Source organism: Cnephaeus nilssonii (genome assembly GCF_951640355.1).
Source record: "Cnephaeus nilssonii genome assembly, chromosome: 10".
Taxonomy (NCBI): Eukaryota; Metazoa; Chordata; class Mammalia; order Chiroptera; family Vespertilionidae; genus Cnephaeus; species Cnephaeus nilssonii.
Window position 1 is genome coordinate 42,376,144 of NC_137081.1, and position 144,179 is coordinate 42,520,322.

The 144,179-nt window shown below is 37.9% G+C and overlaps 1 protein-coding gene across 2 annotated transcripts; it reads left to right on the forward strand.

Moving 5' to 3' along the window:
* Window positions 1-38,749: 38,749 nt before the first annotated feature.
* LNPK (lunapark, ER junction formation factor) lies at window positions 38,750-119,018 on the forward strand. Of its 2 annotated transcripts, XM_079781758.1 has the most exons (14): window positions 38,750-38,890; window positions 44,153-44,241; window positions 45,759-45,800; window positions 46,571-46,758; window positions 58,238-58,296; window positions 68,966-69,006; window positions 76,477-76,560; window positions 76,643-76,694; window positions 89,223-89,435; window positions 102,713-102,818; window positions 104,010-104,080; window positions 104,861-105,031; window positions 106,552-106,634; window positions 113,767-113,900. In XM_079781758.1, the coding sequence occupies exons 2-14, from the start codon at window positions 44,215-44,217 to the stop codon at window positions 113,773-113,775; spliced, it is 1,146 nt and encodes a 381-aa protein (XP_079637884.1). In that variant the 5' UTR covers window positions 38,750-38,890; window positions 44,153-44,214; the 3' UTR covers window positions 113,776-113,900. The 2 variants fall into 2 exon arrangements, with proteins under 2 accessions (XP_079637884.1, XP_079637883.1); XM_079781757.1 differs by lacking the exon at window positions 106,552-106,634 and having other exon boundaries at window positions 113,767-119,018.
* The last annotated feature ends 25,161 nt before the right edge of the window (window positions 119,019-144,179 follow it).

The following is a 144,179-nucleotide window of genomic DNA, read 5'->3' on the forward strand; positions in this document are numbered from 1 at the left end:
GAATGTGGGTTAATCTATTTAGTATAATAATTTCACTTTGTTAGGCAATCTCTGGGAATAAGCACTCATTTGAAAAAATAAATCATCAATGGAAAGAGATCCTTTCTCCTCCTGCTCCTCACCCATTGTTTGTTTTTATTATTTGCTATATTATATAGTATTGATTAAAATGTATAAGAATATCATTATATGAAGAAATGAAGACAATATGTACAATAAAGAAATAGAAACCCCAGGCCTTTAGTTGACAGTAATATATATTTTTTAGATTGTGCAAGATACAGGTAAAGCAATGATATAGATTTTTGTGTGGTTAAAATATTTGTTAGGCCCTGGCTGGTTTTGCTCAGCATATAGAGCATCAGCCTTTAGACTGAAGGGTCCTGGGTTCAATTGTGGTCAAGGACACTTACCTCACTTTCAGGCCCTATCTCACGTACGGTGGGGAGGCAACCAATTGATGTGTCTCTCTCACATTGATGTTTCTGTCTCTCCCTCTCCTTTCCACTCTCTCTCTCTCAAAAAAAAAGTATATATATATATGTATATATATATATATATATATACATATATATATATATATGTATATACACACACATATACACACACATATATATAATTTATATTTTATATATATAATATATATAATTTATATAATATTTGAAACCCTACCTCTATTTCAATTTATGTATATATACTAGTATATCTATATCTATATCTATATCTATATCTATATCTATATCTATATCTATATCTATCTCCTTGGGTGAGGATTAAAAATTTAAAAAAATATTTGTTGGCATTTTGTGTGTGTTGTGTGTGTGTGTGTGTGTGTATCACATATATATTGGAAATCATTATACCTTACACAAAACCAAAACAAGAAATGGGCTTGTCTTTAAAATGTTTTACTTTTTGAGAAGCTCCTGGCTGTTTCATAAATCTAAGTTGGGTTTTTAACATCGCATTAAGAAAACTGGCTTAGCCTAGTGAGACAAAAAAAAGCAACATTAGGACATTTGTTCTATCTCAACAGTAACTTTGGATAATTGCGCCAGATTCCTGTGCCTCAGTTTCTCCATCCATAAAATGCTTTTCAGTTAGGTGTTCAGTGTTTGTTGAATAAATGAATGAAATAATAATAATCAACACTTACTGAGTTTTCACCATGTGCTAGACACATTACATACATTATCACATTGAAGCCCTATGAAGTACATGTGGTTATTTGCTATTTTATAGAGGAGAAAGTTAAGCTTAATTAACTTGCCCAAAGTCACACAGTTAGCAATGTGTGAAATCTGAACCAGGACCGGCTAACCCCAGTGCCTGTGATCTTAAGCATGCTATGTTTGAGTCGTCCCTCTGCTCCAGGAGGAGAAAGTCAGCTAAAGGCAACTAACAACACTCCAGCTATCCCTTGCCTGGTGAACTTGTGCCTGTGCTTTGTCGTGTGACACTGTGTGAAGAAGGAGTTTGGCATGGCTGGAATCTCTCACCAAAATGACTGGTCTTGAAGATTGAGTCACTAAGGTCCTTCTAAACTAAAGAGAGAGTAATTGATCTCAAAATGTGTATTGCTCTTTGGCTCCTTTGTGGGTAAGTGAGGGGCATAGAGCTAAGTATTACTGCCACCTCTTTCAGAAATCTAAATATAACGCCCTCAACAAAAATTTGACACCTAGCAGAATAAATGACCCAGGGGTTCCTCAGACCCAGATGGCCGTGGTTGGAGGCTTGGAGAAGGAGGCCCCACTGTGGTTTATGGGAGACATAGAGTGTCCTAATTAATATTTACAAAGTGTATACATGAACATTGAAGTTGAGTTTATGCGACTCTAAAAACCTTCATTTCATTTTAAAACAGTGCCACATACTGACCTGGCTCTGTGGAATTTGAGATGAGACTCCATGTTCTTCCTTAGAATTTAGAAATACATTCCATGTTTTTGAAATCAGATTGAAATCTGATTGATACAGTGAACACATTATGGGCATAAACTAAATATTTTATAAAGCTGAAGTGAAGTGACAGTGACTCCAATACCACTGTGGGAGTCAAGGGTGTGCTCAGCAATGCTAACCCTGTGAGTCTTGAACAAAATTGGAGAAGCCACAGCACGTGTGAAAGGTCAAGGGGAACAAACGCAAAACCTATTAGGTCAGGCATGAAAAACAGGTATCACAACCATATACTAGTAAGTATAGATCTTCCCTAATCTATTTTAAAAAATAGCTTTTTAAAAACTCAGTTTGGCTGAGAGGAAGAAAACAAAGAAATTACCCCAAGGAGCAAGGAGAGGATAGATAGAGTGGAGGAGAGAACTATAAGGAAAACAGAAGAAATGTGATTTCTGAGTATTTTCTTAACTAGAATCACATAACTAAAAGAGGTTAATGCTTCATAAATTCTAAAAAGTGCTTATCAAGCCCTAGCCAGTTGCTCAGTGGTTCCAGGCGTCCTCAAACTACGGCCCGCGGGCCACATGCGGGTGTTTTTGCCGTTTTGTTTTTTTACTTCAAAATAAGGTATGTGCAGTGTGCATAGGAATTTGTTCATAGTTTTTTTAAAACTATAGTCCGGCCCTCCAACTGTCTGAGGGACGGTGAACTGGCCCCCTGTTTAAAAAGTTTGAGGACCCCTGTTAGACCATGGCCCTGAGGACCGAAGGGTCTCAGGTTTGATTCTGGTCAAGGGCATGTACCTCTGTTTCAGGCCCAATCCCTAGTCCTGAGTCGAGGCGTGTGCAGAAGGCCACCAATTGATGTGTCTCTCTCACATCGATGTTTCTCCCCCGCCCTTTCACTCTCTCTAAAAATCAGAGTCCTTAGGTGAGGATTAACAACAACAACAAACGGTGCTTATCAGAACAAGAAGATATTTTAAGGCCCTCCCTCTGGAATGAAACCAAACACAAAACTATTTAGACTGTGATACAAGCCAGTAGACAGCAAAATACTCTGTTAATTTTGGAAGGCTACCACATGTCATCATGAATACAACAGAATCTCTTAACATACCCTGTGGTATCTGAGTATTGGATGACTTAATATCATTCTGGTTTAATTGTGCATTTCCTTGCTTCCTTTGGTTTCTGTCAAAATAGAAATATTCTATTGATGCATATAAATCTAAAAAATTAATAGTTAATAATAGAACAACTTAGTGTGCTCAAAACATTTTAAAAAATCAAAGCAAAGCACCCTATATGATAAAAGGGTAATATGCCAATAGACCGAACAGCAGAACAACCGAACAACCAATCAAAGCGTAATATGCTAATGATATGCTAAGGCTGCTCAACCGCTCGCTATGACGTGCACTGACCACCAGAGGGCAGATGCTCTGATCAGTAGGTTAGCTTGCTGCTGGGTCCGGCTGATCGGGACTGAGCGAGATGGGCCGGACATGCCCTGGAGCCCTTCTGTGGTCTCTCTCTGGCCCGATTGTGCACTGGTGAGGTCCCTCAGCCTGGCCTGCACCCTCTCGCAATCCGGGATCCCTCAGGGGATGTTGGAGAGCCAGTTTCAGCCCGATCCCACAGGCCACTCCCCTTGGGAGGGCGCCAGACACAGGGCTCATGGCTGGCGAGTGCTGCTGTGGCATTGCGAGCCTCTCCTGATCGGGACTGATTGGGTGCAAGCCCACAGCAGGCACAGTGGGGCCGGGATGAGCGGAGCGGCAGGTAGGAGCTGCAGGTGGCATTGGACTGTGGGTTTCCGCCCGATCCCTGCAGGCCACCCAGAGGGACCCCACCCATGCACGAATTCATGCACCGGGCCTCTAGTACATAAAATATTATAGGAACTTCTAAAAACAGTTTTCTGTGTTAATTATTTACCTTCCAAATAATCATCAGGGCAAGAGGTTTTAAGGTGGTTATTCATACCATGTACAATGCATAATTACGAAAATGGCTTTAGAAAATAGAGGTAACTCGCTCTGAAGAAATTACTTAAATTATGTAAAATAAGTAAATGGTATTAAATTATTAACTTATAAAACTGAGTACCATAAATGTTTAATGTAACACACTTATGATATCTGAGCACAATTACTTCTATTTACTAAAAGTATTTTTCCTTGTATAAAATATCTAAATAGCTGCACTTTAATCATTTGAAATACATTTATATGAAGTTAATGGAACTGTGTTTATGGAATCAAAATTTACTAAGACAACATGTAGATATTTGGTTATATGTAGTAGGAAAAAAAGGGAAAATTGCTTCATATATGTTAAGGCAATATTAATACTGATGCACTCAAGAATGAAGACAAACAAAATTTTTAATCATAATGCCGTATAGGTAAATATCATTTTTCCTTTTCTCCACAGGTCCTTTTATTTCCATGTTAAACTTAAAGGGAGCTTCTTTTAAAGAATCTAAGGATAATGAAGTAGTGTAATTAATATTCTAAACAACAAAATAAATTGCCACACATATGAAACTTTTAGTTCTGGATCAGACATTTCAAGGAAATAAAATATAATAAGATGACTTCAACATCAAGACTAAGTCAAATGACTGCTCTGTGCTTCAGAAGGCATTTGCATCTTGCAGAGTGAAGGACCATCCAGGAACATAAAGTATCATTGTCTGACTACAAAGAATCTGGGTTATTTAGCTCTGGCTAGATAGGTGCTTATGTTATTTACTTTAATTCTACTTTTGACTTCATATAAACAGTAACTTAAGTGAAATGGTTCTAGAACTTTAAACTAATATTATAATATTAAGTATAACAATACATACTACATATATTATGATAGGAGTAAAAGTTTATCTATCTATCTATCTATCTATCTATCTATCTATCTATCTATCTATCTATCTATCATGGTGTCAGGTACATCAATATAAAATTGCATTTAGAAAGTCCATAAGTGAAAAAATAAAAGAATTAAAAAAATAAGAAAATAAAGTCCATGAGTGAATAGTGACTCCAATTTAAGAACCAAGTTTAATTGGGAGATTAGTGAGAGGAGCAGATTCTTTTGAACTCTTCAATTTTTGAAACTATGTACATGTATTATTGTTTTATTTTCAAAAAAGAAAACAAAGTAGTTGACATTTTCTTAGGCTAGAATGGGGGCAATAACATGTTATTAGTGTTACCACAGGTAAAATGGCTTATTTAAAAAGTATCTTGCAGGATCAGAATTAAAATTTTATTCAATTCTTTCTCACTTTTTTTAAAGTAATACTATCTGAATTTCAGTTACTATGGTGTGACTGTGTCTAAAAAAGAATTAAAGTAATAAAATCATCTTATAAGAACATTATGACTAAGACGAGAGATACTGAGAAGGTCTTTAATGTTTTGCAAAGACATGCAAGAAAAAGAATGATTATGTTGAGTTGGGACAATGCACGGAGAGGCCGGTTTCACCGTGGTTCTTTTAAGGGAGTGACATTTCACGTATTGGAACATGTAGAAAACAGGTGCCTGGCTGCAGGGCAGCTTATTTTTCCAGCTGACCTAATAAAACCACATACATACATACACTTATGTTTTATTCATGGGAAGAAACAGGACATGTATGTTATTGTTGATTTTAAAAACTGTTTTTATTGATTTCAGAGAAAGAGGAAGGGAGGGAAGAGAGAAACACTGACATCGATGGTTGCCTCCGGCACGCACTCCGACTGGGGATGGAACAGGAAGCCTGGGCATGTGCGCTGTTCCACCAGCTGAGCCACACCGTTGCTTTTTAACTCAGGATAGTTTAGGACAAAAGGTAGGACCCAACAGTCTGGTGTGTCAGTGTAATTATAGAGGTGAAATAATATTAAGTGCTTGATTTTTGTGCCATAGGTTGAGATTTGAAAACTGACATCAACTTTTTTGAACTGGCCACCATGCAGCCTAAGTTACGGCAGTCACACAATTCTTACTTGGTTACGTCTCCGAGTTTCCTGATGGTTTTTAATAGCAATATTATATTGATTTCACTAATGAGATGACATTGTCAGATAACTTTCCTTATCCTCCTAGAGAGTCTTGCTTACTTCCAAATGTTCAGCTGAGTACATATCATAGCAATAGTTCCTTTTTATTGAGTGCTTACCATTTAGTCCTCTCAAAAATCTTTATAATGGCGGCATTATTGTTTTTGCACTTTACCAATAATGAAACTGAGACTCAGAGAAGTTAAGAAGCTTGTCCAAGAACCTGTTCATGAATGTCAGAAGTGGGATTAATTCAAGTCTGTCTATTTCTCAAACCTGAGCTCTTTCTTCTATGCCGTCCCCAGACTCCAGATCTTAAGTTTGTAACCATTTAGACAATATTTTGTTAAAAACACATACACTTATTAAAGATCAATTATCTCTAAATGTTTTGACAAATTTTCCTAATTCACTGACTTAACTAACGGGCCACTTATTTCTTCTGAGTTTTGTCCCTGTTCATTAAAAATGTACAGTTTTATTATCTATCGTTCTTTTGATATTTTTACAGATTGTATCTAATCTGCATAGTTTCATTCCAGATCTTTAAAAGTGACTGACATAATAAAGTGTTTCACATTTCCAGTTTCTTGCTGATTTACAAGGAAGTCATTGTCTTTACATCACCATAGAAAATCCCCAATGTTATTCTTACACCTTTCTGTGTCAAAGAACTGAATGCCAGGAAATTCTTCTGTCTATAAAATACCACTCATTTAAAAAGAGTTAAAATCTGAGTTTGTTTTCAAAAGAAAATGATCAGCAATGCAGTGAAACTGCTTCTGATGAAGGAAGTACATAAAGCCAATAAATCACCAGCAAAGGTTTGGCCATCATAACTGACTCTGTTTTACGTGCCTGAAACGTCCCCTTAGAACTTCTACTGCATTATTTTGTACTTACTTATCTGTTGCTTTGTCACTATTCTACAGTTTCATGCATTCCTTTTTTGTATCTAAACTACTTTATAGTTTCATCAGAACAGGATCTCCCATATTCTAGTTTTATTTTAATTTTTTAAAGACATGATCCTGAAAGTCTCATGTTATATATAAATCGGCACTCAATAAATATCTAGTGAAAAACACTGAAATTATCATTTCTGTGTGAAAGGAAGAATTCACACCATAAACTAAGAAATGCTCTTTGTTTATTAAATACCTTTTTTCTAATTCTAAAATCATAGTGTATGTTAAAATGTGTGTCTCCCCAAGAGCAAACACCAAAGGATTAATTTATCAACAAACTCAGTTTTTCATGGAAAAAAATCATAAGGACAAAAAATGTTCACTAAATTTTATGAAGGCGAAGGCTTAGTCTGTGGGTGGTGAGTATCTCACCCATCTCAGTCGTAGGTTTTTAAACATTGAAATGGAAGGAGCATAGAAACCTTCTTGTCTTGGCACAAGAACATCACACTCTTCCTGAGAAACGGCTAGAGGTTTTGGTTTGTGGGCACGTTACTCAGGCTCTTAGTCCTTCATTAAGCAACCCAAGAACATTGATTTTACTATGTAGTTTGTCTTTCTGTATTAGATTCATTTGGGATTATTTGCCAAGTATTATAGACTCATATTAGTTGGATCTAGATGATCTGGACTAAACCTTTTTCAAGGCATAGGAGGAGAAAACGCCTTGCCCAGAGCCCCTTTCTTCTTAAATCTAATCTTTTCCCTTCTTGAGCCTGTTTTTGGGGGGACAAGATAAACACCAGGTACAGCTAGAAATAAAACTTACCTCTGAAGACCCCAGAAAAGACGCATGGGTTCTACTGGATGTGTTTGATTTATAATTTAGACATAATTTTTGTTTTGTTTTGGACAATGGTTGAAGTAAGTTCTTCTGAAAAGGGCTCACGATATTCCTGACTCTTACAGCTGCTCTCCCCGCTACCCCATCAAAGGGCTTGCTAAATTTTCCGAAGTTAGGACAGCAATTAGACCCATAACAATGAAGTTCATTAATGAGAACTAATTGAAAATTAATTCACCACGATTCTACTTGTTGTGTTGTTAGTGAGCAAGTCTCGAATCATCAGAGCATGGCCAAATACTTCAAAATGACACAGAGGTTAATGAGGTGGTGAAGCATCAGAAGAACAAAGTCTTGTAATATTAAAATAGCCACCAAGCTGGAAACAGCTGCTTGTCCCTCCCTTCTGACTTCCCTTCCTGCCTCATTCCACTTTCTTGTTACGTTGTCACTCGACAGAGTAGACACCCAACACGCTATCTCTTTTCCCAACAAGTCTTTCCTAGATAAGAAATTCCACAATATTTTCCGGGTTTTGATTACTAAATATGAACTTGGCAAATGCCAGTTTATCTACTCTCCAAATCTTAAGGAATCCACTTTTTCATTTTTAAGAATGTTTATTACGGAAAATTTTCAAGCATATGCAAAAGAGAGAATGCTATAATGAAATCTCCTTACCTAGCTTCTACAGTTAACTACCAGGAACCCATTTAAAACCATATTTTAGTAAATTTGAAAGAGCAAATATTTAGACTTAATATTAGAGTAAACATTTTCTTTCTCATAAAATAGATATTGTGTCATAACAGGCTTGCATTTTTTTCTTTCTTATTTATCTAAAAAAAATGATAAAGGCATTGCATGTCCAAGGTGGAACTAGGAGAGATGGGACATTTATTCATTTAAAATGCTACTTTTATCTCTTCTGAGAAATCATCTAGGATTCGCTCAAATCATATTTACATGCAGATACTTTCTAATTTTATGTTTATATTTATGGAGTTTTCTTTTCCTCTGTTAGGTCTCAGCTGTCAGTAGCATTTCCCTGTGTCTTTTGGTCACTCCAAGTGGGCTTGTTCTCCATTTTCATTCTGTTCTAAACACAATTCATATGTATGCTGGTATTTAAAATATAGGTAAGGTGGTATGTGAAAGAATGTGACTAATCCCTTCCTTTTTTCTCTATAGTATTATTTTATTATTTTTGAAAATGAGAAATTAAGGGAAGAATTTTGAAGATAAATTCTTCTCCATTTCATTATTACCACAGTCAATTTGTATTTTCTTTATCACTAATCCTTTTAGCAAATCTCATCTCTTGACTTGTCCAAAATTTATTATTCAAGCATTCTAGTTTCAATCTCAATCCAAAGAAGAGAATAAATACATTCTTTCTGTTATGTCTTTTAGAAAGTTTTCTAGAAAGCTGTTCAAAGCTATTGGACTGTTCTGGAAATCTTTATACATTCTTTCAAAGTATAGAGTTTAGATATACTTCACAGTAGAGCAAGGCCTCTTTAAAGTCCTTCTTTCCTCACATATTCTGTGTATATAAGTTTAATTCTCCACTTCTCACAAATCACTTCAGAAAAATTCTGCTTTATGTGCTTTCCGAATTTTATTTAAAAAAAAGATATTTCCTTCCATATCACATTATTCTTATTTAGTCAACTAAATTGTTTAGGCAAATGCATATTTATGGGATTGCTTTACTATATTTTGAAATAAGAAATTTTAAAACAGAAAACCTGACAGAGTAAAAAGTTAAACAACCTATGAAAACACCTAGCACTGCCCTAGATGGAGTAAAAGATTGTTGTTGGGCTCTAACTTATTTATTTATGTTTCTTATTTATTTAATTACTAAGAAAAGTTCTTGTGTAAGTCAATTTTTAAAAGATTTGATGTAACACTAGCCATGACTTTATTAGTACTAGAGTCAACTTCAAAGAAGAACTGGAGACATGAAAAAAACACACATGAATTATCTTAATTTCAATCTCTATTAAGTTTATCTGATATATTTGGTCAGATATTTTCCTCTTTGAATTTCTTCTACACTTACAGTTATTGATTTAAGGAATAACATGCATCTATTTAGGGTCCATCCATTGCCTAACTCTGGGATGTGCAAGTATACTTAGTAAGAAATACAATGTGATGAGTTAACAGGAATCAGAGAACAGAAAAGGAAATAGACTGTTCAACTGAAGAGCTCCATTATGAGAGAGGAGCCCAAGACTAGATGCAAGAAGAGCACATAAAGTTGTCTTCTCCTTCAGAGAAATACAAGCTTAAATACATCATGTTTACCAAGTGAAATTCATGTACATGGTACTTCTTGAGTTTCTGCATGTCTCTTTATCTTCTAAAAGTCATACCCATTTTCTGTGCACCTTGGCAGTTGTCATGAACAGAGTATTTGAATGAAAGTATCAAAGAAAATATGTCTGTTTTCCTTTATTATTAACAACCAGTCAATTAAATATATCTAATTTTCCTTCGATAACTTACAATGGAACTTACAGTTGAGACTTGATCTTGTAAAAATTTTTTTAACTGTAAAAACACACACAACAACAACGAAAAAAAGAATCCTTGGCTTAATTTGACTGAGCATTTCAAAGCTGGTATTTGCAAACTCAGAAAAAAGAGCTTTTCATTAATCCACGATTTTGGAAACAGTTACTCTAACCCACAACCACATACAAATACAAAAATCCTAATGGGACTATTTTCTTACTAAGCCTGTAACAGTTTACATTCACCTAATGGCCTGGGGTTATGAGCAAACTACTCAATTAGAGAATTTAGGCTGGTTGCCCACATATTTTAGAGCAAATTATCCCTTCACAAATGCAGAACCCCCTATATAAAACGCCTAACCAGTATTTCCTGTAAAAAAAATACTATTCCCTAAATTCCCACCTTAAACCTACTAAGAATTTCTCTTTTTGCTAGGGCAAAGATTTTATGGAAATATTTGTTTTTATATCACATACCTTACTGTTGGTCTTCCTGTGGGCTTGTGTTTTGACCTTAAAGCAGCTAAAAAATTATAATCAAAACACTTCTAAATAAGGTATTTCTTTTCTAAGTACTTTTGCTAAGTACTTAAGCTAAGAACCTTAAGTTGGAAGGAATAGAGCCCTGCCAATTCTTTGATAACAGATCTTCTGCTTGGGGGGTTAAATGAATTTCATGGTTATCCTTAACACTTACTATTTCTTCTTAGACCTCTTTCATTTAAAAGGGGGTCGGTGCTTCCAATCTATAAACACCCATTAAAAGTTCTCCACCCTTTTATACTTGGCTGCTGGTCTTAATTGTCTACAGATGGGTGGATCACTGCGTTTTTATTTCAAAGGTAGAGATTTGCAAAATGTAAACGAGCCTACTAAAAGTTCTAAATCAAGACTCAACATCCATTAAAGGGATCCACGTGTAAATGGGCATGGAACTCAATCTGAAAGTGTCCTTTTGTAAAAAAAAAACAAAAAACATTTTCACCCACATCTAAGTAAAAATGTGTATCACCTCCAATGCATTAAACATGTATTCAATACAAACAGGGCATTGCTAGAGGGGTATTTAACATTTTCATGCAAAACTTGGAATAAGAAAAATGTTTGCAAAGCATTATGTTTTCTTTTATAATAGTTGATAGATAAGAGATTTCACATAACTTATCTTACATTATAAATTTCAGTAGGTTGAAAACAAACAAAACATTTTTATATTTTAAACAACAACAAAAAATCAACACAATATAGACCTAGAGTATTAACAACCATTTTATTGCATTTAATATAAAATCTTAGACAGTGACTATTTTCAGTCCACCTTCTAAATTATAATTTTCTATCCTGGCAAATCCTTTTTAAAAAATGAACCTCAATTCACAGTATTGCTGGTCACTGAGACCTGAAACCCGAGCTAGTTGTTCTTGGCACTGTGGTGTTCTGGCTTATCTTGCCTAAGGGACTGACAGTTTATCTCAGATTCTACAGTTTCTTCCATCCTTCTTTCACTAGCATTTCCCCTTAGTCTTGCTTTTCATTAGCCCACCCTGATGGCTAACCACTTCTAATCCATAAATTAAGCAGAAGGAAAACACAAAAGTGTGCTTCTTTTATCTCTGGAAATCAAACCCATCACAAACTCAGTTTAGCTTGATTTCTCTGGGTGTAAAATAAATTATTTCAAGTAGCACAAAATATTGCTAGAATACCTGTGCTTAAAAACAAGTCTTATATATATTCACCTTGCAAAAGAGGATGCAATGCAATTGTTTTGGTCTATTTTATTCACTTTGGCTTTGAGCCTTGTAATCTGTACCCAGTAGTCACATCAAGGTTTGAATATCTGACAACTACATTTCCTTCATCTTTTTTTCTAAATGCAATGCACAATTTATTTAACTTTAGGGGAATGGTGTTTTTACTGAACTCCAGTTTTAATATATAGATTATAGTGACAATATTTAAAAGATGGTCCTGTCTTTGAGATTGCCTTTTTCTTTCTTTCTTTCTTTCTTTCTTTCTTTCTTTCTTTCTTTCTTTCTTTCTTTCTTTCTTTCTTTCTTTCTTTCTTTCTTCTTTTTTTCTGCACGACAAAAAAGGGAAGCAAACATTGGGTATCTAAATAGAAACAAAAAACAATTTAAGTTATTCTCCTTCAGCTTGCAAAAATACATTTACAAGCTCTCAACAAAATTTTACTTTTAAAAGCCATTTTAATATTTGTTATCTTTTTTTGAGTAAAATAAGCTGATGCTTTTACATGTGGATCTTATTATGTGAAAAGCTGTCTAAGCCTGCTATTGAACATAATCATATGAATTACGAACTGTGACTTTATTTCTTTTATAATCTTTGTAGTTCTTGCCATTACTTTTACATGTCTATGTCTGGCATTATGTAGCTTTGAAACTATGCCAAAAATATTTATTGTCGTATATCTGGCATTCTCATACTACGTGGCTGAGTTTGGTTTCCAAGCTGGGCAAAACTTATTAGCAGATACAGTTCGTGGCATTTGTTTGAAAAAAATCATATGTAATTTTATTACCCCCCTGAAACACAACCTTTTGCACTCTTTGAAACATGTATGAAGTTGAAATGCCAATGCTTGAGCTATCTCTTTTTTCAATTATTCAGTTATAAAGCACGTAAAATGGAATGAAATAATAACAACCAAAGAAAACAGAAAAGGAAAGAATGAATTTAAGTGCAAACAGAAACATTTTGAAATATTCACATGGATGGTCTGTATAAAAATATTTCCCTAGTATGGCAAATCCCAGGAAGCTGGAGCAGGCCCCACTGATACAGTGCAGTGCTAACCTTTGTGGTTACATGAATCAGTAATAAAGATAGAAGGCAAAACATGTATGAATAGTTCTTTTATAAATCTCTGTTGCTTGACTAGTAAAATTCTTTTAAAAAGTGTTATGAAGATACTCAGTTTCTGCATTTGTTTATTATGCTCAGGTATAGCAAAGAGAACCTTGTGTATTTCATTCTCAATATATTTTTGTGTACATAGATAAACTATTAACATTATTTAAGATATTTTCAAATTGTTATTAAGGTTAAATAATATTTTCTAGAAGAAGGTAAAATGACTCATGTGAATATAAATGAACACACATAAAATATTTTATTTAATGTGTTGAATAATGAGGGAACCAGTGGAGTATTATTGTAAGCAAATCAAAGAGAATCCAAAGAACTGCATGCATTTGGGCAATATGAAAAGTTCAAATACATTTACAAATAAATGCAAAACTGATCTATGCATAGAGCAGCGATTTCCAACCTTTTTCATCTCATGGCACACCTAAACTAATTATTACAATTCGGTGGCACACCAAAAATTATGAGAGAGGAGTCCAAGACTGGATGCAAGAAGAGCACATAAAGTTGTCTTCTCCTTCAGAGAAATACAAGCTTAAATACATCATGTTTACCAAATGAAATTTATTTCTCTGGGTGAGGCTAATGGTGTAGGGTGGGATGTAGGACTAGAAAGATTAAATTAAATTAAAATTAATGATTTTAATTCAGTCACACTGAACGGCTATTGTTATGTTGGCTGTTGTCATTTTTTAATTTGACAATCTAAGGGAAAAGAGATCAGTGCCATGAGTAAATAGTCCGGTATTGCATGTTTTAAAAATTCTTGCAGCACACCAGTATGCCGCTGCACACTGGATAAAAATCACTGGCATAGAGCAATAATCAATTGCATTCTACTGGATATAATTTATTTGCATTTTTTTATGAACAAGAATTATTTGTATTATCCATTTACTATAATTTACAGATTAATAAATAATAATACTTGTGCTAGGTACTTTAGATGGGAAAGATTCTATTATTTGAAATGTAATGTAAATTACCCCACATTTATATATTTAGTAATGTTTTTGGTCAATGAAATACATATATACAATGTCAAGGAACTGTATTTGATGCTGGAGATACAATGATGATAAAAAATAACCCTCATAGATTTACAGTTCAGTATTGGAGACACACATTAATCAAATAAGCACAAAAATAAATGTACAATTGTAGCTGTGATCAGAGCCACAAAGGTCTCTGAGAGAAGTCTGCAGGACCTGACAGGGTAAAATTTCTAGAACAGCAATCTCAATGTAAGTTAATTTTACTTTAAGTATTACCTGTATTTCCTGATTTTTATATTGATCAAAGGTGGTACTTTAAATTAAAAACTCATTTTTAAAAAATTTTATCTTACTGAGTCAATTATTCATACAAAACATAGTAATTCTGCAACACACAAATAAGTCTAACATTTACATACTTCAATATTATTGTAAAAATACTGCATGACATAAACTTCTGTGTTAACTTAGTAATTGGGATCACAGAAGAGAATTATAGATGGTTACGGTTAGTGAAGTCAAAATTAAATCAGTGAATCTTTTGCCAAATGCTTCTTCTGGAATCCTCCCTCCCCACACTCTTCTCCTTCATAGTTCAGTGGCCAGTGTCCTTGTTTAAAACAACTACATGCAACATATTTGGCCAATAGAAAGAGGTCACTTTTCATTCCATGACATCCTGTATTCTGAAGTCCCTGTTGGGTTACCCAGTGCTCAGTATCGCTGAGCACTTTTGTTGCCCATTTTCTTCATTCACTTAACTATATCGGCAAAATTCTAATTAGATTATTTTTATGAAGCTTAATCTGATAAAATAGAATAAGATGCAGAGGCATCTCTTTTGTAGTAGGTTGTACATATCTACAGCACAAAAGCTAAATTTACACATATGAATGTGACCCTAGCAAAATAAAAAAAATATACATTCGGTGTTGTTGTTTTCCCCCCATAGTAGTGGTGATAGTTGTGAGCTAATGTATGGATGAGTATGATCTTATGTGTGAAGCCATTAAAAATGATCCAGCATCTTTAAACCTTTACCTTGAGTCTTAGATTAGGTTTCCTAGAAGCAGACCATCAAATGAGGATTCATGTGCAAGTGAAATAAGAAAATACTCCTGGGGAAAAACCAATAAGGGGATGCGGAAAGCAGGGCAGAAAAGAAAATACAGCCAAGCAAGGATGCATCTCAAGCCAACTCCTATTGAGGGTAGCTTCAACCTTTGCCTGGATGGGAACTCTGGAAGGTAAGTTGTGGCTCAGAATTATCTTGACCAGAGGGTAAGAGAGTTAGCTGGCACTTTCCAGTGTTGGCAAAGTGAGCTCCAGTGTCCTCAGAGCATCTTTTGAAAAATAGCTCAGTGTTTGCTGTTGAAAGCAGAAACACACAAAGGTAAAAAGGGATCTGAGGATATTGGGGATAAACATTGATAGTGTTTGCAACATACCATTTGGTCCCCCAAAATTCATTTTCTTCTTCTTCCTGGTCACATGGTTAGATTATTATTGCAGCCTCTCTTGCCAGGTGTGGCCCTGTAGCTGCCTTCTCTTCAATTTCATGGCACGGAGTGTAAGAGATGTGTGCCTCTTCAGGGCCTGGGATAACTTCATCCATACTGTCTTTTTCCTCCCTGCTGGCTGGGACTCAGGGTGACCCACTTTATACTATAGAAGTAATGGCAATAATCTAAGATTTGATGATGAGCCCTAGTTGGTTTGGCTCAGTGATAGAGTGTGGGCCTGCAGACTGAAGGGTCCTGGTTTGATTCTGGTCAAGGGCACATACCTGAGGTGCAGGCTCCATCCCTGGCCCTGGTCAGGGTGCATGTGGGAGGCAACCAACCGATGTGTCTCTCTCAGATCGATGTCTCTCTCTCTGTGTCTTTCTTTCTCCCTTCTACTCTTTCTAAAAGTCAATGGAAAAATATCCTCTGGTGAGGATTAACAACAACATCAAAAATTTAAGATTTGATGATGAAACATGATAGAAGGATTGGAGTCCCTGAAAGACTTCATGGAGCTGAACTCCTTGATGATCCAGAGCAATCACACTGGACTGTTAGGTAAAAAAACAAACCTCTTCTTCAAACCACTGAATAATAATTGTTGGTTCTCTAGCACAGCAACCTAGCCTTTTGCTAATTAATATAAGATGCCTATTTTATCATAACTATATTATATTACAGATCCATTTTTGTTTATTCCTGATTTCTTCTATTAGAATATATATTATAGGAGAGCAGGAAATTTGCCTATCTTTTTCTTGTTGGCACAAAATATCCAATGAGTACTTATTTAGTGAATAAATGAAAGTGCAGCTACCTTGCCCTACAACAATTAAAATTTTTAAAATTACAATGAAAGAACTTGCTGAAATATTGTTAGGAGTGACATAGAACAAATGGAAAGAGTTTAATGAAAAGAAATACAAATGATTAATAAGATAAATATTGATATATTAAAAATGGACAGAAGATAAATGATATAATCTCGAAAATAAAAAGGTTGAAGGGCGCCTTGGTAACTGTCTTTGTGTCTCAGAAAGGTGATTATAAAGAGGTTGCTGACCAACTGTTTTCCATGTCTGCAGAGGAAAAACTAGCAGGAAAGAGCTTAAACTGACCTGACAGTAATAGTGATTAAACATTAGAAAAGGCTCCAGAGTAATACTGTAGAATCTCTGTCCCTAGTGAATTTTAAGGACAAACCATCTGTCTTAGACATTTCAGGCAGAGACTTGCAGGAAGAGAGAGGTCTGGATTAAATGATTCCTTGAGCTGGCTCCCTTTCAATTTCAGGAGTCTGTGCTCCTATACAGGGTAACAGGGAACCTGGCAGCGACATCTTTCACTCCAGTGACCAGCAGGACTGATTAATTGGCATCTCTTATCTGTAACTTGAGTTATTTCTCTGGGTGAGGCTGATGGTGTAGGGTGGGATGTAGGAATAGAAAGATTAATTTCTCAAATTAATGATATTAAGAAGCATATTTTGTACTTAGAACTCTAAGATACTAAGTAATTTCCGTATGGTCAATACAAACTAACTGGAAAAGTCTTGAGATTTTTTTATACATTTCAAGTGCTAGGTTTTATTTAGTAAAATTTAACTTTGATAGTAATAATGGAAATATAATGATTTAATGTCAACAGTGAAATGATAGAACATAGAGAAACAATACCTTTGATATTCATTTATAATATTTATTTACATTAGTGTTGTAAATCTAGCGACAATGTAAAAATGCTATTTATGGATACTGCATTAAAATTTATACTATGGTTAAATTACTCATCAATGGTCATATAGAACAGCAATATTGTGCTTATTTGATTAAAGACAAACTTTCACTTTTTAGAAGTGAAATTTAGAAGAGAGATTTTCTAAGTCTTAGAAATTTGGTTTTTTATTACTAAATAATATCACAGCTTTAGTTTTGAAGAAAAACTTTTTATTGGTATATGTATTTTGCATTTTGGCATGGAATTGTGAAACAATTACAATTGGGGATTTATATAGTGAGGGGATTTCTAACTATACTAATAGATAATACTAGTGAAACTTTATTCATTTGTTACAAGTCCAAAGATGGAATTCTTCCAGAAAAGGTGGAAACCCCTGCTTTTATATTCTAAGAGTCTATCTATCTATCTATCTATCTATCTATCTATCTATCTATCTATCATCTATCCATCTATGAAAGTATTGACCACTCTTTATGTAATGAATCTGGAAAGTAAATGTTGCTCTTGAACAAAGTCATGCTCAATCTCCCTCATAATTGGAAAAATACAAACTATAATGAGATATTATTTTTAAAAGCTTATTACACTGTCAAAAACAAAAACCTTTTAAATGTGATCATTCTCTGTGTTGTCCAGGATTAGAAAAGGCATACATTACTGATGGGACTGGGATTTAGTACAGCTTCTATAGAGGGAAGTTTGACAATATCTATTGAAATTACAATTGCATATATTCTTTAACCCAGCATTTCCACTTCTAGAAATCCTTTCTTATGGGTATATATTGACACATAAAGAAATGGCACATGTATAAGGTTATAAATTACTGCCTTGTTTGTAATTTTTTAAAATATATTTTATTGATTTTTTACAGAGAAGAAGGGAAAGGGATAGAGATTTAGAAATATCAATGAGAGAGAAACATCAATCAGCTGACTCCTGCACACCGCCTACTGGGGATGTACCCACAACCAAGGTACATGCCCTTGACTGGAATCGAACCTGGGACCCTTCAGCCCGCAGGCTGACGCTCTATCCCCTGAGCCAAACCCATCAGGGCCTTGTTTGTAATTGTAAAAGATCAGACACAACTTGAATATTCATCAGTAGAAGACTAGAGGAAGAATGCTACATTCTTTCAATTGAATGTAATGCAGCCACTAAAAAGAATGAGAATTAATTCTTAAGGTATATGCAGAATAGTGTATAGAGTGAACTACTCTTTGTGCAAAATAAAAATTAACAAAAATTTAAAGAGAGAGAGTTACATATTTACACAATGTATCTGAAAAGCTACCCAAGAACTGGCAACAGTGGCTGCCTATAGGCAGGGGAACCATGAGTCCTGAGGACAGGGTAGGAGAGGGACTTAATTTTCACTGTATGCCCTTTTTTACATTTTGTGTCATATGTACGTATTACCCATTCAAAAAATAAACAAAATAATTAAAAATAGAAATATTAGGAATAAGTATAAGCACTCATTTATTTTTAGTTTGAGGAATATTATAATATTTACATTTAATATAAAATTATAGGCAATTCCAAAGTTTTTAAGACTCTGCCACACTTTCTGAGTGGGTTATTAATATTTACAATATGAAAACACACCTCAAAGCAATTTAAAAACAACATCCTATGTAAAAGTCACAGGTTTTCATTATTTTCTCCTATATCCTTAAAGTATGAGGTCTTTGAAGCTATACTCTTTCACCTAGAAGGATAGAGTGGAAAAAACAACACACTACTTCTTTTTAAAATGATCATTTTTAGTTATTAAGATAATATGTGTCATGCATATTTCAAATTTGGTATTTTTTAAAAATTGACCTTAAACAAGTACCAATTTGAACTTAAACAAGTACTCCCACCAACGGTGTGTAAGACTACACATTCAGAGCACATCTCAAGTAGAATATCTCCATTATCTCAGAGAAATGGCCATAAATATGTTTATCTAAATAACGTAGATGGAAAATAAGAACAACTTACTGATATATAGGTAAAGTTACTACAGGAAGCATAAGATCTCTGAAGTTCTCTGAAATGAGCCATTTTTCAAAAGGTTGAGAGTGAAATTTAAATAACTTCAATGGAAGAAAACATGGAGTAGATCATTCTAGAGTGAAGTTATCTCTAATAGAAATTATTAAAAGATTCCCAAAACAGCAAGCACTTTTTAATAGCACAAATAATGTTTGTAAGATAAAACCAAGATAATTTGCTCATATTCATCTGTTTTGGAGGGTTAAGTTTTAATGCTAGAAAAATTACTTTTGGAGGTATTGAAAGATGGCATCTGTCAAAACAATGGAATATAAAGAGAATAATTCAAATTTGCTATTAATAAATATAAAGAGAAATAATATTCCCAATTTTTTCATTAAGTTTTGAGCACCACTACTAAGGTGAGCCATCTTAGATCCTAGAGCAAAAGAAAAAAATTAGTAAAACTGATCCTGTCATTATATAAAATTTTGATATTTTGTTCATTATAGATTTTGGATAATATTGAATTAAATGCTATTTATATTGATTATTGAGTTTTTTGATAACCCCTCCTATATTTTAGACTTGAGGCAAATACCTCGCTCATGTCATCCTAGTTCCAATTCTGTTGATCACCCACATAGTAAAATGTTAAAAGAAGAGAAATAAATAAAGTCTCTCCAGGACCATTTTCTCAATGTTCTTAATAGTCTATGGAGAGATATTAAAATTAGAAAAAATAGAATTGATGAAATGCTAAATTCTAAAAAATTCTTACAAGTTAGCAAAGTATATGTATATATGTATATATATATATATGTGTGTGTGTGTGTGTGTGTGTGTGTGTGTGTGTGTGTGTGTATCCATATATTATGAAGAAATCAAGATTCAAAGAAGTTAGTAATTTGCTTGTGACACACAAATGGCATATGACTCAGCCATAATTAAAACCTAGATCTGTTTTTTATTAAAGCCCAAATTCTTTCCAATACACTGAGTTCTTTCTCAGGGAACTATTGACATTTGAATCAAGCCCCGAAAGAAGAGTAGGGATTGCCAGGAGCAGAAAAAGGGATATGGCATTCCAGGCAGTGTGGGGAATTGTGGATAAAGCCTGGAAGTAATGTCCAGAGACAGATTTACCATGAAGCGAAGGAGGTCTGTGTGTCACGAATCCTGGGAAGAACCTGTTGCAAAGCTTCTTCACAGGGATTCTAACGTGTTCACAGGGTCATATATTTTTGCAAAATTTGCCCTAGTAAAATAATTTAATTCCAATCAGAGAAGATTGCTATGTCTTTCTCTTTTGGCTTTCCCTCCATCATACTTGGGTTAGGTGGCTTTGCAATTGCTCAGGCATTTTTAGGATCCAGCTTAGGAGCAGTTGATTTGGAGAAAGGCTATTTGGGGTTTCGTGGGATATATTTACATGGTTTACAGCCACTCCTGTGGTGATAGCTAGCCCTCTCCTGGTAAGATAACTTCTAGGCATATTCCAATTGTCCATTCTGCCAATTCACTTTATACGATGGTATAAAGGTGCAAGGCCAGAGACTATCACAAAATGAGTGGTACCTGGATAGTGAAAATTGTTTATTAGTGGAGCAGAAACAAGATTTGCAATGTATGGAGCTGGAAGCTAGTCTGTGGGAAATTCATTCAATCAGATGAGTAAAATGTAAATGAAGGATTGAGTTCCCATTAATATCTAGTGAAATTAAAAGTTATTTCCTATCAGGAATGTACTTGATAATGCAGCGTATGCAATTATATATGATTCACATGTTTGTTTTTTTGGTGGGAATTGTGCAAAATAGTGTTTATCAGAATTCCGGTGTTTGTAGGGCATGTACCTGTAGCAACTCTGAAACAATGGACATTCTGTGAATTTTTCTGCATCCCAATGTATTAAAAAGTATCTTAGGCTAACTGATTCATCTTATCCTGACAAAATTTGGTGGTTCAGGGGACTTGGCATGCAAAGTTGTCACCAACTCAGTGCAGACAAGTATTCCAGTGACAAAACTCCTGTATATATTCATCAATAAACCAATGGATGTAATAAGGGTAGTTTAGTTACATAATTTTCCAGCTCATAATATAAATTCAAATTTTAAAAAATGCAGTTGAATTGCTCCTTTGCATGCTTTAATTTCAGAATTAAAAAAAATCAGGCTTATTGATCATTCTAACATTTAAATACAGTGGAAAGAAAGTATCCTTTTTGAAGCCAAAAATTTAAACTAAAGACTCACAAAAGCTTCAAAAGCTACCTTATATTAAAGTATGAACTGAAAGTATCAAAATCATGGAGAAAAGAAAGCATTCATGAGGGCCAAGAAAAATATAGATGGTTAAAGTGACAACAGGAAAGATAAAGATGATAAGAATCAGGATACTCCTAAAGAGGAAATGAAAAAGCAGAAGAAATGGAAAATAGCAAAGCAAAATACAATTTGTGTAGTCAACAAAGGTTGGCAGCAGCTTCATGTTGATGACTTCCTTGACTTTAATAAGGACTATGGTTTCATTAAGGTCTGTTACAAAAAGTAATAATGTCATTTAATACTTTAATTAAAGACTTTTTTCCTTCAAACTTGTGATTCCAATAATATTTATATAGAATCAACAGAATATGAAATGGGCAAAAGAGATATTTCTCAAAAAGATTAAAAAATATTTTAAATAGTCACACTCTTAGATTCTAGCTAGTCTATTCCAAGGCAATAAAAAAGGAGGTCATAAATATTGTTTTGTTTGTAAATTATTTCCAACAAGACAGACATTACTTCTACTGGATAGTTTTTCAGACTTAATGAATATATTGAAAAAGCTGCGACTATTCTTTGAGCACAAGAAAACTACCTTTTTTAAGATTACACACAAATAAAAAAACAGCTAAGAAAGAACATCCCATATTATTTTGAAGTGCTCAATAGAGTAGTTAAGGTTATTGCATTTTTAAGGGAATCTTCAGAGGTCATGATGAAAATAGCAATCCTGATTCAAAAACCAAATGTAATGGGATTCCTAGAAATGATTGTTAAATTTAACTTATTTTTGCATGAGAACTTGGAAAAATACACAAAATGAAAAGAAAAAAAAAGTAACAGTTAATGAACCGGAAAACCAGAAGACTTACAAATAACAAAAGGGTTAACAAATAAATAAACCAGACACCAAATATTGCTTCATTATTGTAGATTCTATGCCGGATGTATCCAACACTGATTAGATGGCCATTATTGTGCTCTACTGCTGTGACTGAAAACTGTATAGTTTTAAACTTTTTCACTGACTGAAACCAGCCTGTGGCTTTATTCAACAATGTGGAATAACTTTTGGACAATAGTAACCTGTGGCTGAAAACATTCATGGAGTGTTGTCCAACAACATGGCTGCTATGAAAGGTGAGGAAAAGGGCTCCTAGCACTCTTTAAAGATATTAATAAGTGTGCAGGATGTACACCATGTGCAGCTCATTTCTTTAATCTGGTAAGAGAAAAAGCTGCCTCCACAGTTGTTAACCACGTTGGCATTTTACGACAGTTATTTTCCTTTCAGGTTCCTCTCATAAATGGAGTATTTTACATACATATATTAACTTGGATTTAAAAAAAGTCTAAGTGTAATATAACGCGTTGTCTGTTATAAGTTGTTGAAGTCTTGCAACATGGGTCAAAGATAGTTTATGGACTCTAAAAAATATTTTTCAAAGATTTAGAAGAAAAACCGCAACACAAAAAAGCAAAAAGCTTATTCAGAGATGATAAAAATCAAATACAATGCTTTAACTGCAATTCAGAAAGATACTTTGAAACATTTCTATAGGATACTTAAAAAACTGCAATCACATTGTTTGAATTACATGAAGGAGATAATCGTTTGTCATGTTTAAATTTATTTGTAAAGAACTGAGAAAAAATTCAGATAAAAATTAATGGAATATGACACAAAAGTGAAAAAGATAAGTACTTAAATCAATAGAAAGTATTTTGATATCAAGAAGAATTTTAACTAGAATGATTTCAAATCATCACCAAAAGCAGGAATTTACTAGAAGAGATACATTTCAAATAGAAGTAATGAATAGGCTCTTGGATTGTTTGCTAATCCACTTAATGAGAGGAGGGAGCCATATAAATAAACACATTGAAAAAGGATTCAAAGTACTGGTTGATTTGACATAAAATAATTCGTTTGAAAAAGGTAATATAAAACACATAATATGCCATTTCAACAAGGACATCATGGATGGGTAATAACTCTCATTGTTTAAATAACATTTCAGATTAATTATTGCATAAGGAAATTTGAAAAGCCCTGACATCTACAGTGATAGTACATATGTGAAAAAAATCTAACAACCTGATAGTACTTTTCCCACATTTGACAGCCATTCTAAAAACTTACATAATATTAATACAAAGCTGAAATATTTTCCTAAACTGTGAATAATGCATTTTTAATCAACCAAAAGACTGAATTATCTTTCTATTCTTTATAGAAAATGACATTACAAAATCATTGTCATACAAAGAGGCAATTAGAAAGTATGCAGGTTGAACTTCTGATGTGGCCTAGATGGAATAAGCCCGCTGAAGCCTATCTCTCTGCTAATTACAACTGAAAACTCAAGACAAAATACAAAAAGCAACTATCAGAGGACTTGGATAAGGTAAGAAAAGCAGGCAGATTGGGGAAAGGAATAAACCTAGAGAGTTTTCTGCTTATGTTCTTAAGCTGAGGGTGGGCCCGTGGCAGAGATGGGGCATCCATACTGCAGAAAGCTAAAACTCAGGTAAATCCTATTTATGGCTTACAGAGGCCTGGCCTGAACCATTGGTAATCCTCCTCCTCTCTCTCCTTCCTGGAGTTTGGGGGATGGAGCTGAAAAGTTCTAAGCTTCTAATCAAGGTTGGTCTTTCTATTGCAGTGGTCGGCAAACTCATTAGTCAACAGAGCCAAATATCAACAGTACAATGATTGAAATTTCTTTTGAGAGCCAAATTTTTTAAACTTAAACTTCTTCTAACGCCACTTCTTCAAAATAGACTCGCCCAGGCTGTGGTATTTTGTGGAAGAGCCACACTCAAGGGGCCAAAGAGCCGAATGTGGCTCGCAAGCCGAAGTTTGCCGACCACGGTTCTAGTGATTAAGTCCTATCCTGAAACTATCTAGGAGACCCTCAGGCAACAGTCATCTCTTAGCATTCCAAAGGCACTTTTATATAGGAGATTGTAAGGGTTTTAGGAGTTCTGTGCCAGGACCTGGGGATAAAGACCAAATATGTATTTTTATTTTATCACAGTGGGAGACACAGAGTTAACATAGCAAAGGCTTTGAGATTGGAACTACAAATCTCAAAACTCAGACTAACCTATAAATGGAACATGAGACAAATACAAAACAGCCTAGCTAATCATTCAACCAACCAATCAAAACAAAACAAAAAACCCTGAAGTAACATTGAAACCATCACCTTTAGAAAGAGAGATGAAATTTGTGTTTTGAGCCTAAATAGACGGATTGCATGCTACCTAGAATTAGCTAAACTGTAAAGTTTGAGGGTACAGTTCTCTAGACTGCCAAGTCCACTTAAGGTTTCTGACACCAACTGCAAGTTCAGAGGGGTTCTCAAAAACACATTCAGGTTTGGTTATTCACTAGAAGGATGCGCAGAACTCAGTGAGAGCTATGGTTACAGTTTTGTACAGGATTTAAGATTTGAAAATCAATATCAATCATCCTATCTACTCAGTAAAGAAGAAAAATCATGTGATGATTTCAATAGACGCAAAAAAAAAGCATTTCACTATTTTTTTTATTTGTTAATCCTCACTTGAGGATATTTTTTCCATTGATTATTTTTATTTTTATTGTTTTTATTGTTGAGAATATTACAGATGTCTCCCTTTTCTTTTCTTCTCCCCCTCTTTCTCCTTCCCTGCCCTCCCATCTCTCCCTCGCCCCATGTCCAGGTCTGTGGGTCTGTGTTCATGGACATGTCCATTGATTTTTAGAGAGAGTGGAAGGGAGGGAAGGTGGGAGGAAAAGAGAAACAACATTAATTGGTTGCCTCCTGAACTCGCCCTGGCCTGCAACCCAGGTACATGCCCTTGATTGGGAATTGAACCTGAGACCCTTTGGTGCTTGGGCTGAAGCTCTACCACTGAGCCAGCCACACTGAGCTGAGCAACAACATTTTTTTAAAAAAAACTGATAATTCTCTGAGTATCATCTACCTGGGGAATAAAGAGAAGTCTTTATAGCCACTGTGTCCACAAGAGGTAGTGCCTAGAGATGGTTTGGGCTCTGTATGCACTGCATAGGAAGTTGGTCTCTATCTTGTAGAGAAATATTGGGTCTGATTCAGTACTGCTTTAGCATTGGGACTTTTCTAGAACATCCTCTCTAATAAAGAAGTAATATGCAAATTAACCATCACTCCGCTACATAAGCCACGCCCACCAGCCAAGCCACGCTCACCAGCCAATCAGGGCGAGTATGCACATTAACCCCAACCAAGATGGCTACCAGAAGGGAGGCTTGGGTTTCCCCGGTAACAGAGGAAGCCAAGCTTTTCACACACTCTGGCAGGCCCAGGCCTCCACTCAAGGATACAAAGTTTCAATTGTAGAAGATACATCAATCCCAAGAGAAATGGCTGCCGGCCATGGGAGCGAGCAGGAGGCTTGGCTCCACTCCAAGCTATAAAGTTTCAATTGTAGAAGGTAAATAAATTCCAGATACCAAGGCCTCTGCTTGGGTTGTCAGGGGCGTGGCTGGCCTGCAAACCACCATAGGCCCCTCGCCCAGGCCTCTCCACACCCCAAGGGAACCCCACCCTGATCCAGGACATGCTTCAGGGCAAACCAGCTGGTCCCCACCCGTGCCCCAGGCCTCTATCCTATGTAATAAAAGAGTAATATGCAGACTGACCATCACTCCAACACACAAGATCAAGATAGCTGCCCCTATGTGTTCAAAGATCCTGCCCCCATGTGGACACAAGATGGCCACCACAAGATGGCCAGCAGGGGAGGGCAGTTGGGAGGGACCAGGCCTGCAAGGGAAGGCAGTTGAGAGGGACCAGGCCTGCAAGGGAGGGCAGTTGGAGGCGATCAACCCTGCAGAGGAGGGCAGTTAGGGGTGACCAGGCCGGCAGAGGAGGGAATTTGGGGGCAAATAGGCTGGCAGGGGAGCAGTTAGGCATCAATCAGGCTGGCATGGGAATGGTTAGGGGGTGATCAGGCTGGCAGGCAGGAGCGGTTAGGGGAAATCAGGAAGGCAGGCAGGTGAGCAGTTGGGAGCCATAAGTCCTGGATTGTGAGAGGGATGTCCGACTGCCAGTGGGATCGGGCCTAAACGGGCATTCGGACATCCCTTGAGGGGTCCCAGATTGGAGAAGGTGCAAGCTGGGCTGAGGGACACACACACCCCTGCCCCCCCCCCCCGTGCACGAATTTTGTGCACCAGGCCTCTAGTATGTATATATAAAGAAAACTAGTGTTTTTGATTATATCTTTTAAAGTGAAGTTCCTATTACACTATAGCTAAAAATATCCTTAACTTTTTAAAGTTGTTCACAATTCAGATGCATACAGATTTGTATGGAATTTGTATACATATGTTATAGATAGAATAATGTGGCTTGAACAAGAGATTTGATTTAATACCTACTGTTTGGAAAAGTAGATCTTAAGTTTATAAGAAATTAATTGCATAGTTAGATTTCTAGTCATCTAATTTCAGAGGTTTGTCAAGCAAATCAATCCTACCTTCTTTCTCATGTATTGGGTTGTATCTCACAGCACCAAGCATTTTCATTTACCTTTCATCTTCCTCTGTTCTAATCTCTTATAACTTCGTCTTTCACTTCTCTCATCTCTTTTTCATTCTTTGAGCTTTCACAGTCTCCTTCTATCTAAAGCCTTGGCATTTTCCAATTCTTTCTTTTTATAGGACTTTTTTTAGTACCCAGTCTTCCATTGGTGATCACTTTGTAAATCACCATGTCTTAATTTTTTTTTCCTGTTAGCTATTGCCTACACATGTTTTACTAAACTCCTTAGGGCAGAAAATTTGTCTTCCATATTTTATGCTTTGTTTTTATACCATGTACTCTTATGACTTTTATTAACAATAAATCTTAGTATGACTTAGATAAAGCTACATCTTTCTTATTTTATGTGTAAGCTTTACAAGCATACAAGAGAAGATTCAAGTTTCACCAGCTACCTGATTAGTCATGTGTATCATTATTTTTTAGGTAGCATTAGATTGCCACCTTTTGGAATTACTGGGCACCAAGCCAATAATGTATTTTAACCTGCTTAATTTATATATATTCCAGAACAAGCAAAGTTTTCTTTTTTTTTTTTTTTCGTTGTAAGAAGGAAATGTTCTTTTTTCACCAATAATTAGATTGACTTCACACGGAATTGTGCACATGACAGAATACCTTGTGTTCTAATTTTAAATCATGCCTTTCAGATACAAAAGGTCTTTGGGATTATGCATTATTTATGACAATAGGAATCTTCAATGTTAGACTGGACAAATGTCAGTATCAAAATACATTGATAGCCCTAGCTGGCTTGGCTCAGTGGATAGAGAGTTGGCCTGTGGACTGAAGGTTCCTGGGTTCAATTCCAGTCAAGGGCTTATGCCCAGGTTTCGGGCTTGATCCCCAGTGGGGGCCATGCAGGAGGCAGCTGATCAATGATTCTCTCATCATTGATGTTTCTCTCTCTCCCCCTTCCTCTCTGAAATAAAAGGAAAAAAAAGTATATATAATACATTGATATTTTTAAAGTTATTTCACAGAAGTCTAGACTTTATTTCCTACTTTTTTTATTTTTTATTTTTTTTATTGGAACCTACGAACCAAATTTAGCACACATTTGCTTCAGGAAAGTGAGATGGATGAGTTTATACTGAAGTGGGCAAGCAGAGAGGTTGAGGAGCCACACTGCTCATTCTGCTGCACTTTGAGCTCTTGACTTTGGTGCTGTCTTTTCCCTGATTTGTTCCTCTTCTCCCACATACTCTCTTGTCTAGTCTACTCAACCTACCTTCTGGAGGTAGCTGAGAATAGCTTTAAGTGCCACCTCACTTAGATATATATGAATTTTCTTTAATCCTTTCCTGAGGATATGTTTTTATTGATTTTTAGAGAAAGAGGAGGAGAAAGAGAGAAACATCCATCAGTTGCTTCCTGTACACGCCTAAACCAGGAGTCAAACCTGCAACATTTTGGTGTTTAGGATGATGCTCCCATCAACTGAGCCACTTGGCAAGGGCAATATACACTGAGTGGCCAGATTATTATGATCTCTGAACGCATAATAATCTGGCCACTCAGTGTATATCCTATATAATAAAAGGCTAATATGCAAATTGTCCCCTCCACCAGGCGTTTACCAGCAGGCAGGCCGGCCAACCGCCCATGTCCCCTCCCCCTGGCCAGGCTGGCTGGACCCCACCCATGCACGAATTCCTGCAATGGGCCTCTAATATATATATGTATAATTATATACTGAGTGGCCAGATTATTATGCGTTCAGAGATCATAATAATCTGGCCACTCAGTGTATGTGCATTTTTAGTCTGAATTCTAAAAGATGAAACAATCTCAGCTACAGGATTTGAGTAGTGTGACCTTCCTGGTATCATTGTACTTAAAGGCTTATTTGATGAGCCACCAAACATATTTTTGCTTAATAAGAAAGATGTGTATGAAAGGTATTAGTTTTCTTTTCTGCCATAACACATTGCCACGACTTAAGTATCTTAAAACAGCACTCATTTATTATCTCACAGTTCTGTGGATCAGAAATCCAGGCAATTTGGCTCAGTTGGTTCTCTGCTCAAAGACCTTGTATGCATATGTGCATAACCCATGGGCATAGACAAAAGGGATTCCTTGATTTCACAAGGCTGAAATCAAGGAACCAGCAGGCTATCTATGTACTTTTCTGGGGACTCCAAGGGAGAATCTGTTTCTAGGATGTTTAGGTTGCTGTGAAAGTCCCACGTCCTGTGTGGTTCAGGGTTCGAGCTCTGGAAGAGGGGTGCACGCAAATGAAAGAGATGAGACAAGAAATAATAATTTGGAAATATTGGGGGACCAGGCAGGAGCCCAACTCAAGAGGAGGGACTCTGGTTGGGCTCAGGCCTTGCCATCCTTTTATTCAATTTGGAATATACCTATAGCCCTTAGGCAGGCAATTTCCAGTAACAGGCAGACTATCTTATCAGTAAGAATTTACATAACTGTCTGTTGGGGAAGTTGCTTCAGCTACCATTGTCTGGACTAAACAGTGGGTGTACAGTCCTGACCTTTGCCAGAGTTCAAGGGTCACCAGCCTTCCGGGTTCCTTATCCACACCTCTCTGCTAGTGAAGACAATAGGCAGTTTCCCACAGGTTGCTGACAGAATTCAGTTCCATATTGTTGTATGACTGAGTTTTCCAATTGCTTGCTAGTTATCAGATAGGAGGCATTCTCAGCTTTAGAGCCTGCCTACATTCCTTGGATTATGATCCTTTTCCTTCATTTTCAGTCAGCAACAATGGGTCAAGTCGAATATATATATATTTCAGAGAGGAATGGAGAGATAGAAACATCAATGATGAATATCATCCATTGACTATCTCCTGCATGCCCCCTATTGGGGTGTAGATAGCACCTGAGAAGGCAAATGGGAATTTCTTTAATTATTGTCAGCTGAATCCAGTGGTGTTGGCAGAGCCACGTCCTGGAAACACACTTTGCCAGAGAGAGGAGTGTTGTCAGCTTGACCTTCAGCCCAGGTGTCAGGGGGTGGGTTTTGTTATTTAAATCCAGCCAAGCATCAGGAATGAATATGACTCAGGCCCACCCAAGAATGCGCATAATCTCCTTTGTCTTGACTTTTAGTAAAACTTCCTGGTTTTTGCTGTATAAAATAAACATGCTGTATTGGCTCTGGGTCCCTGTCTCTCCATCAGAGGACAGTGGTCCCACCCAGCCCCAGCTTTTTCCTTCCATCTCTGTGTCTGTCTCTTTCTTTCATTTTCTCAATCCCCAGCAGCCCCTACTCAGGAACCGGACCGCTCTCTAGCCGCGCTGGATGCGGAAAAGAGAGAAATATTCACACTGGGGATTGAGTCCACAACCCAGGCATGTGCCCTGACCAGGAATCGAACAGAATAGCAAGGTCAGAAACAAATCCACACAATATGACTACTTGGTTTATTTCCAAGATAGCACTGCAGGAGAAAGGGGAGAGGTCTGCTTGTCAATAAATGGTGCTGGTTTAAATTTCCACATTGGAGGGAGGTGGAGGGGTGTGAGGACAACAGATGTCTCACTTTCTTCATACGTAAAAAAGTTAACTTCAGGTCTCCTTAGAACTAAATTTGAAAAGCAAAACAATAAAATTTTAGAAGACATATGCCCTTAGGCTAGGAAAATATCTCTTAAACAAGATACAGACATCACTAATCATAAAGGAAAGAGTGGTAAATGTGACTCCGTTAAAAATTTCTTTTTTCTTGGAGGGAAGGTGGGGGAGGGTGGGTGGGTGGCAGATAATCAACCAAAGACCTTGTATGCATATATGTATCACCCATGGACACAGACAATAGGGTGGTGAAGGCCTGGGGTGGGGGCAAGAGTAGGCTGGAGGGGGTCAATGGGGGAAAATAGGGGACATATGTAATATTTTCAACAATAAAGGTTTAAAAAATATTTCTTTTCATCAAAGGACATTATTAAGAGAGTGAAAAGGCAAGCCACAGAGTGGGAAATAATATCTGTAGCACACTATATAATCAATTAATACAAATAGATAAGAAAAAGACAAACAACCCAATATAAAAATGGGAAAATACCTGAACAATGAGCCCATGCTCATATAAAAAGATTCTATTCTTTTAAAAAAAAATTTTTTTTTATTGATTTCAGAGAAGAAGGGAGAGGGAGAGAGTTAGAAATAGCAAAGATGAGAATTATTGATCAGCTGCCTCCTGTAGACCCCCCACTGGGGATCAAGCCCACAACCCAGGCATGTGCCCTTGACTAGAACTGAACCTGGGACCCTTCAGTCCACCGGCTGATGCTCTATCCACTGAGCCAAACCAGCTAGGGCAAAAGATTCTATTCTTCATTAATAATCAGAGAAATCCAAAATAGTGTCACAATAAGTTAGCAGTACACATCCTTTAGACCAACAAAAATTAAAAGTTCAGACAATTCAAGTGTTGGTGAGAATGTGGAGCAACAGGAACTTTTATATGTTACTAGAGGCCTGGTGCATGAAATTCATGCACTCGAGGGGGGGAGGGTCCCTCAGCCAGGCCTGCACCCTCTCACAGTCTGGGAGCTCCCTGATTGATTGCCCTGTAGAGGGAGGCCCCGCCTACCCACTGCAGCAGCACTGGCTGGGGACCTGGGCCTCCCTCAGCAGGGTGATCAATCGTGGAGCCCCCACACCCCCTCAATCATCGCCCCACAGAGGGAGGCCCCACCCACCCGCTGCAGCACCCCTGGTTGGGTAGCCTGGGCCTCCCTCTTTGGAGTGATTGCAGAGCCTCCCGATTGATCACTCTGCAGAGGGTGGCCTGGGCCTCCTTCTTTGGGGCAATCGTGGGGTGATGGCGGGACCCCCTGACCAACCACATTGCACCTGCGTTGGCTGGCCTGGCACCAGTGTGTGTCATAGCGTGGTTGTACAGATGGTCATTCTGCTGTTCTGCCATTCAGTTGACTTGCATATTATGATTTTATTATTACAGATTGTTGGTTATATAAATTGGTACAATCATTTTGAAAAATTCTTGCATAGTCTTGTAGAGCTGAATATAAACATGCCGTATGAACCAATAATTCCATTCCAAGCTAAAAATTCTATAGAAATCTGTTTAGGTTCTCCAGGATAGACACACACACACACACACACACACACACACACACACACACACACGCAAGCACTTACTCACAACGGCATTGTTTATATAGCCTACAGGTTGATATAGCCTATATGTCCATCAATAATAGAGTAGATAAGTAAATTATGGCATATCCATGCAATATAGTAATCTAAGCAATGAAGACGAATAAACCACAGCCACATCCCATGGCTGAATCTTAAAGACATAACATTGATTAAAGAATTTTAATATGTATAAAAAACGAACTCTATAATTCCAGTTATGTAGAGTTAAAAAAACAGGCATAAACTATATTGTTTAAAAATGAGCAATTAGGCAGTAAAACTACAAACAAAGTAAATAATTCGATAATCATTATAGTGGTTATTTCTGGGCACTTGGGGTTTATAAGTGAAGGAGCACATTGGGACCTTTTGGGATGTTGGTAATGTTCTACTTTTTGACCCAGTGGAGTCACATGAGTGTTTAAGTTATAGTCTTTAAGTATCGCACTCCTGTTTTATGAACTTTTCTCTATGTTTGCTATACTAACAATCACAAAAAATAATTCTAATCTTTTTCTCCCATTCTTCCTGATTCGTCTCTAGTTAGAAGCATATACAGTGCCTCATAGAGACTTAGAGTTGTTATAGCAAGACTAGAAGCCCGGTGCACGAAATTCGTGCATGGAGGGGGGTTGTCCCTCAGCCCAGCCTGTACCCTCTCCAATCTGGGACCCCTGGAGGGATGTCCGACTGTCCGTTTAGGCCCGATCCCAGTCCTAAACGGACAGTCGGACATCCCTCTCACAATCCAGGACTGCTGGCTCCCAACTGCTTGCCTGCCTGCCTTCCTGATTGCCACTAACCGCTTCTGCCTGCCACCCTGATCACCCCCTAACCACTCCGCTGCCAGCCTGTTTGCCCCCAACTTCCCTCCTCTGCTGGCCTGGTCACCCCTAACTGCCCTTTCCTGCAGGGTTGATCACCTCCAACTGCCCTCCCTTGCAGGCCTGGTCCTTCTCAACTGCCCTCCCTTGCAGGCTGGGTGCCTCCCAACTGCCCTCTCCTGCTGGCCATCTTGTGTCCACATGGGGGCAGGATCTTTGACCACATGGGGGCAGCTATATTGTGTGTTGCAGTGATGATCAATCTGTATATTACTCTTTTATTAGATAGGATAGAGGCCTGGTACAGGGGTGGGGGCCAGCTGGTTTGCCCTGAAGGGTGTCCCTGATCAGGGTGGGGGTTCCCTTGGGGCATGGGGCGGCCTGAGCGAGGGGCCTGTGGTGGTTTGCAGGCCGGCCACGCCCCCTGGCAATCCAAGCAGAGGCCCTGGTATCTGGAATTTATTTTCCTTCTACAATTGAAACTTTGTAGCCTGGAGCGGAGCCAAGCCTGGGGCTCCCTCCGCGGCGGCAGCCATTTCTGTTGGGGTTATAATTGAAACTTTGTTGCCTTAAGCGGGTGGGCCCGGCCAGGGTGTGCAGAAAGCTTTGCTTCCCCTGTTGCCAGCGGCAACCCTGGCCTGCTCTCTCAAGCTCCATTCTGACGCCATTTCTGTTTGAATTTGTTTACCTTCTATAATTGAAACTTTGTAGCTTGAGTGGAGGCTTAGGCCTGCAATGGCTGGCGGAAAGCTTGTTTCCCTCTGTTGCCTGGGAAACCTTGCTCTCTGTAGCTGTAGCCATCTTGGATGGGTTAATTTGCATACTCGCTCTGATTGGATGGTGGGTGTGGCTTGTGGGCGTGTCAGAGGTATGGTCAATTTGCATATTTGTCTATTATTAGGTAGGATTACAAAGAGAACACATAGTTCAGTCTTTAAAAACAAAAAAACACTTTCAAAGTAGGTTCTCAACACCACCACCCAAAAAAGAGAAGCTTTGCCGAGAGTGAAACATAGCATTTGACCCTGTTTCCCTCCCAGCCATGACCAGATTAGCTAAAAAAATCCTGTACTGGGAGGAGTATATGGAGCATAACACTGAAGAAGATTGGAAGCCAGGGAGGGAAGGATAGATTTGATGGGAGCAGTGGAAAAACAGCATCAGAGTGGGCTGAGTGCCATTTCAGTGGACAGGAAAGGAGGCTTGGGCTAGAAGCCAGGAAAGCTGTTATCAGAGCAGCTTTTGAGGGCTGCCTACTGCCTACATATGCATCATCCAGCAAAGGACACCAGCTTTCCTCCGAACTTCCTGATAGTGAGCCTAAGACGCTTCTGTCAAAGATGGAGGGTGAAGTTGTGGACCACCTGGTACTGTACAATCTTCCTCTCTCCATTCCTCCCTTCTATTATACCCCTAGAGATTTTAGTCTGCAGGGCCCAAGAATCTGTATTGTAGTAAGCACTGTGGGTAACTCTTATGCAGGTGGCCTCTGGTACTGGAGTACCATTGCCCAGGGAAACTCCCATCAGCAGCACTTGTTAAAAATCCGAATTTATGGGCCCCATACCAGACATGTAGAATCAGAATTTCCAGAGAAGGGGTCTGAGAGTTTATTTTTTTTAAACAAAGACCCCAGGTGATTCACAGGGAAGTCTGGGAAACTGCTCGAGACTACTTTTTATTTTCTGTTTTTCTGCAATGTACTTAAAAACATCTGTTTATAATAATTGCATTTTGAAAAAATCAGTACCTCATGGAAAAGAACAGATTACAAACTATATATTTTTCTCCAGTACAGATTTCTCCACAGGGCTGAAGATTCATAATCTGTTTATGTGGCATTTCTCCTTGCAGTCACAAAAACATCTTAAACTCAATGTGTTCAAATTGAAATCACCCGCTTCCCCCAAAACCCAACTCTATTTGTGTTGCCACATCTCAATGATAGTAGCATTACTATCCACTCACTGTGCCTGACAGAAATACTGTCATCTCTGACTCCTCCCTCTCCTTCAATCCCCATTCAGCCCCACCAAATCTAAATTCATCATCAAAAGCTAACATTTGCTTTCCTAAATTGTTCAATTTCCCCCTGTTAATGTAAAATAAACAAACAAACAAAAACATTCAAACCTGTAAAGAATTTTTGTGTTTATTTGAGCCAAACTGTCAACAATTGCCGGGAAGCAAAACCTCAACGTATTGGGATAATGCTCCGGAGAATGGCAGGTTTTTACCTTGTTTTTATAAATTACCATCAAAGGAGGAGCCATAAGTGGGTTACAAGAAATCCATTGGTGATCAATTAGGGAGATGGGAGAAAGCAAAGCAGGGGAGGGGGGAGAAGGGGGAGAACCTCTGGGATTTGATAAAAAGTGAAATGATGGACACATGCTTGTTTTTTTAAAAAAAATATATTTTGTTGATTTTTTTGCAGAGAGGAAGGGAGAGGGATAGAGAGTTAGACACATCGATCAGCTGCCTCCTGCACCCCCCCCCCCCCCCCCACTGGGGATGTCCCTGCAACCAAGGTACATGCCCTTGACTGGAATCAAACCCAGGACTATTCAGTCCGCAGGCCAACACTCTATCCACTGAGCCAAACCGGTCAGGGCGACACATGCTTCTTTTCTATAGGTGGATACAGAATAGTTAACAGTTGACAATTAACATGATAACAATAACAATGGGGGGAATTTGTGGTCTCCAGCTAGTTGTTACTAAGGAGTCTTGAAAAAGGGAAATTACAAGTTACCCAGACATTTCACAGGTATGCTATCTTAGATGCAGAAAGACAATAGGCTCAGTAAAGATCGAAGTTGATCTTTGTCAGGGAAAATAGTGGCCTAGGAAATGACTACCTACTATAAACTTTTAGTTAAATTTTTAATTTCAGACCATCCTTGTGGTTACTTTAGGTCTTTGAGTTTGCAAAACCGCCATACAGGCCTTCCCTGAACTAGTCAGGTAGCATGTGGCCTTTTTTTTTTTTTTTTCATCCATACCCCCACTTGTCTTCATCTCCTTGTTCCCACCCCAACCCACTTGACTACTACCAACACTAACCACCATCATAAATCCTAATTGGTCCAATGCTGGCCCTGTTCATATTCTCACATTGCAGCTGGAATGATCTTTTCAAAACACAGTTCTGATCAAATTCCCTCCCCACTTTGTTCTCAAGAAAAAGATGAAGGTTCTCAGTATGGCCAGCGAGGCCTTGCTTAGTGTGGTCTAAGTGCTTCACACTGTAGCACCCTCTCCCGACAACCTATGGCCTACTAGGCCACAATGGCCTACTTTCAATCCATCAGGCTTTATAATGTTCCCTCCTGACAAAATGCCTTTACATAAGATGTTCTGTTTCCTTTTCTCGGTTCTTCAGTTATTCATCCTTTAGATCTCCATTCCAGAGTGACTTCCTCAAAGAGGCCTTTCCTAAACTTTCTGACCAGGTCAATGAATGACTCCACTGTAAGCCCCATAGCACCTATCTCTTGCAACTTTCATTTATTTCTCTAAATACACGTGGCTCACCTTTTAGAATTCCTTTGGCTAGAATAGTTTCCTTTTGCATCTTTTCTGGTGCTCTTGCAATTTCACTTCCTGAGAATCTATCGCAGTATAATTTTAGAATTAGTAGGCAATAACTCTAATATTTGGACGCAACTAAGCACCTCTTTCATTGGCTTTCCCACATAACCTCTGGCTTATTATTTTTGAACCTTTTGAACATTTGTCTCTATCACAGTACTTATTTTTTGTTTTGTTTTCTTGAAGGTTTCTTTCACTAGTGTCAGTAGCTTTAGGGCAGCTATTTTATTTATTTCAGTATCCTCAGCACTTCACACAAGGTCTTGTCCTCAATATTTAGAAGGACCCCTGTAGCTTGTAGTCCAGCCATATAGTGCACATGTCGATTTCTCAGCTTGTAATGTCTTCCCTCATTGTTACCACTTGATATAAAGGAGGCAGTGGGTACAGTGTTACCTTCAACAATAAAATCTACTTTTCAGTTTCCTCATTTGTGGGGAGGATTAAAATGATTCAGTACTTCTCTCCCTCTCCTTGCCAGGCCAAATCTCTGCTCTTCTAGAGCAATTACCTAGAGAATTTTGTGGCTGGATTAGGTTTTTGGAACCTCATCCAGCTAACTCTTCTGTTTCCCACTTCCTGTTTCCTTCCCCTTTGCAAATAGACTCTGATGGTTCAATTAAAACTAGAGAATAAATCTTTAGCAAGTGGAAAATATTTCCTACCTATTCTTTTAGAAAAGAGATCTTCCTGAGGTGAGATGTAGTATTTGCATAACAGCACAGGCCTTAAAAAAAACACACACATGTTGAAATAGCAAAGGTTGAAAAACAAAATGCTTAATTTCTATATTAAACTAGGTGAACTGTTTTCATGTTCTTCTAGATTCATGAAGTGCCTGACCCAGAGTACACGACAAGTAAACTTTGGTTCCCTTTCCTTCATTCTGTTACCAAAGATTTTTCGCAGCGAGGACAAGGAACTCCACAGAGGATTATCTGGTAGCTTCCAAAATAAACTATTCTAACCATGTAGATACCACGATCAGTTTCTTTTCTTGCTTGTTTGCATGTTAAAACAATTACACTCTAAAAATCAGCGCCACTTTTTTTACTTTTAGAACGTGTAACCCATAGAACAATCCCATGAACATGTTTGAACACGGGGTCAAAAATACAATGCCACAGGGGTCATACACGACAAAAGCTGTTGCTGCCGTTTCTCCACCCTTGTCCATGTTACCTTGTGTGGTTCAAGGATCTTGTGATTTAGGACTGTCATTCCCATTGGACGAGGAAACTGAATGCCCGCTAGGCAATGTTTCAACACTGAGGCAAACGGAGGCTGGGTGGTTACTTTGTGTGGTTAACTTTGTTTGGGCCCAGGTCTGAGGACCTTAGAAAGGAGTGTTTTTGAGGTGAGGGTTTCAAGAAAGAAAAACTCGGCTTACGTTGTCATCTCCATTTTGAAATCAGCCTCACGTGGCATCGGAAGCTTACCACACACGGGTGAGGTAAGTTCTCAAGTGACTCTTTGACGTCCTTGGTGATAGGAGCCTCAGGCTCTCCTGGCCGTTTTCGCACCGCTTTTTTTTTTTTTTTTTTGGGGGGGGGGGGGGGAGCTGGTCTCTTCCATTACGTGTAGCAGTAACTTGCTCTGCTACCCGCTGGATGACGGCGACCAGGGGGGACTCAGCAGGGAGGGTTACCTTCCATCCGCACCCACCTCCACCTTCAACCCCACTCCTCTCCCGTGAGGGTCTAGGGCCACTTTCGGGCATTTTCTTTCTCCGAGGAGTTTTGCAGAACGGGCTTTAAAAGCAGAGGAGGAGGCAGAGGGAAAGGGAGAAGTAGCTATATGGGTAAGAGTCAAAACCAATAGCATCACACCTCTGAGTCGCGATGACCAGCACTCGCCTTGGCTGTGAAGTCACCGGGGGAGGCGCGCTCAGGCCAACCGCCCGCTCGCCCCTCCCCAACGGCCCGCCCGCTCCCAGTCACGTGACAGAGCGGCGCGCACCGGCCGCGGCGCCGATTGGCCGGCGGCGGGAGCGCGGGGTTTGATGGGAAGGAGTTGGCCGGGCCGCTCTCTCTGTCAGTGGCGCCTGCGGCTTGCTCCGGAGGCGGGCTGCGCGGTGGCTGCCTGAAGCTGGCCGAGGTGGACGCCAGCGCCGGGCTGTGCCCGCTTCTCGAAGGTAAAGCGCTTAAAGTGGGGGCACTTTGGAGGGCTTGGCAGCGGGAAGGCGCGCTGAGCTTTTTTTTTCCTGGGAAAGGCGCTCCTGGCTCTCGCGCTCGCCCGCCTCGCAGCCCCCGCCCCTGCCGAGTGGCCTAAGCGCTCCGCGGAGGCGGCCGGGCAGATCCACTCCCTGCCGCGCGCCGACCCCGCCTCGCCACCCGGGCCCGTGGATTTCCCCGCACAATGGCCGCGGTGGTTCTGGAATGCGGTAGACCCCTGCCTTCCCCCCTCGGGGAGGTGGTGCCCAGCCCTGCTCTCGGCGGGGGTGGGGTGGGGCGGGGTGGCGGTGCCGGAGGTGAGCTGAGCTGAGCATCGGCTCTTCGGCCCACCTACGTACGTGGAGGCGAAGGGTCAGAAGGTCCTCCGCCACGCTGTGGCTTCCAGTGTCCTGCCCGGGTCTTTCCGAGTTGTCCGGAGGCGTCCGGAGTTGGGAAGAGCGGGAGGGACCGAAAACTGTCAGTGTCATTCGGCTCGGCCCCGGCGTGTGGGCGTGGATTAGGTACAGCGTAGAGAAGCCTGTGTACAGCTGTCGTCCTGATTTGAGGAATGATGGGCCACGGAGCGGGTGGAGGGAAGGGCCGGAGTGCTTAGTTGTCATAAGCTTGGCAGAAAGAAGAGCACATCGAATCCACATCAGTAGTTTTAATTCTGTAATAGGGTGTATGGGGGTTGGGAGGGAATTGGGATTGGCGAACTCAGTTTTGCTGATGGTCCCCTCACATGAGTACTAAGTAAAACCTGTGACTCACTAACTTTTCCATGTTCTGCTTTTCCTAATTAGCTTCTCTGGTTTGCAATGCCTAGTGTCAACTGTTTGCTCCTTTCTCTGGGGCCTGGGTGTCACCATTGACAAAACTAACCCTATTCCACAGGCGTTTGTGTGGATGTGAATAGGCTTGATTTCAGTCTCATGTTCAAACTGGCAGGGAGTGCTAATCTCTTATCCTCAGCTGTCCCCATAGTTCCGTTTTAGGAGGACCAAGTTGATTTTGAACACATTTAAAAAAATAACGAGTGATGCATTTAAAATTAGAATTTTATATAGTGTTTATATATTGTTAAGTTGAAAAAGTATATATGAAGAGGAAGACGTTATTGACTATCATATAAAAAACTTTCTAATCAAATAATCATTTTTGGGAGTGTTTAGTTCAGAATGAACATTGACCTCCCATGAAGACCAGAACGTAATCATCATATAGTAAAAGTGCTTTTGGAGGTGTACTTCTTTTCAATAATTTTATTTTTAAGCAATAAGTGTGGCAGTTTGGGGTATTTCAGAATTGCCTTTTCAATTATGTACTTGAAAGTTAGAGTTTTGGAACAAACCACTTTTAATCTTAAATTGAATAGTACAATGTGTTACAGAGGTTCTGTTGATAGTGATTGAGTAGTTTCTACTTACGTTTTAAACTTGGTAAACATAAAACTAAACTTTGCTGTTAAAGGCCTATATGTTATTTTAATGGAAGAATCTGCAGAGTATTTTGCTTTATATTGTATACTAAAGATGAGAGCAATACAATTTCAGTAAAAAGCAAACTGCAATTTTATTTTTCAATTTTAAAGTTATGAAACAGGTTCTTTATAAAAAGTTAGAAAGAAATGTGTTCATATTAGAAGTACTGTCTGTACTACATGTGTTTTCTGGTAATAGTAATAACAATGGCTACAATGCACTTAAATTTTGTTGGATACTGTACCAAGTGATATATAATTTCATTTAATTCATACAATAATTCTGTGAAGTATAGATATTTTTGCCACTTTACAAATGCAGAAACTGAGGCTTAGAGAGTTTAATTTACCCAAGATCACATAGCTAGTATGTGCTTGAGTCATATTTTGAACCTAAACTTTTTCTACTCCATTATTTTAATATGACTTGAAATGAGCTGAAAATCTAAAAATAACATGCCCCAAGATTTAAAATTTTGACATCCAAACCTGACTGTGAATTGCAGTTAATAGAAAAAAACATCAAGTACTATGGGGGCATTATTATTCATTGAAAACATGTTAGATGCACCTAGCTTTTAAGGTCATGTCAAGTCCCATTATGATATCAGAGTGGAAAGAGACTCTCTGTACATGTTCATGGAAGAGTTCTTGGGGATAAGCCACTTGAAATTGAGCCATCTGTCCACTCAAGGACAAGCAGATTGATTTATGCTTCAGAAAGAAATGCTAGTTATTTGGTTCCAATGTAATTTCCATGTGTTGAAAGGAAGCAGAGATGGGCTAGCAGTGATCATAGCAGTTAAAACAACAATTTGTATTGAGAAATTAATGTGGGTCAGGCACTGTTATAAATCGTTTAGAAGGCATTATGTCATTTAAGCCTTTAAACATTTAAGAGGGTCCTTAACTATCCCTCCTTTGAAGATGAAGATATTGAGTAACTGAGGATAACTTATTTGCCCAAGGCTTTGTAGTAAGTAATGGGTCACAGGAATTGGAATTAAGATGTTTGGGTGGCAAGGAGGAAAAAGTGTTTGAAAATAGAAGAGGTATGAAATTAAAGCTATAGAGAAATAGTTGATTTATTTAACTTTGTTATGCTTTTATATCTTTATAACATCACATGTGCATTATAGTAAGTCAGCTTCTTTAACAAATACCAGAAATTGATAGGAAAATTGCTGGAATAATGAGGGTTTACTGGTTCTTTGATTATGAGCCTGAAACATAGATATGGCATTTAATGACTGTTACTCTAATGTTTTACAGGACAAATTGAAAAGCACAATCCTCTGCTTCAGGGATCTTGAAGGCTAAGCCATAGTTTGTTTCATTAATTCCAAAACAATTATCCAAGCAAATAATTGATGTCAAAATCCGCTGTTAATTGCAATTTTATGCATATATTTAACATTACACTTTAAAAGTGATATACAATAAACAAAGGAAGTGCTTGCAGGTTTCTAGTGTCAGTTCTGCTTTTAGCTGGAGTTGCATGATTTTGGCAAACCATTAGCATCTCTTCCACGCAGATTTATGCATTCAAAGTTAATCAAATGAAGGAATCGGGCTACATGATATACTATACTAACACTGTCTCCTGTGTTTATAACTCATTTTCCACTTCAGTATCTCTGTTTACCAGCTATTTGAGAATGGCACAGGTGCTTTCATGTATTTTACATATAAATATTTCAATCTCATATATAAACTAGACATATTTCTGATTTTGTGTTATTGGGAATAACTGGTTGCTTTAAAAAAATCAAAACTAAAATGTGTCTGGTTCTAATATCTTTGGGGCCTTAATAAATTACTTCACTTCCCTAGCCTCAGTTTCCTCATTTATAAAATGGAGCAATAGTAGTATCTAAATGATAACATTCATGTAATAAAGCATTTATTTTAGGGCCTGCTAGAGAGTAAGTGCTTAGCAAGTGTTTAACTGATACTATCATTGTTGTTTATTACTTTCAAATATTAAAATTCTGATTTGTGGTGGCTACAAACTTAACTTGGCATGTAAGTCTGTTACAAATCAAAATGTGTAGGTCAGTGTTGTACAAAACCAGATAACCATACATTAGTTTCAAAATAATGGGATGATGTATACTTTGAAAATACCAACTTAAAGTGGTTCATCTGAATCTCCCCTCCCCAGTCATCTTTCTTGATTATTTTTTAGCATCTTAAGGTTTTAAGGTCTATTTAATGTCTTAACTCAGAAATTTATACTTTCATTCATTAAAGTTCCTGGATTTCCTACAACTGCATTTAGAAATTTGAATACTGAGTTAATATTGAAGGATTAATAATATTTAGATTGCAACTTAAATATGGCTTACAACATTTGTTATATTTATAAACTTCAATTTGGGACAGATTATAGTTACTTTTGTCTATAAAAGTTATTCTGTAAGTGAAAGTATTTTATAGTTAGGCTCTTTGTTACTTCTTTAACCAAAAAAGTCCAAGATAGGTATGGCTTATGCTAATTCTAACCTATTAGTAGTGTTGCAGAGAGTACTTTCTTGGTACTGGCATTATTATTATTATTTTTTATTACATATATGGTTTAAAAAAATGTTAAGAATCATGACCTAACTTTTTATTTTATGGAAATGAAATAGTTTTATACATTGGCAGTATGTAACTATAACCTGGTAAAATATATATAAGTTTGAAAGTGTACTTTCACTGGTTCAACTTAAAAGAATAAAAATTTGTATAATTATTGACTGGTAAATTGATTTAGAATATAATTGCTGATACATTTTCAAGCATATGGTAATATAATACATTTCAGAGTAATAGAAAAACAACTAAATGAAGAGGATATACAGATAGCTGACATGAAGATCAACTAACTTGAGGGTGACTTAGACACAGTTTTAGAAAGAAATGTTTATTTGGGTTTTAAACAGTAGTGAACAGATGAGAATTCTGAAGAAAGAGTGGCTTTTGGCCATGTTTTTTCTGAGCTATTGGACAGATCACTAAACCTCTTTCACTTAATTTTCTTGTAAAATGGTAACAATGAAGGCTATTCTGTGAAAAGTGATAGCATTATTAACTCTAACTTACAGAAAAGAAAATTAAGGTTCAGAAACATGAAATGATTTACTCAAGGTCACAGGTAGCCTTGAAACCCTTGTTTTCTTATTCAAATCCAGTTGGATTTTTTAAAATATTTATTTATTTATTTATTTATTTATTTATTTATTTATTTATTTATTTTTATTGAGGTATTATATGTGTACATATCTTACCATTAACCCCCCTCCCCCCCCCCCCGCCTGGATTTCTATATTATTAGTTGTAAGGTGATATTATCCTAAACATTGTAAAATACCCTTAATTTCAAATAACTAGTTGGAGACAGCTGAAAGAAAAAGTTATGTTTAGTCATGTAGAATGAAAATAATAGATTAAAACTTTTCTGACAAGAACAATATGGGGGATTTACTTTAAAGAACAGAAAATTGCAAAGTAGTATGAATATACACTTCTAAAATGCCTTGCTATTAAAAAGCTTTTCCAGCTTTATCTTCACTTTTAAATATGTCCTGGCTTGGAAGAAGGATTTTTTTAAAAGATGGACTCTATCCCAAGACTGTCTAAATTAAAATTTCACCTAAGTGGAGTACAAAGAAATTAATCTTCTTTAGTATTTTTAAGGAGTACTACAACATCTAAATTTTATAGTGGGTAGGCTATGTGTTGTAACTTAAACTTTTTTAAGTGCTTGTTTTATTTCTAGCTGTGAATTTCTTTGGACAATTGATGATATTTATCATTGTGCCCAGTTTCTACAATTAAAAGATGGGTGGATTATTTTCCCGATGGAGGGTAAGTTACTTTTCTTTACAGTCAGTTTTTTAGTCTGATATGAAAGTGTCCAAAAAAGCTATTTGTGAAAGTCTCCTTTGTGATGTAGACTTGAATAGTAGATTGATATTATCCCTGACTTTAATTTTTCTTTCTTCTCTTACAAATTAGTTTTTTATTTGGACTTTAGAGTTCTACTTGCTATATAGGTATCTAATGTCTCTGTTTAACAATTATTTCATTCTGACTTATGAATTGTTTTTATTTCTCTATGTATTCATGTACGAGTAGTTATCTTGTTTTCTTCTCATAATACCTAAATTTCAATCTTTTTTGAAAAATAGTTGAAATTAGTATTTTATACAGTACTTAAAATTTTTACAGGTTGTATTTCTTTGCTTAAAACTTGTCGCAAATATTTACTGAAGTCACACTAAATATATACTTTCAGGAAATATAGGTTAAACAGATTTAAAAATGCAGTCTGATTTTAATTGGTTAAGTCTTTAGAGGAAATAGCTCAACTTTAGAGCTAGAAAATATAAAATACATTGATAAATGTTTTTCTCTAATATAAGAGGAGGTAATGTAGCCTAGGAAAAATTACTTCGCTTATTTTAGACTCCTTTTTACCATAATAATTGAGTCTGGTACTACTTGGTACAGAATTTAGTTTTGAACTATTGCTGGAACTGCTCTGTTTTGGATTGGCATTATATTGACCCCTGGCCCCCTTTAGAAACCTTTTTACAGAAGATCAAATTTATCTATTCTTTTGTCTCTTGTGTTAAGTTGGACCATATGAAATTGCCAATTTTCAACAGCTTTGACTTACATAAATAGCAATTTCATATGGTTCAACCTAATGTTAGCAACTCTTGTGGGAACGACAATGAGTTGATACTCATTACCCACTTAGATTGTTCAGTATATAATTGGTAAACATTTTCTCCAGTGTTGTATGAGTCATTTTGGCTGGTTTTTATTCTAGGTGGTATTAAAAACACCTTTAACAAACAAGCTCTGCTTTAATGAAAGTATTTTTAGATGCCCTTTTAAAATCTGGTTGTCAGAAAAGTACTTTAGGAATTCAGAATGATTTTGACCTCCAGAGTCCTAAGTGAAGTTTTAGCAATAGAAAATCAGACTAATTTTAGTCTTGAATTTTTAATATATGAATTTTTAAAAATAATAATATCTAAGAAAAATTTTCTTGGAGGAAAATTTGTTTCTCTTGATAAAAATATGTTCTGTTGGGTTTAAGAATGGTAAAAATTGAGCTATCAGTTAAAGGTACTTATAGGACTAAAAAGACGTTAAGTGGAAAATGCTTATTTCATCTTATATAGTCTTGTTTATAATTATAATTTTTATTTAAATCTAAATCTTATTTATAAATAAACAGGAATATATATTGTTTGATAGCATTTGAAAAAACAATTTTGGGTTAAAGTGTTCTTTTATGATTATATAAATCAAGGTGTTTCTAAATTTGTAATAAGTTTTAATGCTGTGTCTCATTTCTGTTTCTGTAACAGACAAAACCTTCAACTGTAGAAGTTCTGGAAAATATAGATAAGGTAAGTTCTTTGTCTCTGGAGTGTTTTAAATCCATTTTAGGTATTACGTAAATATTATTTTAGTATATATTATTTTGGAGACTGGATCTGGTATGGGAATTTAGAGATGATAGAGAATAAGCATGAAAACTCTGATGTTACATAATCTCAAAAAAATCCAGTCTATCACTGATTTAAGATTGTGCCAAGCGATAGAGCCTGTTCTAATGGAATTAGATGTATATAGCATTGTGTAAATCAATGTTACAGATAGGATAAAGTAGATTATAAAATAGTCTGCAACAATTTTTATTAGTCTGCAAACTTCACAGCTTTTTATGCTTTCTATGATTATTAAAAATGGCTATTTCATGGGAATACTGAGAGTGATGAATGGATTGAAAGAATATAGTATAGATCACTGTTTCAATATTTATTAATTCTTTTTAAAGCCAAATATTTTATAGACCTTATACATGAGAATTACTATTTGTTTGATTTAATACTATTTATTGATGCTATTTTCATACCTCCAATTTTTGCTAATTTTTGCTAGGTTAAAAATGGTATCTTAATATATTGCATTTAAAAAAGTGATTTGTCAGAATAGGTATTTTTATTTATTTTTAATTTTAGTTTTTCATAATATGTTCTTGTTTTAAAATATTAAGGTATTATATTTCATTGAAATTTAAGAGTCTTTCTATATAATCTCTATCATGGGAAAAATTTTTGTCAACATGTTTATGAAATTTGAGATTAAATAGTATAAAATAATTTTTTCTTAACAGGAAATTCAAGCATTGGAAGAATTTAGGGAAAAAAATCAGAGACTACAAAAATTATGGGTTGGAAGATTAATTCTTTACTCCTCAATTCTCTATCTGTTTACATGTTTAATTGTATACTTGTGGTATCTTCCCGATGAACTTACAGCAAGACTTGCCATGACACTCCCATTTTTTACTTTCCCATTGATGTAAGTAAATTGTTCTTTTTATTGACGTTTTCTCTTTCTGATTAGACAGTTTTAATATATTTAGTCTTTTTTTTAATTAGAAAAAAAACAATGTCTCAGATTGAATAAATATGCTTTGTTTTTGCATTTTGAAAAATATTTCTTTAAAAAAGTAAAATGATGTTTTAAGTCTTTTCTTATAGTTCAACATACTTGAGGAATATGACCCAGTCACATTAGTAAGAAGGACTCTATGGCAATCTTTTGTGATTCCCTAATAGAGGTCATGCTTCCCTATGTGTATTGGGCATGGAGTGGGCATTTCAAATTGTGGGTAGTGGCAAGTGAGGGAGGGTTTGTAAAACAAACAAACAAAAAAACAACTGCCCCAATGATTCTGAATATATTCCATTCATCCTACTTGTTTTCCCCTCTTTTTAATCACTGCTATAAAACAATTGGCCCTTATGATAGAAATATTTTATAATATAGTCCACTATAGAAGATGTATTGTGATTGGAGAATTGAATAAAAAATTTGTCCATTCAGTCAGTACACCTTTATGGGTACCAATTGCATAGACATTGGATTATAATGGTGTATGGTACACAAAAATACAGAATTTTTGACTGTAGAGTTTAGACAGCATACATTAAATTAAGTACTAAGTATGATGAATATTATGAAAAAGAAGTGCCAAATGCTATGGGAGGATTAACGGGGGCCCTCACACAATCTGGGGAGGACGTGAGGGTCAGGAAACGGCCTTTGTATTCATTGTTGCCACAAACTTAGTGGCTTAAAACAACACCCATTTGTTGTATTACAGTTGTGAAGGTGAGAACAGATGGCTTGACTGGTTCCCTGTGTAGGGTCTTACAGGTGTAAGTCAAGGTTATTAGCTGGTCTGGGATCTTATCTAGAGTCTCTGTGGGGAGAATCTTCTTTCAACTTCTGCTGTATCTTTCTGACTCTTCTGCTGTATTCTGCCCTTGGGTGTAGAAACCTCTGCTTTTAACGGTTTAACAGATTATATTAGACCCACTAGGATAATCTCTCTGTTTCATTTATTTATTTGTTTGTTTGTAAATATGTTTTTATTGATTTCAGAGAGAGGAAGGGAGAGGGAGAGAGATAGAAACAGTGATGAGAGAGAACCATTGATTGGCTGCCTCATGCACAACCCCCTCCTGGAGATTGAGCTCACAACCAGCTGGGCTCAATGTGTTCTTTAAGTCCTAAAAACAACATCAAAATTCAAGAGTTGAGAGATCTCTCTAGTAATTCTCCTGTATAAGAGAGAATAAAAAATGCAAAATCTGTAAAGTAAGAGACAGCACGACTTATTTAAGGGTCAAAAAGATAGGTATGTCTGGCATTTGTAATGGAGAGGAAGTGAACTTTCAGAATCAAAGTAAGATCTAGATCATGGAGAATCATGGAGAAAAGTTTGAATTTCATTTTGGGTGAAATGGGAAGCTTGTAAAGGTTTTAGTGGAAGAATGGCTTGCAATTTAAGTTAAAAGGATCATGAGTGCTGCTTTGTAGAGATTAAGAGGAGGACAAGAGTAGAAATGGGGAGGAGACTATTATAGAAGTAATCTAAAAATGGAAGATGAGTTGGATTGCTTAGTGGCAGTTGGAGATGCGTAGATGACTTGTAAATGTTTTGGAAGTAAAACTGAGATAGTTTGATGGGAAAAAGTAAGAGGTAAGGGAAAAGGAGGAATCAAGGTGGTGATTCTAGTTTTTTTGGTTTGACATGGAGGAAGGATAGGATCTTTTTTTAAATATATTTTATTGAGTTTTTACAGAGAGGAAGGGAGAAGGATAGAGAGCTAGAAACATCAATGAGAGAGAAACATCCATTAGCTGCTTCCTGCACACCCCCTACTGGGGATGTGCCGCAACCAAGGTACATGCTCTTGACTGAAATCGAACCTGGAACCCTTCAGTCCGAAGGCCGATGCTCTATCTACTGAGCCAAACCAGTTAGGGCAAGGATAGGATTTTTTTCTTAGGGATTACTATAATAATTTTTTTTTTTGTCTCTTTAGTCTTTAGTGCAAGGTATCTTTTCAAATTGGAACTCCTGGAGCTCATAAAATTTTAACTTTGTAGGTAGAAAAAAGAACCAAAAATTGAGTGCATATGTATTACAGAATACTAGTAAATGTCTTGCCATTTTATTTTCCTTTGGAAATCTTTTGGAATGTTTCTTACTTTAGGTCTAGTAGCAGACTTTATAATGCTGTGCTGCTTTCTCTCGTTTTCCTTGTATTTTTTCATAAAAGGATGGGAGAAAAGAAATTTAGAAAGGGAATTAGCATTACTGTACTAATTTTAATGGCTACCCACACACTGTGATTTACTGGATCTGCTGTTATGATTCAGAAGACTTTTTTTTTTGCAAATCATATACTAATTGTTTTTAAAAGTAGAAAAATTTCAATTCTTTAAAAATGTTTGTTTTTCTTCATTTTGATCTTTCTACTATTTTGAGTATGAAGCTTTATTATTCTTACTTTGTCCCCTGACTGTTCTGCATCACCTGCATCTAGTATTTCTTGGCTGGTTAAGCTACAGAGCCATTTCTCACTTTGTCTCATTCATGTCAGTGACCTGGTTCTCAACTTCTGCAGCTTCTATTTCAGTGAACTTTTCTCCCTTGGAAGCATAAACCAGTTACCCAACAAAGAATAGAATTGTCCTTCTGATTGATGACAATCAAAAAAGCATGAAATAAAATACAACAACGTGAAAGTGGATGTTGTGGTAGATAGAAGGAAGACTTACCAAAGGACATTTTCTTTTGTGTGTAGTGTGAGCATTGCTTAAGCTTATCCCTGGACTCATATCCTTTGGAAATAAAAGTTTTGAGGTCTGGACCAGGGTTTGTTTAAAGAAATGGAGGCAAAAGGAACAATAAAATGTATTGCTTTACTTACCACTGTCTTCATTGATTGCACAGCTTAGAAGTCCATTCAATAAGTGCAAAATGTGACTGCTATCTCTTCAGTCCAGGTTTTCCAAATACTTTTACTGGACTGAGAAGTCATGGATTCAGGGCTAAGCATATATTGCATAATCATAACTGTTTCAAAATTGTCTTTTATGATAGACTAGAGGCCCGGTGCACGAAATTTGTGCACGGGGGGGGGGGGGGGAAGACGAGGTATGTGTGTGTCCCTCAGCCCAGCTTGCACCCTCTGCAATCTGGGACCCCTTGATGGATGTCCGACTGCCCGTTTAGGCCCGATACCACCGGGATCGGGCCTAAACGGGCAGTCGGACATCCGTCTCACGATCCAGGACTGCTGGCTCCCAACCACTCGCCTGCCTGATTGCCTGATTGCCCCTAACTGCCCTCCCCTGCCGGCCTGGTCACCCCCAACTGCCCTCCCTTGCCAGCCTGGTTGCCCCCAACTGCCCTCCCCTGCAGGCCTGATCGCCCCCAACTGTCTTCCCTTGCAGGCCTGGTCGCCCCCAACTACCCTCCCCTGCTGGCCTGGTCACCCCTAACTGCCCTCCCTTGCCAGCCTGGTTGCCCCCAACTGCCCATCCCTGCCATCCTGGTTCCCCCCAACTGCCCTCCCCTGCTGGCCTGATCGCCCCCAACTGCCCTCCCCTGCTGGCCATCTTGTGGCGGCCATCTTGTGTCCACATGGGGGCAGCCACCTTGTGTGTTGGAGTGATGGTCAATTTGCATATCACCTCTTTATTATATAGGATTACCAATCCTATATAATAAAGAGGTGATATGCAAATGGTCATTACGTTGTGAAGTGTAATGACCGACCACATAATGACCGGATCACGGATCAGCAGGATGGTGGGGCAGCGAGCTAAAGGAGGGGGTAGGGCAGCAAGCTATGAGGGGGATTAGGGGTTGAGCTACAGTAGGGCAGGGCAGCGGGCAGAGAGCTACTGGAGGGCGGCAGCGAGCTACTGGCGAGCTACTGGTGCACGGATTCGTGTGCAGGGCTACTAGTATCCTACCTAATAATAGAGTAATATGCAAATTGACCGCACCTTCGCTACGCCTAAGCCACACCCACCAGCCAAGTCACGCCCACCAGCCAATCAGGAGCAAATAAACCCAACCAGGATGGCTACAGCCACTGAGAGTGGGAGGGAGGCTTGGGTTTCCACGGTAACAAAAGAAGCCAAGCTTTCCGCACCTCCTGTTGCCGGCCTAAGCCTCCACTCAAGGCTACAAAGTTTCAATTATAGAAGGTGAATTAACTCCAACAGAAATTGCTGCTGGCCGAGGAGCGAGGAGCGAGCATCAGGCTTGGCTTTGCTCCAGGCTACAAAGTTTCAATTGTAGGAGGTAAATAAATTCCAGATACCAGGGCCTCCTTTTGGGTTGCCAGGGGGTGTGGCCGGCCTGCAAACCACCACAGGCCCCTCGCTCAGGCCTCCCCATGTCCTAGGGGAACCCCCACCCTTCAGGGCAAACCAGTCAGCCCCCATCCATGCACCAGGCCTCTATCCTATCTAATAAAAGAGTAATATGCAGATTGACTATCACTGCAACACACAATATAGCTGCCCCCATGTGGTCAAAGAACCTGCCCCCATGTGGACACAAGATGGCCAGCAGGGGAGGGCAGTTGGGAGGCACCAGGCCTGCAAGGGAGGGCAGTTGGAGGCAATCAACCCTGCAGGGGAGGGCAGTTAGGGGTGACCAGGCTGGCAGAGGAGGGAAGTTGGGGGCAAACAGGCTGGCTGGGGAGCAGTTAGGCATCAATCAGGCTGGCATGGGAGTGGTTAGGGGGTGATCAGGCTGGCAGGCAGAAGCGGTTAAGGGCAATCAGGAAGGCAGGCTGGTGAGCAGTTGGGAGCCAGCTGTCCTGGATTGTGAGAGGGATGTCCAACTGCCCATTTAGGCCCGATCCGGGATCGGGCCTAAATGGGCAGTTGGACATCCCTCGAGGGTCCCAGATTGGAGAGGGTGCAGGCTGGGCTGAGGGACACGCCCCCCCTCCGTGCACGAATTTTGTGCACCGGGCCTCTAGTATTATATAAGATGCTTTGAGATTTAATTATATCTTTTCAGGTTGTAATATGGAAGGACTTGCTGTGATTTCAACCTATTGTTTTTCTGCCTTTCAGATTCAATAATATATTTATATGTCTCTGATTTTTGCAACTCGTACTAAAATTGAAATTATAGTATGCTGAACTTATTTCATAGGAGTATTAAGGCTATGCTTAGTGAGGTGGAAGAGGTTACAGTTAAATTTTTGTATTTCTACATTAGGCTGGCAGATATGCATTACCTTGAGAGTTGGTTCATTTTCTAAGAGTTAACAACCGTGAAGCTTTGTCTCTATCTTGACAGACTCTACAAGCAACCTTATAGACTTTTACTCCTAGATACCCTATTCTTACAGATTATAACTTTCTAGAAGTTTCATTCGCTGTAAGATCCTTTCAGAAACCAGTTAGCATAAAATGTTGACCCTCCCATAGGATTATTTTCCCTGTGTTTTTCCACCCTTCTTTTTGCCTCTTAAATGGGGTTATTGGAGTGAGGGATGGGATTGTAAGCAAAAGAACTGAGGAAAGTGGTCCTATTCCTGTTTCATATGTTTTCTTGTTTTTCTGTCACAGTGATTTTCAACCTTTTTCATCTCATGGCACACATAAACTAATTACTAAAATTACGAGACACACCAAAGAATAATCTTTTGCCAATCTGACAAAAAAAACCCCAAAATTAAAAAGGTATAATACTGATTTACCGCTATTATTGTGTTGGCTGTTGACATTTTTTATTTGACAGTGTAAGGGGAAAGAGGTCAGTGCTCAGGTATTGCATGTTTTACAAATTCTTGTGCCATACCAGTATGCTGTGGCATACTTTTTGAAAATTGCTGTTGTACTAAATTGAAAGCCATTTGAGGATAGGGCTTTAATATTGTATAATTTTTATTCCACTTTCACACTCCTCCTTCTTCCAACTAGCTAGTAACATATTTTCTCAACCCAGCTAGAAGGTTGAAAAACATAATTTGTAGCTTTTTACACTGATAAAAACAGGTACTCAGCCAAAAGGCTAAGAAGTGATCATTTGTAGCCTTTTGAAGAAAGTTAAATATTTGTTTCATGGCACTCTAATAAGAATACAAAGTATCTCTCATCAATTATAGTTGGCTTTTAAAGGAGAAGATATCTGTGAACATTTTCTGATATTTTTACTCAAGGAGAATACAATTGACTCTTGAACCAGGTGGGGATAGGGGCAATGACCCCCCCTCCACACTCCTATGCAGCTAGCAATCCACATATAGCTTTTGACTTCCCAAAGTTTTAACTACTAATAGCCTACTATTTCCAGGAAGCCTTAACAATAACATAAATAGTTGATTAATACATATTTTGTGTGTTATGTGTATTATACTGTTTTTTTAAAGTGAGCTAGAGAAAAGAAAATGTTATTAAGAAAATTATAAGGAAGAGAAAATAACATTTATTGAAAAAAAATTCCACATATAAGTGGACCCACATAATTCAAACCTGTGTTGTCAGAAGTCAACTGTATTTACTTTGGTAGGTAAGAAAATCATTTTGCAAGTATTCCCTTTGCAATATTGATAATACTTGAACATTGATAGATATTCACTTGATAGAATTTTATACTTAAAGTATTATGTACTGAGACATAATTAAGAGACACATCCCATTCTTTGATTTGAAGACTCAATATTGTTATGAGATCAGTTTTCCCTGAATTAATCTAAAAATGTGTGATCATAATAAAAATAACAACAATACTTTAATGAAAAAATAAGCACCCAAAAATAGTCTTAGAAATTCTAAAAAAGGAGAAGAATGAGAAGCAGAGGTCTACGAGGCATCAAATTCATTATAAAACTTTATTAATTAAAAGTTTGGTACAATGTATAAATAGAGACACAGACCAAAGAGACACAGAATCCAGAAGTAAATCTCCAAAGGATTTTTTATGTATGGTTTTTATATATGACTAGAGGCTCAGTGTGCGATTGAAATCACGCAAAGAGGCACCCCGCCTCCTGCCGTGTGAGGAGGCACCCCGTGGGTCACCAGGCCGAGAGGTGCTCCATGCACCTCCTGGTGACCGGTTGTGGTCGTGATGCCATTGATACCTTGTCCCTTCCTTCCCCACTGCCCTGAGCTAATGTGCATGAGATCGCCTGAACGGAACTGGGGCCCTGTATTGTGTGCAGATTGCGCTCCACAGGAACCTGCCTGATCCAGGGAGGGTTGGGGTCATTCACTGTGGGAAAGGCTCGATTTAAATGAAGCCCCTGCTTAGATAGGCCCTGGCTGAGCCGTTTGCCGTTTGCAGAGGGTTTATCATCCCTTCTGGCTGTTTCCTTGGAAACCACCAACTCAAGATAGCAGTGGACTGCTGCATCCCCTTATCTGAAACCCTGCTTTTCTGGCACTGCGGGCGGCTGGGACCCACGCCTGACTTGTGCAGCGCCAGCCGCCACGGGAGTCAGGCCAGACGGGCACTGCGGGGGGGCGGGACCTGCGCCTGACTTGCAGCGTTCCCCGGGCCTCCTGCCTGTGTCCGCTCCGGGGCCGCCTGAGCCGCTGCACCAGCTCGGGCAGGCCCCCCTGTCTCTGTCTCCGTCTCCACTCCGGGCCTCACCTGTGCGCACAACCTCCTTCTGTCCGGTTGTGACCCATTACGGTGTCCGGCCTAATTTGCATATTATCTCTTTTTATATATATACTAGGGGCCCGGTGCATGAAGATTCATGCACGGGGGGTGGGTCCCTCAGTCCGACCTGCACCCTCTCCAATCTGGGAGCCCTCAGGGGAGCCCTCTCCAATCCAGGAGTTTCTGTCTGTCTTTGCAATCATATGAGCGAATTGTCTGAGACCCCAACCCAGTTTGGTTTGTTGCTCACAGAATAATAGAGGCTTTTTTTTTTCTTTGCTTCATTGGTGGAGATTTCCTGGAAGTTTTAGGATATCTTCCCTTTAATTTTACCTGTACACTCTGATTTTACTTATGTCTCTGACCTTTGCTTTCCCTCCATCCCCCACTGCAACAGTAACTTGCTCCAGGCTCACTTTGCTCTAGTGTCTAGGAGATCCGTCTGCCACCAGAAGTACGATACCCAGCATTCCTGGTGCTCCCTGCACTCTGGGCTTCCGCTTCCGGTCCTGGGGCTGCCACCAGAACTATTCCCAGAATTCCTGGTGCTCCCCACGCTCTTGGTTTCCCCTTCCTGCTCTGTCTCGGTCCCACTCTCCACCGGCTCTCCGCCTGGCGCCTGTGTATGCAAATTAACCCCACATCTTTGTCAGGCTAATTTGCATACTCACTCCTGATTGGCTGGTGAGCGTAGCGGAGGTACGGTCAATTTACATGTGTCTCTTTTATTATATAGGATATACATAGAGATGACATTTCAAATCATTGGGGGGAAATGGTGTTGAGTTATACTGAAAAATAGATAAAAGTTAAATGTAAAGCTTGATGCCTGCCTTATATCAAAATAAATCATTCTTTTTCTGTCTGAATTTGAAGGTTAGTCTTGCAAAACCTTTGATAGTTAAATAAACAGACAAAATAGTCAATATAGTTTTAAATATTGAGACCTATATATTTTTCATTTTTAGTTTTATATAGTATTGAAATCTCACCTAAAATCATTTTAATAAATTGGATAGGGCTTATGTGGTTGTTAGAAAGAGAGCACTTAAGTTTGGCAGAATGAATGAATGATTTCTCTTTAAGCCCCGCCTTCTCTGTGTCATTGATGGGACCAAACTAAGAAGTTTCTGCCTATAGCATGTATGTCTTATTTTTATTGTGATAAACAAGGCTTTATTATACTTTGAGAAGTTTCTCTTGCTACCTCTTTGTGAGATAAGCAATTTTTCTTCTCTGCTTCCATTCTTTTGAGTCCCTGCATGATTTCCATTGCTTTTGGGAGCCCTTCCACATATTTTGAGGGTTGGGTTTTAGCGATATCTTAGTTTTACCAGAAAAGGAATTTTTGTTTTTGTTTTTTGGGTTATTTCTTGAAGAGGAAGGGGAAATTTTGATTGTCACTGTTCTCAAAGTAGGAGTCAGTAATGGTATCTTCAATGTCTCCAGAAAATATGTTGCCACATTTTCAAAAATTTAATTTGGAGAGAAAAACCTTTCTTGGGATAAATAAAACATAGATTCCTGATGTACTTTAATTCTTTTTCTAAATTTTATTTTTAAATGCCATGAATTTAATTTAATTTAGCCATAAAGAATAACTTACATGTTCTACACTTTCAAGTCTTGAGGACTTGACACGTGGAAATTTGATAGCTCACTTTCTCCTGCAGTAGTTCTGATCAAAACCAAAGGGAGAATTTATTGCCTATGATGGTGAATTAATGAGTTTTATTTTGAAGTAAGGGAGTCTATTTTAATTCTTGTAGTTTATATACTTTGAAAATTACATGTTTGTTTTTTTTAAATACGTTTTTATTGATTTTAGGGAGAGAGGAAGGTGGAGAGAAGAAAGAGAGAGAGAGAGAGAGAGAGAGAGAGAGAGAGAGAGAGAGAGAGAGAGAAGCATCTAAGTGAGAGAAGAACGATAATTGGTTGCATGCACCCCGACCAGGTATCAGATTTGCAACCTGGGCATGTGCCCTGACTGGGAATCGAACCGGCAACTTTTTGGTACATTGGACGATGCTCAGTCAACTGAGCCACACCGGCCAGGGCAAAAATTACATATGTTTTTAAAAAAGTATCTACTCATTTAAGAAAATTTACTGATTTACTATAGAATTCCAGGCACTATCTCTGTGATTTCTTCTCTTGTGTTCTTTGTTTTTGTTCCCTGTACTTTTTTTCTAATTCATCTCTCAGCTTGCCACTATTTCAATTTGTTTGAAGTGGAGGAATATAATGGGATTTTTCTACTGTTGTGGGATCCTTGAGGTTATGAGCCTTATGTTTAACCTCTTCTCTCATCTTCCTTTCCTTGATAAGGATAATATTCAGGGATATTTTAGTGTTTAGGTAGCTGTTCAAGTACCATGTGGGAATCTGGTGCTGGTTATTTCGTGTTTTCAGATCATAAAAGTAAATAACAATATAAAAAACAAGTATTAGTTATCTGTTGCTGTGTAACAAATTGCCCCAGAATTTATTAGCTTAAATCAACAAATATTTATTATCTTTTATAGTTCTTGAGGGGCAGGAATGTGGGAGCAGCTTAGTTAGGTGGTTCTGGCTCAGGGTCTTTTATTCATATACAGAGTGTACAAATTTCATTTAAGCTGCTGGCTGGGGCTATAATTATCTAAAGGCTTAACTATGGCTGGAGAATTTACTTCTAAGCTCACACATGTAGTTGTTGGCAGGCTTCAGCTCCTCACTGGCTGTTTGCCAGAGACCTCTGTTCCTTGCCACAAGGGCATTTCTATAGAGTTCCTTGAATGTCCTCATGTCATAGCAGCTGGCTTCTCTCAGAACGAGTAATCCAAGAGAGAGAGAAAGATAGTGAGTGGAAAAGGAGGTCCAAGATGCAAGCTGTAGTCTTTTATAAGGTAATCTTGTTGTGACATACTATCCCTCCTGCCATGTGCTATTGGTCACACAGATCAACACTGATGAGAGAGGACTACACAAAGATGTGAATACCAGGAGATAGAGTACACTTGTGACTATCTTGCAGGCTGACTCCCAAGAATAGCAATAATATTTTAGAGTAATGAACTCAGTGCCATACTTACCTGAATTCATATTCAGATACAATATTTCTTTTATAAAATGATGAATAATGTTTGTATACTTAGTCTGCCATGTTCTTTGGAGAAAGAGATATTTTTCTATATTTACATTAAATTTAAAAGATGACCTTGACAAGTTTGTGATTAGGATTATTCTTTGATTTTCTTTTCAATACTTGTAATATTATTTACTGGCTTCCTAATGTAGGGTTTAAACAATTATCCTCATAAAATCTTTGGAAGGAAGTATTTAGCTAAATTTACTCATCAATGTTTATTTGACTTTATTTCCCTCCACATAGCTTATTCTATTAGTTGAGAAGATCCCTCCAATGTTTAATAATAGGGAAAGAGTAGCTACTTACTTTTGTATAATGCTCTGGATTTTAAAAAACATGTTTTTCCCTTAATGCATAGGATAAATATATTCTTGGAGTTGATACTTATTTAGTACGAAGGGATTCTAAATTTTGTTCCTAATTTTTTGTGGGGTTCATTGACCTCTTTGAGAATGATGAAAGCAGTGATCTCTCCAGAGAAATGCATTTATTTACACAAAGGCAATTTTGCAATTCAGAAAAGCCTCAGAAGGCCCATGGATTTTAGATTGAGAACTCTTTTGAAAGCACAGGTAGACTTCTGATGTCTCTGAAAGAAAAGGAAACAATGAACCTAACTCTAAGGAAAATGTGTATTTGTTTTAATTTTATATGGCTTCTAATTTACTTATTCTAATGATTTTTGTTTCTGAATTTTGCCACCTCTATAGCATCTGGAGCATAAGAACAGTGCTTATATTCTTCTTTTCCAAGAGAACAGAAAGAAATAGTAAGTTGAATTTCTAAGTTTGTATAAATACATTAGAAAACTCATAGTGCATTGGTTTGTAATTAAATGGCAGGTTATGAAATGTTATATGGAAATGACAAACATGGTAAATATTGAAGAGTTGTTTACTGTGAAGCATAAGAAAGGTTATGAATGATCAAGATGGTTCCACTTTTCATTTGTGTTATTTCTGTCTTGTTCATTTAGAATTTTCATTTACACAAAACAAAATAATTCATTTATTTAAATCAAGAGAAATTATATTTGTTAAATTAATCTTATAGAAATCTTATGTTATTATGGAGTAAAATACAGTTATACATCTTTATTTTATTAATTGCACCATTCTCTGTAACCTCACAGCCCCTAGGCTTTTGTTTTTATTGAAATATGCAAATTATGATAAAATAGTCTGTATTTGTCCTGTATGTGTACAGATTTTAAGGATTTTCAGGTCTTAAAACTATGAGCTATAATTAACCAAAGATATGCCAATTTAAATTTTTTTAAAAAATATATTTTATTGATTTTTTATAGAGAGGAAGGGAGAGAGATAGTTAGAAACATCAATGAGGGAGAAACATCGATCAGCTGCCTCCTGCACACCCCCCACTGGGGATGTGCCCGCAACCAAGGTACATGCCCTTGACCGGAATCGAACCTGGGACCTTTCAGTCCGCAGGCTGATGCTCTATCCACTGAGCCAAACCGGTCTCGGCGCCAATTTAATTTTTAATAAAATTTATGTGACTTATTTTTTCTTGTTTTAACTTTTCTTTTTCTCTGTGTTTTGTTTTTTTGTTTTTACTTTTCATTATAGAAAATTTCAAACATATATAAAAGTAGACTGAATAATATAATGAACCCTCTTATAGCTATCATACAACCTAAACAGTCTTTAACTCATGGTCAATCTTGTTTCATTTTTACCCCCACTTATCTACCTTCTGTATTATTCTGAAGTATATCCCAAGTATATCTATCCATAACAGACTTTTAAAATAATTAACACAATACATTATAACAGCTGAAAAAGACTTTTTAAAAATCCTGAGGTTAACATAGGGTAATAACATTACATAAGTTTCAAGTGTACAACATTGTAATTTGATATCTGTATACACTATAGTTTGCTAGCTACCAATAGTCTAATTTCCATCATCACCATATATTTGATCCTCCCCCATCTACTTCCCCCCTGGAAACCACCAATCTTGTCTGAATCTGTGAGTTTTTTTTGGTTTTGTTTTGTTTGTTTATTTGTTTCTTTGAATTCTTAATATTACTAAATATGAGAGTATTAAATTTCTAGTTATCTCATAAATATAATTTGCTTTAAAAATATTTCGTTTGTTTGACTCAGAATCCAGATAAAGGTCATACAGATATATTATATGACTTTCAAACTGCCCTACTTGCTCATTATTTGAACACAGTTGAGGTTCCGTGGTCTAGCCCTGACCATCCCTTGCAGGCTCTCCTGATTCATTTGCTCTCTTTCCCAGTCTACTTGTCTGGGAAAACCATACCCTCTTTAAACATAATTATATGCTTAATCAGTGACTGCCAAAACCCTGTCCTAGTTAAAAACATTTATATGCTTAATCTATGCCTGCATCAGAAAAGCTAAATTTGTTAGAGGAAAATCATACAACATGTTGACCAGACTTATTGCAAACACCAATGTACATTCAACATTGCACAGTTTTATTTTATAGTTCCCTAGTAGATTCACGGTTTTCCTTTTTGAGAGCATTGTTTGAGATTGTATTTTTCCTCAAATTTCTAATATCTACCTCTCTGCCAAAACTGCAGAACCAAGCCAAAATAAAACCAACCAACTAACAAACTAACCAACCGAATAAAAATTCAGAAGCCACAAACAAAACCACACAAAAATCTACCTGGCCACTCTCGCCTGATAGTCTCACTTTATGGAGAAAATAGATGTAAACAGGTGGGAGCTACCTCTGCCACCAAACATATTGTTAGCTCCATCTATTACTAAGTGTGTTGTCATCCTTCATGAAATTCTGGAAGAATGACTTTGATCATATATGTGGCTAAGCCCTCCATTTATGCCCTGGATTCTAGATGCTCTCTGGCCATCTCAAGAACTTTGCTCTTATAATTACCCTTTCCCAGAATTATCCTCTCTTTTGCATCACCTGTTTCTGTTGGATATTCTCTATTGGCATTTAATTCTGCCTCAATGCAATCATCTAGAAAGAAAAAACAGAGATACATTGATGTGAGAGAGAAACATGGATCGGTTGCCTCCCACACACTCCCTGACTGGGGATTGAACCTGCAACCTAGGTATGTGCCCAGCCTGAGAATCGAACTTGCAATTGAAGTGGGACAACACTCCAATTAACTGAGCCACCTGGCCAGGGCTATATAACCAGTCTATTTTAAATCAGATCTTGTGTCTCTTTAAAATTTCTAATGGCTTCTTATGGCAACCAAAGTAAAATTTGAATTCTTACCTCAACTTTCTGGTCTATCGGTTAATAATGCGCATTTTATAATCAAAACACGGTAATTTCAAGAGAAACATCAAAAGTACTTTATTCAAAGTAATGTCCATCGCTAGCTACACATTTCCCCCATCTTTCAGGTAATTTGTGGATACCATCCCAATAGAACTTTTCTTGTTTTGAGGCAAACCATTTAGAGACCCAATTTTCCACTTCTTCGTACGGTTTGAAGTACTGCTCAGAAAGTGCGTGTGCCATCGATGGGAACAAGTGGTGATCTGAAGGAGCAAGGTCTGGTGTATATGGCGGGTGGGTTAATACTTCCCAGGCAAGATCTTTTAACGTGTCTTTAACTGGTTTTGAAGTATATGATGGTGCATCATCATGAAGCAAAATTACTTTGCCATGTCTTCTGGCAAATTCTGGTCATTTCACGATCAAAGCGTGGTTCAAATTGATTTTTTGTTGTCGGTATCGATCAGTATTAACGATTTCACCTGGTTTTTGAAGCTCATAATACACCACACCTTCCTGATCCCACCCAACGCAGAGCATTGTCTTCTTTCCAAAGTGATTTGGCCTTGCAGTCGATGTTGATGGTTGACCTGGACCAACCCATGATTTTGTGCGTTTGGGATTCTCAAAATAAATCTACTTTTCATCACCATTTACAATTCGATGCAAAAAGGACTTTCTTTTGTGCCGTTGAAGCAACATTTCACTGATGACTTTGAGGTTTTCCATTGGTCTTTTGTTCAGTTGATGTGGCACCCATTTTCCTTCCTTTAAAATCTTTCCCATTGCTTGTAAACAATTGGAAATTGTTTGCTGAGCAATGTTTAATCTTTCTGCAAGTTGTTTTTCAGTTTGACACACATCTTCATCTAATAATGCTTGTAATTGTTGGTCTTCAAACTTTTTCTGTTGACCTGGACATTCTTTGTCTTTCACATCGAAATCATCACTTTTAAAGCGTTTAAACCAGCGTTCACAAGTATTTTGAGATGCAGCATGTTCACCATAAGCTTCCTGAAGTATTCAGCAGCACTTTTCTTCAAAATAAAGTAATGAATTAAAACTTTCCATAAATGCTCTTTTTTGGGCACAAAATTCGAAATTTTTAAGTGTAAAAATATCTATGATCTTAACACCTTCAGAAAATTTGACACATGAAGTTTTGAAGCTTGCTGTCAATACAAAAAAATAGCATACATATCAAATCACATATATATCAACTTATGTGTAACTCCATCTATTGAAAAAGTCCGCATTATTAACTGGTACACCTAGTATGCCATTTCTCTAACTTTATCTCTTTCCAGTCTCCTTTTTTCATTTTTCCTCCAGACATACTGGTCATCTTTTTATCCTCCAAATAAATTTAAATTATCTGAGCCTCAAGTTTCTTAATTTATAAAATGGAAAGAAATATTTGTTTTGGCAGGACTATTGCCAAGTACTGAACAAAAATACATGTAAAAGCATACAAATATGTTAAGTGTTATACACATGTGGCCTGATGGCACTAACTTTTATTTTTCAATTCTTACTCTTTTAAAATGTTTCTTGCCTTAGTTAATGAGTTAAGACCCAGTATAATATTGAAGTGGGATAGCAGGTAAACTTGTCTAGTTCCTGATTAACCATTAAGTAGGCTATTTGATATGGTTAAAAAAATATTGATACTTTTTAAAATCAGATTAAGGAAATTAAGTTTATTGTATTGTTTCCAGTGGTATTTAGTAATATAGTAGCTTCTGGGAGGATAGTAAGAAGTTTAAAACAAATATGCTTTCTGACTTTATGGAACTAGCATAATGGTGAAAAATACAGTAAGTCATTGGAAACACTTTTCTAAGGAAATCAAATGTGTGAAATTTTTTATTTAAACATTTTTATTTCACCAGATATTGAGTTTGCCATATATGCTTTTTTCTCTTTTATTCAAATGTGTGAATGAAAGAGAAAGAGGCACATCAGGACATGGTTATTATATAAAAAGATTATGCTTTAAAAAATTATTTTAGAGATCCTTTTGTTTAAAAAATTTTTACTAATTCATTTGAATAGGTATTGCATATACATTTAATATAGGCTTTATAAAAGATTGTCTTGCAGTCTTTATTTTTTATTTTTTTTACTTTTAAAATATTAATAATTTATTTTATAAAATTCTTAAAACAAAAATACAGAGTTTTATTAGGAAACTCATGTGAAAATGTTTTTAAAAATGTACAAATATTATTTTCTAATAATTAACAAATATGCTCCCATTCTGATGGGTTAATGGTTTAAAAAATATTCACCTAAAAGCAGTTATCAACTTCACAGGTACTATTGTTCTTTTTTCTGGATAAACTGTGACTGGCTTCCTAACAATTTCCGAAAGGGAATGTTGATAGCTAGCTCAATCTAGTTCTCTTAATAAGCATTACTATTATTGGGATGGCTGTCTCTGCATTATTTTATTTATTTATTTATTTATTTTAAATTTCTTTATTGATTAAGGTGTCACATATTTGTCCTCATCCCCCCATTCCCATCCCACACCCCTCCCCATGGATGCCCCCACCCCCCTGTTGTCCTTAATCATTGGTTAGGCTCGTATGCATGCATACAAGTCCTTTGGTTGATCTCTCCCCCCTACCCCCACCCTCCCCTACCCTCCCTCTGAGGCCCGACAGTCTGGTCAATGCCTCCTTGTGTTGCAGTCTTACACTTTTTTTTTAGCATAAAGTCAGGCTATATGTGTGTGTGTGTGTGTGTGTGTGTGTGTGTGTGTATATATATATATATATATATATATATATATATATATAATCTGAAGCTATTTGTCATGTGCTTGCCTTTTTTTATTTGTTTTATTTTGTTCTTGCTTTTTCTTCTCTCTTAGTTTTATTTCCTTTGTTTTACAAGTTGGAAAGTATAGATTATATTAAGGGTTGGCAACTACAGCCTGTGAGCTAGGTCCTTGTATAGCTCATGATCTAGGAATGGTTTGAACATTTTTTTTTAATTCTTTACTAGAAGCCCGGTGCACGAAATTCGTGCACGGCAGGGGGTTGTCCCTCAGCCCAGCCTGTATCCTCTTCAATCTGGGACTCCTGGAGGGATGTCCGACTGTCCGTTTAGGCCCGATCCTGGTGGGATCGGGCCTAAACGGGCAGTCGGACATCCCTCTCACAATCCAGGACTGCTGGCTTCCAACTGCTTGCCTGCCTGCCTTCCTGATTGCCCCTAACCGCTTCTGCCTGCCAGCCTGATCACCCCCTAACCACTCTGCTGCCAGCCTGGTTGATGCTTAACTGCTCCCCTGCCAGCCTGTTTGCCCCCAACTTCCCTCCTCTGCCAGCCTGGTCACCCCTAACTGCCCTCTCCTGCAGGGTTGATCACCTCCAACTGCCCTCCCTTGCAAGCCTGGTCCCTCTCAACTGCCCTCCCTTGCAGGCTGGGTGCCTCCCAACTGCCCTCACCTGCTGGCCATCTTGTGGTGGCCATCTTGTGTCCACATGGGGGCAGGATCTTTGACCACATGGGGGCAGCTATATTGTGTGTTGCAGTGATGATCAATCTGTATATTATTCTTTTATTAGATAGGATAGAGGCCTGGTGCACGGGTGGGGGCCAGCTGGTTTGCCCTGAAGGGTGTCACAGATAAGGGTGGGGGTTCCCTTGGGGTGTGGGGCGGCCTGAGCGAGGGGCCTGTGGTGGTTTGCAGGCCGGCCACACCCCCTGGCAACCCAAGGGGAGGCCCTGGTATCTGGAATTTATTTTCCTTCTACAATTGAAACTTTGTAGCCTGGAGTGGAGCCAAGCCTGGGGCTCCGGCAGCCATTTCTTTGGCAGTTAATTCACCTTCTACAAGTGAAACTTTGTTGCCTTAAGCGGGTGAGCCCTGCCAGGGTGTGCGGAAAGCTTTGCTTCCCCTGTTGCCGCCGGCAACCCTGGCTGCTCTCTCAAGCTCCATTCTGCCGCCATTTGTTTTGAATTTGTTTACCTTCTATAATTGAAACTTTGTAGCTTGAGTGGAGGCTTAGGCCTGCAACGGCTATGGAAAGCTTGGCTTCCTCTGTTACCTGGGAAACCTTGCTCTCTGTGGCTGTAGCCATCTTGGATTGGGGTTAATTTGCATACTCGCCCTGATGGGCGTGGCTTGGCTGGTGGGCGTGACTTATGTAGCAGAGTGATGGTTAATTTGCATATTACCATTTTATTAGAGAGGATTGTTGAAAGTATTACATATGTCTCCCTTCTCCCCATTGACCCCTCCCTGGCCACTCCCACCGCCCAGCACCTGCCCTCACCCCCTAGTGTCTGTGTCCATTGGTTATGCTTATATGCATGCATACAAGTCCTTTAGTTGGGTTTGAACATTTTTAAATCATTGAAAAAATTCAAAAGAATAATATTTTTTAGCATGTTAAATTTGTATGGAATTCAAATCTCTGTTTTTATTGAAATACAGCCATGCCCATTCATTTGTGTTGTGTATAGCTGCTTTCATTCTATAATGGCAGAATTGAGTAGTTATGACAGACTGTACTGGTGCTCTCAACACTTCAGACTTGTTGCAGCATGCATGACAAATCACAGTGACATAGTTATAATTTGACAGCATTTCAAGTGCCACCTGTATTTCTGTATTGTGACAATTTTATTTTTTTGTTACCAGTGCATAGTATTCATCATGTAAAAACAAGAACAGAAAATTGGACTTTGAATGTTGCACTTTTAGGGCACAATGGAGTGTAGATTTTATTATCAAAATGTAAAGCATTGTGTTTATTATGCAATGACATTATAGTTGTGCTAAAAGAATACAAATATACATTGACATAACTATACTAAATACTTATCATGATATTCCCAACTCACAGAAAAGCAATTGTCAGAAAATTAGAACATTTAAAATGGAATATCTCATCATAGTAAAATTTCTTCGTAAAAATAAAAGGTGAAAATGGAATGTCTACCAAAGTAAGCAAAGAAAGCCACTTACCAATGGTGAATTAATTAAATTGTGTGTGTTTGCTGTGGCTGAAGAAATGTATTCAGAGAAAATATATTTATTTGGCTAGTAATATTTGGCAAGAACAGTTGCTTGATAAATTGAGAACATTGGAAGTAACATAGTCAGTTTAAAAACAAGGCAAATGATTTCAAGTGATCTTCCTCAGCTCTTGATGAATTGACAGATGTTACATATACTACTCAATTGTAGTTTACTTAAGGAGTCATTGCTAAGCTTGAGATGACTCAAGAATTAGCCTCTATGAAGAGTCTGTAGAACAACTCCTGGAGAGAATATTTGTTAAGTTGAAAAAACACACACATGAACTCAGTACAACCTGAAGTGGAATCTGCTAAGATGCAACTTTTGGTAGTAAAAATATGTGTGAAACAGAAAAAGTTCATGAAACTCTAAGGTGTTTGAATTATATGGTTATTCATTGTACTATTTAACAGCAGGTACTTACAGATTATATTTGAATTTACATGTTATTGAACTAGTATTGTCAATGGGGAGCTTCATTTGCTCCTATAGACTTAACCATAATCAGATATGTGAACTTTTATCAGAAGTAGAAGATGGCCGAAACCGGTTTGGCTCAGTGGATAGAGCGTCGGTCTGCGGACTGAAAGGTCCCAGGTTCGATTCGGGTCAAGGGCATGTACATTGGTTTCGGGCACATCCCCAGTAGGGGGTGTGCAGGAGGCAGCTGGTCGATGTTTTTCTCTCATCGATGTTTCTAGCTCTCTATCCCTTTCCCTTCCTCTCTGTAAAAAATCAATAAAATATATTAAAAAAAAAAAGAAGTAGAAGATGAATATCTTGACCTATTCTACCACACAACAGTTTGATGGTTTAGCAGTGGTAAAGTTTTTTTTGCTATTTTGAGCTCAGAGCCCATATGGAAATTTTTCTGAGAGGAACCACCTTCAACCATTGGCTTTGGAAATTAGCTTTTGCTACAGACTTGATAATGGTTCTTAATGAGTTAAGCTAAGATTTCAAGACAAACAATCCCAATCCTATATGTGAAACCTATACTGCCATAAAGACATTTAGAAAACAAGTAACATAATGACAAAAAGTAATTTTTTAAAAAAGTGCTATGAAAAGCTAAAACAAGAAGCAAGATCTCCATTACACACAAATTTGTAGCAGATATATTATTTGAGCTCAAACTACAGTTTTAGCAATTTCCCCCCCCTGAGCTCACACAACTATAAAGGATATTCCAATATTTCAAAATTCATTTAACTGTATAATTGAGGAGCTTTCACTTATCTTCAGTCAGAAGTGATTAATTTATCATGTACAGTGCTGACATGATAAAAGGCAAATATCAAGAAGAAAATAAAAATAATGATTCGGGTTGATTTCCTGAGCAGGATGCAAGGGTGATTTCTTTCCCGGGTACTTGTCCAGATGGATTTGAAGAATGAAGCCATGGACAAAAGGTGATAGGTGAAAAGGGTGGAAATTTATTGGAAGCAGATACAAACTCCCATGTAGGGAGAGGGTCCCAAGGGGGTAACCCACTAAGCTCCTTTTTTCCTAAGGCTTATAAATGCTGTAGTTTTTTTGTCTCTTCATGCTCCCTTCTAATTGGACCCCTCCCGATTTTATGACTCTGTGCTTTTAAATTGGTCAGTCTTTTGCAGAATATCAGCTTCAAAGTCCAAAACCCATGTGGTGCCCCCCTTTTCTCTCTCTCTTATCTTGTAACATCTCTCTATCTCCTGTGAACATGTTTACCGTTTCCAGCATTTGTTGGCATTTCTCTATCCTCTGTGAAAGTATGTTTCCTTTTTCCCCACACTTGATTTTTCTTGATCCTCTGTGAATGTGTGTCTTCCTCTCCCCTCATCCCGTGGCACCTTTCTATTCTCTGTGAATGTATGCCTTCGGGCGGCTCCAAGGCCTCACCTATACATTCCTCCCCCATGGACACTCTTTATTCCTAAGACTCCCTAAACCTGCCTGTTTTATCCCTAAAATTCCTTTCAATAATATGCTTTAAATTGGATATTCAGATGTTTGCTATCCCAGAACTTGAATGAAGAGAGAATGTTATTTATAAATTTAATTAAAAATTAAGAGCAATTTAAATTCTCTTTGATAAAATATTTAAATCAAGGTATAACTCCTTTTTTTCCCCCAGCTGGAATAGTATTCCTCTTTGTATTAATTAAATATTTTTAGATAAAAACTCAAAACCTAAAATTAATTTGTAAAGCAGATGTTGACAGTATTTCTAGAGAAAAACTAGGAACCTAAAATACATTTGTAAAGCAGACATCGACATTCATAATTCATTTGAATTGATTCTTTACCATGCCAACCTAAAGCAGACTAATCTTAGAAAAGTTTAATTTTGAAAAGTGAAGAGAGTTCTCTTCCTTTCCAAGTCCCTCCTCAGGTATAATACTATAGATTTTCAAAATATTTTCTTTATTAGTGCTCAATACCTTGAAGGTTGAATAACTTAATAAAATATATTATGCACTTATTTCCTTATAAACAAAGAGAACATTTTTATTAGCAATATATAAAAAGATTTGGTATTAATTTTATAAATTTGGGTGGGATAACGAAAGGAAGGAGAAGTAACAATAATGTTTCTGAAAACTGAATAATATATTTTTAAATTTGGAAAAGTGTTGTAGTCTGTGTTAAGGCAATTTTTCTCTATACTTAAGTAGCTTGTAATATACACTAAGTGGCCAGATTATTATTATCTCTGAACGCATAATAATCTGGCCACTCAGTGTATACCCTATATAATAAAAGACTAATATGCAAATTGTCCCTTTGACCAGGAGTTTGACCAGCAGACAGGCTGGCCAACCGCCCATGTCCCCTCCCCCTGGCCAGGCTGGCCGGACCCCACCCATGCACGAATTCATGCACCGGGCCTCAAATATATATATGTATATACACTGAGTTGCCAGATTATTATGCGTTCAGAGATCATAATAATCTGGCCACTCAGTGTATAATATAGGCAAAATATGAAATATATATGGGTAAAGATTGCGGTCATTTTTATCTGTACATATCAGTGAGAAATACTAAAATGAGAAAGTTTTCTTGCAGTTGCTTAATGTTTATCATTTGGCAGGATTTTTTGTTTAAGTATTTTAATATCTTACTTAGCTTTGATTTAAATCTCTTTTTCTAGATGAAGCATTGGATGATTTAAAATCCCAGAAGAAAAAAATAGTAAGTTAACTTTTACTTAAAGTTAATTTATGTAAAACTAATAAAGAACTGAGTAATGTTTATATGTAATGACTCTTCTAAGAAACAAATATGATTTTAGATAGCATTTTAATGATGAAGCTAAATTATGAATATTTTTGCTAGTTAATGATGATTGACAGGAAAAAGTAGCTAAATGGACTTTTGAGATCCTGAGAATCTATATGGAAGATGAGAAGTAAGTAAATGAATCATATTGGAGGACTAAATAAGGTAAAGGGATGAAAAAGTGGTGTCCAGATTGATTATTGATTAGGGGCAAAAAAGGACCAAACATTTACATATGTCAGTTCTTAAGTTTTCTTGACATGATAAGGGTAAGAGAGGGAATCAAGAAGATTGATTGTAAGAGACAAATTTAACATGAAAAGACTTAAGAAAGGGGGAAAGAGAGATTTTTCCCCTTTTGGTTTCTTTCATTTTTTGTCAGCAACTCAGATTACTTGGGTAGCTATTGTGGGGCCAGTTAAATGCATCCTTCGGATATGTTAGAAGGAGGGCTAAGAGTGAGAGAAAGGGCCCTAGATATTTTGAGGTTTATATATTAGTAGTCTCTAATAAGTTAATTGAACTTAGCTTTTGACTTGAATTTACATGTACTTTTTTCATGTAATTATTTTTGAAGTATGAAAATGGTAATTGATAGTACTATCATGTTAATTAGATGCAAATGATGAATATATTTTAGTCTAAATGTAATATGTAACAATTATGTATGAAATAAGTAAAATTAATATGGTTAAGATTAATGTTAAAAATTGTTCTGTGAATTAGTAGTAAAAGACATTGGTCTTGAGGGTTTTAAGTACCTGAAAAATAAAGAAACTAAGTTCGAAAGGCTTTCTTATCTGTTTTGTTTAATGTTTCTTCAATGTTCTATGAGGTATTTATCAAAATTGCATTAACATTTTTCATGGTCCTAAATTGAAACAGAAATATTTTCATTATATTGTATTATGTTTCTGGCATTTTGTACATTATGGAGCAGCTAGAATTCAAAGTGAGGAAATACTTCACTTATGTGGAATCTAAAGAACAATGTAAATGAACAAATAAAACAGAAATGGACTCACAGATACAGAGAACAGACTGATAGTTGACTGAGGGGTGAGGAGTTGGGGGGCTGGGTGAAAAAGGTGAAGGGATTGAGAAATACCAATTGGTAGTAACAAATTAGTCATGGAGATGTAAATTGCAGCATAGGAAATATAGTCAATAATGTAATAACTATATATTGTGCCAGATGTGTACTGGAAATACTAGGGGAACACTTTGTAAAGTGATTGTCTAACCACTATGCTGTACACCTGAAACTAATACAAAATAATATTGAATATAAACTTGAATTGAGAAAAAAACCAAATTGAGGAAATAATGATGGTTCTCAGTAATTAGAAGTTGTGATATGATTGATATAGTTTTCTGATATGATAAAAAGGAGCGGGTTGTGGTGGTCAGAGCCAAGCCCTGTATGTACTAAAATGGAGAAGTATTGATTAAAGTAGAAAAGACAAGGAAGACAAAAGAAAAAAAGAGAAAAAAAAACAGAAGAAAATAAAAAATTTCAAATGATGAGAAACCATTCCCATATTAATGGCATCACATCACTGGAAAACAGAATCTTGGAGCAAACTTGGAAAATTGTATGAAAGGGCAAGGCAAGCTATTTACTAATTCTTTAATAGCCATTGAAGGACTCACAACATAAAAGGTGCTTCATTTAGGCCTGACAATTGGAAAATTCATTTCAGGGTTCAATAGTTGAATATTGAAATGGATTATAAAGCATTAGTATTAACAGAATAGTTCAGTATGGCATTTTTCTTATAGTATGATTAAAGAAAAACAAGTTGGCTGTTGTAACTCATTTTATTAGAAAAATAAGTTGGCTGTTGTAACTCTGTATTAATTAGGGAACACAGTTTACATTGACTTGAATGTTGCTGGTAATAATACTGTTGCTACTGGGAACTAGTCTCTGGCCTTTATGGCTGGAGCACTTAACAAAGCTGCTTTGTGTGAGTACCTTTACACTTTGTTTAGAACAATAGGTTTGTTAAGGGTGAAATAGTAGTAGGCCAGGGCTAGCTAATGATTGTGCTGGTTCTGAGAAGAAAAAGAAGGGACATTAGTTAGAGCAAAAGCTAAATAATCAAAACTGATCTTGTTCATTGATGTTTAAGTTTCCGCTCTACATCTATAGCTTTAAAAATACTTTTATTGTTGAAATGTCTGTAGGAAAATGACTATCAGTCTAAAATTATCCAACTCCTCAACCTTCTTTTTTTTTTTTTTAATATATTTTATTGATTTTTTACAGAGAGGAAGAGAGAGGGATAGAGAGCTAGAAACATCGATGAGAGAGAAACATCGATCAGCTGCCTCCTGCACACCCCCCACTGGGGATGCGCCCGCAACCAAGGCACATGCCCTCGACCGGAACCGAACCCGGGACCCTTGAGTCCGCAGGCCGACGCTCCATCCACTGAGCCAAACCGGTCTCAGCTCAACCTTCTTTTTTATTAACAAAATTAATACACTATATTTACTACTTGATATTTTATTAAAGGTGGTTTTCTTAGGGATGCATCTCTTTAATATGATTAGATTTGTAATGTAATGTGTAATTTGTAAAAGTATAATTTTTAACAGTGAACATGAATTATCAATTGATTAAAAAGTTAAATTACTAAAAAGTTAAATTACTTAGAAAGGAAGATGAGTAACATCTTAATAGTGTTTTAAATCTAAGAACTTAATGTAAATATTTGCTTATTAAAATAAAGCTAGGAATTAATCTTCAGTTATCTAAAAAACTGCCAAGTCTGGATGTGTATATTTTGCCACTCACATATTTTGTGGTCTTTAAAATTTTTTTAAAAGCATTGTTCAGTATATAATCCCTCTGCATCCATGAGCATCCTATCAAAACAATTCAAAATCAAGATAGAACACATGAGTCAAAATGACCTCTTTAAATGGCTTCATGAAAATGCCATGTGTTTTCCAAGATAGCATTTCTATGTGGTAACTTCTTTCTGGCATTTCTCAGGAAATTTACCAAATCCTGAAAAAAATCAGTTGAGAAATTGGAAACATGGAAAAAAGTGTTATAATTCTCAACTACAAATATTACTGGTTCAAAAGAATCCACTAATGTCACTTGAAAACAAGAGCAAGAAATGCTTACATTCTGAGCTGTAAGTTAATGTGGACATTTCTGGGAACAGGACCATGTACAAGAGAAGTGGAACAATCTAATTAGTCAGTCTTGCTCTTGTGTCCATGTTATAACTATGTTTTATGGGCCTGTCTTATTATTAATGGTGAGTTGTTCTCACAAATAAATATTAGTAAGCTCTATCTAGTGCACTTTATACAAAATCCTGCAAATGATATTTCATGAAATAAATTTGGAAATAAAGGATGTCCTTAAATTGGCAATTTCAGCATGTGATTCTGTGTAAGGTTGTTAACCTATTAGATCTTTCAAATATTACATTTTTATATTATCAATAATGTTTGCTGGCATTTTGCAGTGTTTGAATATTCACCATAGGCTACAGATCTCTTTAATACTTTAATAACAAAAAAGTGCAGAGAGAGAAAAGTTGTGACTATTATTGTGAAATACTCCATGAAATCAGAAAATGTTGTAAAATCTGAATTAGTCAATACAATATTGATTTCAATAGCAAAACCCAAGTCAGGGTAAACAGACAATATTTTCATTGTTGTAAAAAGATGAGTTTAAATGTTGCAACATGTACCCTAATGTTCTGAATTGAAGATGCCTTTGAGCACATTCTTAATAATTTGACCTAAGCCAATGCAAAATGAAAGAAATTTTTCTACATTTGGGATATTTGTCATGAAACAGAAATCAAGAATATTTGCTAGGGCAATTAATAATTTGTATATTTTAAAATTTCATTTCAATAATGATAACTTAAATATCAAATATGTGTAGAATCATCTTTCAAAATTAAAAATAAATTTTAAAGTTTAATCCTCCATTTTTTAATTTTTTAAATTGATTTCAGAGAGAGGACGGGAGAGGGAGAGAGAGATAGAAACATCAATGATGAGAGTATCATCGATTGGCTGCCTTCTGCACGCCCCCTACTGGGGATTGAGCCTGCAGCCCAGGCATGTACCCTGACCAGGAATGGAATAGTGACCTCTTGGTTCAATGAGTTGATGCTCAACCACTGAGCGACACTAGCCAGGCTCAAAATTAAAATGTTTTTGACATTTATTTTGTGTTAGTGTTTTCTTTTAGGAAACACACTTGCTTAAAGTCTTTCTAGATGATTAAGAATGGAGATGTGCTTTGGACCCAAATCTTTTCTGACTTCAAAGTTTATTTGTTTATTTTCTCCTTAGTCTCCATTGCCCTAGGAGCTGTGTCTGTAAAGATATTGCTATGACATATGTCTGCTATTTTGCTGCCTATGGAGTCTTGTAGCATTTTTATGGTTTCCCGTCTTACATTTAAGTCCTTTAATCGTTTTGAGTTTGTTTTTGTGTATGGTGTAAGTTGGTGATATAGTTTCATTTTTTTTGCATGTATCTGACCAATTTTCCCAGCACCATTTATTGAAAAGACTGTCTTGACTCCATTGTATGCTCTTGCCTCCTTTGTCAAATATTAATTGAGCATAATAGCTTGGGTTGATTTCTGGGTTCTCTGTTATGTCTGTTCTTCTGCCAGTACCTGGCAGTTTTGAGAACAGTGGCTTTGTAATATAGCTTGATATATCTGGTATTGTGATCCCTCCAGCTTTGTTTTTCTTTCTCAGGATTGCTGTGGCTATTCGGGGTCTTTTTTTATTCCAAATGAATTTTTGGAGAGTTTGTTCTAGATCTGTGAAATATGCTGTTGGTATTTTAATGAGGATTGCATTGAATCTATAAATTGCTTTGGGTACTATGGACATTTTAATGATGTTGATTCTACCAGTCCATGAACACGGTATGTTCTTCCATTTGTTTATATCTTCCTCTATCTCTTTTTTCAGTGTCCTGTAGTTTTCCACGTATAGGTCTTTTATCTCCTTAGTTAAGTTTATTCCTAGGTATCTTAATTTTTTTTGGTGCAGTGGTAAATGGAATTGTTTTTTTTTTTTAGTTGCTCTTTCTGTGAGTTCATTATTGGTGTATAAAAAAGCCATAGATTTCTGGGTGTTAATTTTGTATCCTGCTACATTGCTGAATTCATTTATTAAGTTTAGTAGTTTTTTGATGGAGTCTTTAGGGTTTTCTATGTACAATATTATGTCATCAGTGAATAACGACAGTTTTACTTCTTCTTTTCCAATTTGGATGCCTTTTATTTCTTCTTTTTGTCTGATCGCTATAGCTAGCACTTCCAGTACTATGTCTAACAGGAGTGGTGAAAGTGGGCATCCTGTCTTGTTCCTGTTCTTAGGGGAAATGCTTTTAGTTTTTGCCCATTGAGTATGATGTTGGCTGTAGATTTATCACATAAAGCTTTTATTATGTTGAGGTATGATCCCTCTATTCCCACTTTGCTGAGAGTTTTTATCAAGAAAGGGTGTTGGATTTTGTCAGATGTTTTTTCTGCATCGATTGACATGATTATGTGATTTTTGTTTCTCAATTTGATGTGTCACATTTATTGATTTGTGGATATTGTACCATCCTTGCCTCCCCGGAATAAATCCCACTTGGTCATGATGTAAGATCTTTCTAATGTGATGCTAGATCCGATTTGCTAGAATTTTGTTGAGGATTTTAGTATCTATGTTCATGAGGGATATTGGTCTGTAGTTCTCTTTCTTTGTGATGTCTTTATATGGTTTTGGAATTAGGGTAATGCTGACTTCATAGAAAGAGGTTGGAAGTGTGCCTTCCTCTTGAATTTTTTGGAATAGTCTGAGGAGATAGGTTTTAGTTCTTCTTTGAATGTTTGGTAGAACTCCCCTATAAAGCTTTCTGGACCAGAGCTTTTGTTTGCTGGACGATATTTGATTACTGCTTCAATTTCATTGGTAGTTATCTATATATAAATCATTTCTATCACTACATAAAGTTATATTGCCACAACACTTGTCTAAAACATCAAAAATTAATTTGTAGAGATCAGGGATTCAGTTATTTGATATTCTATATAGATTATGTTTATTTGGGGATATATTCTATCATATATCCTTTCTCTAACCTTATTACCAACTTTTCCCCAACTCTAAAGTGATATTTCCTTTACATCAGAAGATTAAATTTTCCTGCTTTGAGAATTTATTATAATTTTGAAATAATTAGGAAAATGTTTTAGTTTCACTAAACCTAGGTTAATAAATCATTCATCTAAGCACTTAGCTGCTTAAATGTTAAATTGAGTTTTTCATAAGGAATCTATTAATTACTATTCTGGCAACATATTTTTAACTATTTTTAATTTGGTATGTGTGTTCTGTGTTGCATATTAAAATAAAAGTCCTTTGGAATATGACATTTAATGAATCCAAGGTGCTATCAGTGGTCACTGAGAAGGAAAAGGTCCTGTTACAATGTTTGCAAGAGCATTTTATTCCACACATTAGCTATTTGTTATAACTATGACTGTCTTGTACTAAACTTAAACTTTTTTTGATATTGGGCCATAACTGCTAAAATGATACTTTACTAGTAATTACTTTAAAATTAAACCCAGTATTAACCCATAAAGTGACTTGAGTGCATTGTAAATAAAATGCTATAATAATGAAGTATTTTAATTACAGTCTCTAGTGTGAGCATAGAACTCAGTAAAATTTTAACTTTAATTATTAGAATGTTCATGTTTTTTTCTCTTTAAAGTTATTTGATTCTAAGTATAAAAAGGGGGAGCTTTAGCTTTTAAAGTAACTTGAGCAAATTCCATGGCTGTTCTCCCAGTTTAGTGAGTGTTCACTGCATTTGCAGCAAGCTAATTGCTTCTGCTAATAAATAATCTAAAATCGATGCTGACAGCAGTTAATTGGCACAGAGATTTTATTTTGTAAAGCTCTTGGCTAACGACCTTCTTTAAATTAATAGCATTAAGTGCTATGAGGAAATAAATCTAAGGAATTGCCTGTCATTTGCTTGTCATGTCTAATAACTTCCAATAATGATGGCTGATAGATTTTTGCACATTCCATTATTGAAGTTGGTGCATGTAATTATTCTCCTCATTATATGTAAACAATTAGCAATATTTGGTATTTCCTTGCAGTAAAACTGTTAAATACAAGTAACATATTAGAGGTTAGAAGTCATTTTAAAATCTGGATTTTAATTATTTGAATGTAGGAAGTCTTTCATGCTATCTGGATATATTATGTGCTGTTTATTTTAAGCCTATACTTGAACACTTTTTGAATGGGACTTATAAAATAAGTTGTGTGTGTTTTAAAATGTGGAATTTATGGAAATTTTTGTTTGCAGCTTGAAGAAGTCATGGAAAAAGAAACTTATAAAACAGCTAAATTAATTCTTGAAAGGTTTGATCCAGACTCAAAGAAAGCAAAGGTAAGGCTGTGATACCACTACTATTTTATTATAAATTGCACATTGTAATAGATCACTGTAATAACATTATTGTAATTGACAGGAGTTTGAGCCGCCATCTGCTGGACCAGATGTAACTGCAAGACCCGGACAAGGTAAATAACTTTGTAGAAACTGCTGCTGCTGTTGGAAAGATCCATATTTCCCCAAGTGAGTTAAAAAATGTGTTAGAGGTGTATAAAAACTTATGTAGAATGCTTTTGTGTTAATTTTTATTTGGTAATTTGGGGTATGACTTGGAATGATGGCAGTATGTTTATCTCATTTTGATTTTATAGGATTATGTTGACAAAGATGTTTTCTATTGAGACTAATTATACAATTGGTTTAATTTTTTGAAATCTAAGTAATTTAAACAATATTTTAAAATTATTTTTTCTCCTCTAAGTAAGGATTTCTTGGAACATCTATTTTTAAGAAAATTTTTACATTTTTATTATTTTTTGAGATTAAGTTTAATGAAGATTTTTGTCAAATTTGAAGTTTCTTCTGAAATAGCACTTTTATTTAGGAAGAGAAAATAATTTAGAAATGAGGAAAAAATTGAATTACTGCTATCTAATAACATTAACTCTTTTGGAGGTTATATTGCCAGATTATTAGTGAAATCATCACTATTATGTTATTAATTATTATGTAAACTTTAAAAGTCATTATTTTAAGTGGTTGCATAAAGTTTTTCCAAGACTGCCATGTGAAAAGATATTTTTGAGTTTGCATTGGCTTTCCTCTTTGTTCTCTTGTCTAGAATAAAATAATATAGTTTGTAAGGCTTCTGTTGCAATATAGACTGTACTATTTAAAATTTTTTAACATTTATTCTTATAAATCATCAGAATTGTAGTCTGATTATAAAGTTGGGATGACATATAGAACTTTGAGAAGTCAATTCTTTTATAAATGTCCCCAAAGACTCTGTATACTAAATAAGCTATAATAGTTTTAGGTTTTCTAATTGGGAAGAATTCCATCCTCTCCCATAATTCCATAAATAGGATTTTGGTTTTTAGAAACATTAGCTTGCTCTTTTGATAAATGTAAAAGTTTACATATGATTAAAATAAATAGGCATCAATACTTTCAATGAAACTCCTACTTTCATAATCAGTTTAAATTTTCTACTTAAACTTTTTCCTAATAATTATAAAAACTTTTTTTTTTTTTTTGGTCTATAGGCTATGTTTCTATATTTTTACAGTATTTTGTATAACTGGGACTAACTTTTCAAAAAATACTTTTTAAATAATCTTAGTGAATACATTTTTAAAATGTGATATTTTGCAGTTACTTTAAAAAAATCTGTTGGTAGCAGTTATTTAAAAAAATATGACCTTTTCACTCTTACTTAAAAAGTACAGATATATGATTCCCTTTACTGACATTCTTAAGTATTTATTAATATTTAGGCAACTTAAGTTTCTTCAAGAAGCCAAACTTATCTTTACTTAGAAGCTTTGATATTCAAATACATTTTTTTTCTTTTAATGTCGTGTCATAATTATAGAAAAACCATTGCTAAAAACAACAACAATAAAACTTACTGTTGGTGGTCTCTCTGCTTTAGAATATTCTGCTTTCAAATATTCCTTTCTGGAGAATTAACATTTAGCTACATATAAATGAAGTGTTCATTTAAAAGAGTGTATTAAATAACTTATGTGCAGGCACCATGGAGAATCAACAGATGATTATAATATGGTTTTTTACTTTAAGAAGCTGATAATCTTTAAAAAGATTTATTCTGGAGTGTATTGTTTCAGTATTCCTGGCTCTACTAGGTCTATGTAATTAACTGCTTTTTAGAGTTATGGTGGTAAAGAACAGAGTTAATTTTGGACATAATATGTTTGAAATGCCTGTTAGACAAACAATCAAGTGGCGATATTAAGGAAACAGTTGAGTATGAGTCTGGCAAACAGGAATTATCTGGGCTGGAGATATAAATTTGGGTGTCACTAGTATGTGGATGGTATTAAAACCATGAGACTGGATGTGATTACCACCGATGTTAAATGTGGAGAAAGAAAAGGACTAAGGCCACCCTAGGGTATGCTAACATTCAGCTGTTGGGAATAATGAAGATGAACCAGAAAAAGAAACTGTAAAGAGGTGGTCAGTAAGATAGGAAACCCAGGAGAGGTGGAGTCCTGGATGCTAATTGAAAAGAGTGTTTCAAGGTAGTGGTCATCTGTTACAAAAACTACTGCCAAACAAATTGAGGGTCAATAATTGACCATTGATTTTTAGTAATGTTGAGTTCCTTGGTGACCTTGAAGAATGGGGGCAAAAGCCTGATTAGGGTGGGTTTAAGAAAATATGGGAGTAGAGAAGTTGGAGACAATTGAACAGGCGGAAACAATTATTTTGAGTAAAAGGGAGTGGAAAAATAGGTAGCTGGAGGCAGAAGCATTTGTGTTTCACCTGTTTTCTTAATGAGAATGCATGGATGAGGAAGATGTTGGAGTTATGAAGAGAAGGTATAAAATAATTCTCTATCAGAGTATGAGAGTAAATAGATTAGGAAAATGTAGGAATGCCGGGGGACACTAACATCCACTTGAAGTTAATGGTCATGCATTTAAAGCATGTGTCTTTTCTAGTTGTGTTTAGCTGTATGGGTACCAGGCATGGAGTAGGCAGAGAGTTGGCTTTAACCAGGACTAAGATTTTGCCTAATGGATTGGATAAAGTGATAAAGGAGCAGGGAAGTGAAGTTGTATACAAAAAGGGAAGGATATAACACTGTATTATGAAATCTAAGATGATCATGAGGGAAATAAGGACAATGAGAGGGGAATAATGGATAGTCAGAGATATTGGTAGTATTAAAATAAGGTTCTCAAACTACAGCCTGCAAATCTGGGCCCAAATCTCTCTTATATGGCTCTTGAGCTTAGAATTGGTTTTATATTTTTAAAGTGTTCTAAAAAATAAATAAGAACAAGCTATGCAACAGAAACCACATATGGTCAACAAAATATAAAATGTTTACTGTCTGACCCTTTACAAAATAGCTGGAAAGTTAAGTGTGTTTTGAGAGTGTGATGATTGAACTTGAGAGGAGTGCAGTTATCCTTAATGACAAGGACTAGATGATGACCATAGATAGGAGTGAATGACTGAAGTAGAGAGGCTGATAAGAATATTGGAGGATGCCATCTGTAGCTAAAATAAATTCTTAACAGACCCTTCTATATTTGTTTCAAAAAGGAAGCCACCTCTACATTCTCTTTACCTGTGTGTATATAGCACTACATCTCTCTTAATGAAATTAACAAAAGAAAAGTCAATTGTATACTGCCACAGGTAAATTTGAAATCAATAAGTATTGCAGAAAAATTTAATGGCTCTAGCAAATAGATTACAACTTCTTATTTAAGTAGGAGTTTAGAGTTTACTTACTTCGTGGCATATAGGGAAGATTAAAGTATAAATCATTAATCTTTTTTGAGAGCAAATGGAATGGCACTTTATATTTTGCTGTTTTTTGGGGAGGATGTACATTTGATTAAGAAAATCTGGAAAACACCTTATAAAATAGCGGATTTTCTTTTTTGGGTGTTCTTTACTTAAGTGTCATATCTATACTGTTACAGTTATCTATTGTTACAAACTTAGTGGCTGAAAACAGCATTCATTTGTTTTGCTCATGAATTTGTAATTTTGGCAAGGTTTGGTAGAAACAGCTCATCCCTGCCTCACATCAGATAGAGCTATCTAACAGGAGCTGAAGGATCTATTACCAAGATGGCTTAACTCACAAGGCTAACATGTTGGTAACTGGCTGTTGGTTTGTCTCCACCTGGACCTCTCTAATGGGGTCACTTGGGCTTGCTGCTAACATGGTGTTTGGGTTCTAAGAGCACACAGCTCAAGAGACAGAAAGTAGTCCTAGAAACTGGTACACCTATATTTTTGTGGTCAAACAGTAACAGCACAGATTCAAGGGAGGGGACATTTACATCCTTCTTCCTCCATTTGATGGGAGGCAAATCAAAGAATTTTGGATTCTTGAAACTGCCGCATGTACCTTAATACAGTTAACCAAAGGCATTTCTATCCGCATCCATTTTCAGTGTTCATCTTAAATGCCACCATTATTATAAACCCTTTCTTCATCCCTTCACTGAGTTTATATCTTCCCTTCTTGAACTCTCCATGGTACTTTGTTGGTTCTTTTTTTATGGCACTTACCTTGCATATGCGTATTTTGTATTATCTTTGCATGCCACCTCTAAATGCAGCTCTGAGTCCCATTTAGTAGTGCCTTCCTTATAGTGGCTGCTTAATAAATGTGTTGAGCTTAAGAAAATAAAAGGAAACCTATTTTTAATTCATGAATTTTGTTTAAATGTTATGAAATAGTAATTTACCAAATGGGACAACCTCGGTGAACTTTCAGATCAAGTTTGCATTTTAGAAAGAACACTTTTTTTTTTTTTTTAACATGGAGAATGGATTGGAGAGAGCAAGGCTGAGACATGGAGATCAATTTGGATATCATCTAACATATGTAAGAGATAAAGGCCTGCACTAGATAAAGTTGTAGTGAAGGAGTTGAAAAAGGAAGAGATTTAAGAGAATTCAGGTTTAAGAGTAGATTGACAGGACTCAATGGCAATCAGATTTGGGAAGTGGGGAGTGGGAGGAGAAGTCACAATATTGCCTAGGTTTTTGGCTTGGGTAACTGGTTAGATGTTAGTGTTTTAAGCAAGATAAGGAACATAAGAATTGGAATAGTAGGTTGTGTAAAAGATAATGTATTTGCTTTTGGATCTGTTGAATGGGAATTACATTTAAATGGTGTGGTTTATAGGAAGTTGATTATTTCTAATGGAGCTCAGGAAAAAGGTTGAGGTTGTAGATATAGATTAGGAATCATTGGGAAGTATAGGCAACATACTTATTGAAACCATGGGATTGAGTAAAACTTCCTAGGATGAGAAAATAGAGTAGGAGGATCTATGGCAGAACTCCAGGGAACATTATGTGTAAGGATAAATGAAAAAAGAAGAGCCCAGGAAAAAGACAGAAGCAATGAGCAGAGTTATAATAGAGAAGGCTTCCACTGTCATAGTCTGCAAAAAGTCAAGTAAGTAGAATACAAGTGAGGCAATAGTAGCTGACAGGTTATATAACAGAGTGAGGGCATCCTATATAATAAAGAGGTAATATGCAAATTGACCCTCATGCCCTCACAAGATGGCTGCCTACGACCAGGCCGGCAGGGGGGTTAGTGAGGGACGACCAAACAACTGAACAAGCAGGCTGTGTGGGGCAATCAGGCCAGCAGGGGGGTTAGTGAGGGACAACCAAACAACTGACAAGCAGGCTGCGTGGGGCGACCAGGCTGGCAGGGGGGTTAGTGAGGGACGACCAAATGACTGAACAAGCAGGCTGCATGGGGCGACCAGGTCGGCAGGGAGGTTAGTGAGGGACCACCAAACGACTGAACAAGCAGGCTGCGTGAGGCAACCAGGCCAGCAGGGGTGGGGCATTTGGGGGCGACCAGGCCGGCAGGGGGGCGGGCAGTTAGGGGCGACCAGGCCAGCAATGGGGGCAGTTAGGGGTGATCAGACCGGCACACAGAGGCAGTGAGGGGTGATCAGGTCGGCGGGGGGAGGCAGTTAGGGGCGACGAGGCAGGCAGGCAGGTGAGCGATTAGGAGCCAGTGGTCCAGGATTGTGAGATGGATGTCCGACTGCTGGTTTAGGCCTGATCCTGGGGTCCCGGATTGGAGAGGGTGCAGGCTGGGCTGAGGGGACCCCTTCGTGCACGAATTTCATGCACCAGGCCTCTAGTTGTCATAAAAACTGGGATTTGAATCTTGGCTCCATCTCTGAGCTGTGAGATTCTTGGCAAGTTACTTAGCTTCTGAGCTTTGGTTTCTTTTGAAAACTGAGGATAGGAACTATCTCAAAGAATTAACTAGTACATAATATTGTGTAAATATTACATAAACTAGAGGCCTGGTGCATGAAAATTCATGCACTGGAGGGGGGTGTTTCTCAGCCCAGCCTGCCCCCTCGCACAGTCCAGGAGTCCGCAGGAGCGGGAGGCAACCCAGCAATCGGGAAGATGATGCCCCATCGCACTTCTGCTGCTGCCACTGCCGGCAGCGCAAGCCTCGGCTGGCCCTGATTACCTGAGCCTCTGGCCGGCCCTGGGCGGCTGGGTAGCAGTCATCCAAGGCTTACCTGCGCATTGAGCCGGCCTTGGGCGGCTGGGCAGCCTCCATCAGAGGCTTGCCTGTGCCTCGGTCCAGCCCTGGGTGGCTGGGGGTTGAGGGGACTGGGGGATCCTGGAGGCAGGCAAACGGAGCGGCCCGGCCCACATGGGGGCAGGCTAGCCTTGCTGTGCATCTGCCATCCTGGCAGGGCTGAGGGGACTGGGAGCTGACATCTTGTGGCTGTGGGCGCCGCCATCTTTGAGGGTGTGGCAGTCAATTAGCATATTCATGCCTTATTGGGTGTGGGCGCTGCCATCTTTGAGGGTGGGGCAGTCAATTAGCATATTCCCGCCTTATTGGCTGTGGGCGCTGCCATCTTTGAGGGCGGGGAAGTCTATTAGCATATTTCCTCCCTTATTGGCTCTGGGCACCGCCATCTTTGAGGGCGGGGCAGTCAATTAGCATATTCCCTCCTTATTGGCTGTGGGCGCCATCATCTTTGTGATGGCATGAGGGTCAATTAGCATATCCCCTCTTTATTAGATGGGATTAGTAAACTCACATTAAGCACTTAATGTGAGTTCCTAGCAGATAATAGGGATCGGTAAAGAGCAGCTATACTAACGACAATAATGGTGATATGACCAAAACAATGGTACTTTCAGTGGTGGGTGATACTGTGGAAGCTAAGAAGGAGCACAAAAATCTGATTGTGTTGTGTTGAGGAGTGAAATGTTGGGGAAGTTTTTCTTTTTTCTTTTTTCAAAAAGCTTTTCCTCTATGGGAAGGAAGATTTTGGAGTCATTTCTGTTAATAAAAAGCCATCAACCTATTGAGAAAATAATTTCAGTAGAGAAGTAGGGTAGAAGCTGTATTTAACCTTTTGCACTCGGATGTCGAGTATGACTCTACACGGTTAGCATCGGTAGCAGCTCGAGAAAAAAGCAAGTGAGTGCAAAGGGTTAAAGGATCTTGGTATGAATAGGATTTGAATATGATATAGTGAATGTAGACTTTAGAAAAATTTGAAAGTAAAAGGAAGAGATGTCATATGCATGTTCTTTATTATTTCGGTTATTTAAAGGAATTATATGTATACTAGAGGCCTGGTGCACGAAATTCGTGCACGGGGGAGGGGGGGAGTCCTTCAGCCCAGCCTGCACCCTCTCCAATCTGGGACCCCTCGAGGGATGTCCAACTGCCCGTTTAGGCCCGATCCCAGTAGGATCAGCCCTAAATGGGCAATTGAACATCCCTCTCACAATCCAGAACTGCTGGCTCCCAACTGCTCGCTTGCCTGCCTTCCTGATTGCCCCTAACCGCTTCTGCCTGCCAGCCTGATTGATGCCTAACTGCTCCCCTGCCAGCCTGATTGATGCCTAACTGCTCACCTGCCAGCCTGATTGCCCCTAACTGCCCTCCCCTGCAGGCCTGGATCCCCCCCAATTACCCTTCCTTGAAGGCCCGGTCGCCCCCAACTTCCCTCCTCTGCCGGCCTGGTCACCCCTAACTGCCCTCCTGTGCAGGCTTGATTGCTCCCAACTGCCCTCCCTTGCAGGCCTGGTCCCTCCCAACTGCCCTTCCCTGCTGGCCTGATCACCCACAACTGCCCTCCCTTGCAGGTCTGGTCCCTCCCAACTACCCTCCCCTGCTGGCCATCTTGTGGTGGCCATCTTGTGTCCCCATGGGGGCAAGATCTTTGACCACATGGGGGCAGCCATCTTGTGTGTTGGAGTGATGGCAAATCTGCATATTACTCTTTTATTAGATAGGATAGAGGCCTGGTGCACGGGTGGGGGCCAGCTGGTTTGCCCTGAAGGGTGTCACAGATAAGGGTGGGGGTTCCCTTGGGGTGTGGGGCGGCCTGAGCGAGGGGCCTGTGGTGGTTTGCAGGCCGGCCACGCCCCCTGGCAACCCAAGGGGAGGCCCTGGTATCTGGAATTTATTTTCCTTCTACAATTGAAACTTTGTAGCCTGGAGCGGAGCCAAGCCTGGGGCTCCGGCAGCCATTTCTGTGGCAGTTAATTCACCTTCTACAGTTGAAACTTTGTTGCCTTAAGCAGGTGGGCCCAGCCAGGGTGTGCTTTAAAGCTTTGCTTCCCCTGTTGCCGCCGGCAACCCTGGCTTGCTCTCTCAAGCTCCATTCTGCCCCCATTTGTTTGAATTTGTTTACCTTCTATAATTGAAACTTTGTAGCTTGAGTGGAGGCTTAGGCCTGCAACGGCTGGCAGAAAGCTTGGCTTCCTTTGTTACCGGGGAAACCTTGCTCTCTGTGGCTGTAGCCATCTTGGATTGGGGTTAATTTGCATACTTGCCCTGATTGGCTGGTGGGCATGGCTTATGTAGCAGAGTGATGGTTAATTTGCATATTACCATTTTATTAGAGAGGATGCCAGATTGAGGTGGAATGCTTGGTAAATCTTTTTGGGGATGGCTACTTTATATTTAAATGCAGGAAATATTTAATATAACTAATATCACTACTTTTTTGAGTACTAGAAACTATTTGGCGTAGTAATAACACAAGGCATTGAGTGGCTAAAAGTTGAGAAATCTTAGGCATTTTATTTTTTAAAATTGATTTGAAGGGGGGTGGGGAGGAGAGAGAGAGAAACATCAGTGTGAGAGAGAAACATTGCTTGGCTGCCTCTTGTATGCATCCCAACCGGGATTGAACTTGCAACCTGGCTATGTGCCCTGACCAGGAATTGAGCCCACCACATTTTGGTGTACTGGATGACATTCCAACCAACTGAGCCATACTGACCAGGGCAAATCTTAGATATTTTAAATCAAGCCTTACCAGAATATTTCATAACACTTTACCAAGTGTAGATTTAGATTGTATCACTAGCTATTTTTAACTATTGACATTTTAACTCTTATTGAATTGGGATGACATAGGTTAATAAAATTATATAGGTTTCAGTTGTACAATCCTATAATACATCATCTACATATTGTATTGTGTGTTCACCACCCAAACTTCAGTCTCCTTCCCTCAACATTTATCCCCCTATACCCCCTTTTACCTTCCTCACCCCCCTTTCCCTCTAGTAATCACTATACTGTCTTTATTACCTGCTTTTTTATTTTTTAAAAATGATGATACTATTTTCTCCCTTTCCTGACTCTTGTATATCATTTCCCCCCTTTGTCTGCCTAAATTTAAATTTAGAAACTATTATGCTAAGTCTCTTTTATGGAATGTTAGACATGGTGTTCTTTGCTTACCAGTTAGTTATAAACCTCACCTTTTAGTAGCACATGAGTGATGTTAAAAATGTGCTTTGGTTAATTTTTACAGGGTAAATGCACATTCAGAGGAAGCAGCCTTAGGTCTCTCTTCAAGAAGGAAAAAGATAATAGCTACTTTTAATATAACATAATAAATGTTAAACTTTATCTGGAAGAAATGTCATTTTTTAAGTTGTGTTTTTATCTGAAAATTAGCTAAAAATGATTTATAATATTTGATGCCTTGTTTTTGAAAATTAATTTAAATGGCCAAATCTTAATATGAGTTTATTGATCTTAGTACCTTTTGTAGCATTTAATGGCTTTGCTAATGTGTAACTAACTTTTAAGGTGTTCCTTGTGAATTCCTTATAATTATTAAGTGATCAAATAATTTGCAGGAGATATTAGGATATAGTAAATCCAGGTAAAATCTGAAACTTTCTATGTAAATTGCATGGAAAATAGCCAAATATAAAAATAGTTCTATTTATATAATGATGACATGCTTATAATTTATTATTGTAGGGGCTGGATTAGAGACTACATTAAGAATCAATGGAAAATTAGTTGACTCCAATAATTATAGTTAACTGGTCATTTGAAAATAGTTAATTGCGTGAAAACATGTTATCTCAAATAATATGTAATCCAATAAGTGTGAGCTATTAATTTATAGATATTATCTTTTTTAATCTTCATAATAATTTTGTGAGTTAAACATAGACTTAGTGAAGTTAACCCATCTGAGGTAATGTAGCAACAGCCAGGATTCTAACCAAACCTTTGTGACCAGAGGGCCCAGGTTCTTAACTAGTAGAGTTAATTGTAGTAAACTGAAATCTGATGCTAGAGCTGTACTCTTCATTGCAATCAACTTTTCGTGAAAATCTTTAACTGTCAAAGTCCAAATCTAAAGTATTTTGCTTGTGGGAGTGTGCATTTTTACCAATAATGCCAATTAAAATTTAACTTCTTTAGTTTCAGCCTAGTTCAAGATTTATAATAACTTAATGTGATATGTAGAATTAAAAATCTATACGTTCTTCTTTACTTGAGATGTTACCATCAACATTCAAGTAAGGTATTGGTGGGAATGGGGATAGAATTGAATTTTATGCTATTGAGTTAGGGGGATCATAAAACTTTCTGTAACGGGCCAGATAGTAAGTGTAATAAACTAGAGGCCTGGTGCATGAAATTCATGAACTTGGGGGGGTGTCCCTCAGCCTGGCCTGCGCCCTCTCGCAGTCTGGGAGCCCTCGGGGAATGTCCAAATGATATCTTAGGCCAGTTCCAGTGGGCCTAAGCCGGCAGTCGGACATCCTTAGTGTTGCCACAGAGAAGGGAGAGGCTCCCGCCACCACGGCTGTGCTCGCCAGCCATGAGCCTGGCTTCTGACTGAGTGGCGCTCCCCCTGTGGGAGCGCACTGACCACCAGGGGGCAGCTCCTGTGTTGAGCGTCTGGCCCCTGGTAGTCAGTGCGCATCATAGTGACCAGTCGGTCCACCGTTCAGTTGATTTGCATATTAGCCTTTTATTATATAGGACTAGAGGCCCGGTGCATGAAATTCGTGCACCGGGTGTGTGGGGGGGTGGTCCCTCAGCCCAGCCTGCAGCCTCTCCAATCTGGGACCCCTCGAGGGATGTCCGACTGCCTGTTTAGGCCCGATCACAGTAGGATCAGCCCTAAATGGGCAGTTGAACATCCCTCTCACAATCCAGGACTGCTGGCTCCCAACTGCTTGCCTGCCTGCCTTCCTGATTGCCCCTAACCGCTTCTGCCTGCCAGCCTGATTGATGCCTAACTGCTCCCCTGCCAGCCTGTTTGCCCCTAACTGCCCTCCCCTGCAGGCCTGGTCACCCCTAACTGCCCTCCCCTGCAGGCCTGGGTTCCCCCAAACTGCCCTTCCCTGCAGGCCCAGTCACCCCCAACTTCCCTCCTCTGCCGGCCTGGTCACCCCTAACTGCCCTCCCCTGCAGGCTTGATCGCCCCCAACTGCCCTCCCTTGCAGGCCTGGTCTCTCCCAACTGCCCTTCCCTGCTGGCAATCTTGTGGCGGCCATCTTGTGTCCACATGGGTGCAGCCATCTTTGACCACATGGGGGCAGCCATCTTGTGTGTTGGAGTGATGGTCAATTTGCATATTATTCTTTTATTAGGTAGGATAGGACGGCTTTGAGAGCCATATGGTCTCTGTTGCAACTACTCAGCTCTTTTAAAGCAGCCACTGACAATATGTAAACAAAAGAGCATTATTGTGTTTCAGTAAAACTACAAAAAGGGGCAGCAGCCTGAATATGGCACATTTGCCAACCCATTACAGAAGTCTTTTAATTTCTGCAACTAAATATAAGATTTATTTATGGTGATACATTATTTATGCTGAGTAGGAAGTTTTTTTGTTTTTTTTTTATAAAATATATTTTATTGATTTTTTACAGAGAGGAAGGGAAAGGGATAGAGAGCTAGAAACATCGACCAGGTGCCTCCTGCACACCCCCTACTGGGGATGTGCCCGCAACCAGTGTACATGCCCTTAGACCGGAATCGAACCTGGGACCTTTCAGTCCGCAGACTGACATTCTATCCACTGAGCCAAACCGGTTTCGGCGGAAGTTTTTTTTTATTATTGAATGTATTGGCAAAAAGAAATTTACTAAAAAAAAATAGCAGTAGTGTAAAGGAGAATAGGCATGGCACCTAATAGTAAAGAATACTTTTGCAACATTTCTATGACTACTTAAATTAATTACCTCATAAATTATTTGATAGTACCAGAATATACTTATTCACTAATTTCTTAGAGTTACCATTGTTTTTATCTTGAAAAACTTGCAATTTTCACTAAATTCTGGTAAACTTTCCTTTCTTTATTATAAATTAGGAAGGATTACTCTGTAAAAGACACGACACAGTGGGTGATGATTTTATTTTACTTGAATTTATTTTGAAAAGTGATATTAGTAGATGGATTGAGATCAAGGCTTGTTGTGTAAATATATGCAGTTGACTTATAGGTTCAGAAATGGAGTACTTTGTTATAGTCAGTTTTCAATGTTACATTTTATAGATTTCTTATTACAAGCAGTTTTGGCCCTACAGATGCCTTTTGGTGTCACAAAAGTAAATTAAATGTAAATAATACTTGTGGTATTAGCTAATGTGGTATATTGGAAATTAAATGTAATTTATACTTTTTTATTCTTTTTCTCAGAGATTCGTCAGCGAACTGCAGCTCAAAGAAACCTTTCTCCAACACCAGTAAGGTCTAGCCAGGGCCCTCCTCCACAAGTTCCAGTATCTCCTGGTCCAACAAAGGACACTTCAGCCCCTGGTGGGCCCCCAGAAAGAACTGTTACTCCAGCCCCATCGTCAAATGTGTTACCAAGACGTCTTGGATCCCCTGCTACTTCCGTGCCTGGAATGGGTAAACAGAGCACTTAATGTTATTTACAGTTTATATTGTTTTCTCTGGTTACCAATAAAACGGGCCATTTTCAGACAGTATGGAAATGGCATTTCATTTGGAAATAGCAGAGCAGTTATCTGATTAAGCAGGAGTTCCATATTCAATTAGCCATAACTCTTTACAGCTGGCACCTTGTGATACTGAAATCTATTTCTTGAGCTCATTTAACTGTTATGGCTTCTTTGTTTAAATGGCGATAAAACTTTGTAGTATTCTGTAGTCAACAGTATAGCATATCTTTTTATATTCACCTTTAGAATGGCTCCAGATTTATTTAAAATGGGATAGAAGAGAACACTTTTGGAATGTATTTATACTTTTTGCTACACCCTTCACATATATTTTTAAACAGGACAATTAACATATTTCAGGAAGAATATTCCGTTATTGTGGTGTACAATACTACTATTGTTAATATGGACTGGTATTAAAGTATTCTTTTTTTAAGCCAAAGAACCTTAGTATTTTGTGACAGATACTTTAGCATGAAGTCCCATTAAATTAGCATATTTTCTTTACTATTATTTCATTCCTTTGGATTCTCTCTCTTTTTTTTTAAAATGTTTTTATTGATTCTGAGAGGAAGAGAGAGATAGAAACATCTATGTTGAGAGAAAAAATCAATGATCGGCTGCCACCTGCACACCCTCTACTGGGGAATGAGTCTGCAAGCTGGCATGTGTTCTGATGGGAATTGAACCCTGACCCCCTCTTTCATAGGTTGATGCTCAACCAGTGAGCCACACTGATCGGGCAGATTCTCCTTTTTTAGTGTGGAGGATCACTAGGGAAGATCCCATTTTTGGAGTGTAACGTATTATATTACCCTGCAATTTTATTTTGGGGTGTGATTGGGACTTGGAAGTTCATTGCTTTAGCAAGTCACATTATTTTATGTAGATTTCCATGTCAGGTTCTTGACTTTGATTGTAAATTATACTCTTTTAGGATATTTAATTCTAATTTAGATTATTTTGGTATTTTTATGACTAATTACTAACATAATTTATAATGATTTTGAGGCTAGTCAGTAGTTGATATCAGGTATTCAGGACACTTATGTAATAAAATCAATAAGCAATCTAAATGTTAATATTACAGTAGATAGTTTTTCCTGCTCTTCCTTCAAAAAAAGCAGCATAACATTTTAGAAAACTAGAAAACTGTTAATTTATAAACATTAAGAAATCTGGCTGTAAATGAAATATATTCAAACATATTTTTCAAAACAGTTATTGAAAAAATACTTTTAAACTTGACATATAATTATGTTCCTTAAGGTAGCCATATATTTTGTGAAATTGAGAAAAATGAAATTGATTGAAAATTATTTATCTTTCAATTGTTATCTGACTGATTTGAGATACCCATGTTGTGTAAAGTTCTTAGTTGTTTAATGAAATAACTGTTTTGGTGAGAATGCATGTATTATATACAGTTGTGTATTTAATTAGTTTTAAAGAAATACAAGTTTAGCAACTTACATAAAGTAAAAACTGTATTGCACATTTCAGAATAGGGTTAGAAGGAATAATGGCCTAAATTTCATGATCATGTCAATATAACATTTTACCAAAGTTTTAAATTAGCTTCTGTGTAAAAGACTGTATTTAAGTTGAATATTGCCAAAAATATGAATGAGTTAAGTGATTTCTTATAGAGAAGATTAATAATTCATTTTTTCATTATGCCATATTTGTGGAAGAGAATCAATTTAATGTGTATTACCACAGGGCACCCATATGTTTGAAAATTAATAAGCAGCAGGTACTTGATAATTTGCCAAGCTATATAAAAATGACCAGTATTCCTACAATGATTGCACTTGATATTTGTATTAATTACTGTTATCCTTAATAGTATGAAGATGAATATGCATTATTTTAAAAGTTACTAAGTATGTAAGGATTTTAAGATTTTTATGAAATCTGTTGTTTTATGTATTTGGATTCCATTATGGACATTTTCATTTTAAACATGTAGAAGTCAAATATTCCAGCAAAAGTTAAGTTGGCTTAAATGTTTTCTGAATCTCATTTGGCATGCTTATTCAAGTTGAAAATTTTATAAGAGTTAACACTTAATGTCTGCATTAATGTTTATTTTGTTATGATAATGATTGAATGTTGTTAGTACAAGTAAACAAATAACTTATATGATAAAGCCAGAAAAATTACTTGATTTGTAATACTAATTTTTCTAGAACCTAAATTTTATTTACTAATAGTTATAATTTTGGCATCATTTGCTTATTTTTAAGTTGGTAATAGTTTTTAGGTTTGTGATTATATACAAAGCAAATCTCTTATTCTTTAAAGTATTAATATAATATTCCTACCGTAAGCCTATCTTGACTGCTTTAAAGTTTTTGTCATAGTCAATTTGTAAAGCTTGCATCCTTGTATTCCAAGGCTTGTTCCAACAAAGCCTCATTTTGTTTCAAAGGCTTCTATGAGGTCTCCCTGTAAATCTCCATTGCTGCTCCTATTGCTCTTACGTTCATCCTTCTTTGTTTTACAAAGGCAAAGGCAAAAATCACATCTTACTTTATCCTCCCACTTTCTTCTCAGTGCCTTCTTCTGTGTTGTCTTTTTCAGAGTATTTCCTGTAGACAATTTTCTTTCACTTTTGAGAGATTGTGGAGTAACAATTCATAAAGTTTGTGTAACTCTTTATTCTTGTTATTGTTTTTATATGATATAAATAAACTAGAGGCCCGGTGCATGAAAATTCATGCACTGGAGGGGGGTCCCTCAGCCCGGCCTGACCCTTCTCACAGTCCGGGAGCCCTCAGGGGCGGGAGGCGACCCGGCGATCAGGGGAAGGCGACGCCCCATCACACTTCTGCTGCTGCCACTGCCGGCAGCACAAGCCTCGGCTGGCCCTGGTTACCTGAGCCTCGGGTGGCCCTGGGCGGCTGGGCAGCCAACATCTGAGGCTTGCCTGCACCTCAGGCGTCGGCTGGGCAGCAGCCATCCAAGGCTTGCCTGTGCCTTGGGCCGGCCCTGGGTGGCTGAGGGGCTGAGGGGACTGGGGACTTTGGAGGCAGGCATGTGGAGTGGCTGGACCCACCTGGGGGCGGGCCCAGCCATGCCGTGCGCCTGCCGCCCCGGTGGGGCTGAGGAGACTGGGCGCCACCATCTTGTGGCTGTGGGCGCCTCCATCTTTGAGGGCAGGGCAACAATTAGCATATTCCCTCCTTATTGGCTATGGGCGCCGCCATCTTTGAGGGCGGGGCAGTCAGCATATTCCCTCTTTATTAGATAGGATCATTAACTAAATTCTAGGTTATTCTTCCACTCCCTACTCTCCATTCCTCTCTTCTGGTATTACCTAATTTATTACACGAACACAGTATATTTCTCCATTTATTTAGATCTTTAGTTTCTCTCAGTAATGTTTTATAATGATCAGTATATAGGTTTTGCACATAATTTTGTTAAATGTACTAGTACATCTATTTTATATTTTTGATCAAATTATAAATTGTATTTTTAAAAACTATGTTCAGTTGTTCATTTTTAATATATATAAAAATACAATTGATTTTTGTATATTAATTTTATATTCTACTAGAAGTCCAGGGCACGAAATCACGCAGCCCTGCCCACCTGCACGGCCTCTCTGTACTCGCAGCCCCACCCACCCACCCACGCCTCGCCACGCACACAGCCCCGCCCACCCATGCCGGTCTTTGGTCGTTACGGTATTAGGGCCACTGTGTTTTTCTAATATAGATAATCTTGCTAAACTCATTCCAATAGTTTTTTTTATAGATTCCATAGTATTTTCTACATAATTGTAAATACAGTTCTACTTCATCCTTTCTACTTGATTTCTTTTATTTCTTTTTCTTGCCTTATTAACACTTGCTAGAACCTTTATTAGTACAATGCTGAATAGAAGTGATGAGAACAGACATCCTTGCCTTATTGCTGATCTTAGGAGGAAAGCATGATATTAGCTATCATTTATTTTTTGTAGATAGTGTTTATCAGGTTGAGGAGTACCTCTCTATTCCTAGTTAGCTGAAGGTTTTTATTAGTAATAGATTATGAATTTTGTCAAATGCTTTTTCTGCATCAATTGAGATGCTTATATGGGGTTTTATTTTATTTTATTTTTAAAAAAATATCCGTTCATTTAGTGAAATACATTAATTTTTAAATGTTAAATGACCTTGCTTTCTTGGGATAAATCTCACTTGGTCATGATGTTTTATTTTATACACACACACACACACACACACACACACACACATATTGTTGAGTACAGTTTGCTAAAATTTTGTTAAAAATATTTACATTAGAAATATCAGTTAATAGTATTTTTTTTCTAATGTCAGTGTAATGCTGTCCTTATATGAGTAGTATTTCCTTCAGTTTATGGACAAGTTTGTATATAATTGATATCATTTCTTTCTTAAATGTTTTTTAGAATTTATAGGTTGAAACATCTTGGCCTGGTGTTTTATTTGTAGGAGTTTGTGTTTTTTTTTAATTAAAAAAAATTTTTTTTAATGACTTTTTTGTTGTTAATTCTCACCTGAGGATATTTTTTCCATTGATTTTTAAAAAAATATATATTTTATTGATTTCTTACAGAGAGGAAGGGAGAGGGATAGAGAGCTAGAAACATCGATGAGAGAGAAACATCGATCAGCTGCCTCCTGCACACCCCCTACTGGGGATGTGCCCGCAACCAAGGTACATGCCCTTGACCGGAATCGAACCTGGGACCTTTCAGTCCGCAGGCCGACGCTCTATCCACTGAGCCAAACCGGTTTCGGCTTTTTTAATTAAAATTTTAATTTTTTTAAAAGAAAAATGACAGACTGATATCCCTTATGAACATAGATGTAAAAATTATTTAAAAAATATATTTTTATTGTTTTCAAAAAAATATTTTTATTGATTTCAGAGAGGAAAGGAGAGGGAAAGAGAGATAGAAACATCAATGATGAGAGAGAATAATTGATCAGCTGCCTCCTGCAGATCCCTCACTGGGGATCGAGCCCGCAACCCAGGCATGTGCCCTTTGCCGGAATTGAACCTGGGACCCTTCAGTCCGCTGAGCCAAACCAGCTAGGGCAGATGTAAAAATTCTTTTTTTTTTAAAAAAATATTTTATTGATTTTTTACAGAGAGGAAGGGAGAAGGATAGAGTTAGAAACATTGATGAGAGAGAAACATCGACCAGCTGCCTCCTGCACACCTCCTACTGGGGATATGCCCACAACCAAGGTACACGCCCTTGACCGGAATCGAACCTGGGACCTCTCAGTCTGCAGGCTGATCCTCTATCCACTGAGCCAAACCAGTCAGGGCGATGTAAAAATTCTTAACAAAATTTTAGCAAATTGAATCGTTATCTATTTCTTGTTGAGCAAGTTGTGGTAATTTTGTAGTTTTTCAGTCATTCTGTCTATGTCATTTAACTTATAAAATTACTTGGCATAAACTTATTCATAATATACTCTTATTATATTTTTTAATATCTGTACAATTTGGATTTATGTCATTTCTCTCATTCCTGATATTGGTATTATGTATTTTCCTTCTTTCTTTTTCTGGTAAGTCTGGCTAGAAGTTTACCAGTTTTATTGGTCTTCTCAAAGAACTAGCTTTTCTATATTATTCTTGTATTTTCCAATTTATTTGTTTTCTCTTTGATCTTTATTATTTCTTTTATTCTGTTCACATTGGATTTTATTTGCTTTTTGCTTTTAGTTTCTTAAGGTGGAAGCTGAATTCATGGATTTTAGACCTATCTTATCTTCTTTTGTAAGTGTTTGATGTTATAGGTATTTAGTGTTATAACATTTTCTCTTAGTTGCATATCATAATTTGATGTTTTAAAGTTTTTTATTTATTTAAAAATACTTTCTAATTTCCCTTTGAACCCTGAATTATTTCGTCTCCAAATACTTGGAGATTTTTCTGTGGCTTATTTTTATTTTTATTTTATTTTATTTTTATTTTTTAAATATATTTTATTGATTTTTTTACAGAGAGGAAGAGAGAGGGATAGAGAGTTAGAAACATCGATGAGAGAGAAACATCGATCAGCTGCCTCCTGCACACCCCCTACTGGGGATGAGCCCGCAACCAAGGTACATGCCCTTGACCAGAATTGAACCTGGGACCCTTGAGTCCGCAGGCCGACACTCTATCCACTGAGCCAAATCAGTTTTGGCTTGTGGCTTATTTTTAATTTGGATCTGTTATGGCCAGAAAACATACTTTGTATTATTTGAATCTTCTTAAATGTATTGGGATTTGTCATATGTCTTTGAATATCATCTGTTTTGGTAAATTTTTTTTTCCACTTGAAAAGAATATCTTACCTTATAATAGACAAATATGCAAATTGACCGCACCTTCGCTACGCCCAAGCCACGCCCACCAACCAAGCCACACTCACCAGGAAACCATTGCAGGGACGTTGGGGTGTGGCGGAGCCCAAGGCTGGGAAAGCCTCGGGCGGAGGCTTTCCCGCCTTAAGCACCAGCAGGGAGCCTGCACTGATCGCAGGAAACCACTGGGGGTCGGCTCCTGCGATCCCTAGCAGGGATGCTGGGTGCGGCCAAGCCCAACGCCGGGAAAGCCACCCTTGGCTTTCCCGGCCTTGGGCACCAGCGGGGAGCCTGCACAGATCGCAGGAAACCACTGGGGGTCGGCTCCTGCGATCCTTAGCAGGGATGCTAGGTTCGGCCAAGCCCAAGGCCACCGCCCGGGGCCAAGCCCCGACCCTGAAAGAAGGCATTGGCCACAGCCGAGGCCTGGGTCCCCTGTGCCGGCAGAAAACTGGTGCAGGCAGCCAGGTGAATGAAGGTCTATTGCACGAATCTTCGTGCAAACGGGCTACTAGTATAGTCATATGCCACATAGGATGTTTTGGTGAGTGATGGACCTCATATACATATGATGGTGGTCCCATGAGATTTTAATGGAGATGAATTTCCTGTAAGAAATGGAAGGATATGTGGTTCAGGAGGAATTTTTTCTTTGACAGGAACAATATCTGTTGGGCTTAGCAATAAATTCCCTCTCACTCTCAGAACCTCAATTTTGAGTGCATAGATTATATCCCAACCACTCAGCCATTCACCTGTATCAGCATAGAGGAGCTGTTTCCCCCAGCACTCTATATTCAGAGGGCACCACAGCCCTCCCAGATCTAGCTGATAGTGTGAAGAGAACATTGCTGTAAATGCTTTGTTGAAGAACTAAGATCCTGTAAAAGGACAGGTCCACAGGTGCTACCTTAAAAAGTATTAAGTGCTGCTGCCACTTTAGTAAAAGCTTTCTGAAGTAGTGTGGAGCCAGCCTGTCCCTGAACTTTGCATATATTTTCAGTTCAATGCCAGAGAGAGCCCTTTGTGCCAGACAGGGTCAATGGAACCAAAAGCGTATTTCCAAAGTAAAGGTATTTCTTCAATTCTGCACCCTCTCCATGTTAAACTCTATTTTTTCATGAATACTACAAAGTTTCTTAATCTGGCGACTACCACAACATGTAGCCAAAAACCACATTGCCATGACAATTCTTTATGTTCATTTATGTCAGTGGTTCTCAACCTTTCTAATGCCGCGACCCTTTAATACAGTTCCTCATGTTGTGGTGACCCCCAACCATAAAATTATTTTCGTTGCTACTTCATAACTGTAATTTTGCTACTGTTATGAATCGTAATGTAAATATCTGTGTTTTACGATGGTCTTAGGCGACCCTGCTAGCAGTTCTCAACCTGTGGGTCACGACCCACAGGTTGAGAACCGCTGCTGTAGAGCCTAAGACCAACGGAAAACACAGATATTTACATTACGATTCATAACAGTAGCAAAATTACAGTTATGAAGTAGCAACGAAAATAATTTTATGGTTGGGGGTCACCACAACATGAGGAACTGTATTAAAGGGTCGTGGCATTAGAAAGGTTGAGAACCACTGATTTATGTCTTCATCTGATTTCTTATTTTTACTGAATCTCAGGCTACCTTTCACTCCATCCTAAGTCACTACTATGCTGATCTATGCCTTATCCAGCCAGTTTCTCTTCCATGTTTCTAATTAGTTCAGCCCACATCCCTGTTCATGGAGAAACATTTACAGCTTCAGTGGTCTATTTCTGACGCTGTTGGAAGAAAACAGGGGGAGGGCTTGTGGAACATTGTTTATAAAGCCTACAGTAGTATGTAGCAATGTTCTAGGCCTTCACATTCACTTACCATTCACTCACTGACTCAGCCAGAGCAACTTCCAGTCCTGCAAGCTCCATTCATGGTAAGTGCCCTATACAAGTGTACCATTTTTAATCTTTCTGTGTTTGGATACACAAGTACCATCCTATATAATAAAACCCTAATATGCAAATCGACCGAATGCATGCACTGTGTTGAGCATCTCCCCCCCCCCCCCCCCAAAAGAGGGAGGCGACTGGCGGTGGTGATTGGGTGTCAGGCCGCCAGCCAAAGCGGGTACCAGTGGGGGCCCCCCAATTGCCCCACCTGCCAGTTGCCCCACAGATGGCCCTGATTGCTGGCCAGGCCTAGGGACCCTACCCTATATATTGGGAATAGTCTCTTAGATTTAAAAATTAAAACCTGGCAAGGCTACTCTAACTGAAAAAACAGGATGATGCAGCGATGACATGCATGGACTCTGGCTTGTACATTTTGTGGTCAGCCCTGATTCTGACACTTATAACTGTGTGACAAAGCCAATTAACTTTTCTCTGCTTCAGTTTTTACACCCTTAAGATGGGGAAAATGGTACTACTGCCTCAGAAGGATCATGTTATGTACTACTTTTCATAATCAGGGCAAAAAATGTAGCTGCCCATACAACAGCAAGATGCCTTTCACCTGGATGAAAAGTATGGTCACTGGTGCATACAGCATCCCGGATTGTGAGAGGGATGTCTGACTGCTGGTTTAGGCCCAACATCCCCTGAGAGGTCCCGGATTGTGAGAGGATGCAGGCCGGGCTGAGGGACCTCTCCCCCCCCCCCCCCCCGCCCCCCATGCATGAATTTTGTCCACTGGGCCTCTAGTTTGTTATGATTACTTATGGTGTCCAGTACAGTAATGTGCTGTACAGGTTTGTAGCCTGGGATCAATAGGCAGTATTATACTATACTAGTAGCCCTGCGCATGAATCCGTGCGCCAGTAGGTTGCTGCCGCCCTTCTGTAGCTCCCCCCGCCCCCTCCCCCTTTTACCCCCCCTCATAGTTTGCTGCCCTGCCCCCTCCTGTAGCTCTCGGCCAACCGCTTGTAGTTCGCTGCCCCACCCTCCTGCAGATCCCTGATCTGGTCATTATGCAGTTGGTCATTACGCCTCAGGGCGTAAACAGATAATTAGCATATCCCTCTCTTATTATATAGGATGGCTTAGGTGTATAGTAGGTTATATACTGTCTAGGTTTGTATAAGTGCGAATTTGATATTTGCACAATGATGAAATTGCCTAATGCTGCATTTTTCAGAACATATCCCCGTCATTAAGCAATGCAATACTGTATGCTGTTCCTGTTGGGTAGAGTGGCTATAAATGTCAACTAGATCAAGTTGGTAGTAGATAATGTTGTTCTTTATCAACACTATATGATTTGCTGTCCTGCCAGCTATTGAGAGAAGGCTGTTGAAATCTCCAACTATAATTGTGTATTTGTTTATTTCTTTTTATAGTTCTATAATTTTAGCTTTATGTGTTTTAAAGCTCTATTATGATGCACATATATATTTAGGATTGCTATGCCCACTTGATGAATTGACTTTTTTGTGATTATGAAATTACTTTTTTTTTATTCCTGAGAATATTCTTTGTTCTAAAATCTACTGTGCTTGATACTAATATAACTACTGTAGATTTCTTTTTATTGGTGTTAATATATGTGTGTGTGTGTGTATATATGTTTTTCTACCATTTACTTTTAACTTATTTGGTCTTTTTATTTAAAATGTCTTTTTTTTTTTTTTGGTAAGTAGCTTATGTTGGTCCTTGCTTTCTTGTTCATTCTGTCAGTCTTGGCCTCATAATGAGGATGTTCAGGCCACATACATTTAATATAATAATTGGTATGTATAGGTTTGAGTTAAATGTTCTGTTGTGCTATTTTTTCCTATTTGTCTTATCTGTTCTGTTACCTTTCTTCTTATATTCTGCCTTCTTTTGGATTATTAGTATTTTTAAAAATTAATTTAATTTTATTTTATTGATTTCAGAGAGAAAGGGAGAGGGAGAGAGAGATAGAAACATCAATGATGAGAAAGAATCATTGATCAGCTGCTTTCTGCACACCCCCTACTGGGGACTAAGCCCTCTACCCAGGCATGTGCCCTGACTGGGAATTGAACCCTGACCTCCTGGTTCATAGGTCTACATTCAACCACTGAGCCACACTAGCTGGGCTGGATTATTTTTTTTATGATTCCATTTTATACATTTTGTTGCCTTATTAGCTATATTGCTTTTGTTTGTAATTTTAGTACTAGAATTCCATATTAGTGAAAAAAGTCTTTTAAAAAAGAAGGCAAAGATGAAGACTTTTTCAGACATACAAACTGAATGGTATAAAGGAATAAAATAATTTTTTAAAAATATGTTTTTATTGATCTCAGAGAGAGGAAGCTAGAGGGAGAGAGAGAAATATCGATGACATGTTTTGGGGTTTACAGTATATATCTTTGATATATCACAACTTACACATGATAGGGTACCAGTGATAGGGTACCAGTTCATATATAGTTTAAGACTCTATTACATTTTTCCTTTCTTAGCCTTTGTGCTGATGTTGTGTCATACATTTCGTTTCTACATATGTTATAAATCCCACAACAAATTTTTTTTTTCCTGCCCAGCCGGTATGGCTCAGTGGTTGAACATTGACCAGGAGGTCACTGTTCCATTCTTGGTAGGCGGGGCTTGCAGGAGGCAGCTGATTAATGTTCCTCTCTCATAGATGTTTCTATCTCTCTCCCCCTCTAGCTTCCTCTCTCTGAGATCAATAAAAACATATTTTTAAAAAATTAATTTTTCCTTTATACCACCAGTTATCTTTTAAAAGATTTAAAAGTAGAAGTTTTGTATTTCTACCCACATGGTAAGCATTTCTGGTACTCCTCTTTTCATCTGGTGTCATTTTCCTTCTGCTTGAAGGACTTCTTTTAACATTTCTTGTAATGAAATTCTTCTAGTGATGAATTTTTTCAGTTTGTATGTCTGAAAAAGTCTTCATCTTTGCCTTAATTTTTAAAAGACTTTTTTCACTAATATGGAATTCTAATTTGATAGTTTTCCCTCAGAATTTCTAACATATTGTTTCATTGTCTTCTGGCTTGCTTATTTTTCTGATAAGAAATGTGCTGTCATTCCTATCTCTGTTTTCTATAAATAATGTATCTTTTTCTGACTGCTTTTAAGATGTTCTTTTTATCACTAGTTTTAAACAATTTGAATATGTTGTGTCTTATTGCAAAATTATGCTTCTTGTGCTTAAGGTTTGTTGATATTTGATCTATGGGTTTATAGTTTTCATCAAAGTTGGAAAATTTTGGTGCATTATTTATTCAAATATTACTTTCTTTTCCCTTTTTCTCTTCTTCTGGACTCCAATTATATGTATGTTAGAGTAGACTGCTTGAGGTTCTATAGCTCACTGATGATTTTTTCATTTAAAAATATTTTTAGTCTTTGTGTTTTGTTTTGTATGGTTTCAATTGCTAGCCTACCTAATAATAGACAAATATGCAAATTGACCGCACCTTCGCTATGACCAAGCCACGCCCATCAGCCAAGCCATGCCCACCAACCAATCAGGACGAGTATGCAAATTACCCCAACAAAGATGGTGGCTAATTTGCATATCAAGACAGCGTAGAAAGAAGCCAAGAGCTGCAGAAGGGAGCAAAGCTGCGGAGAAGCAAGCAAGCCTGGGGGAGGAGAAGGGAGGAGCGGAGGCGGGGCCAGGGGAGAAGGAAGAAGAGCGGGCGGGCTGGCGGAGAAGGGAGAAAAGCAGGGGGGCTGGCAGAGAAGGCTGGGCGGGGGACAAGGGAGGAGAGCAGGCAGGGCAGGGTAGAGTGCAGCAGGAAACCCTATTGCAGGATTTTTCCTGCAACGGGAACGCTAGTATCTTTATAATTACTAATATTTTTTTTCTGTAATATGCAAACTGTTATTCATCTCATCTCTGGATTTTTATCCTAGACATTATAGTTTTCATCTGCAGAAGTTCAGTTTGGGTCTTTTAAAGTTTTTCTGTGCCTTTACTTAACATTGAATGTCTCCTCTAGATTCTGAAGCATATGGAATGTAGTCATAAGTGTCTTAACATATTTGTCTACTAATCCTATTACCACTGTCATTTCAAGGTCATTTTTGATTGATTTTTCTCATGATGGGTTGCATTTTTCTGCTTATTTGGATATGGGATATTTTTATATTCCTATACAAAACTCCTCTGAATACTTGATCAGTGACCTGTGAGTTATGAAGTTTTCCACTCTGACTGGTGGAAACATGCAACATTTTTGGCCTCATGTGAGCTACTGTTACCTTTAAATACTTTGGAGCAGTTTTTTCTGTCCTCAGGTAGTTTCCTCATATGCATGTGTCAATCAGTACTCTGTTGAATAGTCTGTAAATCTTTGCTCTCTGCATTCTCTTCTACTCTTTCCTGTGAACTCAAGCTGCTTTGCCTTCCCCAAAGTTCCTGCTTTGACTCCTCATCTCAGGGAGATGGGTTCACTTCACCTGAGATTACCCTCCCTGAGCTGTTGCCTGGAAATTCTTTCTAGACAACAAGCTGGGGCAGTTGTAGGGCTCATCTTATTTGCTTTTTGTCTGTCAGAAATCTTTATCCTACATTGCCTGTTATCCATTGTCTTTAAAACTGTTGCATCATATATTTTGCATAATATTTTAATTGGGAAGGTAAATATGACCCCTGTGACTACAATGGTCCAAAGTGGAATTCTGTAATTTATTATTACATATGCTTTTAAGAATCTGGACATTTTAAAAATTAGTTTGTACAGAACCTAACATCATTTCATGTTTTAATAGATTATATATGTTGAATGCAATGTTTTACAGAGATTTATAATATTCAATGTTATTTTTGTTTTATTAAAATCATTTAAATTCTAAAAAGCATAGGTAGTTCTTGGTAAACTGAATTAAAATTTATATGTATTTTATACATATAATTTTTTTGTGTTTATTTATTTACCAGGTCTTCATCCTCCAGGTCCACCTTTAGCTAGACCCATTCTCCCCCGAGAACGAAGTGCTTTGGATAGAGTTGTTGAATATTTAGTTGGTGATGGTCCACAAAACAGGTAATGTTTACTAGGGTGGTAAAAAAATGAAAATGAAGAAAACGTTTATTGATCATGGTGTGTATGTTGTGTGTGCATGCACTAGATTTCTGTAGTTTTGTAGCTCCTTTTTCCTTATTTTAAAACATAATGGAATATTTCATAGCCCTGCAAAAGAGTATGTATTCAGTTTTTTCTTTTTTTTCAGTAGGAGTTTGGATAAAGTATGGAAGTAAAATACTGAAATATATATATACATTGCAGCCCTACTATATTATAATACTACTCTACAGTTATTTTTAGAGAAATTGATTCTTTTCACTAAAACTTTTAAAATTGAAGAGCATACAAATAGTGAAAACTTGATAGGTTATAAGAAATGGAATTTTATAGATGTTAGTGCTAGACTTGGTGATGGTGATAATTTTAATAACAATGAGGACAATTTATATGTATTTGGCACTTACAGTTTTCAGAATGTTCTTTCAGTTATTTTTTTTGATCCTTACAATAATTTTAGGAAGAGAGTTATGATATAGCAATTGTTGAAGTATAGACTTAAGAATTTTTTTTAGAATAGTAGAGTAAATATTTGACAAGGTTATTGGTTAATGTTATCAATTTAATAAAGGGACTAGATAAAGTTAACATAATAAATTGCATGTTATTCAAAACAGAATGTCATTTAATACGGCCAAATATTTTGTTAAGTACATACACAAAGAATAGAATGAGTCTATAAATAGAAAGTGAGGAAGATGTTTAAGTGTAACTAGGATAAATACAGGAATTATGGTGTACAGAAATTAATCTTTGGGTTGAACTGAACAAAATTAATTTCTTTACTACAAAACTTCTCATTGTGAATCTCTAAGTTCCATCTTTTCCAATCTTATCTGACTACACATTTTGAGTCTATCATCCCCAGATACTTTAGGAAACACTGAAGTGTTCTGTTACCAAATGTTTCTGCTAACTTAAAAAAGTTGTATTCATTTGACTGATTGCTTAGTTTTTTTTAATTTGATGCATAAATTATATTTTAAAATGGTTGAAATTTTGACTGTTATTGTTTATTGTTTACTAAGAACATGTAGTTTGTTATGACATATTTAGTTATGTTAAAATATAAGTTAGCTATGATGGCTAAAGTTGCCATTCCCATGGGCTTTGTTTGCATTTGTAATTAGTCTATTTTTCTTTTTGGTATAGGTATGCCCTTATATGTCAGCAGTGTTTTTCTCATAATGGCATGGCATTGAAAGAAGAATTTGAATACATTGGTAAGAATTATTAGGCAGTTAGATGTAAATATTTTATGCTCAAATTTTTTATTCTATGCCTGTTCCCATATAATGTTATTTTAATTTTGGTACTGTCTCTGTATATATTTTTCAAGCCATTGTCCTTATTTTAGAACACAGCAAAGCAGGAAAGACAAATGGGATTTTTCTCACAACAATGTACAATCTCTAGGCCAGCTGTTCTCAAACTTCACTGTGTAACAGAATAATCTGAATAGCTTTTAAAAAGTATGATGCCCAGGGCCCACCTACAGAAAGTCTGCTTTAAGTGATATGGGGTGGGGTTCTGGGCATCAGCTTGGTTTTAAAGCTCCTCAGATGATTCTCATGTGTAGCCACTATTAAAAAACTTTGTACTAAGTTAATTGTTTCTCATATATGATATACTATACTTTCTTGGGTAAATGAGCAAGGTTCTGGGTTTAAAAATACCTAATGACTCTGGTGACTAGAAATGTAATTTCTATAATACACTTAGGTCATTATTAATATTGTTTTGCAATTATTAGTTAACCTGCTGTATAACTTATCTTTTCTACTTTAAAATTAATATTCTAATAATAATTAGAAAGTATACTTTAAAATTAGCTTTGGTTAGAACACTTGCAATAATATTACTAAAACCACATGTAATTTCACTAGGGATAAATAACTTTTGAAGAGTTCTTTGACTATTTGCAAAAGTAATCTTGTGAGTTATCTGACTAGTCCTTGAGTTTTCTTTGGTTTGTGGTTTTATTTTTTTTAAATTCTCTGCAGCTTTTCGGTGTGCCTATTGTTTTTTCTTGAATCCTGCAAGAAAAACCAGACCTCAGGCTCCAAGACTGCCAGAGTTTAGTTTTGAGAAGAGGCAGGCTGTTGAGGGCTCAAGTTCAGTTGGCCCCTTGCCCTCAGGAAGTGTGATTTCATCAGAGAACCACATAAGTGAAGGTATGAATATGTTAATTAAAAAGTTTGGTCTCTTAATAATGTTTACTATTTAACAATAATAGCATAATGCTTTTAAATAAGAATGGATTTATTTATCAGATTTTGCAGAATGCATATATCACTTATCACTCTGATACTGTAGCCTCCTGTGTAATTGGTATGATGTGTTTTATTTTTAAAATATAACTTGTTAAGCAGCATCCAGCAATAGCTGGGCAAACATTGTTTATGGAGTGACCTCTTCTAATAACTGTTGGAAGATTTGACTAGTAATATTTTTATGGAATCATTTTTTTCCAATTTATTTAAATGAAGCAGATTATGATAATTATGGAGCAACTATAAGATACAATTTTTTAAAAATTGCAATTGACATTGATAAAATAAGTTTGTGCTTACCACTTGAATTAGAAGTTACTGCAAGCAGGAAACCTTGGAATTGGAAAATCATCCTTGCATCCTTTAGTTGACCTTGTTGATACGACTGGTAGTCCTTTGAAACAGTTTATCTTGATCAGTGAGACTAACATTGCTGACACATGCCTTGATGTAAACAACCTTATTTTAGAGAAACAGAGTTCATCGGAATTCATTGGATTTTAGGCCTTATCTTGCAATTCTATTTTAGGAATTCTTGAGGAAGTTTCATGAAAAAAAAAAAGGAAAAGATGAGTTGGAAGAGCTATTAATTACCAACTATTTATTGCTGTTAATAATGAGGTGAGGAGTTTGTTAAGCAGCTCTGAATTCTGAAGATTGCTAAAATTATGATACAGGCCATGATATTTTGGTGCTATGGCTGATAGAGAAAAAAATTCATATTGGAAGTTTAGCTTACATAGTTTATTTAGCAATCAATATTCCATCCTTTTAATTTCTAGGAATTATCATTTACATGTATTTGATTTCTTCTTTATAAAAGCATTGAGTAGGGGAAAATTGCTTTAAAAATAATACGAGAGGGAATTTTCAGATATCAGAAGTTTATTATGAAAATTTGTGTATCTTTTTAAAAAATTTGAATAATAAAATACATGTGTTGACTCAGGCTTGGCTTTTGGGCTTAATAACAAATACCAAAAGGAATTTGAATAGATAGGCATGACAAGAGGTCTGTTATTTCCAAGAGTGAATCAATGCATTCATCTTCTCCAAGTCTGCAACATCAACTCCAAACATAATATCATATTTTTTCTTTTGCTTAAGTCATGCTCTGAGCTTCATGCTGTCACATGAAAATCATCTGCCTCACCAATGCACCCTCTTGGAACTGGGAAATGAAAGACTTTCTTACTGAAGATGCCTAGAGGAAACATTGAAGTCCTTTCCATGAGTAACCTTGCTTATGAAAGCGAAAGCGAATATTTGAAAGCCAATAGTTGGGACAAAAAGAAAAAGAAAAATCAGCCAACAAAATAAAATCATGATAATGAGCCTAATGCTTTATATTTTCTGCTAAGGTCAATATAGATAGTTAGCAAACAACACCGAGCTATACCTTTCCTTCTCATCTAATCTAGGAGGAGCAATACCCCAGATGTCTCATTTTCAGTCTGAAATCTCTGGAGTGAAGTCTAACTGGCTCATATTCAACCCTAATAAGGTAATATTAATAGGTGAAGACAAAACTTGAGGCAGGGTCTAGTAACTTCATAGTGCTAGAAACTGAAGCAACACTTGCATCTGGTTTAAGATAGTCTTTAGAGTAGTAACTTTAAAACTTCTCTTTGGATTCATTAAAATGGCAATGAGCACCCTTTACTTCTTTGGCTTTCTAGAAGATTGAACTTTTCTCCAAGACTCATATCTCAACACTATGATATACAGTTGTCAATTTCAAGCTGGATTCCTTTAGTAAATGACTGGAAGTATTTTTGATGAACAGAGAAGATGCATTTGTTTTGAACACTGGAGGCATATCTTTATGATTAAATTGAACTATTAAGATCATATTATCTTAATCACCTATTCTCTATGCTGGCAGCCAATGTAATTGAGGGCTTAGATTTCTGATTTCTAAAACTTTTCTGCTATAATTTTTATATTTTTTAAGTATTGCAATAGTTCCTTGATAGCAGCAAAAGCTGTCAAAATTCAGTTATTGAATTTACAGATGGAATAAAAAGGTAACTTTCTTCCATTTGAATTTTCTTTCAATGAATATTCTAAAACCATTTATATAAATAATCTAGACTTAATAGACTTCTTAAAAATCTGTGATGTGAAACTTTGAAATTAAGTTGTGTCTTGATTCTGCTACTGGAAGATTTTGCATTTAGGATGAGGCACAAGGCTTTTGAAATTTTTGGACCACTCTTTAGAACAACATATGATATCTTGGAAAGTTTTCATCAAAGAAGGAGACCTAGAAGAAACTTCTTCCATTAATTGCTCATTTGAATTCCTAGAATTTTTTTTTTTTTTTTTTTAGAATTGTCTATAGAAAATGCTTTGGTAATAGAATATTAAAGAAACACAAGAAATTAGGACTATGGATTATCTTTGTATCTAAGAGCATACTAGGTATGGTATCCCAAAGTAATGAATTGCTTTTAGGTTCCTCAGTTTCTTTTATGGTTAAGTGGATGGTACAGTAATACTTGAATCTGCTAAGCCACATTAAAGTGGTTTATCAGTTTTGCTTTTAAAAAATATGCAATCCAAAATACCTGACATACAGCATTTTTTTGTTAGCTATGGTAAGAGTATGAAGTTTTTACATTGTTAATATACTAGTACAGTGGTTTTAGGCTAGCATGTTTGAAAAATATTATTGTTTTCATTGCTCAGTTGTATTTGTCTAGATTTTATGTAATTATATTAGGAAAAAATAGCTCTTATTCAACTGGAAATAACTTGCTAATAAAACTCATGGCACCTAATCAATACTATAAAAAATAACAAGTAAAATTTATATAATGTAGAAATTTATCTTGATAACCTGCTTTCTGCTCTTCCTTTCTTTTAAGCAATATACTGTTACTATTAGATTCTGTTGATCTAGAGAAAATTCTATTTGTAGTATTGTTTGTTATGATGCTCTATGATATTGAACTATTTGATAATGTAAACTTTGTTGAATTCTGTATATTTGCTAGATCTACTAGTATAAAGCTTATACCTTTATTTATATTTAATTATGTACAGTTTACTCAAGATGTAAACTTAACCGTAGTATCAGTTTGCATGCTTATTTTATTCCTAGAGATCTTTTGGCCTGCAGATTCTCTTTTCTAAAATACCTTTACTGAAAAAAATTAGTTTTATAGCAGCCTACCTAATAATAGACAAATATGCAAATTGACCGCACCTTTGCCACGCCAAGCCACGCCCACCAGCCAAGCCCCACCCACCAACCAATCAGGACAAGTATGCAAATTACCCCAACAAATATGGCGGCTAATTTGCATATCAAGACAGCATAGAAAGAAGCCAAGAGCTGCAGAAGGGAGCAAAGCTGCGGAGAAGCAAGCAAGCCTGGGGGAGGAGAAGGGAGGAGCGGAGGCGGGGCCGGGGGAGAAGGGAGGAGAGCAGGCAGGGCGGGGGGAGAAGGGAGGAGAGTGGGCGGGGCGGAGGAGCAGGGAGGAGAGTGGGTGGGCTGGCGGAGAAGGCGGGGCGGGGGAGAAGGGAGGAGCGCAGGCGGGGCCGGGGGAGAAGGGAGGAGAGCGGGCAGGCTGGTGGAGAAGGGAGAAAAGCAGGTGGGCTGGCGGAGAAGGCGGGGCGGGGGACAAGGGAGGAGAGTAGGCGGGGCGGGGTAGAGTGCAGCAGGAAACCCTATTGCAGGATTTTTTCTGCAACGGGAACGCTAGTTGCTTAATAATGACATTCTTACTCATCTAATGATTTGTTCACCAATGGTAAATAAGCAGTATTTTGTGTATTGAATACTAGAGGTCTGGTGCACGAATTTGTGCATGGGTGGGGTCTTTCGGGTTGGCCTGCAGAGATTGGGCCCCAACTCATGCCCCCAGCCTCACAGCCCCGCCTGGCACCCTGCTGTGGCCTGGCACCACCCCCTCACCTGCTCCACCATCCCACCTGCGGGGCGATTGATTAGGGCTGGGCCCCCCGCTGCCACCGCTGGTAACTATCTGTGGGGTGATCAGGCCCCTGCTTGCACCCGCCTTGGCCTGGCGCCGCCCGCTCACCTGTTCCACCATCCCGCCGCAGTCCAGTTCCACTCTGCCACGGTCCCACTCTCCTTAGGGCCCATCAGGGCCGGCAGCGCCTCCAATGTCGCCTGCTGCCAGTGCTGTGTTGCCGATGCCCGCCATGTTCCGTGCTGCCCCCTGGTGGTCAGCCACATCATAGCGAGCGGTCAAACTCCAGGTGGAACCACCACCCGAGGGGACAATTTACATAGTAAGCTTTTATTATATAGGATGAGCTATATAACAGCTCCTAGGTGGTTGTTATTTAATTGAAGTTTATTCATTGAGCCTGTGGGTTGAGTTTGGGGTAAAATTTATGTCTTTGTTTCTTAAAATAAGTTGGCCAATTTCTTTAAGAGAGAAAAATCTTTTAAAAACTTCTTTGTTTAAAACCTGCAAGTTCAAAGATAAATGGTCTATTTTAATTTAATAAATTTCATATGGGCAAGTTTATAGACTGTAGTGAGTACTGCTGTGTTAGCAAGGCAGATTTGTTGTTACTATTTTGAAAAGGAATAAAATATAAAGAATCTAAATGAGTTCACCAAAATACGAGGGTTTGAAATATATATATATGTATGTATGTATGTATGTATGTATGTATATATGTGTGTGTGTGTGTGTATATATATATATATATATATATATATATATATATTTCAGAGAGGAAGGGAAAGGGAGAGAGAGATAGAAACATCAGTGATGAGAGAGAACCATTGATCACCCTACTGGGGATTGAGCCCGCAACCCAGACATGTGCCCTGACAGAGAATCGAATGGTAAACTCCAGTTCATAGGTTGACGCTCAGCACAAGGGGTTTTTAAAGGTATAATCTAAATAGGATTATGTATTTTCCTGTGAAAATTTCATATATTTTTTTAAAGTAAATATATGAAATTGTTTTTGCTAGACTATTCTTTAATTTTCTTAGAAAATTCTCTCAAGAGCTAGACTAAAACTAAAGATAAGTTGATGTTCTTATATGTTTTTGCATGTGTGTGCTTTATAGGTGAGGCAGTAGTGTTAGTTTTAAAATTACACTGTTTTATGATTTTGAGTTGTCTAGTTAAGGCTTTTCCTAAACAACTGGAAGCCATTTTTTTACATTTGGTATAAAAAGTTTATCTCTTAAGATTAATGGGGTGGGCATGGGGCGGGGTACGAGTGGGGAAAGGAACTGGGTCATTTTTGTCTTATCACATTGCAATATATTGCTTTCTTGGCATTACAGATGCCGTTTTTCTTTTTTTAAATCTTAACCCAAAGACATGCTTAGAGATGGGGAGTGGGGGCGGGGGGGGAGGGGGGGTTGGGATGTCATTTGTCTTCCCTCAGCTCCCTGACTGGGGATCAAATAAGCAATTCAAGTATGTGCCCTGACTGGGAATTAAACAGGCAGCCTTTTGGTACATGGGCCGATGCTCAACCAATTGAGCCACTCTGATGGGGCAACAGTTGATTTTTAAAATTTCTTATAGATGGAATTAGATCATTCAGATAATTTTGTTTCATTTTTAGTCTAAACTGGTGTGACCCCAAAGGCTGGTTTTTCTTTTAGTATTTTATGCCCAAATGTTGACATCTCATTAAATTACAACTTCACAGAAGAAATTTATTGTTTTATTAGACTAGGCAAATGATACTATCTCATAGAAATAAAGTCAGTACCTTTAGAATATACTTAATCCTATCTAATAAAGAGGGAATATGCTAATTGACTGTCACACCCTCACAAAGATGGTGGCACCCACAGCCAATAAGGAGGGAATATGCTAATTGACTGCCACGCCCTCAAAGATGGCGGCGCCCACAGCCACAAGATGGTGGCGCCCAGTCCCCTCAGCCCCGCCAGGGCGGCAGGTGTGCTGCACAGCCGGGCCCGCCCCCAGGTGGGTCTGGCCACTCCATGCGACTGTCTCTGGAGTCCCCCAGTCCCCTCAGCTCCCCCAGCCGCCCAGGGCCGACCTGAGGCTTGCCTGCACCTCAGATGGCGGCTGCCCAGCCAATGCCCGAGGCACAGGCAAGCCTTGGATGGCGGCTGCCCAGCCGATGCCCGAGGTGCAGGCAAGCCTCAGATGGTGGCTGCCCAGCCGCCCAGGGCCGCCTGAGGCTCAGGTAACCAGGGCTGGCTGAGGCTTGCACTACTGGCAGTGGCAGCAGCAGAGGTGTGATGGGGGTGTTGCCTTCCCCTGATCTTCGGGTTGCCTCCCGCCCCTGAGGGCTCCCGGACTGTGAGAGGGGGCAGGCTGGGTTGAGGGACCCCACCTCCAGTGCATGAATTTTCATGCACCAGGCCTCTAGTGATATTATAAAGCTCTACGATTTAGTTAATAAACTGGTAAGTATTTCTCTGTTCTTGCTCACCTAGTTCACTTAAATCTTTTTTGGATGACTTCTCATAAAATAGCATTGGTATCCAAACATTGAATATCTATGTCATTTACATTAGCCAATACCTGTATTATAGGCATCATGGCACATGCCAGTTTTTTTGTAGTGTTACTGCTATTAAAATTACTTTTCTGCAAATTAACATGGGAGAAGTAGTCAGTAGGCTTTTTGATTATTTTTAAGCACTATCATCTACCAATTTTTTAGTCTTTCATATATTCTGTGAAATACAACACAGTATATAATATCTTTTGTATATAATATCCTTTTCTAATTTATAATAGCACATGGTATTTCTTAGAATTCACCTTTATAGACATTTAAAATTTTAAGTATGGTAGTTCTGTTGTTTGTATTAACTACATTTTTAAAATCCAAGAATTTTAAAATTAAATGGATTTGAGTGGTGATGTGTTTCTGAAAATAGTTGTATCTCAGAGCTTTAACATGATAAACTATAGACTTTGATACCTCTCTTGTTTAGTACTGAGGCAGTCTGTCTGACAGAATCTGACAAACTATGTGGGCCTATGTTCACTTCAACACGTTTATTGGTGAATTGAGTCGTGGATTCCGAACTTTTTTTATTTTGTTTGGCTTTATTGGTTTGATTCAGAATGCTTACTAAATTTTAACAAATTGTAAAGTTCCTGGCAAGTAAGTATTGTGGAAAACCATAACTTAAAATTCTATTGATAAATTTTGTGAGGGTAGAATTACAAATGGTTGGTGACTCCTGAAGTTTTCCATTGAAGGCCTTACTTGCCCAGGTAGCAGAATGATCTGTACATGTCCATAGAATTTTATCTGCACTGTTTGCTTTCCCTTTGTGCACTGGAACATTCAAATAACAAACTCAGTCAGTCTACGGCTTTTTACTTTGGATTTTTGTAAGATTTGAAGTGGTGCAGCAATGCCATTTTAAATTCCTTTTGAAATAAAAATAGCATTTTTGTGACATTTGATATAATATGATTTGAGAACCATTCCTTACTACTTTTTTTGTGGTTATATGAAGTTTTTATATAGTAAAACCTCATTAACTCGGATGTTCCTAACTGTATAATTTTGGCCCTTCATCCTATATATAAAAATTAGAAAAAAGTTTACAATTCTGTAAACTAGACTCTAAAATATCTGTATAGAAATAATTGTTTTAAAATATCACATACACACACACACACACACACACACACACACACACACACACACACACACTTTGTACTACATAAGGAACTAAACTAGAACTTTTTACTGATGTAGACTGGTCTTTACTCCATAAATGTTGAATCAATAACATTTGTTGTATGTCATAAGGGATCTTCTATGAGGGTAGGAAAATCTGCTTATTTGTTTAGCTGATGTGATTTAACCTTATCTTCCTAGCAAAAACATTAGTTGCTATTTATTATAAAAACTGCTCTGGTCATTCCCTCTCCCATCCCATTCTTTAAACATAAAGAATTATAGAGACTTTATATAATAAAATTGTTGTTATTATTAAGTTATTAAGAGATTTGAGTTTAATGAAACTTGCTAGAGAGTTTAAAGGGAACAAATTTTCATGTGGGGAACAAGACCTTTAATTAGTTTCCGTTTTAGAGACAGGAACAAAAGACCCTTTTCTTTCTCTCCCTACCATTGTAGGTATATAGCATATTCTGACCCAGAGGTTTAAATCCTGAGGATTTGTCTTGTATAGAGGGATGAGGGGAGACTTGTAATGCCTTTGGAAAAGGTGGATAATAGAGATGTAAGGTCTTGGTCTGTAGACCTTCTAAGGTCTGGGATAATAGAGATGTAAATCAGTATGGGAAATAGCACCACCTACATACACGCAAAGGTACATATTTACACACTGCTCACAGGATTGCCTGGCACAAGGGAGACAGTTTCTTTAAGAAACATAATCTGAGATTTAATACATTTTTTTTGTTTGCTGGGCTATTGTCTTACAGCACATAATTCTATTGGGGCTTTGCTTGATTGGACATGCAACTTTCAAATGCATCTTTAGGAAAATTCTTAAATATTAGGAAAATTCCTAAATTTTATGAAAATATGGGACTTTAGATAAAGTATGGATTTGTTTTCCCCAAATTGTTTTTTTTCCTGTTGTACCAATTCATATACCTTATTTAGCAATTTTAACATTTTTGTCTTCCTGAAGTCTTAACTCTTTGTCTTTTCAGAATCTTTAGAAGAACAAGATGTTTTGGTTAACACTACAGAGCAGACAGAGGACAAAATAACAAATACAGAGCAGACAAATGAAGTGATTGAAAAAGCATCTGGTACAGAGGAACCAGAAGAGAAGCAAGAAGAGACTGAGAATGAGGAAACCTCAGTGAATGAAGCCAAATCAATAGTTCCCAAAGCTGATTCTATTTCTGATGCTATTCCCGATTCTATTCCTAATCCTGAATTAAGTGGAGAATCATTGATGACGATGTAGTAAATGCTTCCACATGCCTTCAACTGGATAGCTGTAGTTTTGTTGATGTCAGTTATTGCTTTTTAGGTGGTGCTTTTTTTTCTCTCTCTAAGGATATGCTTGATATCATTTGAATTCAGATTGCCTAGCTATTTCAATATGTCAAAATTGTATCTACTAGGTATTAAAACTACAAGCAAGTAAAGTAAAATATTTTTGAATGTACAAAGATCCACACTGGCTTTTAGAATTTTTTTTTTGCATTCTAAAAGTAAACAAACATGATAGCATTCTTGTTTTTTATATGTGTGACCTGTAAATAATATCCATTTTTAACATAGGAAGAACTTTGGTTAGGAATAAGTTCTAACAGTGTTTGTTTTAAGGAATGAAACTCAAGATTTTTAATAGTTCATCATTAAAAATGGATAGAAGTTTTACTCTCAAGATATTTGCCAGGGGCGGGGAAATGTCTATTTAGGCATTTACATTAAGCGGTATAAAAGTTTTAACTATATAGGCATTGGTACGAATTCTCAGTAAGAATGCAATTGAACAGTCAAGTGCAGTGTTTCTTTTTGATGTCTCTTATTTTGCAGCTGGGCCAAAGGCACATAATATTATAATTAGCTTATGTTTACATAACATAGGAAATATTTCTGCATTTGACTGTAACTTGAATTCTGAGCATTATTTATACTTGTAAAATAATGATATTATAAGTGAATTTTGTGCTCTTGTGTGTATTTTGTTAAGGAAAATAAAGATCTGGCAGTAGTTTCTTTTTGTTAAATATCTAGACTTCTTCAGACAGAATCTTGGATGACTTAGCTACCTGAAAAAATCTTAGTAGGAAGAGCTCATAATACAACAACTCTGTAGATACTGCTGAGGGCAAATTATGATGCTTTTATTGAGACTTGTTACCTTCTGAATTCAGGGAACTAGTGACATTTAGAGGTTCTAATCAGAGGTTAGGTTTTTCTGATTCAGGAAAACTATAGGCCATTTGTAATTTTTAATTTTGAGAGATACATAAGTTCTATGAGAATAGGCAGTTCATTGGATTTAATATGTGTTTTAAAGATTAACTGAGAAAAATTTTGACCCAGAATGGTAATTCTGGTACCTTAAACACTGTAGTTATCTTTTCTGTTTTTTACCTCTCTTCTCCATTATTAAAAAAATTTAAATCAAGTTATGACAAAAGGAGAAATGTATAGGAATGGTGTGTATAGCAAATATTTCTAAGTTGTACATAGTTTATTAAAAATTTAATAAAATGACATTTGTTATTTAAAATTCATGTTTATGATTTAATAACTTACATTGGATAGGTATTTTTAAGAAACTCAATCTGTTAATAGTCTGAAGCATCATGGTTTAGTGACCCAATTTTTCGAGATTACAGAACTGGGCTTAAATTTTGCCTCTGCAGTCTTAGTATGAGGATGATTAAACATAATTTATGTAATGTTCCTACCTCAGTGCCTGATAATAGATATCAAGTAAATAGCATTTTATGTTATTGATATCCTTATGAAATAGGAAAGGGCCATAAATTCTTCCTCTTGCAGATAAAGAAATGAAAAAACAATATGAACATATAATTCAGCTGCTCAGAATCAAGCCAATGTTTTCTGCATCAACTTTTACCTATGATATACATGTATATAAATATATAAAGGAGATAGGAACCTAAGATTACAGAATATAAACTCTATGGAAATTTTTTGGATGAATTTAATCAGGTTTTAGTAACACCTTGCTGATTCTTCCTGTTATAAAATACTCAAATTCTTATGTACATTGCTTGAAAATACCCCAGAGAAATATAATTTAGTCATAGAATCAAGCAAATATTATGAGAAATATCTTCGAAATAAATATGGAAATTTAAAAGAGGATTAGTAATATTAATGTTAGAGGTAACATGCTATAATCAGTATCCTTTAGAATAGAAAAGTTTATTCTGATATTGTAATAAACAGTTAATGGTTGAAAGAGTGGTGACATGTCCTATTTCTGATTATTAAGTCTAGTATAAATGAGGAAAAGCAAACAACTAAGTGCTATTAGCTAGTGACCTTAACTTCCCTATTTACATGCTTAACAGGTCATCATCTAAACTTTTCTCACTATGCCTTCAGCATAATCTACAAACATGGTCTGGCTTCTCTCCATCCCTCCTCCAGTGTTATGTTGTGGCCTCAGCAGCTTATTTCAATTCTTTGACCATGCTGAGCCCTTTCCTGCTTTAGGTCTCAGTTTAGATAGTCCCTCAGAGAGATGCTATCCCAAACTCACTAAAGTGGTCTGTGCTTTTTACTCTCTCTTATATATGTCACTTTATCTCTACTATTTCAAATAAGTATTTTGTTTACTAGTTTACTGTCTATCTTCAACATAAAATCTATGTGTGCAAGGCTCTTGTTGACTTATTTACTACTGCATCTCCAGGGCCTGGTGCCTGACACATATTTATTATGTGAATGAATAATTTGTTGCTAGATGCAATGAAAACTCCTTATTTTGCTGCTTCGCGGTATGGACGTTGCTGAGCACTGTCCTCTGTTTGAAACACTTCTTTTTCTTCTGGTTTTGAGTGCTCACACTATTGTTCTCTTATTCTCGGGCCCGCCTTCTCAGTGTCCTTTGCAGGCTTCCTTTAATGTTGCTGTTCCATAGCTTCTACCTAGTGCCAGCGTTTCTTCATCCCACATGTCCTTTCTCCAGGGGCTCGCACCAACCTCCATGGATTAGATTACCATCTGTTGCTCAGATTCTCAGACCTCCAGCCTTGATCTGTTTCCTTCACTTCAGAGTACTACATTCACCTGCTTGCTGGAATGTCTCTCACTATCAACATACCAAAAAATGAACACTATTTTCTCCTTCAAACCTTCAAAACTTTCAAACCACCTGTGTTTCTCATCTCATCAAACAGAACCATTATTCAAGCCAGGAACTAGAGTCTAATTCCTTTCCCCTTTGTCCTATATCTTCACTGTCAGTTTCTGTCTCCTAAACATCTTCCAGTTAATATTCTCATTTCTCTGCCCACTAACAATACATTAATAATAAACATTAGCATTCTTACTCTGTGCCTGGCAACATGCTGTTTATGAGTATTGTTTTATTTGTTCTTTGGCAATAACCCTGTGAAGATTTTTTATCTCTGGATTATAGAAGAGAAAACAGGTAGAAACAGCAAGTTGGTAAGTGGAAAATCTGGGATTCGAATGCAGGCAACTAACTGCAGAAGTTTTCCTATTAATTACTGCTGTACTGCCTTCTAATTCATCATCTCAAAACTGTCTCTTAACTGGTTTTCTTGTCTCCAGTCTTGCCTTGCTATCCTGTGCACTGGAGTTTTCAAAATTAGAAATTGAATCATACCACCACACCATTGCTTAAACCCTTTAATGATTCCTCTCTGGTCTTGGGAAGACGTCTGAATTTACTGATTACTACAGAGCCTGTGTAATTTTTCTAATTACCTCTGGCATTTCTTACCACAACTACTGCCACTGTCCCCCCTCTCCCCTCCCCACATTCACATTTTTAATTTTGCTACATTAATATATTCTGTGGTGGGCATATGCAAAGTGTTTCTAATCCCCCAAACTCCTTGTGTTCTTCCTCTGCCTACAATATTTTCCCATTCACATAGTCACAGGGACCAGGGACACTCAATAAATAGTTGTTGACTTGAAAAAGTTGCAGTTAAAACTCAAGTTTAGAAATTTTGCTAGCTGTTAGGTTATGCCTTTTATTTTTGAAATGGATCTTTCTCATTTTATACATTGGACACAATATTGTTATGGAGAATATAACAATCAGAGTTAATAGCTTCGTGTGTGTGTGTGTGTGTGTGTGTGTGTGTGTGTGTGTGTGATGAGAGGTTTAATAATTCATTAAATACTGTGTGCTAAGTGTTAGAAAAGCTAAGTGACTTATAAAAGATCATAGGAATAAATAGCATGTCAACTAAGCCAAAACTCTCTTAATTCAAGATGTTTTATATTGAAACAACAATTTTACACTGTCAGTATTTATGTTAGCGTTTAAGATTTAAAATGTAACATGTTTACTTCTATTTCCAGCTGACGGCTACTTAACTCTTAAAACTAAAAATTTTTTTTCTTGTAATATTATTTTACAATATTACTCTCCAATATCACCTGTTGAATTGTGTGCAAATCAGCTAGACAATGGGTCAAAGAATGGCGATAACTTATGGAATTATGGATAGATTGTGAAACAATTATGGAGAACAGAGCTGCTTTAGAAAATTGGAAGAAAATGCAGTGTTATTATCTAGGATAATTTTAATTCATTGCAAAAATTATATGCGATTTAGATATAGTTTATGAGCTACAAAGAGCTATTAAAAATAATATGTAAAGATGAAGCAAAACAGATGGTTGTGAATCGATGGTCTGCTAAATCTTACAGTTTGTAATTTGACTTGTTTCAAAAATATTTCATCTGAATGTGTAAACTCTGCCTGGTTAATAAGTTAATATATTCAGGCTCTGAATTTAGGTAATAAATATATAAATACAGAAAAGTACTTTATTAGAATATAAACTTAAGAATAAAAATTAAGTATCAGTCTATAAACTATTGTCTCAGCTGAATTTCTTTCCTCCTCAGAAATTAATCCACATTTTATACTTTAATACTATTTAAAAATGCCTTTTTAGAAATTGTTGCATTTACTGATAGTAGGTGGCCCCCAATTGCCCTTTATCAGTTTGCCTTTGTGTGAAACTTAGATGCCATTTTTCATTTTTTTTAAAACATTTTTTATTGATTTCAGAGACGAAGGGAGAGGGGAGAGAGAAATAGAAACATCATTGATGACAGGGAATCATTGATTGGCTGCCTCCTGCACGCCCCCTACTGGGGATCGAGCCCACAACCTAGGCATGTGCCCTTGACTGGAATCGAACCCGGGACCCTTCATTCTGCAGGCGGATGCTCTATCCACTGAGCCAAACCAGCCAGGGCCCATTTTTCATTCTTTCTCCTCCAGAGGTCCTGTTGTATATGGATTAATTTATGCTACTCATGGGCTTTAGGAGAAGAAAACACTATTTACATACATAGTTCTATCTTAGTTGATGTTTTTTAAAACCTAGATTTTCTGCTTTATGTATTTTTCTCTAGATTTAAAAAATATTTATACCTTCCTTTTTTTTCTTTGGCAGCAAACTTGGTAGAAGTTGGAAGCACTCTGAGAAGATTAAAAAGTGTTCTCAAAAATCTCCGTCATAAATTAGTTTTTTTTAAGTTCTTATTCCAGGATTATATGAGAATAAGCCAAATTTTCAGCTGCCAAAGACTTTTACCAGATCCCTGGCACTTGATTTAGGAAAACTGGGGAAAATAATTTACTTTTGTGAAAATAAATATTTCTATCATAGTCTGATTTTGAAGGGTGAAGAAAGTGTGGAATTAAATGAACATTTTTTGGATACCTACTCTTGGTCAGGCACTGTGCTCTGGGTACTTTTACAAGTACATTCTCTTACAGTTCTCACAACCACCATGTGAGGAGATGGAATTCTATTCAAGCAGGGATTACATTAATTTCCCAAGACCTTAATTTATGGATGTTGTAAATGGAATTGGAACCTAGGATCGTCAAGTCCTTGTCTTTTTCACTACCTATGAGTTCTCTCCTTTGGTAGCTGAAAGACATAGACTAATGCTCTTTTAGGTTCTCATATTTTTGTGATAACTCAAGTGTTACTTCATCGGCCGTCTTCTCTTAGCCTAACACTTGTCAGACTCTCCACTCATAACCCTCCCCTTGAAATTCTTTCATAATATGAAGGCAGAGCCATATCTGTTTTTGTTCATCATTACATTCCTAATGTCTGGCATATAGAAGACACAATAAATTATCTGTTGAGTAGATAGTATGCATGCACGTGCACACACAGAATGGGAAATACTGCTGTCGTTTAGTAAAGATTTTAGAGTTTGGGGAATTTTGCAAATATCCTATTAGTTCAATTATTCAGTAGGGAAAGGGCCAGATAACTTTTAACTTGTAATTGAGGCAAATTCCAATGGGCTCCTTTGTCTTTCTTTTTAATATTGATCCATCACCTGCATTGTTGTTGGAGCTTTCTAAAACATAAATTAAAAATGTTAAAGTTCATTTGAGGATGGTAGACTCCTTAGGTGGTTTGTAAGGATGCCCTTCAGAATGTGAATTACTTTTCCAGACTTCTCTCCCACTACTCTCCCTTACGCTCTGATCGCAGATGAGTATTCCATACTTCTGAGAGATGCTCAGCACTGATCTCATATGATGCTATCCTTGTTAAACTCTCCTTTAAGACCTAGCTTTATCTGTAATCTGAGTGTTATCTTTCTCAGCTTTCCTAAGCAGTTACTTGTTTCCCTTGCACTTGATACACTATATGTAACTTGTAGTGTCCTGACCTCTTGTTATTGTCAGCCTCCCTTATTAGACTGTAAACACTGAAGATAGGGCTATGTTTTTCAATTTTTATTTTCTCCTGCTCTCCTCAAACAAAACAACACAAATTAAAACGAAACTTTAGCCTGGCATGGTGTCTGCTACATGCATGTTTAGAGAGTGGATTTGTATAAATATGTGGTAGAACTGACTTGGTCAGCACTAACTAGTGGTTGGTATGCTTCTATCTGAAACTCCTACACGTAAAGTAATTGGGACTAGAAAGTGAGGACTAGCTCAAGATATGAGAGTATGGACACTGTTAGCACATTGAGGGTAGGGAGGAATCATTTGTTTTTGTATTCTTAGTGCCTGGCATAGATGTTCAATAACAATATATTGAACGGGAGATGACCTAGGAGCCAATATGCTAGGGTGAGATTACAGTGTAGGAACTCTTTCTTAATTCACATGAATCCATCATTTGGGTAAGGTTTTAAGTCATATATAAAATAAATTGAGTTTGTTTAACAAACTCCCCTTTTTTTTGTTTGTTTTGTCACCTAAGGATGTTTTTTCCATTGATTTTTAGAGAGAGGAAGGGAGAGAGGGAAATAGTGGTGTGAGAGAGACACATTAGTTTATTGCCTCTTGCCATCTCCCCAACAGAGACTGGGGATGGAACTGCTACCCAGGTGAGTGCCCTTGACCAGGAATCAAAACCATGACCCTTTGGTACACAGGCCGGTGCTCTAACCACTGTGCAACTGGTCAGGGCCAATATTCTGTTCTTGAAGATTCCTACATTCCTCATTCCCTGAACCTACATTTTACTTACCTATGGAATGAGGTATTTAAAAATCTTTTTTTCTTATTTATTAGCTCATATCTGACCCATTAATGTTACAGCTGGCGTTAAGTTAGGAATTTTCTGGATAAAGTTGCTTTTTTGACACTACCTGGTGGAGTCTGGATACACACACACACACACACTATATATATATATGTATGTATATGTATGTATATATGTATATGTACATGTATATATGTATATGTATATATATGTATATATGTAAAATTTAAGAATATTTTCACTTTCAGTATATAGGCCATAAGAATTCAGACCTTAAAGTTGAGTACTTGCTGTAAAAAAAAACAATAAAAGGCAATGTATGCTGTACATGGCATGCATAATTAAAACTTGGATTAGTGAGGTATATTTTATGACTTATAATCACCTAGTTTAATTATTATTTTTATCTAAAAATGAAACAAGTGCCCAGCCGGTGTGGCTCAATGGTTGAGCATTGACCTTTGAACCAGGAGGTCACAATTTGATTCCCAGTCAGGGCACATGCCCAGGTTGTGGGCTTGATCCCAGGTAGGGGGATGCAGGAGGCAACCAATCAATGGTTCTCATCATTGATGTTTCTATCTCTCACCCTCTCCCTCTCCCTCTCTCAAATTAATATATACACACACACATATATTTTTAAATAAAATAAAAATGAAACAAGCAACTGTGCCTTACTGTCTATAGCAAGGATTCTATAGGCTTTGCCTGCCTGCCAAGAGTTGACACATTTTATGAAGTTACAGTGGTTTGCTTTTTAAAAAGTCTTTTTTTTTCTAGGAATAAAAAGGAATCAAATTTTGGAAAACATATTCTCAATAATGAGTGTTCACACAGCCAAAGGATACATGAATTTTCGGAATAGGATACTGTGAATTTTATAAAATAATCTAAACTGAGTACAGTCTGAAATAAAATTGATATGCTTGAAACATGTTTTGGGTGGACATTGTGGATTGTTTTCAGCACTTTTTTTTCCCTTTTAGCTTTTGAAGCCCTGGATTCTTTTTGCATGTTTCTATGATGTTTCTTCTTTCCAATAAGACGATCTCCTGTAGCTGGGCTTAATGAAATTACTTGTTCTTTATTTAATTACAATCACCACCATTGCTGAAGAGTGGGGATTTTCTCTTTTCTGCTGTCCGTCCTCCCTCTCCCCCCCACCCCACCCCGCCACCTCCCACCCCCACATGCAGCAGCTGCTCAGGTTTTAGTAGATTCTGATAAGACCAATTTATCCACCCAGCAAACAATTGTAAGCAATACTTTGCAGCAAGCCTGACTGTCCAGCCCTCCTTTTAGGTCAGGATGGCACCAGACTACTAAATTGGGTGTCAGGACAGCAGTGCTGTGTTCTTGGAGTTGGAAGAGCAGAGGTGGGAAGCAGACGACTTGCCTTCTAATCAAGTGGCTGAATTTGAGGCTGCCGTTTTCCAGGTGACTAACAAGAGGCATGGCCATGGCTGACACTTCTGCTTTTATCAGTGCCTCCAATGCACATGTAAACAATTCCATTTGTGCATTATAGGTTTTATTGTCTCTAAAGAGTGATTTATGTCCTTATTTCTGCATTATTGCCCACAAGGCACTGCCCTCTGTCAGAGGGCTGGTGCTATCTAATTTTTTAGACCTTCGTCTTCATTAATACAGCAATGTTAGCTTGTGATCATTGTGCTAGACCTCATTGATAAGCTACGACAGTATGAGATTCATAGTGCTGACATCTAACCTTGCCACTGGCTTCCTGACCCTTCTGCTTCCGAAACATAGGTTCATTTTTTTAAAAAAACGCAAGGTAGAACTCCATCTATTTTTCACAAACATTGTGGGCAGTTTAAAGGTTGGTCAGAATCAAATATTGTGCTTTCAAATTTGATAATGTATGAGTACAGAAGGATGACCTTTGATACATAGTGATACATCAACATGACATGAGCAGTAAATGCAGCAATTACCTTTACTACATTGAAATGGTGCTTTACTTTTCATCTTCAGAGCAATGGTTGCAAAAACATAAATGCATTTAAGTTGTTATTATGAAATTTTAAAAATTAAGTATCTTTATAAGTAGTCCTAATTTATGCATTTATTTTCAACATGGGTTTTACCATGTGTGTTTTAAAATATATTGAAATCGCCTGGCCTGTGTGGCTCAGTGATTGAGCACGACCTTTGAACCAGGAGGTCACAGTTTGATCCTGGTCATGATACATGCTGGGGTTTCTGGCTTGATCCCCAGTAGGGTGGCAGTGCAGGAGGCAGCCAATAGATGATTCTCATCATTAATTTTTCTATCTCTCCCTCTTCCTTTCTCTCTGAAATCAATTTGAAAAATAAAATACATTGAAATCTGTGTCCAGTGGTCATGTAAAGGAATATTTAGTGAAGACAAGGAGGACCTTTGTGCTGTGGCATCACACAGCTACATATAACTTCTGCCACTGTCTATGGGATTGCTGCACCAGTGTTTTAATTTATACATTCATGTCTCCTTTAATGAGTACCTTCTATGTATCAGGCTCTGGGGATATAAAATAACTGAGACATGGGCACTACTCTCAGGGAGCTCACAGTCTACTAGGTACATTTAGCCTCACAGTTCAATTCTACCTTGAGAAGTCCCAAGATGAAAAAGCAGTCAGTTGACATAGGAAGTGCAAAGTGAAATGTGCATTGGATTTAAAAAGTCAGGAGAGCAGATTTGCATTTTGACTCTGCCACTTTCCAGCAGTCTGACCTTGTAGGAAAGTTACAGAACCTTTCTGAACCTTAATTTCCTGGATATTAAAAAAAAAATATGTAGTACATGGAGCTGCTGTGAAAAGTAAATAACAGGAAAAGTTTAGGCCAAGTCCAGAAAGGAAAACTTCCTTTTATATTTTTCATCCTTCCTTTATCTCCATCTCCACCTCTCAGTCAGTCAGTTTACCATTTCTCTGGTATAGATGTTTACTAAGGGAGTCAGGGAGTCCAAGCGCCTTTGGAAATTTTCTGCAGAATTTGTATGTGTGCCTGCACATTTTTCCAGAAAGAGAATACTTAGCTCTCATCTACTTTTCAAGGGGGACCATGAGTCAGTAGAGCAGGAATGCCGTAGCTCTCTTCTAGGATAATGGCTAACTATCAAAGATTGTGTGCATTACTGTAGTATTTGGTTTAATGATGTAAAAAAAATCAATTGAATCGTACATATTTTTTCTTTGGGCATTAAAGAATCTTTCAAATGATCCCCATGGCCAGGAGCTATATGCCAGATACAAAGCAGCAATGTCATACTAGTGGCAAAATTAGTATCAAAATGCAACTACAGTTTAGTATGTGGGTCTTGCATAGTGTTGTTTTTTTTAAAAAAATATACTAATTTTATTAATCCTCCCCTGGGGATATGTGTGTGTGTGTGTGTGTGTGTGTGTGTGTGTGTGTGTGTGTGTTTTAAATTGATTTTAAGAGGGAGAGGAAGGGAGAGGGAGAGAGCACACGCGGGAAACATTGGAGAAACATCGATCCCACACGTGAGGGAGAAGCATGATTAGTTGCCTCCCACATGTGCCCCAACCAGGTCCCCGAAACCTGAGTATGTGCCCTGACCTGGACTCGAACCCACGACTCAGAAGTGCACATGACGGTGCTCCAACCCTTTGAGCCACACTGGCCAGGGCAAGTCTTGCACGTTTTTAGATGACTGATAGCTTTAGCAATGATCACTTTAGACATGAGAATTGCTTAAAACTTGTCAGGTTTTAGTGAAGTTGAATTTTAAAAATGAAATGGTGGTATTGTAAGGAATCACAAAATCTGTTACTGAATTTTGATATTATAAATATTGTTCCTTCATCACCCCCAGCTTGTTCTTTAATTGTCCCTGCCACCTCCCCACCCCAATTAACCTCCTGCTCATGCAATAATGTCATAAAATTAGTTTGTTTTGCCAACACCTGGCTATTTTTCTCATTTGGTTTTTAATACAAGAATCCTAAAACACAACTTTAAGAGAAAAATTTGAAAAGCTATTTCACTGTATTCTGTCACTGTAATGCATTAACTGTTTTCTCTCAGGTTTTCTTCTAGTCGTTATTCCTTTTAGCTCATATGCTTTATAAATTGATATGTACACAGCTGTATCCTTAAACCAAACCGTGTCTGAAGGAGGTACTCTGTGTGGGATCCTACTTGCCGCTTGCCGCTTGTAGCTTCTCTCACCTGAACTGTGATCAGACTCCTGAGGCAATTACTATCCACTCTGCAACACCTGACGCCCTGGGCATGGTCACTGGTAGAGGTTTGAACCTGTAACTGTTTACAGACCCCGGAGCGGCTGTCACGTGGTGATGAGCTTCCCCCGCTCCTACTCAGGCAAACGGACGCTGAGGGCTTGGATACCTGGTCTCACTCCTTTCCCAAGTATCTCCTCTTCCATTTCTCCTTCAGAATATACCTTGAGTTTGAGTTTGTATAATTTGCTTTTTAGGTCTAAACCTGTTGCATTGTAAAATGAGGTTCATCACATGATTATTTATGATAGTAAAAAAAAAAAAATAGATGACCCAAAGTTCAGGAATGGGAGAATGTTTAAATAATGCATTTAAGTGTTTTTAATAATATGAGAAAGTGCTCGTGACTTAATATTAAGAGAAACGTAGATATGTGGTTACACAGTATATATAGGTCTGGTCTCAAGGATACACATGTGTGTATATGTGTGTGTCTCTCTATAAAGAGCCTGGGAAGAAATACAACAAATTTGCCCTTCATCCCTCCCCATCCCCCCACCCCCGCCCCAGTCCTCCCGGCCACGGAGCAGAGCGCGGCTCCTAGAGCGGCGCTTCTCCCTTCCTCAGGGGCCCACCCAGCCGCCCACGGAAGTGCAGGCACCTGCGAGGTCTCACATTCACCCCACGAATGATTCTTAGACGCCTGGCCTTGGGCGGAGATGAACGAGGCGCAGCCCTTGTCCACAGAACAGGCGCAGAGAAGGAAACTCTCCTGAAGGGTAAGGCCCCCAGCCCGGCAGTAGGCACTCCAGTGTTGTTTGTTTGTTTGTTTGTTGTTCTCTGATTTTTATTTATTTTTTATGTTTTATTATCCCCCCCCCCCCCAGTTAATATTAAATATTAGGTTCGTTTCAGGTGCTCAGCATAGAGGTTACATATTTATGTAACTTACTGAGTGACACGCCGACATCATACATAGTTATTACAGTATTATCGACTACATTCCCTATGCTGTACTGTACATCCCTGTGGCTGTTTTGTAACTTCCAATTTGTACTTCCTAATCCCTCCCCCTTTTTCTTCAGGTGTTTGGTGGGTGGAGAGCATTTGAGCGGAAGAAGGTGGCAGCCCTGGACAGGTCTCGGTGTGCAGGTGGTGTGGGTGCCTGGAGAGGAAGCTGGAGAGGTAAGCAGGGGGGTCCCGAAGGGCTTCCTGTGCATAATAAGAAATTTAAACAATGTCCTGAATAGCCGAGGTGGTATTTAACCAGGACATATCAGCTCTGATTTGCCATTGAAAATACAACTGTCAGCCACCGGGATTGGAGGAGGAAAAAAATCTGAAGGCTGTTGCTGTTTGGCGACAGAATGGAGGGAGGAGCCTGACATCATGCATTTGTTTAGTCATTAACAGTCTTGTCTCTTCGGCTAAGATGTAACTTCCATGAGCGAAGGACTATGTCTGTTTAGTGCATTTCTCTGCCCAACACTTGGAAGAGTACCGGGCACACAGGAGGCACTGAACAAAAGTTTGTTGGATGGATGAATCGATTTGCCATTGATAGGACTCCCTAACTGATTGGGTAGTAGATGAAGGTGGGAAGACCAATCACTGAAGGTTGGAAAACAAATAGTGACATCCTGTGCCATGGGTGTTTCCTGGGCTGACCACAGACAAGATGCGGTGGGGCAGAGTCCATGACAGGCTCCAACTCCCCGTGTAGTCAAGGGAGGGCCCAGGTCCAGAACCTGCTAACAAGTACCAGTTCCAGGGTTTCGTCCCATCAACAAAAATGTCAGTTTCCTTTCTGCACACTCGCATGACTGCATTTGAGAACATGCTCTTTTGTTTTACTTTGAATATTACCATCCACATACATAGAATCTGTGATTAGTTGTTTGTTTACCTTCACAGGTAATGCAGAATTGAGTACCTTTATACCTTCCTTTTTTCTTTTGTTGAATATTTTCCCACAAGAGAGTACTAATCAAATAATATTATATCGTATAGGTCTTATTATATATTGCCCCATTGCTTTCCAAAAAGTTAATCATGACAACATCCCTTTATGCAACAATTACAAATTGAGTTTCTGCTGGTGCAGGCCACTGAGCTTGGCTCCACGGGCATGAGAAGAGCAAAATAGACACCGACCCTGCCTCCATGTGGCTTTCAGTCTAGTTCAAGAGGCTGGCATTCATCAGATCACCACACAAGTGTATAATTACAAACTGACAGATAGCGTGAATTAAAAATACAGCTGCTCACTAAGCGGCAGAAACTAGTTTTCCAACAATTTCAGCAGCACTGGTGGTGGTTTTGGGGTTTTGTTTTTTATTTTACTACTGTATTAGCTAAAAACAAAAATGGTTTCTCAGGGTTGCTTTGCCTATTTTGGTTTCAAAATAACCTTATTTGTGCCTTCTTAATTCACCTGCTGCTTAAGGGAAGTCCTCCCTTGTAAACCAACAACAACAAAAAAAAATTACAAATTTATGCCTACATTTTTGGTTGAGTAGTGTACTCAGGAACTTGTCCTATCTTTTCTTCCTGCTTATCCTTTAACTGACTCCTCTCAGGTGCTGTCTTTTAGCTGAAGCAGGACCAGGCTTTGAATCCCAGCCCCTTCACTTCTAGCTCTGTGAGCTTGGACAGGTTACTTCAACTTTTTCAGCCTCAGTTTCCTCAAGAGTCAAATGGAGCCAATAATAGTACCTTTTTGGTGTGATTTTTGGTTGTGAGCATTCCTTTATGTGGAAAAAAAAAATAGAACAGAGCCGACTAGAGGCTCTGGATGCTGGCCGATTTTATTAGCATACCCAAACCAATACTTGCGTGGGTCACAAAATACCTAACAAAGACAGGAATGTGCAGGTTACAGTTTTATATTCTGAAAATGTAGGATGGGTAACGCACCCCCGCTCTACAGGAGACCTCACCTACTCTGGATGCCAGAGAAGATCTTCCCTAAGGAAGAATCTTAGAGCTGAGAACTCAGGTCCATCAGGGCAAAACCTCTCTGTCATCCTACTCTCACCTTCAGTCTATCAGAAAATCCTGCCAACTACACCTTCTAACCACATGTCCTAAATCCCTTTACCTCCACTCCTGCTGCTGTCGAACAGGCCACCACAGCAGCCTCCTAACTGACCTCCCATTTTCACTCTCGCTCCTACACTCTCTTCTCCAATAGCAGGAGGATCCTTCCACAATGGATCATTTCACTCCATTGCTCAAAACCCTCTCAGGCTTCTCCCTCCTGTGTAAATTAAATCCGGATCATTGTCTGCAAGGCTGTACCTGATCTGCCCCTGGCTATCCCACTGCTCTCACTTTCTGTCACTCCTTCCTTTGCCCACCCCACTCCAGTCACATTGGGTTCCTGGCGGGGCCTCACACAATCCTTGAGCGTTCCCTCCTCAACATGCTTGCACTTGCTGGATTCTCTGCTCATCTGTGTGGTTCATTCACTCACTTCAGTGCCCTGCCCAGGTGTTACCTCTCCGGAGCGAGTTTCTTTGGGTACACTTGCAATAGTGTCTTCTTCTCTCACAAGTCCTTTACCCTGCTTTATTTATTTTCATAGAAATTCAACTCCTGACATTATTATTTTCAGTCATTTACTTGTTCAATTATTTTTTTTTCCTGTTTTCCCCATGTAAACAGGAATTCAACTTTATTCAGTGCTGCCCCTAGCACGTAAATATCTGCCACATAGTTGGTGCTCTATAGGTATTTGTTGAATGATTAAATCATGAATGAATGAATGAATGAATGAGCCAAATAAGCAAAGGGGAGGGAGTAGATGTTCCAAATAGAGGGGACTGACTGTGCATAGGGCCTGTGGCCACTGGGGGTTTTCACAACTGAAAAAAGGCCTGTGGGGCTGGGGTACCGACAAGAAGCGTTAGTGTTAAAGAAGAAGGAAACCATAGGCCCACAATGGTAGCACTAGTGCTAAAGGCCATGATACCAAACCTAGATTTAATTACCTGACCGAATTGTTGTTTCAGCCTTTCCCAGAAATGTAATCTTAATGAGCCAGTCGGGAATTTTCTGGTCAAGCACCAGGAAGGTAATCGGTCATGTGGACCCTCTGCCCCCAATCTGCATGATAAAATTTCTTGCCATTACCTTCCCCTCCAAAGGAGAGTCCTGGCCTCAAAGTAATCTTTCCTTTTGTGTGTAACAGCTCCCTTGCCCCGCCCTTCTTCCTGTAAAAACCTTCCATTTTGTATAATTCCTCAGAGGCCCTTTTAGTTGCTAGATGGGATGCTGCCCTCATGAATTGTTTCATAAAGCCAATGAGATCTCTCTTTTTTTTTTTTAAAGAAATACAACAAAATTTAATTAATTATATTTGGATTGTAGAATATGAGTTACTTTTATCTTTATAAATCCCCTATATTTTCCAAATTGAATATCAAGAATTTACATTACTTTTAGCAAAGCTAATTTTTAAAGGAAAAATTAAAAATCTAGAATAATGACTTACAAAAAAACCACTGTGTTCTAAGTTCAGTTAATAGTTCAGATATTCCCAAATTCAGAACATTTTTATATGTGCAGAGTCTTGGGAAAAAGTTGACTTAAGTTCAAATTTAAAATGAAGAGAAAAAAAAGTGAGTATCTGAGCAGTAAAAATATAGAGACCTTTCTCACCTTGGAATAAAGAAGAAAGATGAATGGTTTATGAATGATAGGAACTTAAAAATTAGGAAGAAATCTGAGAAGCTTAAATTTATTTATTTATTGCAGTTTAAAGTGCTCACAGCTTGTAGAGTGGTATAAAAGCCCCCTACATTTGCATCTTTTCTCCATCTTCTTTTATAAGCATATATATAGGCCTACGCAGCCCATTAACTTCTTTAATCAAAAAGAATGAATCAAATGTTTTGTCTTATAATAAATAGTTGCTTTGTTATACACAGTATATCATCATAATCTTTGATCTTCCCTTAATATATTTCTTTGGAAATCTTACAACTAAGTTCATACTGAGACTGCTTCTTATGGATGCTCCAATAACCCCCTAAATCTGGGTTCTGATAAACATTTAGAAATCATCACAGTGCAGTATGCTGTAATGCATTTTAGTGCAGTTTGGTCCACCATTGTCTTGTGACCAATTTATGTATATCAGTATCTGGGGATACTCTGATATACTGAAAAAAGAATACGGTATTGCTTACTGGTCCCCTATTGGGGAAGTCAATGTTACCAGAAAGGGGACCTGGCCCTTGGTGGGTCTGCCTAGGACCAACCAGTAGAGTATGGGTTCTTGACTTTGTGCAGGAAAAATTTCTCAGCGTGAGTCCAGGTGACTCTGAGGGAACATTTATTAAAGCCGGGGACAGTGAAACAAGAAAGGGCTTAGCATAGACACAGCAACAGGAGAGCCGAGGCCGGGCTGCCCTAGCTCTCTGGGAAGAGAGGAAAGGGGGCCTTGGGACCAGGTTCAGGGGACTCGCCTGCATGCTGCTGCCCATTGCTCCCCAGGTTGCAAGCCAGAGGGGTCCTTTAGGGGAGATGCCTGCCTGCGGGGGAGGAGGTGGAGGAATCGGAGGGAAAAGGGAATGGTGGGGGTTGCTCCCCAGAGGGAGAGCATGGGCTCGGTTCTTTGTCTTGAGGCTTTATCAAAGTCTTTATCGCAGGTAGAAGGCCAGAATCTTAGGGGAGGTCTCAGGGAGGGTGTCAGCAGAATATTAATTAGCCCTCTAGGTGTGCTTCTTCAGGGCCATGATCCTCACTGATTGGTCAGTGTCAGGGCAGGGGGTCGTCAGTCATTGCATCTGGTCCTGGTGTTGCCCACCTGGTTTTGCTGCTTTTCTGGATCTGGAGCTGAAATACAACTGAGGCCTGGCTGTTATCTAGGTAGGTGACCTTCCATATCTCTGCAAATTGCTCTGCCAGTTTGTTCAGCTATCTGTCTCAGTTTCCCCGTTCCACTTGTCCTGGCTTACTGGACAGAATAATTGACAGCAGAAATACTCAACCTGCTGTAAGACATCTCATATACACAATATCATTTGGTCCTTAGAAGAATTCTTTGAAATGGGTGATTTTCATCTCCATCCTATAGTTAAGGAATCTGAAGTTTATACAAATTCATTAACTCATCTAAGGTCACACAGCTAGTAAGTGGCAAAGGGAGGATTTGAACCTAGGTTGATCGATAAATGTTTCACTGTATCCCACCACCTCCAGTCTTATTCATTTATTAAAGTTGGTTGTTTGTTAGCAACACTGTCTTTAACTTGTATACTTTAAATGATTAAAATATCCTGTAAAAATGTCCCATAGCAACATTTTTGTTTAAATATTCTGAAGACTATCTTGAAGAACCCCTTTAGTAAGATGACCACTCTTTAGGTTGCACTAATTTTGTGAAACACTATTAGAGATGTTAACTATCCTATATAATAAAAGGGTAATATGCAAATTGACCCTAACAGCGGAATGACCGGTTGCTATGAAGCACACTGATCACCAGGGGGCAGAAGCTCAATGCAGGAGCTGCCTCTTGGTGGTCAGTGTGCTTCCACAGGGGGAGCACAGCTCAGCCAGAACCCAACTCATGGGTGGCCAGTGCAGCGGTGGTGGCAGGAGCCTCTCCCGCCTCTGCGGCAATGCTAAGGATGTCCGACTGATGGCTTAGGCCCGCTCCCCGGGCTGAGGGACCCCCCCCCAGTGAATGAATTTTTGTGCACCGGGCCTCTAGTTATTTTAGAAGCTGGAAAAAGAATATTGTAATGCTTGCTGGCTTCTCCTCCACTAGGTAGGGTGCAGTGTGCATTCACTCTACTTTCACTGTTGGCTGTGTTTTTTGGGGTACCATGCAGAGTTGAGTTGATTTGTGACAACAGCAGAAAAGATGATTATAAGTTGCTCTGTATATAAATTATACTTCTGTTCTTGATACTAAGTGAATTTATAAAACCAGCATCTAAATTCTTTGATTCTGTGCCATTTAAAAATTAGTCTTTCCAGCCCAGCCTGTGTAGCTCAGTGGTTGAGCATTGACCTATGAACCAGGAGGTCATGGTTCGATTCCTGGTAAGGGCACATCCTGGCTTGCAGGCTTGATCCCCAGTGGGAGGCATGAAGGAAGCCAATCAATGATTCTCTCTTATCATTGATGTTTCCATCTCTCTTCCTTTCTCTTCCTCTCTGAAATCAGTAAAAAATATTTTTAAAAAATTAGTCTTTCCAATGAGATTTTCAGTGAAAGCACTGAAAAATAACGTATTTATTGTCTATCAAAATGTTTTTCTGAGCACATGTTAAACGTTGGTTTGGTTTATGCAAAGGATGTAGACTTCTTTCTGGACTGTACATTTCCTGAGGGACTAATTGTGACTTAGGTATTGTCAGCTCTCCACTTGGAACAGCACTTGGCAAATGGTACAGTTTCAGTGCGTGTTTGTTGAATTGAATTGTTTCTTAGCAGGACACTGTGCCCTTGATATTGATGCTTATCTTCTCTGAAATTTGGGATTCTGGAATGGAATGAAGAAACCTCCATTTTGGTTTTCCTTGTGTTTCTAGGTCTTCTATTGAAGCCAGGAAGGGAAGGGTATGGCCGTTCCCATCTTGTTGGTTTTTACCTAGACATTCAGGCACTGATGAGCAGCTGCCTTTCTCTACTTAACCTTTGGTTAGAGGCCCTGGCACCACAAAGGATCCCATACTAGTCAGCCGCCTTGTCTGGCCCTTCTCGCCTTCCTTCCTTTGTGATCATCCTGTGTGCACTCAGCACTTGCATACCAGTGCTTGGCATGTCTTCCTATTGATACTGGGGTGGGTATCAACTATTCCCTTAGTTCTTAAGGCTTTTCCGGATAGTTTTCATGACTCCTGTTTATTGTATGTAATTCATGCATTGTGATGGTGCTATTCTCGAAGAGTATGCTTTCTATATAAACTTCTACCAACACATTTTGCTGTCAAACATTATTGCCAGATGTTTGGTAAGGCAGGTAAGGAAGTAGTTTGGGGCTGTGCGATCAGGCCCTCCCAGGAGAATGAAGAGGAAGTGGGCTAGCCTATTGCTTACAGTCACTTCAACGGTTCTTTACTCAAATATCAACTTGCTTTCCCTGACCTAACAACACCCTCCTTAAAATATCCCTTTCGTGCTTTTTTCCTCCATTAAAATTGTCTACAATTTCTCTATTATCACTAACATTCAATAGCAATGCTATTACCATCTAACATCTTTGTTTATTGTACCCCTTCCCCTAGGAGAAAGCAATCCATGTTGCCAGGAATTTCTGAATATTTTGCTTTTTGCTCTATTCCCATTACGTAGCAGTTGGTAGGGTATCAGTAAATATTTGAATTCTCTAGAATAATCCATAAGCTTCAGAACATGAGTAAATAGACTAAAATTTCCTGGGACTTTTGCAAGAGACATGGACAAGATGGTTTATGTCCAAGAGGAGATTCTCCTTTCGGTTACTCCTTTCCAGAGACTCGAGTCCAAATTGTTTTGACTTAAGAGATCTGCTCTCCAGTGCCTTGGATACCACTATAAACAAATCCTTTTTAGGTCAGTAACACATTTAATCAAGCAGACTAGGTAATGATGTGCATGAGAATCTGAGGGTGAGCTGTGCCATAATGCAAACGTTAACTGGATTTTAGAGGAAAAAAGATTTATGAAAATTCCTTTTGGATGCAGTATAAGCATTTGACCTATGTAGCCTAAATAAGTAACTGAAATTTTTTTTGCACAACCACCAACCACCTCCCCCTCACCTCTACCACAGCCCTATTGATGAGGTAAAGCCAAATTTATTGTCCAAATGGTGGAATATCCAAACCATTTGCTTTTTCCTCATCTACTTGACTTTTGGCTTTTTCCTCATCCACTAGACTTTTGGCTATTTCTCTGTTTGTTACTCCTTCCCATCTGGTATTAGAATATAAAAAGATGCAATGAAGGTAGGTAGTGTTATCACTTATGTTAAAAAGTTTTGTGAGGAGAAAAAGAACAATTATTGGCTAAAAGGAAACTTGAAGGGTCTATATGGATTGTACCTCCATGTATTTTATTAGCACGCATAATTAATAGTAATACTAATGCGTTAAAATTATATGTTTTACTTCCCAGTTTGCATTATTAGTACACCTGTATTTCACACATACGCAAGAGCAATACACATGTAGTAACTAATGTGATTTCTTTATTAGCCATTTTGAAAAGTTGATGAGGGCTATTTTTAAAGTTGATGTATTGGTATATGTAAATGTAAACACCTCTGTGTGCTATTGTGACATCTTTTAAGTAATTGAAAGCTCAGCATGAAAATTGTGTCCAGACTTAAGAACACTCTCAGTTAAAAGGTTAATCCTTTTAGTAGTTGAATAGGCTGCCCTCTCAGACATATCTCAGAGAAGAGAATTTATTATATATAGTAGAGTCTCATTGGGTATGCAAGGTAAATAACCTTACTAAGAATGGAATGTGAAGGGGATACAGTACTATTCAAATAGGGCAGGAGGGGGCCAACAAGGTAAAACAAAAGGCAGTTATGGAAGTCAGCCACTGACTTTATTTTGTTTCATATTTTGTGCTGAATAAAGCAGATTAAAAGGATGAACTGCTTAGCATTGAGAAGGGCCTTAAAGAAAGAGGCCTGGGTAAATTCTTTTGATGAAACGCAATAGAGCACAATACAGTCTGTTGGACATTTATTGATTAAACAATCCCAAAGGGTAGAAAGTGTTGACTACTGTGAATGTGTCTTTAAATGAAGAGATTTTTCCTGGACCTAAAAACCATGATATACCTTGGCCACCTGTTTCCCAAAAGGCATAGATATCCCCTTATGGATGACTTGATTAGCTGTCCTCTTGTTTGACTGAGCTCTCTTGTTTGTAGGAACTTCAAAATCATTCCATCTTTATGAAAACTTCCTCTTGTACTTGAGGTACTGGGCAATGGTTAGTACCTACATTTATTGTCAACTATATCTATATCGTCTATAGGTATTATCATTTACCTATCATTAAAAAATTAAATCGCTGTGGAGCCTCCAGAATTGAATATTCCTAAAATGGAAGAGCTAGATTGGTCTTGGAGGTTATGTAGGTTAGGTTTTTGCTTCTAGATTGTTAAAGGAGTAATGCATATAGGACACTTAGATGTCTTATGTTTTCTCACAAAATACCACGTCAACATGTGGGCAATAGCTTTTCCAGTAGAGTCTGTAGTATGTTTCTGTAGCATGAATTAGCTCTCATATAACTGATCAATAAGAGAATGAGGCCAGCATCACCAAAAAACAGTTGAATGCATCAAGCTGTGGAAGAACATAGAATATAGAACAAATATGAAAACTAAGTTAAGGAATAGACTGTCCTGTAAACAGTTTGACCATGTGCTTTGTCTTATTGTGTGATTCTCTCTTATCTTTGGGTATTTTGCTCTTGTTTCCAAAAACCAGCAGCCTCAACCCTTCTTTTTATGTTTTCCATTAAGCTATCAAGCTATCCTCTCTCTCTCTCTGCTTTTTTTTTTTTTATTGTGGCAAAATATATACCTTTTCCCCCCCAAAGTAAAAATTCCTCTGTTTACAGCAGTCTTTTTAAGATCAGGACATTAACTTGACTTCTTTTTTAAACTGTGAAAATATTTTATTAGGTTTATTATTCTTTTTGTTGGTGTTTTTGTTAAAAAATTGCTCAAATTTTGAGTAGTCTGCTGCTAACTTTATTTTTCCTATAGGTCCTGTGATTTTGCAGAATGTAGATATATTTTGAAACACATATATTGCTTATAGTAGAATAGGTTTATTTCATTTTCTTTATGCATGTTATGTGGTTGTTATAACTGATCATCTTCAGGGCTTGTCCTGGGAAGCTAAACTAAGGTCGGAGCAGGATTACCTTTAAAGAGAAAAACACTAAGAGATTCCAAGATAAGCCAGGAGACTTGCTGAAAATTTTGTAGGTTTATCAGTATCCAAGTTCAGAAGTCTCACAACCTATCAGTCTTAGTGTAATGTTCTGATGCCTCGGGCCACTCCTAGTTCCAGTGAAAGAGAATCTATAAAATGCTACTTAAGCTTTTAATAGTGACTTCTCTGAACCTTCTTGCAGCCACTACAGATAACTTTTAGTGTTAAGAATATAGTTTGCTCAGCAAACAACGAAGCCTCTTTCTAAACCTTTTTCAGTTAACATAAGAATTATGAATTTTCAGGTGGGATGTAAATGTTCTGTTCTCGCCTTTCCTCTCCCCCATCCCCCCCACCAAACCCCAGCACTCAGGACTCTTGTTCTGTCCTTTGATGCTTCTGCTCATTACTAATTGGGTAAATCACATGGGTGATCTCATGGGTGCTATTTCAATTCAATAAGCATATATTGAACACCTACTACATGTAGGGAACTCTGCTAATGAGTTCCTGATAACTCTCTCAGATCAGATATTGGTATCTTACCAGAGACCTTCTAGAGGCAATTTCTTATCCCAAGGCAGCAACCAGAATGGAATAGAGACTCAAGTATTCTTTAAGTGTCTCTTAAATCTCTTAAGGGACCAACCCTGATATTTTGCTGGATGACCTATTTACTATGGTGTCTGCAAACAAGCTGGGAGCTGAGACAAGGAAGGTGAGAGGCTGATGGGTATCCATACCTCTGAAGCTACCTTATTTTGTATCTGGTTTCATCCATGACATTAATTTAATGACATGTGTATCATGGGTATATACATGTATGTATGTGTCCAATTACTCCATAAAAGACTATGAAACTTTAAGTGTCTCAACAACTAAATTTCTCTATGTCACGAAGCCACAAAGCCGGCCTGGAATAGTGAAATTCCCATGAAATTGAATTGATCCTCAAATTATTGCTTAAATGATAGGACAGTAGAAACTTAAGAGCATATTAATGCTAATGGGAATTGCTCAGCTAATGCTGTGCAAGACCAGTCGACAAGTGCACTAGGCACGCTACAGAAAAGCCATTATGCTCATCTTTTCATAGATGCATGATTTGTTTTATTCTTAAAACATTTGAGGTTTAAAGTTTTTATACCATGCTTTATGAATAGAAGTGTAATGAGGTTGAAATCCAAAATAGTGCTTACCACGGTGCAGAGAAATAGAAAAAGAAGCTTTAGCTGAATGCTGTCCATTTGAATCCTTTTTCCTAAAAATCCAATTTAATTTTTTATTACTTGTTTCATTAACCCCAAGATTTATAAAATTGAATGCTACCTGAGTAAAATAAGAATGACAATGCAAAATAATTTTAAAGGGCTTAGTTTTTATATTGATCTTCTCGTAAGTGTTTTAAAATTTACATTATAAAACCATTTTGCAATATGTATGTGATTTAATCTTAAGTTTGCATCTACCTGTCTTAAATGCATACTTAGCTTTTATTTATGCTTTGAAAATATAGTAGATAAAAAGCATAAGTGTTTCTGATATTATGTTTTGTCATCTTCAGCTAAGAAGATTGAAATCTTGAGAAACAATTTTCTGAAGAAATGAAATTGTATGCCCTCCTGAACCCTTGGGGGAAAATAGCCTCTCTGTTTGCTCAGAATATGAAACAGGAAAGCAGTACAAGTAAAAGAGACAGCCATGCCATGCATGTCACATTTCTATTTGTATCGTTTGAAATGATGTTTTAAAAAGATTTTCGGGGATTGTATTTATTTATTTAAGAAATAACTGCTACAAATAATATTTGCACAATCTCGCTGATGTAAGTTGCCAAATCGGATGTATTTATTTTCTGGGAAATGTGAGAGATTGCTTTGCAACCCTTGTGTTCTGTAACTTGACAGAAAATATGTAAAAAAGATTTTGGAAGTGTTCCATAGTGGTTAACATTTCTGAAAAAGTTAAGAGAATCCTCTATCCTTGTCTCTGGGCCCTTAGAGAGTCCCCAGTAGGCTTACTGGCCTCATGGGGTGGGCAAAAGAATACCTTATAGAGGAATACAAAACTTCCTAAAAGGCAAAAAGTGAAAAACATTGATTATATTTTAACTGCTATCGTATGAGAAAACGATCATATTTAGAGGGAAAAAAAATTCTGGATATTGTCACTTTTCATCTCTCAATGTAATGAAAGCCCCCTTGGGCGGAGATGATAGTCCCGGTAATTCAGTATTGTTGAAGTTGGAATGGAAGTTTCTGTAAAACCCAAATTAAATTTTTTTTAACAAGTGGACATAATACATCCAACTAGTTTTGGTGGCACACCTCTTGCTCTTATTCTAAGATCTTGGGCTTAGGGAGAAGAGGTTTTCCTTCTCCTCACTTATGGATCTGATTAGATAAGTAGTAGAAATCAGATTTGAAATTTTTACTTTGCAGGTAAACTATATTTAAAAATTATCACGGTGCATAAATGAGCAAAATCACCTGTCAGAGGCAGTTTGTAAATAATGAAAGAAAAATCTATCTCCATATTTATATTCAAATGTTATTTCTGATGCCAAGTGGTTTCCTAAGTTTGATTACTCACTTTAATCAACAACCTTGGCTCTAACTATTTTGGCTCATTCTAACAGTCTACTCTGGTCTCTAATGGCGAAGGTTGGTACCGTTAAGAGTACTCAGAGGCACAGGTGGTAAGCTGTGAAGGTCGTCCCCAAATGGAGTTCCGGTGCTGTTTGAGAAAGGGCAGCTTCACAGACCAAGTGCACAGTCCTAGGCTGATGGCTTTGACGGAAAAAGCACACATTTTGGCTTTAGATTCTGGCATATTTATTTAAAAAGTAGTTGCTTTACCGTGGAGTCATATCGTGCGTACCATTTTGACTTAGAAACGAGGTGGTCCCTATGTGCTCAAAGGAGAGGGAAGGTCTCAAGAACTGTGGGTGAAACTGAACCCTTGGCAGCATTAATGGAGTTGTTGGTTGCTGATCACTACCTTTAGGAAAGAGTTCCCTGATCAGACTCAACCTTATGTATATTTATGTGCCAGTTTACGTTGTGATAGAGTGGTTCTTGCTTGAAGCTTGTTTGATACACATTTTTTTTTGAGTATTTTTATGTGCATTACTTATTTGTGTGTATGTTACTCCAGACCTGTTTGACTGCAAGTGGCAGGACTCCAACTAGCTTTGGAAGGCTACAGGTTTATCTCATGTGATCTAAATGCAGCCAGGGAAGTCATGTGGCTAGACCTACAACAGGATCTAGACTTCCAAATTCCCTCAGAATTCCTGCTCTCTCCAACTCTCAGTGATGTTTCTCTCTGCCTGTTGGCTTCATCCTCAACCTCTGCAGCAACATCCTGTATATGGCGGAGGACACATGGCCAATGATGCCAAGTCTTGCATCTCACAGCTCCTTTCACTAGATTCACCAATTGTCATTTCCAAGTTCTACTTCAATCAAGCCTGGACAAGCATACCTCTAGATCCATCAATTGTGGCCAAAGAGGTCATACAAGAACGTGGCAGTCCTCACTGTGATCCCATGGTTGAAGAGGAAGGGGTTGGGGAGAGAAGTTCTCAAGAGGTTCCGGGCAGAAGACATGCTAGTAGTCCACCACACTTTCCAACCAGAAATACAAGTGGCCCAAGGATAGAGGTGGTAGTGTCTCACATAGAATGTTCTGAATGCTTAATGTTTGAGGCTGACTGTCTTCCAGATAACTTTTAGGACTTGAAAAATATAACTGTTCTCCAAACTATGGAATTGGTAAGAGCAGATCTCCCACATTTGCTTGCCCTCGCCACATAGGTTATCTGTGATGAAACTGCGGTTAAGAAAGTAGGCTCCCTGAGTTGAAATCTAGCTTCTGGCTGTGTGGCCTGGGACAAGTGGCCTGGGACTCCTCTGTCTCAATTTCCTCTTCTGTTAAGTGGAGATAGTATTTACTTCAGAGGGGTATCTGAGAATTCAGTGAGATTTCAATACCTGTACCTGGCAAATAGTTAAGAGCTTGGTATGTGTTAGCCTAAGAAGCTGCAGGTTAAATGTCTATACGTCTGCATATGCTGCTCCTCCTGCTGGGATGGCCCTTTCCCTGCTCTCTTAACATGCACCGCTCTAACTGTGACATAGGTCCAGCTTCGCTCCCTGGCTGCTCAGAGCACCCTCAGGCAGACACGCTGTTGCGGGCCTGGCGCTGCTGCTCCCCAGGTCCTGTGAGAGCTTTGCGAGTATGGACTGCATCTGGTTTGTTTCCACATTCTTAGACTTTAGCAGATGAGAGGAGATCCATTTTTGGTAGGATGACTGAAAACACGCACATTTTAATTTTCTCTTATTGGTTTTGCCTTTGCCATTCTACCCGGAACTTTTTCTTTTGTCCTTGTCTTATTGAAGGCTTACCAACCCTTCAAAGCCCAGTTCAAGTGTTGTATTTTTGTTTAGGCATTCCCTAACCAGCCAGCTCTCCGTAATCTCTTAGCACACTTTCCTTTCCAGTCCCGTGGTACTGTCGTGTATTGTACATATTGCCTTACCTCAGAACAAAGGGGACATAGAGGTTTTGTTCTTGCAGTTGCATAAAGGAACTATGTAGTCAAATAAATATACCTCTTTGAGTATGGGTGGAGTATATAAAACTAATCCTGGCTTTAAAAATATCAGTCTAATGTATTTTTAAACATAGTTATGTATCTTATGGCCAGCAAAGGGCCCTTTTATTTCCTGAATTCTTATACTTAATTTTAAAACTTGTAATCATATTCTTGGTAAAAGATAGAACCTATTAAAGGATTCATTGTATTATAGAATAATTTGGGAATTCTGATTCCTGACTCTATAAGATTTTAATTTATTTCAAACTAGAGGCCCAGTGCATGAAATTCGTGCATGGGGGGGGGGGCGTTGTCCCTCAGCCCAGCCTGCACCCTCTCCAATCTGGGACCCCTCGAGGGATGTCCGACTGCCCGTTTTGGCCCGATCCCAGTAGGATCAGCCCTAAATGGGCAGTTGGACATCCCTCTCACAATCCAGGACTGCTGGCTCCCAACTGCTTGCCTGCCTGCCTTCCTGATTGCCCCTAACTGCTTCTGCCTGCCAGCCTGATCACCCCCTAACCACTCCGCTGCCAGCCTGATTGATGCCTAACTGCTCCCCAGCCAGCCTGTTTGCCCCTAACTGCCCTCCCCTGCAGGCCTGGTCACCTCTAACTGCTGTCCCCTGCAGGCCTGGGTCCCCCCCAACTGCCCTTCCCTGCAGGCCCGGTCACCCCCAACTTCCTTCCTCTGCCAGCCTGGTGACCCCTAACTGCCCTCCCCTGCAGGCCTGGTCCCCCCCAACTGATCTCCACTGCAGGCCCGGGTCCCCCCCAACTGATCTCCACTGCAGGCCCGGGTCCCCCCCAACTGCCCTTCCCTGCATGCCCGGTCACCCCCAACTTCCCTCCTCTGCCAGCCTGGTCCCTCCCAACTGCCCTCTCCTGCTGGCCATCTTGTGGTGGCCATCTTGTGTCCACATGGGGGCAGGATCTTTGACCACATGGGGTCAGCAATCTTGTGTGTTGGAGTGATGGCCAATCTGCATATTACTCTTTTATTAGATAGGATAGAGGCCTGGTGCACAGGTGGGGGCCAGCTGGTTTGCCCTGAAGGATGTCCCGGATCAGGGTGGGGGTTCCCTTGGGGCGTGGGGCAGCCTGGGCGAGGGGCCTGTGGTGGTTTGCAGGCCGGCCACGCCCCCTGGCAGCCCAAGCAGAGGCCCTAGTATCTGGGGTTTATTTATCTTCTACAATTGAAACTTTGTAACCAGAGTGGAGCCAAGCCTTCTGCTTGCTCCCTGGCAGCAGCCATTTCTGTTGTGGTTTATGTATCTTCTATAATTGAAACTTTGTAGCCTTAAGCGGAGGCCTGGGCAGGCCAGGGTGTGGGGAAAGCTTGGTGCTTCCTCCATTGCTGGGGGCAACCCTAGCCTCCTGCTCTTTCCAGCTCTGTGGCTGCCGCCATTTCTGGATTTGCTTACCTTCTATAATTGAAACTTTGTAGCCTTGAGTGGAGGCCTAGGCCCACAAGGGCAGGCGGAAAGCTTGGCTTCCTCCATTGCCTGGGAAACCCAAGCCTGCCTCCTGCTCTCTGTGGCTGTAGCCATCTTGGTTGGGTTTATTTGCATATTCGCTCCTGATTGGCTTGTGGGTGTAGCGGAATGACAGTTAATTTGCATACTACTCTTTTATTAGATAGGATAAGCATGGAGAAGCTAAATAATCATAAACCAAAAGAAAATTTGCAAAAAGGAAGAAGAAATAAGTGAGATTTATGTTATTTCCTAGTAGATATTAGGGATCAGATTAAAAGGCTTTGGGCAGCCTATGGACAAAGCCCAGTTGCCAATTTTGGAAATGGGAATTATGACTGAGGGTAGCCAATGTCTTAGGGGCCCTTAATTGTGAAGAATTATGGACAGTATTCTTAGTCTCAAGTCATTTTTTTTTTCCAATAGGAGGCACCATATTAGATAGAGATGAGAACAACTTGGAATTGGTTTTAGTCCCAGCTCAAGCCCCTTGCCTATAAAGTCAGCTGACATAATACCTATTTGATAAGGACCCGAAGGCAGGAGATCTGTGAGCATGTGAGCCACAATGTCCTTTCTGTTTCACTGTTGGCAAGCCTTTATTTTCCCATTCCACAAGTAGCAAGTAATCATTCATGTGATATTTTATCTAAATAGTCATTAGTATTTTAAAAAAACACAATGTGCTTTTAATACTTCAATGGTTACATCAAAACTGTTAAATTTTTAAAAAGGTGTGTGTGTAGATTTTTTCTAAGCACAGCTGAAAATTTCCAGGCTGATTTACTAAAAAAAACAAAATGTTTTAAATGACTCTTTCTATTGGCTGGCTTCTAAATAGGTCACCATGGCTCTGTCTTCAAAAGTTTGACAGAACAGGCTGAAACATTTAAAAAATGCAGGCATGCTGTGTCAAATAACTTGCTAGACTGGTTTTTCCCCCCAGCGACTTGATGGATTTCCAGGTCTGATCACATCTCCCAGCTTCTATCTCAAGACCCTGTATCATCTGTTTTTCTCCTCCAAGCTTTCTTCCCACTTCCTCTTCCCCTCCACCATCTCCTCTTCACTAGTACTTTTCTTTCTTTCTTTCTTTCTTTTTTAGGCTAGTACTTTTCTATCAGCCCAGAGACTCAAGTTTTTGACAACCTCAAGGAATCTTTTCTGCATCCTGCCTCTCTTACACTTACTTGTTTCCCAGGCAAGTTATATGAAAAAGAGGTCTATTTCTGCTTCCTCTACTTTAACTCCAGTTTCTGGCTTCTTCCTCCAGTGTTTACTGCAATGACTGGTGCACAAGTCACTAATGCCTAGCTCAGTGGCCTTTTTCTACTGCCCCCCTCCACTAGGCACTGTTGGCGACTCCTCTCCATCTTGTCCATCTGCAACTTTCACTTTCCTTGTTCCGGGCCATTGCTAGTTCTGGCCTCCTTTCTCAGCCTTTTCCTGTGGCTCTCTTTCCTCCACGCACAGCACCATTAGTGGTTGACATTGCTTTTGGGTCCTCTCTTGCCTCTCTATACTTTTTTTTATTATTGGTGAACTCCCTCATTCCCATGGTTTTAGCTATAGAGTGTGTTCACATGCTGATAACTACAAATTTGGTATTTCTAGAACTGAGATGGTCATAAATGACATCTGATCCTGTAACTTTGTTCTTCCAACTGTCCATTTCCTATATCACTAT

Bases quoted from the DNA above. Each gene is read 5' to 3' on its own strand.
- LNPK (XM_079781757.1), top strand. From the start codon at position 44,215: ATGGGTGGATTATTTTCCCGATGGAGG. The intron at 58,297-68,965 runs GTAAGTTGAATT...CTCTTTTTCTAG, and splicing joins CAAGAGAACAGAAAGAAATA to ATGAAGCATTGGATGATTTA. The intron at 76,695-89,222 runs GTAAATAACTTT...TCTTTTTCTCAG, and splicing joins AACTGCAAGACCCGGACAAG to AGATTCGTCAGCGAACTGCA.